The sequence below is a fragment of the Mauremys reevesii genome, linkage group 10, assembly GCF_016161935.1.
Source record: "Mauremys reevesii isolate NIE-2019 linkage group 10, ASM1616193v1, whole genome shotgun sequence".
Taxonomy (NCBI): Eukaryota; Metazoa; Chordata; order Testudines; family Geoemydidae; genus Mauremys; species Mauremys reevesii.
This window is the reverse complement of record NC_052632.1, coordinates 50,599,703-50,725,811: the sequence shown is the minus strand read 5'-3', so window position 1 is coordinate 50,725,811 and position 126,109 is coordinate 50,599,703. Positions and strand designations below refer to the sequence as shown.

At 51.3% G+C, this 126,109-nt stretch overlaps 1 protein-coding gene across 5 annotated transcripts; it reads left to right on the top strand.

Moving 5' to 3' along the window:
- Positions 1 to 6,135: 6,135 nt before the first annotated feature.
- On the top strand, positions 6,136 to 114,943 carry CAPN15 (calpain 15). 5 transcript variants are annotated; one of them, XM_039491195.1, is made up of 12 exons: positions 6,136 to 6,362; positions 89,190 to 90,690; positions 99,156 to 99,364; positions 100,614 to 100,797; positions 103,444 to 103,667; positions 104,814 to 104,939; positions 106,115 to 106,267; positions 107,981 to 108,142; positions 109,232 to 109,461; positions 110,256 to 110,401; positions 111,103 to 111,281; positions 111,661 to 111,838. In XM_039491195.1, the coding sequence occupies exons 2-12, from the start codon at positions 89,212 to 89,214 to the stop codon at positions 111,836 to 111,838; spliced, it is 3,270 nt and encodes a 1,089-aa protein (XP_039347129.1). In that variant the 5' UTR covers positions 6,136 to 6,362; positions 89,190 to 89,211. The 5 variants fall into 5 exon arrangements, with proteins under 5 accessions (XP_039347129.1, XP_039347128.1, XP_039347125.1 ...); XM_039491194.1 differs by lacking the exon at positions 6,136 to 6,362 and adding an exon at positions 17,705 to 17,923; XM_039491191.1 differs by lacking the exon at positions 6,136 to 6,362 and adding an exon at positions 38,168 to 38,380 and having other exon boundaries at positions 111,661 to 114,943.
- Positions 114,944 to 126,109: the final 11,166 nt, after the last annotated feature.

Below are 126,109 nucleotides of genomic sequence, written 5' to 3'. Positions count from 1 at the left end.
GATAGCGGAAGATGAGTGTCCATATCCCTTACCTGTTTCCTGTGTGGAGAAATGTGACAGTGGAGGGAATGTGCCTGTCTCTGTCAGGGGTATTGACTTGCCTATGAAGGAAGCTACCCCACTCTCCAAGCAGTTGTCTGTGAACAGCCCTGTGTGCTGGGACAAGGGAAGTGAAATCCCAAGCTGTGTGTCTGTTAAAGGAGAATGTGTCTCCGGCTCTTCTGTGTCTGTGAAGCAGACAGAAGGGGCCTTCCAGCCTGTGATGGTTGAGGGTAAGTCAGTTGTCTCGGAGTCGGTTGTAAATACAGCTAAAGCCCAGGAAGGGAATGGTCCTGAGTTTGTGTCTGCTGGGGAGAATGGCCCTGTAACTAGGTTGCATCCAGTTAGTGTCATAGCAAAATCCCAGAGAACAGACAATTCTGGTGCTTGTAGTTTGCCAGTTGCTAATGTGTGGTTGGAAAAGGGTGCAGCAACTCTGTCTGATCAGGGTGATACCCTAGCCAGGGCACAAGGAGAGCATGAAGGTGATTTAATGGTGTTACCTACTAACAGTTTGACAACTTCTAGCAAGAAGGAAAAGATTCCTGAACTTGTTCATGGCCAAGGGAAGGAGACTGCTTTTGACCTGTTATCTAGAAAGTCTGTAGGTGTGCCTAAAAGGGGATTGTGTAGAAATCCGCCTGTTGGGCCTGAGGTGATTCTGAATGTAAGTGAGACCCAGAAAGCGTCTGTGGTTGCTCAGGGAAGTGTTCCTTTAGAGCAAGCCCTAGGTGAAGAGGGGAAGGGCAGAATTTCTGAGAGGGGTGAATTGCTGCTTAGAGAAGCTCCTAGGGAAAGGAATCCTCATGGTAGCCTGTGCAAGCAGTTTACTGCAACTGAAGGGTGTAAAAGTGATTTAATCAAGAAAGTTTCAGTTCCTAACAACCAGAAATTTTCGGTTGTGAATGGATCCACTGACTTTCCTTTTGAGAGATCCAGTGTTGGCAGCTTTGAAAAGGTCTCAGGTGGAGTAGAAGCTGTTAAGGAAGTTGAGCAGCCCTATAACCACGAGGCTGTGTGTGGCCAGCTTGTTGGGGAGACAATGGTGTTGGGACAGAAATGCTTCCATGCTAAATCTGTAAGTGAGCAGTCTGTGCTTCAGGATCTGAGGACAGATTCAGTTACTGGTGTTTCAAAGCAGAACAGTTTTATGGCTGAATGCTTGAGGAGGCAGGGGAGAGCAAGCCAGCTCTCACCCTCAGACCCTTTGGATTTGTGTGGTATCTCTGTAAGACAAAGTCCAGCCTTGGAATCCATAGCAGCTAAGAAGTTAAAAGCTAGTGTCGGTGTTGATGCGAATTACTTGGCTGGCAAGGAGAAAAAAGACTTGCCAATATCTGTTAGCACAGAGGGCCCGCCCCATCAGCCAGTGAATTCTGTTAAGCAAGAGAAGTCAGGGTTTAATCCTGCAGGACAAGAAGGAAAGAGAAGACTGAATTTTGCAAAGGGAAGCCACAGGTTAACCCTAAAAGGCCCAAACTCCAATGGTATTGAGCCAAGGGTGTGGCATGACAAACATGTTTGTAAATGGACACTTGCAATCAATTTGTTGTTATTGCTAATGCTAAATTTTGTAACTAATGTGTTGCTATTGCCAAGAACTGTAACAATGTACAATGTGCCTAATCTTTTGGACAGTCCCTTAAACATGTTGAAAGGAATACATGAAAACACACTTTATGTTAAAGGGCCTTGCTATACTGATGTTTCACAGTTAATGCCTGTAAACAGTGTTGGAACTTTTCACAGGGGAAAATACATTCCAGACCTGATGTGCTGTATGAAAGGGGAAACTGAGGCACACTACCATATTGCTTTCATGGCTAAATGCCAAGAGTCCTGTACTGTGAACAACATCAATATCTACATTGGTTTAATGTTAATTGGGTTCAAAACATTGGCCAAAGCTGGTATGGATAAAGTAGCTGTTTTCTTTAGCTCTTGGCGAGATCACATGAAACATACAGGAACCATGCTGCAAAAGCTAACCAAGTTATACCTTAAGTTTGTAAAGAGATTCATTCATGTTATTGAACATGACTTTGATAAACCATTCCTCTAGTCCAACACTAGCTGTAGTGAGACAGACCAAAGGGGGCGGAGGGGGGCTCTTGGGATGCAGTCAGCGATGTTTTGTCATCCCTTCCTGCATCAATTTCGTTATTGATATAAATGGGGACCATATAGAACATGGGTTGCAACCAAGGTCCTGTAGTGGCACCAAATCTTAAGTGAAGGGGGTCATATAAGGTGTCTAAGACCAGGTTCTGGGTTGCTGGTTATGATTATGCTGTCTGTATGTCTGTATCATTTTGTAGTTGAAGTTATAAGTATTGGCTCTGTACTGTCTGTAGTTTGTATTATGCTCTGCTTCTGGGAAAGATCCCAGACAAGCTCATGTTAGCCCTGCCTAGCTGGCTTGATGGCCCATTAAGGGCCATCGGCTACACAATTGACCCATGGAGAGAAGGCAGACATGCCTTGTGACTCAGCAAAGTATGCAGGGACTGGCCCATGTGACTCCAGGCTCCATTTTGCTGTAATTTTCCACAGTGAAGACAAAGGGATTCTTACACCTGGAAAAGTCTATATAAGGCTAATGCCTCATCTCCATCTTGTCTTCAATCCTGCTTCTGACCTCTGGAGGGACTGTGCTACAAACTGAAGCTCTACACAAGGGACTGAATGACCCATCCCAGTGGGGGATGTATTCCAGAGACTCAATTTGAACCTGCAGTTTACTCCAGCACTGCTGCAAGCCTGAACTAAGAACTTTGCCATTGCTGTATGTAATTGATTCCATTTAACCAATTCTACCTCTCTTCTCTACCTTTTTCCCTTTGTAAATAAACCTTTAGATTTTAGATTCTAAAGGATTGGCAACAGCGTGATTTGTGGGTAAGATCTGATGTGTATATTGACCTGGGGCTGGGGCTTGGTCCTTTGGGATTGAGAGAATCTTTTTCTTTTATTGGGGTGTTGGTTTTCATAACCATTTATCCCCAGGATGAGTGCACTGGTGGTGATACTGGGAGACTGGAGTGTCTAAGGAAATTGCTTGTGTGACTTGTGGTTAGCCAGTGGGGTGAGACCAAAGTCCTTTTGTCTGGCTGGTTTGGTTTGCCTTAGAGGTGGAAAAACCCCAGCCTAGGGCTGTAACTGCCCTGTTTGAGCAATTGGTCCTGATTTGGCACTCTCAGTTGGGTCCCGCCAGAATCGCTCCGTCACAGGTTCTCAACCTTTTTCTTTCTGAGGCTCCCCCACCCCATGGTATAGAACAGAGGTGGCCAACCTGAGCCTGAGAAGGAGCCAGAATTTACCAATGTACATTGCCAAAGAGCCACAGTAATATGTCAGCAGCCCCCCTTCAGCTCTCCGCTCCCAGTGCCTCCCGCCTCCTGGCAGCTCCGCTGATCAGCGCCTCTCCCTGCCTCCCCGCACCTTGCTGTTTCTTGGCATTCAGGAGGCTCGGAGGGGGAGGGGGGAGGAGTGAGGGCACAGCAGGCTGAGTGGAGGGGGGGAGGGTTGGAGTCGGGGCAGGGCCTGTGGCAGAGTCAGGGGCTGAGCAGTGAGCAGAACCCTGGCACACTGGAAAGTTGGCTCCTGTAGCTCCAGCCCCAGAGTCAGTGCCTATACAAGGAGCCTCGTATTAACTTCTGAAGAGCCGCATGTGGCTCCGGAGCCACAGCTTGGTCACCCTTGCTAGAAACTCCATGGCCCAGCTGTGCCACAACAACTGTTTTTCTGCATATAAAAGCCAGGGCTGGCATTAGGGGGTAGCAAGGAGGGCAATTGCCTGGGATCCCATGCCACAGGGGGCATCGTGAAGCTAAGTTGCTCAGGCTTTGGCTTTGGCCCCAGGTGGTGGGGTTTGGGGCCCCAGGCTGCAGGCCTGCACAGCAGGGCTTTAGCTTTCTACCCTGGGCCCTAGCAAGTCTAACACCAGTCATGCTTGACAGACCCCTGAAACCTGCTCGTGGCTCCCCATGCGGCCCCGAACCCCTGGTTGAGAACCAGAGGCCTAGTGGTTTTAGCATGGAACCAAAGTTGAGGGGAAAGTCAGACAATTTGTGTTCTTTTCCCAGCTCTGCCTGTGACTTGCTGTGTGACCTTAGGCAAGTCCCCACCCTTCTGTGTGCCTCAGTTTCCCCATCTATAAATGGGGATAGTATTTCTCTCCAGGGGGCATTGTAAAGGTTAATGTGTGTAAATTGCTGACTATTAACCCATTTGAATTGGTAACATTGCAGCTAAAGGGAAAGGCAGGGTTGGCTGCAAGTGACAATTTTCTAATTTTTGTTCCCTGTGAAGTGCAGCAAATGCGAAGGTATTAAAATCAATAGAGGCTGTTGATCGCTCTTCCTGAGAGACTGGAGTGAGCGATGGATTGTTTGTCCCAAAGAGACTGGTGTGAGGGAGCTGGGGATGAGCTGAGAGAACCCTCTGTATGGTTCTAAGTGGATGTGATATAATTGATCATCTAAGAGGAGCTTCTGATCCCGAGTGGGCTGAGCTCAGACACAGCGCGTCTGTTCTCTCTGTTTTACATAAAGCTGGAATAAACAACTAGTTTTGCTTCCATTTCATAAATCCCCTAGGTGTAGTGAGGTGGCTAGGTCTTTGTTGGGGACCACTGCCCCACCCCCTGTGCAGTCCTTCAGATTCGTGCAGCATGGTACACCCTGGGTCTGCTTTCGCACCTCCTTTGCACCCATGTAAATCGCTGCCCATTGTGCAGGGCAGTGGCGAATCGGGCTGGTTGTCTCTGAAAAGTGCCAGCCATTTACAAAGCACTTTGCAGAAACAGAAAGGCACAGCCCCTGCACCTAAGAGCTTCCAGTTGGAATTAGGCAAATGCAGGGAGTGAAGATGGGAGCAAAGGAATGGGATGAATGGGTTACGGTTAATTTAAGAAAAAGGGCCTGATCCTGGCATGCTAAGGCAAATTTGTGCCACAACATTAAATTTGGTTTAGCCAGCTGTCTGGTGGATTCACCTGGCATAGGAAATCTCCAGATTGCATGCAGCTCATGTGTCAGCTCCAGTGGCCCCCATCTGTAGCCCAGGAGAAATGGGGAATGGCTAGGAGTGCTGCTGCACTTTGGCTGTCCTAGATTACTGGAACAGCTCTTTGCAGCTGGTGCAATTTAGAGCAGTCCTGAGGCTGCTCTAAGCTGGTCCTTAGGACCAGAGAGTCATAAAGGTCACTTACTGCCCATGTGTTGGCTGGCTCCGAGCTGCACTGGGGCAGTGCGGCTGGTGTGGGGCCCACTGTGGAGCTGCATCATGTTGTGACTGTAGCTTTTGCAATACTTGTTAAAAGTCAGACTCCAGGGGGACAAGAGGTGGGGGTAGAGAGCCCAGCAGTGGAGTCTGGCAGTGCAAGGCCCTAGGTGAGGAACTGGGAAGGGAAGGTGGGCAAGAGGCTGAGTGGGGCAGGAACTCCCCATAGATCTGTATCAAAACAACTGAATAAAGCTGCAGGATCAGTTGCACCAGCAGTGACCTCCTGCATCTGCTTAACCGTCCCCATGGTTGTGATTTCCCACATTTCTGACTCCTGTTTGGGTGGGTGGCCATGCAAGCTATCTCATTTCCCTGCATTCTGTGCGGTGGAAATGGAATCAGTGAGGTATCCATACAGGGCCGGTGCTTCCATTAGGCGACCCTAGGCAGTCGCCTAGGGCACCAAGATTCGGGGGGCGGCATTTTGTGCTGTTAGGGAAAAGTGATGACCCCCCGCAATGCTTTAGGCCTTTTTGCAAAGCTATGAAACTTAAGAGCTTCAGCCCTTCTGTACAAAGGGCATGTGGGGGCAGAAAGATGTGGACAGGGCCCCAAAAAGAGGAACTGGAATTGGATAAAGGGGAACCAGGAGATCTGTTAAGTTACAACAGCTGAGCTTGCTTTCGGGACTACAGAAAAGGTGTTAGTACTGTCAAACCACAAACTTGGCTAGGGATAACAATAACAGGAAAAACCGTATATGGAAAACTAATTACGGTATTAAGCTTGCTCTTGATTAACGTTGTATTCCAAATAAGGCAATTGAAAATGTATCGAGCGCGTTATGTGCTTGCGGTTTTAGCCTTTATAAGCTTGGTAAAATTTGTGGAGAGCAGTTTGCCTCTTGCGTGGGGCCATGCTGACTCTTACTGCATATATGCTTGTATAAAAAAGGAGGCTCAGGCTGTCTGATCTAAAATCAACCATGTGGTCAATTTTTCACAACAATTTGGGGGCTCGTCCGGGATCCACAGATGACTTCCCCAGACCGGAGGACCGCGGGCAGTCTCCCACCACGCCCTGGGCCCATCTGAAAGGTAAGAGACCTTTTGAAATCTCTATCGTGGGTTGTTGGTGGAGGACTGACCCATAGGCTCAGGGTTTGGGTGAGTTATAAGCTGGATCTGAACCTTTTTGTTATCAGACATGCCTGATGTCTTTTTGGCCTTGTTGTTGGAATTCCGTATTGGGTCCCGTGTGGTATCGGGATTGGCATTCCACAGAGGTCCCGTGTGGTATCAGGATCTGGTTCCCCGGGAAGAGCCATGGGAAGTGGCTGGGTAGGCCTTGGTCCAGCTCCTATCGGTCCATAGGTCTTGGTCCAGCTGTGATTGGCTGGATCCTGTCTTCCGCCCTGACGGCTGTGTCGGGATTTTGATTTACGTGCCTGTACGTGAGTGAAGGTCGTAAGATCGGTGTGAGTGATGGTTGTGGGAAGATGCCCTGAGCCTCCTGCGAAGCTAACAAGCTCATGACCAGGAGTGCCTCAAAAGCAAGCCCCACAACCACACCTTAGAAAGGTCGTGAGGACCTTGACTGGGACTAGGTCTCCTCTGAATGGCATGCCCGGCGAGGAACCTGTCCAGGTCTAGGCATGTGTGACCCTATCCTCTTATCCTTCACCCTAACCTCTTCCCTTTCCCTTCCGCTGCCTAGGGCAGTCTGAGAGCCACCGACGGGTCCTAGCATCTTAGCGCGGGTGTAGATAGTCATGGAGCCACTGATGGGTCCAAGCACCCCAGTTCAGGTGTAGATAGCCATGGCAACCTGAAACAAACATCTCTTGAGCGAAAGTGTGTTGATTGAAAATGGGGACCGGAGGGTCAAAGGGCATCCCAGTCCTGCCAAAAGGCACACCTGCTGCTTATATGTATTCAAACTATGGCCAGTCAACATGTAAATACTTAAAGAAATGGAATTGGTATACCAGGGATGATCCGAAACTGCAGTTTCCTCTGGAAGGAAGCTTCGACCTTGACAAGATTGTACACCTCAGGGGTGCACTCCTTGTCAACGCCGTGCCTCAAGAGCAATTTGATGTGTATTTTAATCGGTATGAAGAAAAAGAAAAATGGTACCGCACAATTAAAAGAGATAAATCCTTTCCAATTCCTGTGTTGTGAAGGTTGTTTTGTGTCTGTCATAGGTTCGGGGCGGGAACCCCTCCCCCTGAGGTAGGAGCCACTATGGACCCTGGGGAAGTGAGTCACCCCGGCGTGGCCCTAAAGATAAGGTTGGCCAAGGCTCCCATCAGCAATAGGCAGACAGTGGAGGGGCCATAAAACTAGCTGCCAGTAATTGGAGCTAAAAGCCCGTAGTGTGCCAGTGCTTGCAGTGAATGAGTGAGGGCTGCAGGGTCCCTTTCTCTTATTTTCCCCCCAGGAGCCTTAAGCTCCCTCCCCCACTCGGAGAGAGGGAAAGCCCCGGGAAACCGCCCGCCAACTCAGAGGCAGCAGAGTAACCGACACCGTTCTCTTTAAGACGGGCTGGTGCTCTGTGCTGAAGGAAGGCGTGTGGGGACCACAGTGTCTTTCTTCCCTGACCCCTTCCTGAACCGACCCTGTGACCGAGTTCCTGTCCCCGATTATCCCACTTGGAGCCTTGGGCTCCCTCCCCTGCTCAGAGAGAGGGTGAGTCCCAGGAATCCGCCCACCATCCCAGAGATACGAGGGTTGCTGACACCGTTCTCTTGAAGACGGGCCGGTGCTCTTCACCAGAAGGGGGTGTGCGGGGACCGCACCTTTATGTCCAAACCTTTTGGTGTGAATGCTGGAATGATTGAGAGTTACACCTCGACTGATGGTGACAGGAGGCGAAAGGGCACACGGTAAATGTGGTGTGTTTTGTTGTACGTTTTGTCCACTGTGCTAGCCTGTCTGTTAAGTGTTTTATATTTAGCCCTTTGAGGATGCCTGTCAGCTGGGTTGTAATTGTCTGCCAGGTATCCATAATGGGGGCAAGGGGGAATCTAAGCAGATTCCCATGCCAGAGAAGGGCACTCCTGTCACGTACATGTACTCAAATTATAGTCCTAGGAACTAGGCAGAAAGCTGCTGCCCAGCCCCCACCGGCCCCAAGGGTAAGGAATATCAAGTGCCCTAAGTATTAAAAGCCCTTACATGTATCCCTCAAACAGTGTCTCCCCATACTGAGGACATGTTCCCCTTGCGCCAATTCCCAGGCATTGGTGCTTCGGGTCAGGAGACCTTGGTGTCTGTGCATGCACCTTGGTCTCCCACAGAACTGTATAATTTAATTAATTTGGAAAAGTGAATGTCCCTACTGCCCTGGCTTCTCCACAAGCGGTAGAGGTGGGCAACGTTCTTGTGCCCCACCCCGTCTCTTTACCTCTGACCGTTTGTCGGTCCTCTGTCTAACTATTATGCTTTCCTCCTCAGTTCTTGTTTACTTGATGATCTTTTGGGAAAAGATTTGCTTTGTAAATTAAATTGTACAATCTGCTGTACCCCAAATGGTGTGTATCTGGATGTGCCTGATCCAACTCACAATGAGGTCCTGGCAGTTTTTCAGAAGGACACTCTAAAGGAGAAGACCGACCCCAGCCCTTCCTCATTGCAACAGGAACTGCTGGTTAAGGTCTCTCCCTCCCTGTGGGCATTGTGAGCCGATCATGCCAACCAGGTTGGGTGCATTGGGTCTGCCCAACGCATTAAGATTTGCCTAAACCCAGCAAGACCACTTCCAAAAATGCAGTGGAACCGTCTCTCAAACTAGACCGAGGAAGGAATTTAAACTGTAATTACCTTCTTAATTCAAGAAGTCATTGTTTCTATGGTCAGTAAGTGTGACTTCCCTATTTTACTGTGCTGTTCATGCTGTTGTTCTCCCTATCTTTCCCGTTGTCTGTAGCCCTGCTACTATCCTTTCTTACAATGCACCGGTGCTGAGGGGTTGTTACCACCGCAAGGGAAGATTGTATTAAGTCCGGACATAGAGAAAATGTTATTATTAAATAAGATGCATCTAGATGTAATGTGTGTATGTAAATAGGTGTGTATAAATAGATAAAGGGGGGTTAATCAAAAAGCCCACCCTCCTTGCTAAATTGGTAGTGAAACAATGCCTGTGCCCATGAAAAGAAATAATGCAGCAAGTAAAAAGGATTGGGCCCAAACAAGCAGGCAACCGCAGTTTTAGGAAGTTAAAAGAAAGAAAGTTAAACATTAACTCTGTAGTTATTGGAGGGAATTAAGCAGTAAAACTATGTACAAATGTTAGAAGGTGTTATGAAAAGAAAAATCTTGGTTTCTTTGGGAATGTCTGTAAATAATCAGCAAAAGGTTATTTAAGTAAAATCATTTGACTATGAAAAAGTTAGTCAAATTTGCTAAAGAACACTCTTGGTGTGTACAATCTTTGTTTTATAATAAATTGGTGTTTGGGGGTTGTAAAACCAAAAAAAACTTTTGCCAAACAAAAAGAAACTAGTGTTTAATTAAAAAAAAAACAAAAAAAAACCACACAAAAAAAACAGAGTTGTGGTTGCAACAGGGCTGTCAAAGCCAGGAGAATGGTAAAAAAAATTAAATCTGTTTTGGTAACAAATAGCAGATAGAAGCTGTAGTGAGTACCCCACACTAAGCCTTAAGGTGGCTCTGTGTAATCAACGGTCACATTGCCAAAGGGAAGCCAAAATGGATTGTGTTTTCCATTTCAAATCAATGTGTATTTAAAAGCAGAAGTTAAAAGGTAGAAGCCATTAAAGCCTGGCCTGCCTATAAAACAAAAACAGGAAAATATGAGGAGTAATTTGAGTAATTCCTCAGTTTTGCCTGCAATCAGTAAGGGTATTTATAAAGAAAGAAATATTCAGATTGATTTTATTCAAATGTTTAAATGTTGTAATTGTAAGTATGTGTTCGTTTTAGTAATGTATTTCCTTGTAAAAAGGCAAATGCCAAAACTGTTGTAAAACTTTGGCATACCTGTGAGTAGCAACAGTGATTGTGAACCTAATTGTACTGGACAAATTATAACAAGTTATGTGCAGCTTCACAGATCCAGTATGGCCAAATGCCCTTTGAGTGCCACTCCCAATTGAAAAACCGTACTCAGCCCTCATAAAATTTCTACCAGGGCACCCAATGCAACTACCGACAGTGCCCTGCTGGCTTTGGCTCAAATGGACATTCATTTAATAAATAACACAATGCTTAATTATTGCCAGGGACTAATGAAATGTGTTAGGTCTTTTTATATACAGTAGCTCTGCTGCTTGCTGAAACCAGAAGACTGGGTCTACATGGAGGTCCACCAGTGAGGAACTGCCCTGGCCCCATGCTGAAAGACCCTTATCAAATCCTGTTAATTACCAACACCGCTGTGAAGTGCCAAGAATTGACTACCTGCCCATGTTTCTCACTGTAATGGCTCTCCGACTGATGATCGGTCTATCTTTCCTTCGGGCGTTGTTGCTCCTTCTGGACAGCAGGAGTGAAGGACAAGGTAAAAGAGCTGGTAACCTCTCCTTTGTCTGCTGACAGACCCACTGAGCCTTTGAATTTTGCTAAGAAAACAACCTGTCCACCTGAGGACATAATAAAGCCTCCAAGCAAGCAAGGAGATTGTGCTAGTAACCTCTCCCTTGCTGCCTCACTGCCGGACAGCTAAGTGAATTAAGACTACGAAATCTCGAAGAATAGCTTGCAGAAGCTAGCCAAAACTACCTGAAAATGAAACTTTTAATGTTCCTCAGCCTCTCCTCCTTAACGAACTTAGGGTGGGATGGGAAAGTAATATTTTTCTAAATCTTAGCCAGTCAGTAGCCTCACTAGTAAATAATCAAACGTATACCCAAAGAGTCTGTTCTGCCACTGGAGATTTTACCTGTACTGAAAATTATTCCTGTAACTAATAATTTAACCTGTGCCATTCGGCTAGCACAGCAAAGGAACTGGGTTTCCCCTAGAGAGAAAAAAGTAAAAGAAACTTGGCTGAACACTTGTGGGATGGGGCTAATGGCGCAGCTGCAATTTGGAATATCTACAAATATCAACAGCATGATGAAAAATTAGGCCAATTGGAAAAGGCCGCCGGTCTTATTACTGGGGCGCAGATAAGCCAAGTACAGGCTGGAGTGGGTGAATTGCATGTTATCTCCTCCCTTAGTTCCCTGACCCAAGACTTACTGAGAAAAAATGATCTTAAGTACTGCTGAGGCTGGAAAGGCATTGCAGTGGGATCAGGCCTGTTCTGAGGTGCAGGATTTTTTGAATGACCAGCTAATGGACATTCGGAGTGATCTTGAGCACCAGGCTTGGCCCACCGCCCTTACAGATGCTTCAGGCGTGCCATCTGATTTGTGGCCCTGGAGGCACCCTTGGAAATTCTCTGGGTGGAAATGCTGGTGCTCACAGTGCTCCTTCCAGGCCTACGGGCCGGTTAAGGGAGTGTGGGCTCCCACATATTGAATCCTCCCAGGTCCTTGGGGGGATGTATGTGGGATTGGGTAATCCACCTGGATGTATGGGAGGTAAGGCCACTCAATATGCCTAACCGCTTTTTAATTGGCGCCCCGGAAATAACACCCGACATTTGGATAGGGCTAGGCAACCAGTGGATGTACTGGCCACTGGAACCCCCTCAGCTCCAGTGTATATGGAAACTGAAGCTGGGGGAAATTGTCACTGTTAATGACCGTATTTGCTGGGAGGGTTACGGACAAATAACCACCATTACGAAACAGCCACTTTTCCAAGCTAAAGATAGCTGTGTTTATGTCAATGCTACTATATTATGAGATGTACACTTTAATCTGGCCACTGGTACAGGTAACCATGTCATTTACTGGCCTGCTGATAAAACCGTACAGGTGGCCCTCTGGTTTCGGGTACCCTTTAATTGAACTGCACTTGTACCCAATCGGTTCCATAATTTGCTCTCGCTATTATCGGAGGTCCAACAGATCTCTGAGTTACAGGGGCAAATTCATCAGCTCCAAAACATATACCAAACCGAGAAAAATGCCTTTCAGACAGCCTATAGAGTCTCAACCCGGTGTACCAAGTATGATGCCTTATGCTTTGTAACCAAAACCCTCCAACAGCCCCAACCCCACTGCTTTATTGTATGGGGGGCAATACTAACCCTTTTATTAATCAGTGTGGGATTTTGCTATTGTTGCTGCAAAAGATGTTTCCCCTGCTGTGCACCCACTTTGAAAATTGCCTCAGAACAGGTGGCACTAATCCCTCTTAGAGAGTTGAACTGCAAATCGCCGGAGCCACAACCTTATGAGGAAATGCGAATTGCGGACGGGGAGCAGGCAACAATTAAGGAAATTAATAATTTGATGAACATCGAAGTGTAGATTGGAATGGTGCCAATAGGGCATCAAAGGAGGGAAATGTTAGGGAAAAGTGATGACCCCCCCCAATGCTTTAGGCCTTTTTGCAAAGCTATGAAACTTAAGAGCTTCAGCTAGGCTTGCTTTTCTGTACCAAAGGCATGCAGGGGCAGAAAGATATGGTCAGGGCCCCAAAAAGAGGAACTGGAATTGGATAAAGGGGAACCAGGAGATCTGTTAAGTTACAACAGCTGAGCTTGCTTTTGGGACTACAGAAAAGGTGTTAGAACTGTCAAACCACAATCTTGGCTAGGGATAACAATAACAGGAAAAACCGTATATGGAAAACTAATTATTAAGCTTGCTCTTGATTAACATTGTATTCCAAATAAGGCAATTGAAAATGTATCGAGCACATTACGTGCTTGCGGTTTTAGCCTTTATAAGCTTGGTAAAATTTGTGGAGAGCAGTTTGCCTCTTGCGTGGGACCATGCTGACTCTCCCTGCATATATGCTTGTATAAAATAAAGGAGCCTCAAGCTGTCTGATCTAAAATCAACCGTGTGGTCAATTTTCCACAACAGTGCGCTCCCCACAGGGCGCACGGGAGCTTCCGGTTCCGCTCCCGTCACACCGCCGAAGAAGGACCCTCCACCAACGTGCCGTGGAAAGCAGCGGCAGGCAATTGAGCAGCTCAATGACTGCCGCTGTCGCCTGCGGCATTTGGGCGGAGGGTCCTTCTTCGGCGGCGCGATGGGAGTGGAACCGGAAGCTCCCGTGTGCCCCGTGGGGAGCGCACAAAATACTGCCCCCCGAATTCTGCCTAGGGTGCCAGAAGCTCTGGCGCCACTCCTGTATCCATACACCCAGGATCTGTTTCCTGGTGGAGCAATAATTAGCTGTTCCTCCCTCTCCTAGTGTGCTGATGCTTTCCCTGACTTGTGCAGTTTGGGGACTGTCCTGCTCTGTCTGGCCTCAGCCTCCCTAACCACAGGCAGGTGGTAGGAAGGTGGGTGGCAGCGTCTTGGCCATTAAACCAATCTGGGGTGGAAAGAAAAAAACTATCAGCTAGCTCTCACCTAGTTTTTGGAGGCCAGTTATACCGATTGGTGTGTGTGAGAGATAGAAGTCTAAATTCCCTCCCCCCACGCAGAACACAAACATGCTCCACCTGACAGTGCCCCTCCTCCTAGCTGACGAGAATGGGACACAGCTTCATCAGTGCAGTTCCAAGCCCCAGCCCCAGGGTGCATTCCACCGGCTGGGGTCTGTGTGCTACCATGAGCTTGAGAGATCAGGCTGGACACGGGGCTGTGAATGCAGATTCTTCAAGGGGCCAACTGTTCTGTTAGGCACACAGGATCTTATACACAGAAATAGAGGGACTTAAAATTAAATGAACCCAAACTATTCAGCCATCAGTAGCTTAGGGTCCCCCTGGCAGAGATTCCTATTAAAGGGGCCCATGTTAAGTCAGTTTAGGGCCCAAATTGAAATGGGGACAAATAAATAAACCAATCCCAGTCTCTGACAAAATCTATCCTTATCTGAAAGGGTTTCTATGGGTCTCTCTAAAAGACAACCTCAAAGGGGTAGGGATGGAGTGTACGGGGATGGCTTTGGGTGGACTTCTTGGGGATTTGACCCTTCAGTTAAATGTGGGGGTAGGGAGGATTTTCTTGGAGGGGTGGGATGTGTTTTTTTTTAATTTGGATTTTTATGCCTTGTGCTTGGTGGGGTGGGGCAGAACATTAGGAGCAGGAAACTGACTATAAACTGAAATGTAACTGACTGGTTTAGTTTCACTGGCCAAGGGGGCGAAAGTGTAAAAGGGAAACAAAGGGTGACCAGGCCATAACCAGGAAACGTGTCCCTTTCCCTGTAAGGCTCCACTATTTGCAAGCCTAAAGATAATGTTACCCCGAATAAGTGACTGTCCTTTGTTGTTTAACAAACATTGATTTCTCTCCTGGTTCTGAATCCAGCTGAATTAACAAAGCTGTTTTTGTTTGAACAACAACAATTTATCTAATGTCGTATTGTGCCAAGTCATCTTACTTAGCGGATCAGCATCTGGGAATAATGATTTCCACTTTAATTTCGGTGACAAAATAAGAACAGCGACTCACTACCATTTTGGTAGGTCCTTCAAAAATACTGGCTATTTCTCTTAATTTCTCTGCAATAAACTGGTTGATTTAAATAGAACAAGGGAAGGGGAAGTGATGTAGATATTTAGAATGAGGAGGATTTTCACATTTACGTTTCACAGATCATAGGGCACTTTAAAAGGTGAAAATTGAGGCCTAAATTGTTGGAAAGTCTTTGTGTGTAATTTAATTGAACACAGTGACATACCAAGTGGAGTCTAGTACACGACTTTGAAGGCAGTTGGCTTCACAGGTAAAGGTATAGCCCACCTTCCCAGATGTAGCATTTTGGGTGGGATTTACCTATGATAATCTTGCTTGCATGCTGTGTATGGTTTCCATTGACAGTTCAAGCTGGTTCAGTGGTTAGAGCAGGGGACTGAATGCCAGCATTCTAATCTAAGGGCTAATCTACACTAGCAATGTTAAAGCGCTGCCACAGCAGCACTTTAACGTGGCTTGTGTAGTTGTGGCAGACCACTGGGAGGGAGCGCCCAGTGCTCTGAAAAACCCACCTCCACGAGGGGCGTAGCTCCCAGTGCTGGTGCATAGTCTACATTGGCACTTTACAGTACTGAATCTTGCATTGCTCGGGGGTGGTGGGTTTCACACCCGAGCGAGAAAGTTGCAGTGCTGTAAAGTGCCTGTGTAGACAAGCCCTAAGTGTAGCTACCTCATCGAAAATGCCTATCACTGCAGTGTCAAAGGCTCCAACCCTTGTGCATTGACAATGCTTGCAATTTTATCACAAGTCTCCATATTTGGTGTCTTCTTGAAGCGCTCCTGCAGCTCCTTGGTGCTTCTAGAGTCAGGTGACTGTGAGAATCTAAGCTATCCTTTTTTAAAAAGGAAGTTTCTAGCCTTCACAGTTGTGGAGAAAAGCTTGAAAACATGACCCTTACAGGCTCAAAAGACAGAACGCAAATAAAAAGAACGCATATTTATTTCTAAAAAAAAGTCTCATGACTTTTTGAAGGGCCTGACTTGTGATGTTTGAATGCCTGGAGCTGGCACGACTGAGCTCATTGCAAAAGTGGGGCCGAAATACAGAGAATCTTGGATTCTGCTAAGAAATTGCTCTGGCCTTGGGCAAGTTGCTTACCTTTTCTGTAAATAAAAATTGGATAACAACTTTCAGCTCCCTGGCAGGAGGTAGTCTGTAAAGTGCTTTGGAATCTGATTAAAGATGCAGCAAAGTTGCAAAGTCTTATTATTTTGCATTGATTTTTTTCAAAGTATAAACTGCATGCAAAGCGGAGGCTCTTGCCTTGGGACAGGATTGAATTGGGCCCCTCCTGGCACTCCATTGTTTTTTCCTGACTCCACACAGTCCAATGAATTGAGGAGAGAATTTCTACAGCTTCCTGTCTTAAACTGTGGTCCAGGTGCTGTGTTCCAGCCCAGAGGTAGCTGCACTTCAGCAGTGAATTAAGTGATTCCTCTAGGTATTGGGTGTGGGTTGCGTTGAAAGGCAGCATGGTCTAGTGGTTATGAGACTTGGCGCTAGGACTCCTGAGTCCCATTGTTGGTTCTGACACTCCCTGTGCATTGGCTCTCTCCAGCTGTAGAATGGGGGTGAGGGATGCCTAACTTTGTAAAGCCCTTGGAGCTATGCAGGTGGAATGGGCTAGGCTAGTGCTGAGTGTCTGGGATTTCAGGTGCTGTAGAAGTGTAGGGTCACATCTGGCTCAGCATCTGCGATGCAGTCAGGGTGACTAGGCCATAACCGGGACACGTGTCCAGGGCCGCCCAGAGGGGGGGCAAGAGGGGCAATTTGCCCCAGGCCCCGAGCCCCACAGGGGCCCCCACGAGAGTTTTTCGGAGCCCCTGGAGCGGGGTCCCTCACTCGCTCCGGGGGGCCCGGAAAACTCTTGCGGGGCCGGGCGCAGGAGCTTCTTCGCTCCCTGTCTTCACTGGCGGGGGGTTCTTCCGCCCCAGAAGGACCCCCCGCTGGCGAATTACCGCCGAAGACGGAGCGGGACCCGCCGCCGAAGGTCAGCTCGGTCTTCGGCGGTAATTCGGCGGCGGGGGGGCCCTTCCCTTCCAGGACCTGCCGGCGAAGTGTCCCAAAGACCCGGGGGCCCCCGCCGCCGAATTACCGCCGAAGTCCGGGCTGCACTTCGGCGGCGGGTCCCGCTTCGGCGGTAATTCGGCGGCGGGGGGGAGGGGGGCCCGCCGCGGGTCTTCGGGGCAGGGCCCCCCGCCGCCAAAGACCCCGGGCCCCCGGAATCCTCTGGGCGGCCCTGCACGTGTCCCTTTCCCCCGGCACAGTTATGCAGCCACCGCTGCCACCTTCTCTCCTTCCCTGCCTGTTCCTCATCCCAGGACCCCCCCGCCCCCCGAACCCCCCTCTGTGCTGGCGATTCCCCAGTGCAAGTCGCTCTGCTGCTGCACCTCAGCCCTGGTGTCTGGGGTCAGCGCCCAATGGCTCCATCGCCGGACCCCCTGTGATCGGGGCGAGCCGGCTCCAAGGGCCGCGTGGGCGCTGAGCCGCCGGACTCTGCAGCGCCCACTGCCGGCGGTGGGCGGCGCTGCAGGCCGCTCGTGGCCAACTGCGGGCGGCAGCAGCCCCAGGTGAGTGCACGGGGACGGGCTAGGAAGCGGCATACCAAGCGCAGAGCACCATGGGACTTGTAGTTCCCACCTTCGAGTCCCTCTGCCCTCCGGCCCCCATTCTCGCGCCTCATCCCCAGTACCTCAGGCCAATGGACCGCCCCGGTCAGAAGGCCTCCCTGGATTCGGCGCTGTAGCCGCGGCCTCAACACACCCACTGTCAGGGGTGTCAGTGTGCCCGAAGGGACTACAATTCCCACAATGCTTCGCTTTCCCCACCGGCTTCCGCTCCGGCTTCGCAAAGCCCCCCGGGGCTTGTAGTCTCCCTGAGCGATTCACCGCGGCTCTTACGCTGTTTCCGCGACGTAGCCCCTTTGGTCCTCTATAGGTCGCTGCGCTGCGGAGTTGGCGTAAGGCCGGGTTTCTGGACTCCTGGGCAGGCTCTGCTTGAGCTTCTCATTGAAGGGAGAGGAAACAGTTTCCGAAGCAGCTGGGAGCCGTGAAGGGAGGGGGTCAAAGTTACTCTGCCCGGGGGAAAGTGAGGGGCCCGGGGGACGCGAGCAGCAGCCCAGCCGCCTCTCGCCAAAGGTAAGTGCCACCCGCGGGGGAGGGGCGCAGGGGCCGGGGAGCCCCTCTCCATGGAGCGGGGAGGGCGAGGGGCCGGGGAGCCCCTTCTGTGGAGCCGGCCCGAGGATCCCCCTGTGGAGCCGGGCGGGAGGGACGACGAGGCGCTAGGGAGCCCCCCACTCCATGGAGCCAGGCGGTGCAGTCCCCGCTCCTCAGGGAGCCGGGCGAGTTTGGAGGGTGGGCAAGGGTGGGGGCAGGGAGTTCTCTCCCCAGGGAGCTTCCTACAGCTGGAAAAGGGGGATCCTTTCTGTAAAACCATTGGCTAAAAGGAGGGAGTGGTCAGCAAATGGGGGGCAGCCCGTCTACAGCCTATCGAGCTTGCTGAGCCCAGCTATAAAAGGGGGGGTCCCCCAGCATTCCTACCCAGGTAGGAATAACCAGGAGAGAAGAGTGGAGCTGTATCTTGCTCTGAGCCTATCTAGGAGTGCCCCCCCGCATGTCTAACTGGGAATGGAGAGTGAAGGGAAAAGGGGGGTGTGTGTGTAGGTATGTGTGTAGGGGGTGGGTGGGTAGTCCTGTTCTGGCTGAGAATGGGTCCAGTGGGTGTAGGGGGCAGTGGTATAGCTGGGGTGTCAGGTTGGATCATTATAGACAGGACAATAGAGACTCTCTCCTCTTGTTGAAATAAGGTAAAAGCTAAATGAACTGGGAGAGAGGAGGTTTCAGGATGAGTGAGATGTTTGCTGCTTGAAACCCGCTGACTCTCTTAATCACCCTCTCAGAAGCATTTTAAAGCCCTCTGGAAGGTTGGGACTGAAAATCTTGGCTTTCGTTGGCTGTTTCTAATTCACACTCAACTGATACCTTGTCAGGCCCCGTGGTTTTTGTGCTTTTTATTCCTCAGGGTATTTTGCTGTGCTTTGTTCCGCCTCTTGTAAATAACAACCACTCCCTTACCTGCCCAACCTCACCTGTCACTGCTCAGGGACCTGGCCCTGATGTGCTGTGTAGTAAGGGGAGTGCTCTTTGTAACAAACCACAAGGTAGGCAGAGCCACTGGGCTCTCTTCTACTAACACCTGGTCACCTTGCATGAAGAGGAATTTTTAGCTGGATTGGCAAAGTAGATCCATTCTGAAAGCTGGACTGTCTCAGATCGGTGGGAAGAGCTTCTTAATAGCCAGGATAAAATATGGATTAGAAAATCTGGATGCAGTCCTATATAGGAATATAGTCCAGTAAATATGGAATCAACAGGCAGCATGGCTGAGGTTGTAATTATTGTCCATAATAGTGCATATGATGAGCCTAAAATTATGCCTATCCCCTTAATATCTCTGACTTTATTTAAAATTGGAGCCAGGTTGCTTAAAAAAAAGATGCCATGGAACCTTAGTGAATCCCTCCTACTATAATTAATTTATTTATTAATGCTTTGTACTTCTGCGGTGCATTCCAGTCCCTGAGTGCATCAGAAACAGGGATGAATTTAGCCTCCCAATCTCACTGAGAAATGGGGAAGTATTGTTCATGTCAGGTTATATCAAGGAAATGGAAATACAGTGTAGTTAAATGACTGCCTGGAGGTTGAACAGTGAATCTGTGGCAGAGCTAGGAAAAGAACCCAGAAATCTTGCCTCCCACTTGTGTGATCTAACCGCTAGAACAGGACTCCTGTCACTATCTGAAGCAGGGTCATGTGTTCAAGTGTTTAGGTGCTATTGCCTGTTTGTTGTATCCACCTGTTGTCACCTGTCTCTCACTGTAAGCTCTTCAGGGATCTAGAACAGTCTCTGTGACCCCTCGGTGTTACTGTACTACAAATAAGACTTAAATACATCACTGTAAGTCTGATACAGGGCATGTAATGGGCTCTTTCCTCTAACCAAAGCCTCTGTTATTTAAATAACTTTCATATGCCCTTCTTGCATTCAGACAATTGAGTTTTACGTTTCCTCCACCTTGCTAAGCCTGAAAGCAAATTCCATGGAATGATTGTCCTGTTATACTAACTGGTAGACAAGATTACACATGTGTGTTTAAAAATGCCTTTTTTTTTAAATTTCTACAACAGGAGAATACATTTGTGCTTGATATTCTGTAGGCTTTTCTCCACGATATGCGCTAGTGCCTGTGCATAGCCAAACATAATGAATGGTTTTCCTTAATGTACCTACTGCACATGCACAGGGATGTTATCCACTGATGGTGGGAGATAGTAATGGTTTGTTCAGGAGTTACCAGAGGCCCTGCTATTAATGTGCTGAGACTTAAGGCTAGGTTGGGCAAAGTGTAGACCACAGCTGCCTTTTAATACAGACTGGGTGGCCCCAAGAGTCTTAAGCATCCTAGAATACAATGCTACTTATTAATCTGAGTGACCAGATCACAGTGTAGCAGTGCATGTTGGGACCTGTAGTTCCTAGGGGTTGCCTGTTGTGTTAAAGGCAAATCTGGTTGCCATCTGTTCATTGTATGCATTAGGTGTGGCGTTTTGTAAATGGTAACAGAAATCTGTAAGGCCAGGAAATCATTCGCCTTTCATCTTGAGACATGCTGGGGACCAGCTGCACTGAGTCTGCTGGATGACTTCCTTTGCTGCTGCATTGTGGGACCCACTGGCACGATAAACAGCAGTAATCAATTAGCTCATGTCTGAGCGTGATCCCGCATCGTTCAAGCCAATGGGAGTTTTCCCATTGACTGACATGGGACCAGGATCGAGTCCAGTTTGTGATGTTAAGAGATCAAAAGTCTAGTAGCGTACTGGGCAAAGTGATTTGCATCACCCAGCTTCATTTGGGATGTAAACGTTACCCTGTATTGAACTGATATGTGGAATCCCTGAGTACATATGAGATCCTAATGATCCTTATGAGTAAAAGTCTCATGCTTCACTCAACCTCTGTCAGAGCCTCAATCTCTTGCCTTTTGGGACACAAGGGATGGCCCACGGTCCCCCACCACTTCCCAGATGTTTGGGGGCTGAGAGGCCTTTGATTGCAGTCGTAGGTTTTTATGTATTTGTATGTGTGTTCGGGGGTGTCAATTCATTGGGGTGGGAAGAGCAGTCTTCCCTATTCTGATGACTTATTGTGCAGTTAGGGAGGGAGTCCAGGATGTGCCAGGCGTATGTTGTCTTTGTAAATCCAAATAAATATTAAGCCCTGGAAAAGTTTGAAGTACCACTAAAAGGGTCTGGCATCCTGCTAAAGCTTGGGGCTGGCCCTGTGTTACTGAGGTGCTGGACTGACCCATGTAGGGAGCCAGGTATCCCTAGCGCACAGACAGGCGTGAGTGATGGTACGTGCTGGATCGTGTGCGCACTGGGGCGTCCTGAGGACACCATTTATCTTTGCTCTGAATTCCTCCTACTTTGGGAGTTTAAGCCCAGCCCTCGGCGTTACCTCAGCACTGTTTGTCCTTGTGGCAGGCTGGAGTATGTATGGTATAATCGGCTTTGTCATGTGGAAAAGACTTCACTGGGTTTTGTCAAGAGGGCTTTGAGCAAGTTTGCTGGGTTGCTCCTCTGTGTGTCTGTTGATAACGAGACTGTTGAAATCATTGGGAAGGGATATCCTGGTAGGAGTTGCCAGTGCCTCTCCCCTGAGTTATTGGCACCTATAAGCACAAGTCATATTCATATCCAAGAGAGAGAGAGATCAGGCCAGATCTGTAGCTGCTGCAAATTGGCATAGGTCCACTGAAGTCAGTAGAGCAATGCTAACTCTCACTCACTAAGGATCTGGCCTCTTGATTTTGGGGCATGTGGTTATTTTAAGTTAGGCTAGAACAAAATGAATAGACATTTTTCCTCTCTTCCTTTCCATCTAAACCCTGTTCCCTTCTCTGCTTAGTCCCATGTCCCATCATGAACTCTTGCCGTGCATGGGGGGAGATGGGACCATTCTGAGTTGCTAGCATCAGAGCCCAGTGTCACTTGGGAGGAGAGGGAAAGGAATGGAGTTCAGGAGGTTGATTGCTCTAAGCTAGTAGCGTTGGGTGGTAGCAGTAGCTAATATCTGGTTGATGGAACTAGGGGCACCGTAGCTCTGACAAGGATGTGTGAACATGGCCCAGCTTTGAGAATCCCCCTGGACAAAGCAGATCCTGCTTGTAATGTAGTTCAGGCAGATGAGTAAAGGTATCCTCCTTGGCTTTCTTTCACTAATCCGCCTCCTTCCCCCTGCCATCCCAAATGTAGCTCCATGGGATGTACTTCTGTGAGGCTGGAGTGTATTGTATATGGCTATCAGGTTTATATTATATATGTGAGTTTTTATCTTTGCCTTGGACTAGAAGGGGTGGGGTGGGGGTGGAGCAGAACAGGCTACCAGTACATTGAGTCCTGGGTAGTCTGGAATGCCTTTGCTTGTCTAGTGTTTGGTGATCACTATTGAGGAAGCAAAGGCAGGGATAGGGGCCTGTGCATAACTCTTGCCTCCCCCAACCTCTCCCACGTATTAGAGGCTCTTGCCTTAGTGGATGGAAAATGCCACAGTGGCTCCCTAAAGCTGCTTGTTGTTCCTGAGTTAAAGGATGGCGAGGATGGGGTGTGTGTCTTTCCTCACTGTCCAGGGAAGAGCAGCTGCCTCTCTTTTTGGGTTGGAGGAGGGGAATTGAATCCAATCCAGAGAAGTGGGTCACCAGCGGCAAGAGGGATTTTTCCCCCTGCCTTTACATCACAGAGGATTGCTGTCCTGTCAATGGAGCTGATGTTTGACAGCCCAGATAATGCTTTTATATTGATGTAATTAGCAGGCCCTGGGGTTTGTTGTTTGTCTCAGGGGCACCCTGCTTTTCACTCTAAATCTCCTAAATACAACAGTAGGGACTGGAGAGCTGCTCCCGGGGGACAGGAACGTGTCTGCGGCCTTTCCAGCACCATTCGAGCTTTTGGAAGGTCAAGTCCATCGCCACGGAGACTTCCTGGTGGGTTTCTTATTGGCATGCATCCTGGGCCTTCGGGAGGAGAACAGCATCTTGCTTCTTTTGGGACTGGCAGGCTGTTTCTGAAAAGCTTGAGATGATCACGTTTCACCTCTGAAATCTCAAGCTGAACATTGGACCTTTCTATCTACATTTCAAAGTAATGATGATCAGCACTGTGTATGGTCATTCCCATCCAAATGGATCCTGCAGCACTTTGCTGATGTTGTGTGGCTGTGACGTGTATACATCAAGATATAAATTGCTTTGTTCACCATTGAAATGCAGGTGATTCTGGGACAACACGTAACACCTGGTTAATGGTGCGCAGCAAAACTGCGTGAGCCTTTGGATGGGATGTGAGGAATACTGTATCCATGTGAAAATTCAGGCAGGCCAAATTGAATGGTCCAGGCTGGAATTGTGCCAGGACAGTGGGATTAATGGTTCTCTTCTTAAAAAACTGCAGTGGAATCAGCAAAGACCACAAATGGCCAGGACCTCTGTTTTTACTCCCTTTGTGAAAGAGCACCCCCTAACACCTGCCAGCAACATAACTGACTGGGAGGGAAGAGTGCCACCTACTGAAACCCAGCCAGCACTTCCTGCAATACCTAGACATCTTGCATCTAAGGCCTGGTCTACACTGGGTGGGGGATCGATCTAACGGTACATCCAGACTACCCGCCGTATGGGTGGGTAGCGATCGATTTTTTGGGGGATCGATATATCCCGTCTCATCTAGACGCAATATATCGATCCCCGAACGCGCTCCCGTCGACTCCAGAACTCCACCGGAGCGAGCGGCGGTAGCGGAGTCAACACAGGGAGCCACGGACGTCGATCCCGCGCCGTGAGGACCCGAGGTAAATCGATCTAAGATACTTCGACTTCAGCTACGCTATTCATGTAGCTGAAGTTGCGTATCTTAGATCGATACCCCGCCCCCCCGTGTAGACCAGCCCTAAGATACGCAACTTCAGCTATGAGAAAGGCATAGCTGAAGTCGTCGATCTAAGATACGCCTTAGAATCACTTACTTCGCGTCCTCGTGGCGTGGGATCGATGGCCACTGCTCCCCCGTCAACTCCGCTTCCGTCTCTCGCCGTGGTGGAGTTCCAGAGTTGATGGCAGAGTGATCGGGGATCAATTTTTATCGCGTCTGGTGTAGATGTGAAATATTGATCCCCAATAGATCGATCACTACTCGCCGATCTGGTAGATGTACTCTAAGTATCAGCCCAGCCCAGTCCTGCTTAGCCTACTGAGAGCTGACAAGATCATAGCAGGCCTCACCACTTTGTTTTCAGCCACACTGTTTTCCTGCCTGCTGAAAATCTGTCCATCCTATAAAATAAGGGTTTACATGGAAGCTAAATCATTAAATGCTCTGTCAGGTGACATATTAACTAGCTTGTGTTTGTGCAGCGCTGTTAAGATATGAAGCCCTATTATTCAACCTGAGGCAATTGGTTTCCTTGTGGTGGCAGGCAAGACCGTTGCGCTGTGCTGTGCACTTCTCTCCCTGTCAGCTCTGTTTTCCCAAACGTCTGGAGAATTGAAATGGACAAGGATCTTGCTCTCAAATTCTTGTCCATATCAGTCTCCTGCCTGCTTGTAAGATCAGAGCAGACAGGCAGAGTAGCGAGACTGTGACATACCCACGTGCAACCCCCTGCGCCCAAGCACAGTTAGGAGGTGCGTATGTGCACACACGCTTTCAAAAGTGATGTGGAGCCCTCTATCCCGATATCATCACTTATGCTGCATATTATCATCGGGCATCAATCTGAAAATGTCTCATTAACTGTGAGTTAGTGGCTATCTTCATGAGAAACAGAAATGAATAGTTTTGGAGCTTGAGTTGGTATGGCCTGTATATCTGGCTGTCTTATAAAAGATACACTCTAGGTTAGCCAGAAGATACTGGGATTGCTTCAAGAATCACTGGATGACATTCTATGGCCTGTGCAAGAGATCAGGCTAAGATTCATAGATTCTAGGACTGGAAGGGACCTCGAGAGGTCATTGAGTCAAGTCCCCTGCACTCATGTTCGCAATGGTCCCTTCCAGCCTTAATCTATGAACTTGTACTGGGCCTCAAAGTCTAGAGGAGTTTCTTGCCTGCTCAGCATCACTTTTAGTATATCTCATAGACTGCTGGTTAGATGCTATTAGCAGTACCTACATCCAGCTTGAATTCATGCGGTGGGTCTGATTCTCCATTGCCTTGGCATCTGGCATCCCATGTGCCTGTGCAAAGTATCCGCAAAACACTACGAAATAAAATTCTCTGCTTGCCTGCGCTGATGGTTGCCCACTTTGCACAGGTGTAACTGATAGCACAAGGTGGAAGGCAGGTGCAGAAACATGCCTGTAATTTTAAAGATAAACTGTTGTAAAGTTTTGAGAGGTGTTTTTAACCGCCCTGTACGATTCACAAAGTATATACATAAAAGTATGTAGCCTTGTGGTTTTAACTTTTATTCACTCCGCAGACCCTGAGCTGCAGCTGTTCTAGTGTGTCTGTGGGACACTGGCCACTCTGAAATGTAGATTAAAAGAGCCAAACAATTACAAACAGGGGTTCTTCGTGACTTTGTCACAGGGGTTATAATTTCTCATATGGTGTCTCAGCCCAAAGGAGACTGGGAGCGGGGCTGGGATAGGAGGGTGGGTTTTATTAAAATCATTTGAGCTGGTTTAGAGATTTGAGAACATGAGGGAAATGCATCTTTTTTAAAATAGCTGTTTTTTGCAGTAGGATAACAAAAATTAACCTTTAAACTTCAAAGCTTAACAAGCGCATTTAACCTATTCAGAGGAATCTTTGTTCATACATTTCTAGTAGATGCAATTGCTAATGACACATTGGCCATACAGAATAATTGTCTGTTACTGTATTTGAACACGCAGGCAGTGGGACCATCCGGAGAGCCTGGTGGGCACGTACGGATCCCTCCAGAGATCCTGTCCCTATTGCTGATTGTAGGAAGCTGCCCAGAGTCCGTACTGTTAGGATCCTGCTGAGTTTTCTAGGTGTCAAAGAGCCCTCACTGAGCGAATGGTAGCAGAAATGGTAACAGAACAATGAGGCGACAGCCCGTTCTGAACAGAGACCAAAAGTCTCTGTGTAACCCCTAACCACAATAGATAGGCTCCTGTTTCCAGGCAGCTTCAAACGCTGATGCTGTAAGAAGCCCCAAAGCCTTCTGGGAGTTGTAGTTCTGAAGAATCCACAAGCATGGTGAGTGACTTAAAAATAAGGAGTGTATTGTATGCATTGGTGAGGTGCTCATCAGCATGGTATCTCAACAATTGTTTATTCATATTCGTTTTCCCTCCATTCACCGACTCTACACCACTGTCAGTTGGTGCCGATCCTAGCAGACGGTAGCTGTCATTTAAGCAGCATGCCAGATCCTCAGCTGGTGTATCTGACATGCATTGATTAAGGTGGCACTTTGCTGGCTTACACCAGCTGAGGATCTGGCCTATAGAGTGGAAACCAAGACCCAAGCCACTGGTTCACAATCCTTTTCTATTCTTATCATGGAGGGCAGGAGGGGTTCTGTCCTTTCTCTCCCCATCCTCCACATCCCTTTTCCCCAGTACAGTCTGCACTGCCTCCCCTTTTCCCTGTCTGTTTTCTGGCTTTCTCCCTTTCACTCTTTGGTAATTCTCCCTCCGTGTATCAGAAGGCTCTGTGCTGCTGGGGCTGGGTTGCGTGTGCTCTTGTGACGAAAGCGGTGTTGCAACAGCGGAGGAGAGAACCTTGGCCCAGTGGGATGATGGCCTGAGCTTTGCAGCCTTATAAACTGGAGCTGCCCAGGCAGTTGGCTGTGTCAGAGGCCATCTCCAGAACCGGGAGGGCAAGCAACAGCAGATGTGATATTTCCAGCTTGGGGAGCAGGGCCCACCGGTGGGACAGCGATGCGAAGTGGAAGGGGAAGATGGATCCAGGGTAATGCAGCTCTTAATGCTCCTTTTCTCCGCCCAAGGAGTGGAGGTGGGTGTGTTTGGGCCGGATTTGCGCCTTCGGGTTGGCTTGGCTGCTCTTTCTCTAGAGGACTTCTTTCTTGGCCAGCCTCACATCCCAGTGAACTAGGAACATGGCTAAGTTGGGCTTATTCTGATCTTCCCTTGCAAGGATCCCTTGCCTTCAGGCCCTGTGTTGGGGGCAGACCATTTTCAGGGCCTGAAAGCTTTACTCTGGATGCTGTCAGCTTGTCAAAGAGGGGAAGCCTCCAAGATACCTGGAGCTTTGTAGCTAAGAACCAGGACCTTGAACTGGCTTTGGAATCAAATGGGGGAGCTGTCAGACTGCAAGGGGTACCTGTGTGAGATGCTCTCACCAAGTCAGCCCACTGCATGGACAGGGTGGAGTCTTCATGTGGCCTTGGCATCCAGCTTCAGGTGAAGAGTTGGGGTGATTCAGCCTGGGTCACTAAGACCAGCTTTGGGGTATAATCTCCTGGCCACTTACAGGCATCTTTCACTACAGCTGTCTGAGGAGCAGTGATGACCTGGAGGCTGTGCACTGCCTTCACAAAAGGTGGGCAGGTGCCCTTGGAGGGTGAGGTCAGCCCCCCCCCCCCACATGTTGCCTCTGGGTCAGTGACTTGGCTAGTTCCTGACATACCCCCTTCTAGTCTACTGCTTGCACCCCGTGCCAGTGTGCCCCTTGGGCTACTGCACAGACCCAGCTGTGTGGTCTCCTTGCAACGCATGCAGCAGCCTCTGTGATCACCTTCTGTTTGGTGTGAGTTGCAAACTCAACTCTTGTGTTGTGACTCCCATGCCTTATTGTCATACAACTTGTTTTCCAGAGTGAAACTCTTCTGCCTGTCACTGGGTGTGGCGGCCGCTACGGTGAGAGAGAGGGGGCTGAGACAAGGAACTACTAGTGGAGTGATGCAGAATGACTGCATGTCTAACCAGGCACCTGAGTGTGACATCTGCAGCAGGTGATCTCTGAGCTGCTCTCTTAAAGGCACTCTGAGAATCTAGGGGGTTGGTCTTGGAGTAATTGTGGATTCCTTCCCCACCCACTTCACAGGGGTCAGCTGCTGGTCACCTCTGTATTGTGTGTTTCTCTTAGAGGGAGACCCTAGCTATAGTACAATGCCATTGCTCATGCTCTGGTCTGGATAGCCACGCCCACTCCCTGAAAGCCTCCATGTTATTTTGAAGTCTTGCCTTTTAGGAAGTCATCTGTTCCCCATATGACTGTTTTCTTTGTTCATTGCTGCTGTGCTGGTTAAATGCTGCTAAGGCTTTGTCTAAACACACCAGTTATACTGGTGTTGTTAAAGTGGCACAACTCCTGAAGGGTGGATACAGTTACACCAGTATAAAAGTGGTTACATTCCCTGTATAGCTATTCCCATTTGGGAAGGGGAATAAACTGCATTAGTATACAGCCGTTTTATACTGGTATAACTGCATCCACACCAGGGATTGTACCTGTATACCTATTTCATTAAGAAATCACTAAGAACTGAAATAGTTACACCAATATAAAATCTGTGTACTGGTCTACAGTGGTGTAGACCAGACTCTTTTTGTACTTTATAAAGAGAGGGCTGGTGTCTGGGTGTGTGTGTGTATAGACACTTGAGCAGGTCTCAGTTATTCCGATATCTTTCTTTTTTTGGTTTGTTTCTAATGCAAATACCAAATAACAACCTACTGCCTGTTGACGCTCATCCGACCTCTCCACCTGCTTGAGGCCAGTTCCGAAACACTGGCCCTCCAAAACTTAGGACAGTGAATTGGAAATTAGGACACAGTAAATGACTAGTTCAGGGAAACTCCAAACCCTGTAACCCGGAGGAAGGGTTCTTGGTAACTTTAGCTGGCTAACTTAACTTCTGTAAGTCTTTCATTCCCTGTGTCATGAAAGGAGGCTTGATAAAGCACCGCAAGGGCTTAAGAGCGGCTGTGTAGAGGGCAGGGATGCAGTACGGATGCTGTGCGTAGCCCTTGTCTCTCACATCGCAGGATACGTTCTGTAGGTCAGATATTGCTACCTAGCTACCACAGGATTTTCTATAGAACCCATCACACTGGCATCCAAATGTTTCCCAGATGAACTAGAACTAGATCTAGATCTGTATTGCCTAAGGGATAGTATCAGAGGGTGGGATGCCTACTTCTTCCTGCTCCAAGATCTGGCTCTTCCAGTCCCTGCCTGATGCAGCCTCCCTCTGGTGACTGTGGAACTCCGCATCTTATAGCAGCTCTTGGCCATGTCCTGTGTTGATGGGCCAGCCCTTCATACACTTATCTCTGTGGCTTAGCTGGCATGCAATTAACATACACTCCCTTTACCCTGTGGAATATCTTGAGTTTTGTACAGTGCCATGGAGTGCAATGTGCTTTAAAACCTTCACTGAAATACAAACCGTACTTGGGATCATTCTACTCACCATGGGGTGGCCTATTAGATGGGTTAGAGGAGGGGTGGGGAAATAGATGATGCTGTATAAAATGTAGCTAAGATTTGCTCATCTCATTGATGGGGGTGATCCTCGACTCGGGACTTCACTTCCCCCACTGACTGTCGGGGCACAGAGAAAGGTGTGGTTCTTTATTCTTTCTTTATTCTGTTCTTTCACATAGTTTTCCGGTGAGTTATGGTTCATGGTTATTTCCAAACGTCATGGCATTAAATGACCGTAAGAGCAGTCAGTTCAGAGAGGGCACATAGTTTGTAAATGGCAATAAATACAGATGCTCTGTCTTCGTTTTAGCATCACTTTCATCTGGCTTTGCCTCATTATTGCTCTAGCTGCTCGCCCGTTGGTGCTGCCGTACGGAAAGATGGCGTCAGAAGCAGTCATCGCACTGAATCACGGAGATCCCATAAAGCGGATGGAGTGAGGAGACAGTGCCTTGTTCTTACTCATGTTTATCTCTAGCTGTGAATGTCCAATAACAACAATCCTACCCTGCACAGGCTGGCACAGCCTCAGACGGGAGGATCAGCACTTGACCAATCAACACCCAACTGTAGCAGAAAAGAGAAACTGTTTGTTTTCTGGCTGCGGGGGAAATTCAGAGTTAGGATAAACCTGTCTAAAAACAGAGGAAACTTGTGTGTGCATCATCCAAGAAGTGTTACCCTGGTGAGAGTCTCGCATGCTTTCCTTCCATGGAATCTTCTTGTTAGACTCTGATGCCTATTAAATATATAGCACGTTTGTAGCACACAACTTAAAGCTTCGTGCTTATAATGCAACTGTTCTCAGTAGGCAGACTGTAAAGGTGAGGCAAACCGCTGGGTGGACCGAGATGATAAAGGGTCTATTGCAAGGATTATAAACACAGAGGGGGAAAGGTTCTGAAAATTTAGACCTTCTCATAAATGCTTGCAGAGATTGGATGCTGTGGCCTGGCTTGTCTTTCTCCTCCTCCCCCCACCACATGAGGCACCTGTTTAAACTACTGCTGTGTTGCTAATGAGACCAGCCATGCCAGTTCACATGCTATTGTTAACTCTGTGTTTAAAATCTATCCACAATTGGCTAATAAACTGGAAAATATGAGCAGCCCTATTGCACCTCATTGAAGTAATGTTAATTGGCTTAGTAGAGCACCGGGCTTCCATAGTGTTTGTTTTTTGAAATTTGTGTACACTCAGCCCTGCTTAATCGCAGTTGGCTTGCGATCTCGGTGCTTATTCAGATAAAATGAACTTCCTGCTCATAAATCAATGACAGAAATGGGTGCTGGGATTAGTTGCCACTTAAAAGGACACAGTCAGTCGCTTTTTTGTAGCTTTTAATTAGGATTTTGATTTCCCTTTCAAATCTGTATAATCCCCTGTCTTGAAGTTTGTTTGGCATGATAGATTTACTGTACCTGATCAGACAGTTGCTGTCTAGCCCTGGTGTCCTGCTTCCAGCTGTGGTCATTACTTGACTTTTCTTCTGTCTACAGCATGGTGAAGTGGAAACTTCTTTGACCTTAGCAGCAATGAGTTGATGCCATGAAGCTGGCTTGAAACTGCTGTTCCTATTGCTTGTGACCTTTTTGTGTGTGTCATACTCTGATTCCACTCCCTCTGTGTGAATGTATTAGGAAGTGGTATTCAATGGAGCTCAAGCCAGCCTGGCTCTTGGCTTGCGTGTCCCCCCCCCCCCCCCCCCAAGGTAGTCCAGAAACAAATCCCCATGATCCCAGGTTACAGGGAGTTCAGATGTGGAACTGAGAGATGTGGCTTTATTTGGTGGCATGTGTGTAGCTCCTATGATGTTAAAGGAATGGTTTTAAGTATGTGGCTCTGGTAATTGCCATTCAGTGACCCCCACATTTGATGTACTCTGTAAAAAGGATCTTTCCTGGTAACAGGGACCTGAGCGCTCTCTTCTTGGCACATCACCACCAGTAATAGATTCTGCAGGGCAAATTTTACCCTCCTTTACAGCTCTCTACAAGAGGTACTTATCTGCCCCCCATTACTGTATTATCTGAGCACCTCAAAATCTTTACTGTATTTATCCTTGCCCTGCCTCCCAGGGATGTTGCAGTTCTGTTGTCATCCTCTCTGTGCCTTAGTTCCCCCTCTAAGTGACTTGCCAGGAGCACACAGGAAGTTTGTGGCAGAGCACGGAATTGAACTTTGGTCTCTCAAGTCCCAGGCTGGTATCCTAGCCATGGGGCCATCCTGTCTCACAACCATATTGATGTCCCAAAGGTTGTATGGGCTGTGAGGGGGTTTGCACAGCTTTGTAACTGATCAGAAACTATCAACAGCCTTGTTTACTGATGTACAGTGATCTGGAGTCTGTCCTTTCCCTAGCTGTGCTGGCTCTGCAGGACTAACAGGAGGAAAGGGCAGTGAAAATGTTGTTTTTTGTCACCAAGGCAGCAGTTACACACAGGGCACTGACTGTACAAGGAAGTGTCAATTTCTACCTGGCCACTTTTCAATTGAACCGCCCTTAAGCTGCTGCAGCTGCCAGCAGGGAAGCCCACGGGGCCACCTATTGTACTGCAGGACCATTCAGACTGGTGGCTGCATGCTGTCACGACCATGGAGTCTCAGGGCCTTATTTCAGCCTCAAAATATAGGGAGGAGAGGGTTTTGTTGCTTAAACACCTAGGGAGGCTGTTTGCTTTCTCAGTCCAGCAGCTGTGACTCCCTAAAGGCATCTGAGGATGGAAAGGAACGTAGTTGTTTCCTCCTCCCACCACAGTGTAGCTTCTTATTGAAGTCCTATCCACATCCTCTGGAAAGCACACGCTGCTTCGCACCCATGTGGCATCTTTCAGCCCTGGCCCAATGGAGCCGAACACCTACTTATTTTATTTACATTTCCCCCTTCCCATCGCTCCCCTACACACAGATACACACATACATCACATGCCTCTGTAACATCCCCTTGATCGCTGTGTGTGACCCTCTCCTTACCTCTATGATCCTCTTACATTAACACACATGCCACTGTGTTACTCTTACAGTCATACAACCCTGCTTACACATACACCCCCTGTAGCTATACACACAGCACTGGATGACTCCATTACACAAACACTCTTTTGTGTAGCTATACACAGCCCATCACACACATTACTGTGACCCCCTTACATGCACATCCCCAGTAGCTGTGCACTCCCTTATACCCCTCACTCTGACCCCCCTTCCACACACACACCCTGTAACTATATACACATCAGTGTGTGACCTCCCCTTTCAGTATACCCAGGAGAGGATTTACCATGAAACAGTGCAGTGGCATGGGGCCCCCAACAACCGGGGGCCTCCCAAAATGCAGGACAAATATCTGACAACCTGTCCTCAAGTCCCAGCCGGTGGCGCAGGAGGGCGCAGGCAGGCTGCCTGCATGCCGTGGCTGCTGGGCCCACGCTGCTCCCGGAACCGGCCAGCTTCTGGCACGCAGGCAGCCTGCCTGAGCCCTGCTGCGCCTTATTTCACTAGGAGGGCGGTGAAGCACTGGAATGGGTTACCTAGGGAGGTGGTGGAATCTCTATCCTTAGAGGTTTTTAAGGCCCAGCTTGACAAAGCCTTGGCTGGGATGATTTAGTTGGGTTTGGTCCTGCTTTGAGCAGAGGATTGGATTAGATGACCTCCTGAGGTCTCTTCCAACTCTAATATTCTATGTCTCTGTGCACCCCTGGTGGGGAGGAGGCGGTTGCTCCATGCGCTGCCCCCGCCCCGGGCAGCGCATGGAGACTCGCTGCCTCCCTCCCCACAAGGGGTGTGCAGAGATGTGCCAGCAGCAGGGCTAAGGCAGCTCCCTGCCCACTCTGCTTCCCTCCCTCCCTCTGTGCCACTTTGTTCCCGGAAGTGGCCGGCATGTCCTTGCGGCCCCTGGGGTGTGCGTGTGTGTCTCTCCGTGTGCTGCCCTCTCCCCTTCCCGAGTGCCGACTCTGCAGCTCCCATTGGCTGGGAACTGCGGCCAATGGGAGCTGCGGGGGTGGTGCCTGTGGGCAGTGGCACGTGGAGGCCCCCTGCCTAGGAGCCGCTGCCGGAGGGCTGTGTGTGTTGGTTGCTTTGGGAGCCATGTCACCCGAGGTAAGCGCGGCCCCCCAAACCTCTGCCCCAGCCCAGAGCCTGAACCCCACCCTCCAACCCAGAGCCTGCCCCCTGCACCTCCACCTGCACCCCCGCCCCAATCAAGGTACCTCACTTTATTTTAATTTATTTCCCATTACTTATAATAGAGGAGGAGGATGAAGGGGGGGGGGAAATGGGGAGGGAGGGGAGAGAATGTTCTTTCTTGGCTGAGTCCTGAGGGGGGCCCCTGAAATAAAGCTGGGTGTAGGGTCCCACTAACTCTAAATCTCCCCCTGAGCACACCCCCAGTAGCTGTGCACATCTTTACATCCATCCCTGTGTGACTCCCCTTGCAGCACACCCCTGGTAGCTGTGCACTCCCTTACACCCCTCACTGTGTGACATTCAATTGTGCAGGCCTGAAATACACCCCCTCGACGCCCCCCGCACCACGCTTTGTTTCCAGAGTGGTGCACAGCTGGCCCTGGGGTTGGGCGCATCTGCTCGGGGCTGGGAAGCACTGTGCGAGCTGTGAGCCATCCGCACCCTGGGCTCAGCCTGCGAGCACCCCGTTGTGGGGCCAGCCCGATGCTCTCCCGTTTCCTCCTGCCGGGAGCGAGTGTCCGGCGCTGTACGCTGCTCTTCCTGGGAGAGGAGTAGACGGCTGGGGGATCTCTCGTGCGGGGCGAGGTGGCCGAGCAATTGCAGCTGCCATCCCCGAGGCTCCACCTCCCCCGGCTGGCACACAGTTTGGGGGGAAGAGGGTGCACACCCTGTGGCCCCGCCGGCTCGGAGCGGCTGCAGCCGAAAGCCGGGTGAGCGGAGCCACCCCACCCGGGCTGGGCAGCGGCGGGGCGAGCGAGGCGGGGGTCAGTGCGGACCACGCCGGCTGTTGCGTTGCCCCGGGCGCGCTGTCTCCCTAGCGGGGCCACTCTTCGCTGCGAGCCCTGGAGCCCTACCAGCTGCCCACCAGTAGCTCCGGAGCCCGCTTCGCTTTCCTTCCCCCGAGCCACAGTGTGAGCGAGAAGCGGAGCCTCGTGCATGGCTTGTCTGGATCGGCTTCGCAGTGGTGTGACCCCGGAGCGGGCACTGCTGCAGCGATCCTGCTGATCTGCTCTGCTCTTAGGGAGGCTGCTGCTGGTGGCTTTGGGGAGGGATGTGTGAGGGGGTGGTGATAGGTGGGTGATGGGGTAATTTACTTCCAAAAATCAAATCAGTTTGTTTTGAAAACAGTATTTCAGGAGCAATTAACTTCACCACTCCAAACCTAGTAATTACTGCACTTTAAAACCCTCAAAGAAAACACATAGGTGCTTAACTATTCATTTCTACTAGCTAACCTTCCCCCCCCCCCCAATCTGTTCTTCCTTGTGTTGCCCCTGTGTCAAGGGGCAAATTAAATCAATACAAGCAGTGCCTTCTTCCCTAGGAGGAGAAATCTGCTGTCCCCCAGCTCCAGCTGTCCAGGAATTTCCTAACTAGGGAGTGGGAGCCTGTGTTTGTTTTTTCTCCCCTTTACCTGTGTGAAGTTTTCTGTGCTTGCCATATCACTTGCTAAATATATTTAACACACATTATTTACCCATCTGTGTGTCCTTTCCACCTTCGGAGTTTTACAAATCACTGAATGCAAGACCCTTAATAATAATACTCAACACTTATATTGCACTTTTTCACAGTGCTGCCAAGAATTAACTAATCCCGGCTAAATACCCATGTGAAGTAGCATGTAATTATTAGAACTTGCATTCATTTTTTTTTTTTAAAACATCACTTATTTTTCTGAAGGGCAAACGGTGGGTTGGATTATTAAGCCATTCCCTGACCAACTCTGTTCTAGGCATGGGAGCAGGCATGAGTTCTGCATAAAGTTGAAATGAGGAGGCATCCAACGCTGACACTGCTGACACTGTTCTTGCTTGTTTGCAAACTGGATCTTAATAATGGGGGGCTCCTGTTGGTTAAAGGGAGGGCCATTCTTAGTGCTGAGGGGTCCAGCCCAAGATGAGGGATTTAATGCTTTGCCCAAAGCAATCCGATTTCACAGTGCTGACAGAAAAGTAGCCCAAATAGAGTTGGAGACAGCTACAGCTTAGCTAGGTTATCCTGCCCCTATTTATAGATTCCTTCCTTCACCCAACTCCACCCACCGCAGAGGTTTACTGAGTAGTATTAAACCAGGATTCCATCATCTCTGTTTCCCAAAATACATTTGCATTCAGGGTGGCTGATCAGACTTCCTGTAACAGACCTAGAGAGACAGGGGAGGAGGAATGGGACAGGGCAGCAGTAATATGCTGGATGCCAGCTGCTTGCATCATTGCTAACTTGTCTTCCACCTAGCAGAGTCTGAGGAGTTAAAACTTGCATGTCCCTGAAGCTTTGTCTTCTAGAAGGGGTAAGAGGAGTGGCTTTGGCCTTTTCAGCTTGGGTGAGTTGCTGAGGAAATGGTTTCAAACGAGACTGTTGAGTTACTTTATCTGGTTGTGCAATTCTTTGCTCGGAAAGATTTTTAACATTAGATTTCCTTCCCATCCTTTGCTTGTGTTTTAATTTGGTGAATCATTAGTATCTGCATTTTTCTGATCTCGATTTCCCTCTTGCCTGTTAAAATTTGAATCTTGGAGGGGAAAAAAGTTTCAGCCTACCAGCCCTGTTGGTCATATGCCAAACGCTTCTCAGTCTCTTCAGCTGTTTAGCCAAACTGGCTGCTGGAACATATTAGGAGAGTGGCACTGGTGAAGTTATCAAAGGCTTAGGCAGAAGAAGGTTAAGGCTTTTTATAGATGCAAAACAGACCATGTCTCAAATCTGACCTACCTTTACAATTATAATAAACTTAGGAGAAATGTCCTCTGGATGTTAAGTATCTTTCTTTTTTTTTTTAAAATTCCACCTTTTTCCCCCCTCTAGCAAGGAAAATATAACTTCTTACAACTTACTCAGATGGCAGGAAAAAACAAGGGACCATTTTTGCCAGTCCCCCAATAATCAATGAGTTCCTTGTGTTGGCTCTGTGATGGTGGCATCGTACCAGATGCACAGAATCTGTGTTGGCTGATTAGGGAGACAAAATCAAGGAAGGGCAAAGAAATAATTATTCTTGGACTTTTTTTTTTAACTGATCATTACAGACCATAGAGAATAAAAAAGAAACCATTTAAAAGGTAGTTAATAATGTCCATTTAATAACTAATATATTGAGTTTTGGTGCTAAGCTCCTAGCAAAACTGCACCTGTTGCAAGAGCTCCAGTGTTTTGGGGTCTGCTATCCACCGAGACCTTTCTTGATCCCCTGAAACAATCCCAGGAATGAAAAACTGTGTTTTACAGTCTTTGTTTCAGTCTTTTATTGTACTAAGCAGCTTCTTCATGAAGGTCTTCCTACAATTCATTCGTCTCTGCAAATCCTGGTGGGTAATTGAATAAGCTCTGCTGTGAAATTTTTTCCCCTCCTTGTTTCTTCTTCTTTTTTTTTTTACTCTGATAAATGTTCCCTTGATCCTTTTCCTTCTTACACAAATCCAGACTGTAAGATCTTTATTTTTCCTTAAGAAAAGGGGTGTGTGTGTGTGTGTGTGTGTAAGTAATATAGTATTTGAAGATCAAAGGAAAGTAAATGTTCCTGTACTTCTGGTTTGTGGAAGTTTGATGCAGTAAATTGTGAAAATTGGAAGAACAAGAAAGAATAAGGGATTCCCTTTTTGTTGTTGTTGAATGTTTGTTAGAAATCTAGTCTGCCTGAAAGGGTGTAAACGTTTCACATTTCATTCCATATGCAAAATGGTTGTGGAAAATTTACCAGCCGAGGCACAAAATCTGCCTGTCATCCCTTTTACTAGGATGATGCTGAAAAAAAAGAATGAAGCATTATTCCTTTTAAAAAACAAACAAAAAAAACAAACAAAACCCTCCTTGACCTAGACCAGGGGTTCTCAAACTGTGGGGGTCAGGACCCTCAGGGAGTCACGAGGCTATTACATGGGGGGCGGGGTTCGCAAGCTGTCAGCCTCCACCCCAAACCCCGCTTTGCCTCCAGCATTTATAATGGTGTTAAATTAAAAACACATTTTAATATATTTATAAGGGAGAGTTGCACTCAGAGGCTTGCTATGTGAAAGGGGTCACCAGTAAAAAAGTTTAAGAACCACTGCCCTAGACAAACAGACAAGTCCTACTTTTCAGGGTTGACTTAATTGGCTCGTCAGATTTTTAGAGTTTGGGGCCTTCAGAAAACCCCTTCTGTGCTAGTCGTTCCCAAGTGCTGGTGCTTCAGGCATTGTGATTGAGACTCTACAGTTTATCCTTAGACTCCTTTATCTTAATGACAGTCCTCTGTGCTTGGCTCTGCTGGGTCATCTTCCACCAGCTGCGCTTCCTGGTGGGTTGGGAACAGTTGACTAGGCGGCTACAGGCATTGCCAATCACACCCAAGGTCTTAGGTTGGTAAACTGGTACAGCTGCCCCCTGAAGTTAGGGAGCTAGGGGTCTATGGTGTTTAACCAGAGGAAGCCTCTGTGAAACCACCCTGTGTCTCCCACCTCCAGACTGGGATGGACTGGCCTGTTAAAACAAAACCTCCCCATCCCCTGGTAAACTCTGGAACTGTCTTGTTCAGAGAGTTCATTAGCAGGTTTTGGGAACCCCAGTGGTGGTGATCTATATCATACCTTGTTTCTTTCTCTTCTTTTCCTTTCCCTTTTTTTTTTCCTTCTTTTGATCAGAACCGACCTCCCTTTCTACAGTGTTGGGATCTTTACGCCAGTCCATGCCGCAGCACCTCGCCCCTTTCCACTGGCTCGGACCTAACCTAGGATAAATCTTGGCGTAATCTGGGTAGGGGGGAACCATGGGGAGCTCTGCTTCATCGCTGGCCGCAGAGACGGAGTCGGACCATGGCTTCACTAGCCCACCCTACCCGGGGCACCCGGTTGCGAGCTGGTATAGGAGTAGGCACAGTGGCCCTGTTTGGGAAAGTGCCCTTATAACACGGCAGCATCAGCACTTACAGCACCGGGCACGAAGGTAAGAAAGAGGGAAAGAAGCCTGATCGCATACCTCTCAGCTGTGCCCTGAACCCAGGACAGTACACTTTGGGGCTAAATTACCTTCTGCCCTGCTTGGCCATGGTCAGCTTTACTGCGGCCAGATCTTGGTCCAGTTGAAATCTGGGGTCAAATTCCTATTGACATCAGTAGGGCCAGGCTGTGTCCTTTTGTAGAGCAGCTGATGTCTCAAAGAAAACCTCCTGCGTGTCTATCCCAAATTTCCCTGCTCCGTTTAAAAGCAGAGCTGCCTTCATGAGAATGGACTCTTGATTCCTTTAAGCATTGGCCCTGGTCCTGCTGCTTATTGCCCCTCTTCTTTCTTGTGACCTCCCAACTGGTTGCTATAGAAGTGATGACAGTATCACAAATGGAGGGTTATGATGCCAGGTTGGTGGGGATAAACAGCAAGAGTCTATGAACTCCTAAGAGCGAGATATGGTGTTTTCATGCTAATGCCCTTGGCAAGAAATAACAAGAGGAAAATAAAAATCACATGCCAAAAACCAAACAGGCCTCAGAGACAATTACCTCCAAGGGGAACACTAATCCCCCCTTCTCCGGTGAGATCTGCAGATCAAACTGCAGCTGAAGCACTATACGTCCCACTATCTTTTTCTCCCTGCGAGCTGCTCGCAATTAAGATTTTTCCTCCTATTAGGTGGCTGGTGTCCTATATTTAGTCTCTTGCAGGTTGAGAGGTATGTTGAAAGCATCTAACAGTGTGCTGCCCGGGGGGGCTTGGCTATAAAGGCTGCTCTGTTTTGCGCTAATAATATTTGAGCCTCTGGTTAATGCTTGCTTTTTATAGCTTCTCGGCTTGTAGGGTGACTGTACCTGCCTGAGTCTGTATAGAGCCTGTAGGAGTAGCAGCTTGCTGCCAAGCGTCTCTGAGCTGTTATGGCTTCACTCTGAAAGCATTTGCTGTGATGACAGTGTTTGTGTATGTCGTGTACCAGTCTTTTGCCCACTGCTGTAAATCCCAGTGAGTTTTTTTTGCCCTGCTTCATGGCATCTGGGTCTTGCTGGCACAGACACGGGGAGACCCTGGGGCAAACAATTTCATGCTGTGCTCCTTCGCAGCTCTGCCTTGGGTTTCCTGTAAAACCGGCAACTGTGTAATTTAATCAGTTGTTACATTTGCTCTCAGTCATGTGACCAGATTCCCAGCAATACTCCAGGGGGCTTTAAAAAGGCCATGTCATGTAGTTTGTGCCATTCTAGCTGTGCCACCAGCCTCTGGGACTGGCCCCTTGTTAACGAGTGTAGATCTCAAGTGTGTACCTTCTATGTCTGTGCAACAGTTGTTCTCCTCCCAGTTTAAATGCTTGCTTCTCATCTAGGGTGGCCAGACAGCAAATGTGAAAAAACGGGACGGGGTGGGGGTGGGGGTTAATAGGAGCCTATATAAGAAAAAGACCCAAAAATCAGGACTGTCCCTATAAAACTGGGACATCTGGTCACCCTATTCTCATCTGTACTGCACATCAGGGTTCTGAAACTGAATTTCCAAACCTCCCACCGGGGAGAGAAACAATGGCACAAACAACTGTTCCTCCTCTGGCTGAAATGTCTGAGCAGCATACGCTGGAGAGGCAGGAGCCAGGGTCTGCAGGGCTGAGCCAGGGAGCTGCTCGTGGGCCTGCGTGATACCAAAAGGCAATGTGTGCTACTCTTGCAGAAGATCTGACTGATCTAATTCAGTGCAGCATTTGGTTCGGATTTTGGAGGACTTGAGAACCTGTGTGGTGAGATGGTGCATTGTGGGATACTGGAGCATGGATGTAAGTTTCCTAACTGGTCAGCCTCCATGGTGGAAAAGGTGTGATGGATGTGGTGCTCAAGAGGAGGAACAACTGGTTTCCGAGCAGATAAAGCCGGTGTCTTGTTAGGGGAGCTATATGAGAGCTGTGTGTTTCCCACTAGAGCGGGAGTACAGAAATAATCTCCCCCCCCCCCCCCCCCAAAGTAGACTGTGGCTCTAGTAGGCAGGATGATTTCCAGTTGTGATTCACCAAAGAGTTCTTATGTGGGAAGAATTTGCTTTTAGGCAGCAGTTCCAGAGCCCAATGAAATTAGACAGTCTTTCACACCATACATCAAAGTACCCACAGTTCCCAGCTCGAGGCCTGTGGAACAACAATATTAAGCAAAGACAAGTAATCTGTATCCAGAGCAGGGTGGATGAGTACGCGCTTCTGAAAAAAATAAATAAATAAAACAAATCCGAGCAGACGGCGTCGGCTCTTGCCTTTGAATGTCCTGTCCCCTGGAGCCCAGCAGAGCAGGAAGGAAGTACAGTACTGCACAGTCAATCTGAGACTGGAGTGAAGTTCTAGGATTGACTTGACTTTGCCTGCTGATTTCCTGCCTGGGCACAGCCAGCTTCTGAGCTAATAATGCATTGGTCTGTGTAGTCCAGTGCAGAGCAAAGGACTCTAGCCAGCTTGCGTATTCTGAATGAACACTGATCTGTTTACTCAAAGAAAATGGCTTGGTAGGTGGTGGTTGTGAGTAGAGTGTGGGGGGGAGCAGAGACTTGCAGCGTGGTGGGGAGGGAGGAAAAGGTGCCTTCCCTCTTTAGGGGTTTATAGCCTGGAATGAGGCAGGCAATGTGTTTGAAGATACTGCAGACTGGGTAGGCCTCATGTTTGGCATTTGGTAGCTCTTATGTTCAGGACGGAAGGATCTGGGGGAAAGAAAGGGGTGCCCAGTGGTTAGGGCACTGGCTTAGAATGTGGGAGAAGGCTCTGCTCTGCGTAAATTTCCTGTGTGACGGACAAATCAGTTAGCCTCTCTGGGCCTCAGTTCCCCATCATGGAGAGGGGATAACAGCACTGCCCTGCCTCCCTGGGAGTTGTGAGGCTGTGTATTGCTAAAGGTTAGGGTGACCAGATGTCCCTATTTTTATAGGACAGTCCTGATTTTTCAGTCTTTTTCTTATATAGGCTCCTATTACCCCCTCCCCCACCCCTTTCCTGATTTTTCATGTTTGCTGTCTGGTCACCCTACTAAAGCTAGTGAGGTGCTGTGGTGCTGGGAGCTACCTAAGTGCCTTCTATAGAGTGGGAACCCCTGGGTTTTGAGGTTATTGTTCTGTTGTTGAAATCTCTGATTAGCCTGGAGTCGCCTTTGCTTGTGATTTCATCACATCTTTGCAGCTAAATGGAGTCAGGCTGAGTCAGTCCTTGGATGAGAGCTTTCTATGGACCATTTAGGTCAGAGGTGAGCAAATTACGGTCCGCGGGCCACATCTGGAGGCTAGCCCCCAGCCCCTCCCCTGCTGTCCCCACCCCCTTTCCCCGCAGCCTCAGCTCACCATGCTGCCAACGCTCTGGATGGCGGGGCTGCAAGCTCCTGCATGGCAGTGTGGCTGCTAGTCCTGCCGCTCTGAGCAGCATGGTAAGGGGGCAGGGGACAGGGAGCGAGGGGTTGGCTAAGGGGCAGGGGATTCTGGGGAGCAGTCAGGGGATGGGGAGCAGGGGGTGGTCGGATGGGGTGGAAGTTCAGGGAGGGGGCCGTCAGGGGACGGGGAACGGCAGGGTTGGATAGCCGTGGGAGTCCCGGGGGACCTGTCGGGGCGGGGTTGTGGATAGGGGTCAGGGCAGTCCGGGGACAGGGAGCAGGGGAGGTTGGATGGGCATAGGGCCTGCGGGGATGGTTAGGGGCGGGAGGTCCCAGGAGGGGGCAGTCAGAGGACAAGGGGGGGAGGGGGACTTGGATGGGTCGGGGGTTCTGTGGGGAGCAGTAAGGGGATGGGAAGTGGGAGGGGGGCGGAGGCCTGGCTGTTTGGGGAGTCACAGCCTTCCCTACCTGGCCCTCCATACAGTTTTGGAATCCCGATGTGGCCCTCAAGCCAAAAAGTTTGCCCACCCCAGATTTAGGTGCTGGTGTTAGTGTCTCGTTAGAGTGCACTGTTCCATCAGTATTGAACTAGGGTTGGCGTTAGAGGGCTCTGGGCTGTCTTTGCAGTGAGACTTGAAAGAGGTTGTGGTTGCTTGTCATGAATTCTCATGGCATTTTTCACAAGCAAAGAGCGGTAAAAAAAAATTCTTGCCCAGTTCAATCTTGAGTAATTGCATTCTGCCTCTCTGAATTCCCCCCTGTAATTGCAGACTGATATGGTACCTTCTGTACTCATCTGTTGTGTTGCCATGCGCTGTTAAATAGCTGCTGTGTTATACCCCAGAGATGACTGCATTTTAATGGTTTACCAGTGGCTCCTGTGTGTAGACACCTCGTGAAGCAGTTTGGATGGAATTTGCTGTGAAAATGCATTTAATTTAACACTGAAATTTTTTTTGTCACCTGTGTTGCCAATCTTCCTCTTTTGAGGAAGGTTGTAGTGAGACAACTCCCAGCTGAATCTGGGTTTTTCTGGTTTTCTTGACTGCAGACAGTTTTGTTCCAGCCCATAGCCCCATGGTCTCTGTAAAAAGCTGGAGCTGAATTCTGCAGCACAGTCTCTTGACTTTTCCAGCACTGTTGAAATTCTCAAAATTCTGCTGCAGCATCAAATACATTTAAAAAAGGCTTTTATTAAATTAAATATTGCTGGGCCCCAATCACTGTAGGGAGTGGAGCATGACTTCTGCTGAATTTTTGGCTCAAAAGACATTAGTCGTCAGAGCACCCTCGCAAGGGAGGTGGTATTCTTCCCATTTTACAGATGGGGAAACTGAGGCACGGGAGTGGGGGTGGTGGGAGAAAGTGATTTGTTCACAGACTGGTTCTGCTAAAGCCAGGATTAAAATACAGGAGCACTCCTGCACTTTGTCCACTAGACAACACCATCCCTCCTTATGGCCAGTGATCATGCTGTCTGCTCGGCAAGGAGCTGGCTTAGCTGTTGGTAGCTGGCTGAGAGCCAGCGACCTCTGCTCCTGCCAGCAGTGGCCTGGGCAATGCTGCCACCTAGAGCCACAAGCTGCTTCGGGGTTCTCTCCAGTCCTGCAGAGATCAGCATGGCCATCACCAAATCTGGAGCAGCCACAGCGGCCTGGCTAGCATTGGACAATTGGCTCTCCTGGGTGGGATTCTGCAGGCTCCATGCTTTGGCCGTGGCTGCCCAGCGTGCCTACAAGGCCATTGGGAGTATTAACAAGTGGGGAAGGATGGCTGTAAACTCTCCTGATTTCTTAATTTGCACATGGTGCCATTAGCTGATCATTGATCTCAGTTGTGTTCTGCATATTAACCGGGGGAAGGCAGCCAAATCTCTGGTCCCCTCCTATCCTCTGGTGTCCCAGCACATCTCCATGCACAGGGTTACCGGGTGGTTTTATTTAGGGAGATTAGCAGAACTGATATTTGTCATTATCGAAGCAGGTGGGCTGCTCCTGCACATGTCATCCAAGGTAGAGGCTTGGGGGCTTGAACTTTACAGATGTAAATGGCTTTACCCCGAAAGGGCGCTGGGAGGATTGGCTGGTCACACTATTCACACTTTATATTTGAGGCAGAGAGGGGAAGTGACTTGCTCAAAGTCACGGTAAGGAGTTAGTGGCAGAGTCTGCGTCAGTCTTATGAGTTTCCTGGCTTCCAGCCTGTTTGCTCAGACCTTGGGCTGTGTCTCTGTGTAGGTAAAAATGATACGATCGCTAGTTTGGGACAGTTTCTCCAGGTCTTGTGTAAATAAGTTTATATGGGAAATTTGGCTCTAACCGGTGTTTTTGTAGGGGAATTTTTGTATGGAGTTCTGAGGATCCCTCAGTCTCTCTAGCAGCCCAGTTAATTCTGGCCCAACTCAAACAGAGCTGACTACCTCATTCCCAGAGGCCACAACTGCCTGCTGGGTGGCTCATGTTTTTGAGAGCTCCCTCACCTCAATTATACACCGAGCAGGGTTAGATCTACCAGAAACTTTTTTATTATTTCCCCTCTGCTCTTTACCCTCTAAACTCCCCTCTTCTCATCTCGTTCTCTGAGCCATTTAATTTGAACGGTACAAACCAGGGACCGTGCTCTGAGATGGGAGGTTCAGTTAGGGATGTCAGGGGTGTATTCCCAGAGTGTCTGGATATGAGTGGAGCAACTTCTGTGCAGCGCCAGCCAGCCAAAACTGGCTTCTGCGCATGGGGATTCTGGAATTGGCAAACTGCTTCCAGGTCTCTCAGACTGGGCTCAAAGAGGCCCCCGGCTAAGGTGCGGCTAGAGAAGACCTGGCTCTGGTTTGACTCATGATGTGTCTGAGTTGCAGCAGATTATGCTGCTTGTTTCCATGTGTGGAGCAGGGAAGAGAGACCCTGTCTCCCAAACCGTAATGGTATAGACCTGGCCTGTGTGTCTCGGGGTGCACTTCCTGCTCATGCTAGACATGGGTCCAGGGTTCCCCTGGTCTCCCCTTCTTCTCTGCTTCCCTCTGGGCTGTCATCTGACTGGGATCCCTCTGTAATGCCAATACTGGGACCCCCAGCAGCGGGTGCTATGGTAGCACTGAGGTGGGCATGTCTGGCTTAGCTCTGTGCGCTTCGCTGTTATTCCCTCTGGGAGTCACCATGATGTTGAACTTCAGCTGGGACTTGGTGGAGTAAGACTGTTGCTCGTTGCCACGGATACCGTCTGCCTGGGAATGCTGGGTTGTAACTCTCTGTGTGCCAGGTCTCTCTGAAACACATGGTGCTCGGGGTGATATCCTGGCTTCCTCGTGACCCCCCAGCTGCTCCTGAGACATCCCCAGCCTTTCAGTAGCACCTGTATGTTTAGCACACAGGCAGCTTGACCTGGGCACTGGTGTGCAAAGCCTCTCTCTCGGTTGTTTACATTGTTGCTATTTTGAACACGTTGCTCTGGAGCTGTGGAGAGCTCAGAGGACTTACTTGTGGGGAGGGGCAGGTTGTGGAGTCCATGCATGTGCACCTTAGTGCTGGAGACTAGGGGTGGCGTGGTAGCTCTGAAGACTGATGCGCTCAGTTTGCCCACAAACAGGTAGCAGCAGTAGCACCACCAGGACAAGCTTCCCCCTTGTGCTGCTCTTGCAATTAGCCTGGGACAAAAAGGGAGTCTGGTGTCTCAGGCCCATGCAGGCCCTGGCTTCGCTATTGATGATGGGGTGAATTCTGGGAGGGCGGATGCTTGTTCACTGGGGCCTGGCCTGAGCCACATGCAGGTCACTTATCAGCCCTCCAGTGGTAATGGAGTTCGGGCCCTACCAACCTGGGCTGGATTCCAAGCCAGGACCTAGAAGTGAAAGGCTCCGTATCCTCTTTCCAGGGCAATGGAAGGGTTTTATAACTTTTCTTTCCTGTGGCCCTCCCCAGGAATCTGCATGTGGACTCAGAACTTGCATGGCAAGGGCCAGCCCAGTGCGAAATCTAATGGCTGCATTTAGAGCCGTGGATTGGATTTCGAATGCAAATACTGAGACCCTTTGCCTGGGCTGTGGCAGCACAGAGCTGTGCTATAGTGCAGCAGAGAAAGCACAGCTGGCCTGTGTTTTAAATAGCGTTAATGTCAAGATGCTCACCATTGGCATAGCAAGAGACCAGTGGCCTTGCCACTTCCTCTAGGTTCTTGCTGCACCCATCGTTGTGATATCTGAGCATTCTGATACTCCCCAGGTGCATGTGCATACAGATCTGTGGCTGTCTCCCAGTCTGCAAGGGCCTTGATGGTTTTGCTTTACAGAAGCAGGTTAGCGTTTTGCTGTGAATACACTCAGGTCCACGGTCCTGTCCTCATGATCCCAGGGCTGTGGGCTGGTTGCCAAGGAAGCAGTCTTGTGTGTGTGAAGGCTGCTCTGGCAGCTGGTGGGTCCCCCATGCCACTGGAACTGCTTGCTGTAGCCCCTAGGGGAGAGGTCTGGAAATGGGTTTGGAGCATTCTGGATGCATTTCTCCTCGTTGATGCCTGGACAAAAGTCCTTGGGGGGTAGGGAAGGGAGAGGGGATTGGCGGTTGGGGGCAGAGCAAGCACTGTAAAAAGAGAGCTCCGTTGAGTCTCCCCTGAACAGCTCTATCAGCTTCACTGCAAACTCCTCTGCTGCCTGAAAGGAAACAGGTTTGGGGTGGAAGTGTGGGCCAGCGTTTCAGGGCAGATCACCCCAAGGAGCTCTGGGGCTGCCGAGAGGCATCGTGCACAGCTGCCTCCCAGAAGTAACTATGGAATTAATATGCTGGCAGCAGGAAGGGGGAACCTGCTGAGCTCCCAGGCACGGCTCAGCCACTTCAAGAAAGGCAAAGGTAGGAAGATTCCCCAGGGGTCATGCTAGGGGCTGGGGAAATGAGAGAGCCAATATTGCAACTGCGGAGTGCTGGGGGACTTCTGCCCCTCTGAGAAACTGGCAGTGTTAACCCCTGCACTCCCACTGCAGTGTGTCCCAGCAGCCAAGGGTAAGGGTGACCAAATCCTGGGCTTTGAGGTGACAGCTGATCACAGCAGGGGTCAGGCAGGAAGCTTCTTGGATTGTTGGGTTGTTGTTTTTGCTTTGCTTTGAAGCATCAGGTATGGGCTGCTGCAGGAGGCAGGATGCTGGATTTGAGCGTGATTTGCTCTGACACCACCTACGCTCCTACAGAATGGAAAGTCAGATCTTGGTTAACAAGATGGTTCAGAAGCCAACAGAAGAACAGTTAAAAGGTAGTGATTTTTCCCCGCCCCTGAGTCCCTGGGCAGCTCATGGAGTGGGATAGAAGGGCTCTGTCAGAGCTGTATTCATCTCTTTGGGGAGGAGGGATAGCTCAGTGGTTTGAGCATTGGCCTGCTAAACCCAGGGTTGTGAGCTCAATCCTTGAGGGGGCCATCTAGGGATTTGGGGATTGGTCCTGCTTTGAGCAGGGGGTTGGACTAGATGATCTACTGAGGTCCCTTCCGACCCTAATAATCTATGATTCTATGATCTCATCTCAAATGGAAGCTTATTTGCTGTACTTGGGGGAAACAGACTTCTGGAAGCCATGTCCATTGCAAGTGGTCCACCTGAATCCACGGTGAGGTGGCCAATGTGATGGGGAGAGCGACTGTTCTGGGGTTGGGGGTATGACAAGAGAATTAATCAGGACTGGGAGAATGAGGTGTCAGTGCTGTTGGAATGTAAAAGTCCTTGGGCTGTAGATTACATTGTGCTCTGCTCTGAGTAAGGCCTTGCTGCTGCATTGTTCCAGCCTTCTTCCCTCTAGTGCGTGGCCTTCCCAATAACTGCTAGGGCACCTTCCCCCAGGACTACAGCTGCCCAGTGACCCACTGCAAGCCTTACTAGGCCTCCAGGCATAGTACTAGTAGAGCACAAATAATGCAGCTGGCAAGGAATAGCTAACAGAACATCCCGTCATTCATGCCAGAAACAGTCTCTGTCTGCATCCTGGGGAGTGGAACTGAAGTCGGCAATGACGAGTTATGAAGAAACCAGCTGAAGGGAGGAAAAAGAGCCTGTGTTACAGATGGCCTGTACTAGATGGAAGCTCTTCTCTGGTACAGCAGGTTATTAAATCCAGCAGCAAACTGCCTGCAGCCCCTGGCTGGAATGTTACGCACACATTCACATGCAGTGTGTAGGCCTTTGGGGTCTGCGCCTTTGCTGGGTGGTTCAGCCCTTAATCTGTACAGGGTGTAGCCCTGGTGTTTCAGGGTGTACCCTATGCGCCTCCTTCCCCAGCCATTTACCTCCCTCCCACGCCCAGACATACTGACAGAGCTTCACAGAAAGGTACAGCTGTGGGATGGGTGTCAGAACCAGGCAAAGTTTGCCCTGTGGAGGGCCAGCCTGACAACCTGCTGGGAGCCCGAGGGCTGCCTCTGCCTTGTGTACAATGGATCAGATTGCAGCCCCCCTCATCTTCAATGCAGTGAGTCAGACCCTGGAGACTACAGCTCCCAGCATGCAGTGCTCAGAGTGGCAGTGCTTACTGGGCCCTGTAGTTTCCACAGGACCATGCCTTTGTATTAAAGACAATGGGTGCATCAGTATCACTTTGGTGTCTCACTCCCATTGACGGTCAATGAGAATTTGTGTCTTCGAAAATCTTTCCGAATGGCTATTGTGGTCCCCCTTAGAGCCTGGTGTGAGCGATGCATTGGTCCGCCCACGTTGAGTTGTGATGCAAGCAGTTTCTTTCCAGCTGACCCTTGGCACGATGAGACTGCCTCCAGATAGCCATGCAGGCCAAAAGCAGGCTGGCAGGAAAGCAGCAGCTTCTTTCCCCTGAGCCAGAGGAGGCGGCATCTCCATTCAGAATGCATTTAGGGGACCGAGGTTATTTGCACAGGCAATTCTGTGCTTGTTCTGGTCCCTGTGCTGAGGGTCACCTACTCTCCACGCAGCCTTGGCTGGGGTAGGGGATCTCATCAGACCGTAGCTGCTTGTTGTAGCGAGTGGGTTGTCGTTAACATGCTAGGAAGCTGAGCGAAAAGTCTTTCACAGCTGCGTTGCCTGGTGGCTTTAGTGTGTCTCTGCAGAGAGGACTGGATTTAGCACATAATGCTTCTGGGGGTGTTTAAAAAAAAATAGCATGAGCCTTGGGATTCTATCCATCCTCTGGCATGACAGCCTGATCATCAGCACCACCAACGTATTGACAGCAGCTTCCCCGGCCCCCAGGTGCCATGGCAATGGGTGAATTAGGCATGACGCAGAGCACGTGGACAGTACAGAATCTCCTAATGAGCAAATAAAATTGGGTCACGATGCTCTGGTTCACTGCAGTCATGTAGACGTTTCACTCCTTTGGAGTGCTAGCATGGGCTCTGGAGCCAGCCATGGGGGAGGAGGCGAGTGTCTCAGCTTGCTCTGTGTGTTTAATAGGCTGTCTGCGAGTGCACTGTCCATAGTAAGGTGGCTGAGCGGTCACAGCGGCCGACAAGCCCCATCTGTCATGTGTAGTGTTAAGTCTCTTGCGGGCAGAATGCTGACTCTCTTTCTCCTTCATCTGTGACCCACGGGCTGGCAGTGGTGCTGCTTAGCCTTCCTTCCCTCCCCTCGGAGTGTGCACATGTCAGCTTGTGCCAAGATTAGTCAGGAGGGGGAAGTCCTTGGCAGGAGGGGCTGGAGATGTGCGTTTAAACAGGCTGCAGAATTTGACCTGCCTTAACCCCTTAATCACGGAACTTTAAAAAAAAATAATCCAAGAATGATGATGTGCCTGGATTTATTTAGCAGCTGTGTGCATGGAGGATGGGATGGGAAGGAGGACTGTAGGGTTGGAGGAGAGCTGGAGCTGTGGGGGGGGGTGGTGGTAGAGAGTGGAAAATGCAGTGATCTGGGGAGCCCAGAGTGATGGCAGGCCGGTCAGTACACCACACACAGCTGCCTGTGGCTACCATTCAGCCGGGAGAGTGGATTGGGAGCTGCAGGTGAGGGGAGCAGGCATTGTATAGTGAAGGATGTAGTGCAGTGGGATTGCCTGGGAATCAGGTTGTTCCTGGTGTGCTGTTTCTGTGGCACTTGGCAATTAAGGGGTTAATTGGTTATGGTTGGACAGTGACCAGCCTCTGGATTCTAGCTATTTAGCCGCTAACTTGAGCAGTCATACTCTGAAGGAGGCAGTAAACAGTATGTTGGGCTAAATAAAGTCTGAGTCCAAAGTCTTCCAGGGTACAGTATAATTCGTAGGTGCTTCACTGGTAATTACTGTCTGACTGAAATGTCACAGGAGTGAGTACTTCAGAGGTGTGGCTGGGGCAAGTGAAGGTTTTCTCCTTCTGGGTAGATACCCTGGGAGGCCAAGGCAGCCATCTTTGCTGTGGGCATCTGGTGCTGATGTCCCAGAAGGAGAACTGGAGGGTAGGAACATGTGTACTGTCAACAATGCTGTTGAGTTTGTCCCTGCTGTCCTTTCTGGTCCAGTGTAATCCTTTAAATTCACCTTGCTGTGCCCGAGAAGCCAAAAGAGTGACGGTTTTATAGATGAACCACACAGCAAAGCTGAACAGCCTGGATTTCTGTGCAGAATGTTCCCCTGAATGCGCAGGCACCAAGGAAGTCAGGTTTCCCCATATTATAAGGTACACTTCCACCCCATGACATCCTCTTGGTGCTTCCTGGCTCACTGATGATATCCCATAATGCAGCATCCGGTGACATCACAAATACCACGGACAGCAGCAAGAGTCCTGGCATTTTATGATGCATTCTGCTGCCCTCTTTAGTGAAGCAGGAAGTCCAGAGAGAGTTTCTGTCTGGCAGGCCCTTGGATCGCATAGACTAGTGTGTCCCCTCTTTACTGTGCAGGGTGCTCTGTGGAGCAGATACAGCTGAGGTGAATTTCTGTCTCGGCTTTGCAACTCACTAGTCAGCACCTCTAGCCCAAAGCAATATTTCATATTCTTGCACTGGCCCATTAGGACCAGGTAGCATGCTGGCCCCAGAGCTGCTGTCATCGGCACAGGGAAGAGAGGAAGCACCACAACCTGGGGTCTGTTTAAACACCTCCAGGAGACGCACGAGGAGGAGAGGGGAAGGAATGTTGGCTGATTAGCAAAGGATGAGACCAGTATGGATAGAAGCGTTTATCCTTTGAGCTTCTCAGAGGCTGTCACCAATATAAGAGGTAGCCAAAGAGATGAACAATATCCAGTGGGCAGGAGTGTCACAGATATAGGAATTAAATCACCTTTATGGAGCAGCTGTGTGTATGAACTGATCCAGATCTAGTGAGCTGCTGTCTGCAGATCCTATCCACTGCTGTGATCCCATCTGACCGCCCAGGCTAAATGGGATTGGGCCTGGTCGGTAGTTGGGTGGCACACTTCAAGGAGGTGCTTCAGGAAATAGTACTTGTAAGCTCACAGGTGCCCTTGGAGTTGGTCCCTAGCCACATCTACCAGCTTGGTAGTGGGTCTGGGTCTGATGAGATGTGAAACTGTGGCCCTGACCGCTCGTGGTCCTTAAAGATCACACAGCACTTCTGGGAGCTGGGATGTTGAGCCTCAGTGAGCTGATTACAGTCTAATAGGGGTAATTACTTTCTCCCTGAATTTTGTTTGGTGCTGTCAGACAGGCTGCCTCAGAGCAGGCTGAATTTCACTGATGGGGAAGGGATGCAGCTACCATTGAAGTCCAATGGAAATTTTGCTGTTTCAGTGGGAATGTGACAGAGTTTAATTCTGCAGCATGCAGTGAATGTTCCATAGGATCTGCTGAGTGCCCTCGACAATGGTTGACTTCTACCCAGGAGACACTCCCTGGGAGTTACTTGGCACCTTGCAGGATTGTGCCCTCAAGTACCTTGCTGAACTAAGGCCTAAATATGTGTTTAGCTTTGCTTGCTTCTGTGGGGCTGTTCATGTGCGTTAGTACCTTTCTGCATCAGGGCCTTAGTTCACATGTCAGTTAGTTTGTAGAGCCCTTTGCCATGCTCCTCTGCAATCCCTAGGAGAAGCATGCCGATGGGTGATGGAGAGATGTTGGCGGAATTGCCCCTCGCCTGATGCAAGGAGCCTGGGAAACATTGTACAAATCTGGGCAGCCCCATGGCAGTTGCTTGCATTCCCCGTGAGTCTGACCCCTGGAATGCAGTAGAGGCAGGGAGGCTTCCTGTTCGAGGTACCCTGTGTGCGTTTCCATGCCAAGTGAAGCCAGGTATTAGCATTTCAGGCACTGGAGGCTGGAGCCCAACAGCTTGAAGTGCCTTGTGATTCACTGAATGGAGATGTGAGTGATGGGAGCTTTGGAGCCTTGCTGCCACCGCTGACCCATTCACCCCCATCCCTCCTTTTTCTTTGCTGACTTTATTTAGCAGTGCTACAAATTGCAGCATAAATCCCAGCTCAGCAGCAGTCCAAATGGGCAGCCACCAGTAAATCTCCTCCTCGCCCTCTACACTGGAGAACTGTCGCTGGGAATGGAGGCTGTGGTGAGCACCTCAGCTGGTTCTGATTCCATAGGGAATAGAAACTCCTGCGTCTGCCTCATTATCCCAACAGCTTTCCTCTGATTCTCCCCTCTGTGGGCCATTGAGCCCCCATAACCTTGTCTCATGACTGTCTGCACAAGCTGTGAAATTCTTCCCCCTCAAATAAGATGCCTGTGAGGTGCTGTCCCCAGTGGGAAAGATCCTGCATGTCTGGAATTGACGATGGACTCCTAACATGATGGCACCTTCCATCTCAGGATCTTAAAGCACTACACAAACATACATCTTCATCACAGCTTTCTTTGGAGGTAGCTAAGCATCATTAGGCATGTTTTACTGAGGAGGAAATTGAGGTTCTGGGTAACCTGCAAAGGAGCTTGGGAAAAGCACGTGTTTGTGTGCTCCCTTTGTTTCTTTAAGAGGAATGAAGAATGGTGGAAAGCGGTGTGCGAGTGAGAGAGCTTTAATAGTCATGCTATTAAGCATAGAAACACCATGCTGGGCACATCTGGCTGTCCCCAGTTTTGCAGCGGGACTTCTTCAGCTCTGCAGAGTGTTTACTGAGGCTGGCTAGACAGCGCAGCAGCAGGCGCTGCAACACCCCTCTCTGCAGCCACTGCAAATGCGGCTGCAGCGCGCAGCGCAGTGTGTAGTCCCAGCCAGCCAGAGAGGCCGCCCCCAGCGCTCCGTTATTATTCCCAGGATGGGATGTGGAGGACAGCGCTGGGAGTTTTTTTCTCCCAGCGCTGGCGCGCACCGCTACGCTTTCAGCGCCAGCCAGCGCAGCGCGCGCGCGGCAGCGCTTTGAAATGCAAGTGTAGCCAAAGCCTTACAACGTTACCCTAACCGAAGTAGCAGTGTTCATACTTGAATATGAAGCATTCTGGCTCCAAATCTGTAGTCATCCAGGATAGATGAGACCTACATGTCTAATTAAAAAATGAACAAACCACAACCCTTCACACATTTTTGACTCCCTACTGGAGTCAATTCATAAAGAAGCAGAAAAGGGCATGAACCCAGTTTCTTTCCTCTCTGCAGGCCACTTTTTAAGTGACTTGCCCAAAGATGCATGGCAAGTCAGTGGCAGTGCTAGGAAGAGAGCCCAAGGCTCCGACTCCTCGCACTAACCGCAAGACCATCCTTCCTCTCTGAGCCAACTCACCCTTTCGGTTCCCTAGTTAAATTCAGTGTTGCCAACTCCACATTTCAGGGTTTGTCTGGTGACTTCCTGCTAAGTCACTAGATGTAGCTGTTTAAGCACTCAAAGGAGTAAAAAATGTAACTGAAGAAAACTTCCATTCACAAGCAGCTCTTCCATGCTCTTCTTACTACATTCGGGTGCACATCAGAAGCAACTACAACAGTACGCTGTTATAATCAGGAGGTGCCCTCTGCTTATTGGGAAGGGCGCTCTGAACACTGTAGCCCAGGCTGGCTGGTGTTGGTTAATTTCAGCTGAGCCTCCCTTTCTTGCCAGCCTGGATTTGAGCCGACAGGTGAGTGAAAGGGAGAGCCCAGAGCCAGAGTGAAGAAGGCATTCTCCTGACCTGAGCTTGGTGCTGCAGGGAGCCAAGAAAGTAGATTTAAAAACAAAAATCTGCTAGCCGGACCCCTTCCACACGCTTCCAAGGTTTGATTTCTGAGAACAGCTGGGCAGCTAACCACAGGCCAAGCCAGAGGAAGGAATAAAGGGCAACTGAAATCAAGCTAGCTCCACCTTTGATCCTGTAGTAAGGGCTTCGTTCTTGGAGGCACGGTGCCGCCATCCCATTGGGGTACATGGCTATGTCTCATCCCACCCCACCTTCCATCCGTGTGGCTCTCCTCACTGGCTAACCTGCCTCTCCTGCCCTGCCCGCTTCATTAGCCATCTTTCCCTGCATCACAGGCTGTGCTACCTACTATGGTGCATCGAGAAGGAACACACGTGAGTAAAAACAAGCCCTGGCTAATGTGCTGCTCTCTCCAAAGTGCACCTGGCTTTAGCAAACTATTTAATTAGCCTCCACTTCTTTTCCTCACCTACAGATTATAGTGATCTCAGCCCAAGAAGCCCTGGAATGTGATTCCTTCTGAGGACATGCCTCATTGAGATGCAATGTCATTGACTTGGTGTGCAATAGAAGAGCATGGAATTGATTTTTATTAACACTATTGACTGCTTTGAATGATTTTGTGACTATAGATATTGGTGACTTTTTTTCTCTGAATGTCACTGTAATTGGCTGTGAAATTTGCTAGATTTGTCACTGGTCACTTTGACACTTATTTTCTCTCTGGGGAAACCAAAAAGTCACTAAATCTAGTGACAAAGCCACTAAGTTGGCAACACTGAATGGGATGGGTTCATTTCAGCTGTTTTGCTCTTGGTCCTTTCTGCCCCTGTGGGCTCTCATCGCTGTGCCTCCCTCTCCCCCCCCCCCCCCCCCCGCACTCCAGGAGGAGGGAACAAGTTCAGATCCTGTTTGGATCCCCCTGGAAATGTATCTGAAGATCAGCCTGCGGTACCACTGCCCAGTGGCTGCTCGTGGGCAGAGCTGAAGCCCTTTGAGGGCTCTTTTGAAAAGGCTTTTCAGTGGGATTGCTGGCTTCCCCCATGGAGCTCACTGTTGGAAAGTGCGCCGCACAGTTTGGGTCAGTAGAGCAGCTGGCCCTGTATGGATCCTCTGTCTCCAGAGAAAGCTTTTCCCTGCTCGATTGCCAGCTGTTAATGACACATGGCCCTGGGACGGAGAGGGAAGCGTACTGCTGCTCTGTGCTAGTCTGATGCACCCGCCAAGTCTGCCATGCTATGCATGGTACTGCCATCAGTCTGTGGGGTGATGAAAAGATCCTCTGCGTGGAAGGCTGCCTCAGGATGCTGAAGTCTGGGGGTCTCTGTTGCTTGAGGTTGCCCCCGGTTTCCCTAAACAGGGCCTCGCTCTGCTGCAGGCTGCAAGCTTAGGTATGAGGGGGCATGGAGTTCATAGTAAGGCCTAGCTGCTTGTAGCGAGATGGTGCACAGCATGCTGGGATTTGTGGCCATAATAAAACTGGGGCTTGGGATGTGTAGATTTGCCCAGGGTGGCTGATTCAGCCTTGGATCAGACCCCATTTGTCTGCCCTCTGTCTCAGGCTCTGACCACTCTTGTCCTCCCAGCATCTCAGTGTGAGCGCAGCCACTTCTCTACATTGTAGGACCACAGAGCTCTATGGAGAAGTAGCTGCTATAGCTGACGATGGGAGGAAGCCCATGGCAGTGCCACAAATAGCAGTTTGCTGGTGTGAATCTCCCTGGAGGGTCGTGTCTGAAGCAGGCCAAGGCCTGGAAGAGGGTCCACCAGTCTCTGTTCTAATGCGCTAGGCCCATCCTCCCAGGTCCTGCTGCCTACAGTGCTAAAGGGTGCTTGGAGGTCACACAGCCCCTCGCATGCAGAAGCAGTTTGGTGGTTTGTCCTTTTAAAATCCCTCCTCCTCCCCGCTGCCCTCCTTAATTGCAGTAATATACCATATGCCCATGTGATTTAAATAAAGTTGGATAGGCCACCCCGGAGCATCCGGAACTTCACTGCCCATGGAAAATTGGCAATAAAAGGAGTCGTGTATCTGGCAGGGTACGGGGAAAGCCCATAAAGGCAGTGTCAGTGGAATGAGGGGAGTGCTCTTAGGTCTTTCATCTTCCTGTTCCTGAGGTGAGGTGCTCTCAGACCCACTGAGGCATGGTGGCTGCCAGCTGGCTGGCTGGGCCGCCAGCGAGCCGAGGAAAAGCTGGGAAGGCAGGATGTGACTTTAGTGCTATGGAAAGGTGCCTGACTGACAGCCCTGCTGTGTCTAGGAAGCCTTGGCAGCAGCGATGCAGGCTCCCTGTGCGGGTCTGCCAGAGATTCCAGTGCTGACAAGGCAGAGCTGCACCACCCAGGGCGAGTGGAGAGTTCAGGCTCCATGGCCCATCTAATCCTCGCTGTTTGCCGATTGAAAACAGGGGCAGTGGCGCATCAGTTGTATTTGTGGTTTGAGGATGTGGATGTCTGCCCACGAGGGCAGGAGGAAGGATGGCCTTGTGGGTAAGGCACGGGCCTGAGAGCCCAGAGATCTGCCTTTGGTTCTTGGCTCTGCCACAAACACCGTTTGGCCTTGGGCACATCCTGTGGTTTCTTGGTGCCCACCTGTAAAATGGGGTAACACCAACCTGCCTGTGAGGCTGAATTCAGGGATGTTTGTGAGGCTCTCGGATACTGCCAGGATACAGGGGTATGGGCATAGCCCACTGGCTCTTTTCCTGCTGTGGAGGAGAAGGGGACATGGCAGCCAGAGGCCTTATGGTGTGGGAGGGGGAGTGGGAAATTCAGTCCCATTGCTGTGTTCAGTCTGTTCTGCTGCCGCATCCCCTTGGTTTGTGAGCTAGTCTGGCATTACAAATCAAGCAGTGTCCAGCCATCTCAGCATTTTGATGGTAGACTCGCTATCAGGGGATACTCGGTGGTGGTGGTGGTGGTGGTGTTGCTTCATAGGTAGCTGGTGTCTGCATCTGCTCTGAATCAATAGTCCATCACAACGCTGTGGGGTGCTATATAGCTGGCATGAAACCTGACCATGGGGGGCCTGACCAGCTGTGGCCATTAAAGGTTCCATGATGCATTTCCTAAGAGTTAAATGTGTTAGGCTGCCTGGAACTTGGTCAGGACACCAGGACTATGTCACCTTCCCTGCAGGTTTGATTAGGTGTGGTGTTCATCCCTTCCTGTCCTGAGCTGCTGTGCAGTGTTGCTGCAGTGCCTCACTCTAGAGGGGGTTGCATTTAAGGACCGAAGTAATTCCACAGTGCACACCTCAGATGCTTGGGGATGAAAATCACTAACCCATTTATCACTTAGCTATGTTGCTGTTCTCGGCAGCAGCGTCCTAACAGTGCTGACTGACGGCATCTCAGGACAAGCACGCATGTACAGTCAGCCAACCTGCCGTCCTGGAGCTGAGTTTTGCTGTTGCAGTGGCTGGCTGGCATGTGTTACACTGGCAGTGCCACCATAAATCCAGGTCTAGAAGCTACTTGCCTCTTCACATTGGGTTTACTGGAGGAGGCAGAATTACTAATGAGTGCTGCAAGGCCAGGGCATGGAGAGCTGTTGTATTAATGTCAATGGAATATTTGGGCCCAAAGAGTCAAAGATGATAACCTTGTGTGAAACAAGGTTCAGGGGTTGGCATACAGAGAGCTCAGCCTGGTTAGTACTGGCACAAACACTGCTACCAAGCCTTTTAACCCATTATTGAAGATCTGGAAAAACAGTGAAAGCATTGAAATGTGAAGTGTTAAGGAAGGGTTTTACTTTAACAGCGTCCCTTGCTCCCTTTCCCTTAGCTAGAGCATATCTTTAGAGGGGAAAACCCCCTTGCTTGACAGTCGATTAGATGGTATTAAAAATAGTGATAAGTCCTTTTTGCCAAAGAGAGTGAGTTAGCCGAGATGGGCTGGAGCTGTTGTCATTGCTCTTGCTGTTAAACTCCCATCCCATTCCCTGACCAAACAAGCCAAAAGCACGCACGAGGGAAAAGGAAAGAACAGCAAGGATAGAAAATGCCTCATTGCTGGAAAAACATGCTCTGAGGCCTGGCAAACTTGTACTAGTGTCTAGCTCTTTAGGGCATTGCTTGTAGGTGCCTTTCTGGCCACAGGCTGACAGCAGTGTTGTGGCATATACAGTTTTGGCCAGGTAAGCCAGACTCTTACTAGGCAAAAGGAGAGGGATAGGAAAGAGAACACACACGGGGGAGTGAGGTGGGGTGGCAGTCTCACATCCTGGGTGGTGGCCGGGATTTAGCCAAAGTCTGTGGAGGTAACAACGTGATCTGGGTCCCTTTTTTGGCCCAGCCTGGTCAGAAAGAGGATCAGGATGATGAAGGCCCAGTGATGTCACGTTAGATTCCAGGCTCCCAGGAGAAAGTGGGGGTGGAAGCCCTGATGGTAAAGCTCTCTGTAGCAGTTGTTGGCAGACAGCTGCTTCTGCTAATGTCCCCTACAAAAGTCTTCTCTTGTTAAGAGCTGCAAAAGAGAGTGGTGGGCAGAATAGCCCATCCCCTCACTATTTTGTTCGCCAATTAGACCTAATTTCCAACATTTGGTTTGGACTGATTCAGTCTCTGTCTCCCTTTTTACCTTTTCCTGTCAGCATTTATTGTTCTAGGTTGTTGTGACCTTTTGTGAACATCCACTTGCTTGGTAAATTTGTAGGCCCAGATATCGCAACACAGCCACCAATGTAAGGATGTTGTCAGTTCAGTCCCCACTGGGGGACAGTTTTTTGTGCAAAAGGGGGTTGGGTTTATATTTTTTTCTTTTGTTCATGATTCTTTTCTCTTCTCTCTTAATAATGGGTGAAGTTACATTGCTTACCCAGCGCAGCATTTGGCCCAGTGGCTTCTGCCCCTCCTGCTTTCTGTTTGTCGTGGTAGAAGTGCATAGGGTCTGTGGAGGACTGGACTTGTGGCAGTAGCTTTTGTCAGAGAAGACCGAGTCTGAAACAGGGTTTAGCCATTTGTCGAAGTGAATTACTTCCCAACCTCCCGTGGGTGGGAAAATGTTGTGCCGAGTTTGCACAGCGTCTGCAGCAGCTGCATGGCCCCCTCCCTGCCCCCTTCAGTCTGTGGGGAAGGCAGAGGCTGTCGGATGGATGCCATGTGGCAGCAGCAGACAATTTTGCACTTTGTTGCACTTGTCTGCTAGTCCTGAAACACCTTGGGAAGGGACAGAGGAAGGAAGATCCAGGAGAGAGGAGGTGGGGACTGGAGAGGTAGGGGATGCTGTGAGGCTAATGGGATCTGTCATTGCTCAAAACACTGAAGTCCCTTGGAGGTCAGGCAGCCCCAACAATCTTCCCTGTATAGACACAAAGTAAGGCTACAGTTCCCTTCACTCAGTTGCCAGGTCAGGCAGACCCATGGACACCTGGTTCCCCTATCCAGCAGTATAAACCATATCTCCTGGCACAGCTCTTTCCTAGCAGCTGATGGCAAATGTGAGCTTGTTCTAATGCTGTGTCCTGTGGAAGGGGATAGGGTATATGTGTGTGACAGAGAGCCCCTGTACCTAGTTACATTACGTACGATGGCGTGAGCATGGTCTAGGAATACTCATATTGTGAGCCCTACACTGCAATTGCAGTTTCCTGATGGGGTCACTACTCCCCTGCTCATGATGGCTACACATAGAAATGCACATCCAGTGCATCCTGGAGGGACACTGTTCTCATCTGCTCTGGGATCACTTCCCTTGAAAGCAGCAGAGCCAGAGCCACTCCAGTGATGACATCCATAGAGACCACAGACATGTCAGCAGAACCCCATGATCGGTGGCATCAAAGGCAGCTGGCTGCTTGCAGAGAATTGCCATGAACACCTGACCCTTGTCCATCACTAGAAGATCATCTACTGGAGCACTAGTACAGTTTGTTTAATGTACCCCAGTCAGAAACCAGATCAACTGGACTCAGGGGAACCTGGGGATGTCAGACACCACCAGAGTCAGCAGCCCGCTCAGCGGTCTCTTCCCTAAAAGAGAATTGCCAATATCTGCAGCAAGAGATGGTGTCCTGAGTGGATGCCTTGCTGTAGCTTCCTTTAGGACAGCTGGCCCTCTTGGAGGGAGGCACTGACCATCTCCACCTGCCCCAGGCCCAGTGCTTCCCCTGCAGGCCTTCTCCAGCTGGAAGGTCCCAGGTCCTGCTCATGTGTTGCCCCTGAGAGCACCACCAGTTGTGGCAAAGGCATAACATTGCTCTTCTTGAGTCACCAACCTGCCCCGAGGAGGCAGATGGCACTGCCTGGATCAGAGTCACTCTTGGTCCGCAGTTCCTCCCAGCAAGAGAGAGCCTGTTTCCACAGGGACAACATTGCTGCTGTCACCAGCGGGAAGTGTGTCTGGCAGACTCCTTGTGGGAGGGGAGCAGTCTGATGGGAGGTGGCCCATGTCGTGCAAGTGTTCTGGAATCTCAGCCTGGGAGCTGGAAGCACAAGATGGTGGGCTGAGAGATCTGGCTTCTGTTCCCTTCTCTGCTGTTGACTTGCCTTGTAGCCATGGGCCGGTCCCATTCTCACTTGATTAGACTCTAACCCCACAGCTGGGCCAAGCCTATTGGACAAATTAAGAACCCTGCCTTGTGGAGCTTGCTGCCTGTGAGGTCAAGGCCAGTAAGAGCGGCAGGCTGAGAGAAGGGCATGAGAAGGAGGAAGACTAATGTGGAAGATGGAGAGAGGGGCTTGGCCATGCATGCCTGTCTGTGCCTCAGTTTCCTCATCTGTGCAATGGGTCTCATTCCCCTGGCTTTTGAGGCCTGACTTTCTTAGGGCTTTGTAAAGCGCTCTGGGTAGGCCAGATGTGTGTGTTGCAGGCCCCCCGGATGCGGGGTTCAAGAACCAGAGGATTCTCTATTGCTCGGGGACAAAACTGGGGCTAGGGAATGGCACAGCTCTCCACATCAGGTCAAGGCAGAAGCAAATGGAAAGGGAGATGTTAGTTAAGTCTTATGTGGTGGTGGGAGCTGTGAAGCTTTGTGCCCACTGTGCAGAACAGCTACTCCCAGCAGGGGCGTAGGGGGGCTGCTCTGTAGAGCATCAGACACAGCAGGATTCCTTAAACACAAAAGTATTTGTCTTTCAGGCCTCAAAGGCAGCAAATAACTTTGAATGTCCATTTCGCCTTGGGAAGAAGGAGTTTAATGTCTTAAATCAGGGGCAGTGTTTTGCCCCTCAAAGTGAGGGGCTGTTAGTGCAGGCTACATTCAGGCCGGGTTCTGCAGTTTCCTGCACAGAGCTCTGCCGAGGCCCAGTTCTGTCCAGTGCACCTCTCCCCTGAGCAGCTCCTGCTACTCTGTCCCGTTGCTCCCACACCCAGCTCTATTACTGCCCTCAATCCTGATAAACAGCATTCCCTTCTATTCCAAACGTGGGCCTCTCTCGAGCTTTTACCATCAACTGTGTCCAAATGATAGGGAAGTCTTGTGTTGTTGCTCCGAGATCCACTAGGAAAAAGCTGAGACCTTTTCATTTAATTATGTCTAAATCCAGCATTGACCTTGTGGTTCTAGAAGTGACATCTACATCCTATCACATCCATTGGCTGATGCAGCAAGTTTATGTACAGGGCTGGTATATACCAGGTGCCATATCTGGGTAGCTGGGAGGAGAGGTGAGTGTGCATCTGGAGAAGAGCCAGCTCAGTGACTCTCGAAGGTAAAAGGTTAAGATAGGCAATTGAGGAAAACGTGCAGGAAAAAGCCATGCGTCCCCCACCACCAAGATACGCAGGCCCACGCTAAGGGGAGGAGTTGCATCCTGGGCCGGAGTGGAAAGGACACCTCTCCTTGCTGTACCGACTTCCCATGGAGCTCAGCTATAAATCGGAGCTGATGGAGTCTCCCTGATGGGCCTGTCCTGGCATGAATGAAGGGCTCAGAAAGCAGTGCTGAAACCTCAGCCAGCGAGAGTGATACCCTTCAGCACCCCCAAGCTATTCGTAATGCTGTTCTGAGAGGAGCTAGCCACACCAGTAGTCTTCACTCCTCTCCTGGTTGTGCCAGGCTCTGTGGTGCTGTTCCTGAGGTTTGTGCCCTCTTAGAAGGACAAAATTTTTTGATTTTAAAAAGCTAAGATGTAGAGTTAATTACTGTAATTAACTTCCCAGCTCTGAGAGGATGCCCACAACATATTCCATGCTGGTATTGATTTCCGCTGGCTTCTAGTACGTCACATTGTAGCTTAGCCATAGCCAGTATGTGGAACTGCTCCCTTCCTCTTAGTGCAAACTTTCCTGATGCCTGGCAGGGCTGCTTTTACTCCACTACCCTGCCTGGACCAGAGACCCGGATTCCAGTTACCATGGCTGTGTCAATGGGCAAGAAAGATGGTCCTAGCTGTTGTGTCGTGTAGGGGGTGTGAGAAGTAGGTGTGTGTGAGGGGGGGGAGGGGGTTGCAGTACTCGAAGTGGGAGATGCTGAGAGGTAATCAGTGGGACATGAAGGACTTGGGAGGTAGGGGCTTTGTGGCAGGAGAGGGCAGAGGGGAGTGGAGGGATTTGACAGGGGAGAAGGGGACTGGCGGGGGTGGAGAAGACATGGATGTTGTCTGATCAAAAAGCTTGGAAGAGGGGCGAGCGGATGGTGCTGAGGGAGATGAGGTGATGGGTAGAGAGAAGGTGATGGTGGAGAGACTGATGGCAGGAGCAATATTTAGCAAAGACAAGGACAGCCAATTCCACGGTTAGGAGAACTGATCGGGGTGAAGTTCAAATGAGGTGGCAAGGGAGAGGACATTGCAGGCACTGGGGATGAGGGTGGGAGAGCCAAGTGTCTGTCAGAGAGGAAGGCTGCCAGGAAGGGTCAGCAGGGCACTGCCTCAATGGGGAGGCGATAGGACTTTGGGGGTGGTGTTTGAGGAGGTGCTGGAAGAGACTGGAACTCCAGGTGTAGGAGAAGCCATCAAGAAACCGAGTGGTGTCAGTGGCTGAAGAGTGAGGGCTAGGTGTTATCCACTTCTCGCTGCAGTACTGCCAGTGTCTCAGCCTGGTGCAGCGTGGGCTGGGTTGCCTGAGGACGACAGAGCAGGGTATTTGGGGGGTAAGAGGAGGGAGGAACGTTCAACATATCTCTAGATTTTCTTGTACCTCGACTCTGGGATCTCCAGATCTTTTCTGGAGCCTTGGGGACTCTCCCCATTTTTCATGCATACTAACCAGCCTCTCTGGCCCCGTTGAGCCCCTGCATCTCAATGCCCTTTGGTGCCAGTCAATCCTCTGGAAGTACTAGGTGCTGAGCGGTGCGAGCATTTCAGCCCCTGGGGCTCTGCATGTGCCGGCTCTGCAGCACTCCCGATGCCCACTGGAGCCCAGGAGCACAAATCCCTGGTGTGCCGTTGTAGCTGGCTGCCTTTGAGCACAGCCTGCTTTACTTTGTGGCTACCAAGCTGCAGATCCCTTCGTGCTGACTTCCCCCTCCACTCTGCCGGCTGCTTACTGGCATGGGTACGAGGCGGGAGGAATGTGTTGACTGACTCACTGGATCTTGTATTAGTTGTGTGCTTCAAAGGTGATTTGAGGAGGCAGAGGATCTACAGTGCGGTGAGAGAACAATTAAACCCCATCAGCGCCAAAACTTCCTTCAGACAAGAGCATCAGCATCCCACGCCCCAGCTTCAAGCCAATACACTCTCCAAACCCATCAGCCTTTGGGGGTGTTTTGGTAAAATTCTGCATGGCTGTTCTGGGGAGTTTCATCAGCTACAAGATTGTCCAGACTTACTCTGTGCTTGGGTAACTGGCAGCTAGTTCTCAGAACTCTCTCTGACTGTGACCTGTGAAATTACAACGTTCGGAAGTCGCACAGCATACCAACCTGCTGCCAACAGCAATAGTGGACTGCATGTGGAGCGCCAGAGATGTCCCCTTGTGCACAGGCAGCCCATGCTATACTCCAGCCCGAGGCCCCTGCTGTAACCAGTATCTTCCTGTACTTGGAACAGGAGATGCTGGTGTGCTGCGATTGGGGCTTGATCTGAATCCTATTGAAATCAGTGGGAGTCTTATCATTGACTTTGGTGGGCTTTGGGTCCAGTCCTTGGCCCTGCAGTGGCAGAGCCGTGGAGTTTTTAGTGGTGCCTTCTTCGTTTGGAAGTCCCTACCCTGAAATAAGTCTGGGGCTGTTGTTTAACATTCTCCAAGTGTGCCCTTGAACATACAGTCCCATGTGTAAAACACTTCTCAGAATTTGCTTGATCCTACAGGCCCCAGGAAGGGAAAGGCTCCCTCTGATGTACTTTGGAGTGAGACTGCCTCAGGACTCGGGGGATGTGGACATTTCACCATGTTGTGGAATATCCTACTCCCATCACACACTCCAACAAAGCGCATCACATGGAGGTGGAAAATGTGATCAAGCTCCGTTTTCTTTTTATCCCCCTGCCCCCCCACCAAAATAAAAAAGTCAACCCTTCACAAAGCAATTCAATGCAAAAAGCCCATTATGGCTCCCACAGCAGCCATAACTTGGCAAAGTGGCACCTATGTATCAAGGTTTTAAACTGAAATAGTGATGTAGTGCTACCCAGTAGGGTAACCCGTAGGGGCCTGAGGCCAAGTTACAGTTGCTGTAGTAAAATCGCTTTGCATCTCTTGACTTTATGGACTAGCTTCTCAGCTGGTGAAAGTCAGCCCAGGTCCTTTGAAATCCAGTGGAGCTATCCTGTTTTACAGCTGGCTGAGAATCTGGCCCCTCGTGTTTTCAAATCTCAGCTGTAACGGTGAATCAGCGCATGTCCTTTTTTAATCTAACACACGTGCTGCTGTTGGCTCTCATAGTTAGGGCTCAGATCTTCATTTTCAACCCTGGGAGCTGTCTTACCTATTTTATCTAATGATATTTCTGGAGCACCAGTCACCACAGGATCTAGCAAGGGAGTTCTGCCCTCCCTCGTAATCCTCCCTGTTTTCAGTTGCTCATAAATTTATCAGATAAATTCCTTTTGGGCTGAAATTTTCCATGCCTCTTCTCAGGCCAAATATTTGAATTTTCTTTCTTTAAAATATAAACATAACAAGCTGAACCTACTTTCTCCCAACTTTCTAAATAAACAAAACAACTTTTCCCCTTGTGTTCTGACTGGAATTTTTGCTCTTCCATTACAAATGGAACAAAACCTGAAGCTAAAAATATCCAACTTGTTCTGTAGTCTGCATTGTGGGCCCCATTCTCTCAGGTGCCAAGTGCCCTCTAATCCCATTGGCTCCAGTTGGATTTAAGGTTGCTTGGAACCTTGTAAGATCAGGACAGTGGAAATTGTTCAAGTTTTGGTGCCTTGGTTATGGTCATTCTAAAGTTGTCAACTCCTGAATTCACATGCACTAGGTTTTCTATAGGATTTCTTTTTCCAGGTGCCTTTTGAAGAACTATCCTCAGGGATGCATGTGTTTAAGGGTCTACATCAGGGGTGACCAACCTGAGCCTGAGAAGGACCAGAATTTACCAATGTACATTGCCAAAGAGCCACAGTAATACATCAGAAGCCCATATCAGCTCCTCCCCCAGTGCCTCCCACCCACCAGGAGCCCCGCTGATCAGCACCTCCCGCTCCCTCCCCACACCTCCTGATCAGCTCTTTTGTGGCATGTAGGAGGCTCTGGGGGAGGAGCGAAGGCAGGCTCAGGGGAGGGGGCGGGAGCAGGGCCTGTGGCAGAGCCAGGGGTTGAGCAGTGAGCACCCCCTGGCACATTGGAAAGTTGGAGCCGGTAGCTTCAGCCCAGGAGTCGGTGCCTATACAAGGAGCTGCATATGAACTTCTGAAGAGCTGCATGTGGCTCCGGAGCCACAGGTTGGCCACCCCGGTCTACATTTTAGGTGCTTTTGCAGAGCCAGAGACTCTTTAGAGAGATTTAGGCCCTGTCTATGCCCCAAAGTTGCACTGATTCAACTAAATTGGTGAAGAAACTGATGTAGTTAAATGAGGTTCTAATCCTGGCTCTGCTGGGTGACCTTGGGCAAATCACTTCACCTTTCTGAGCCTAAATTTCCCTGTCTGAAAAATGGAGATGATAATCCCCCCCACTCCTTTTGTAGGTGCTTGGAGATCTACTGATGAAAAGCACTAGGTAGGAGTTGGTGGTGGTCAGTGCAATCTGCTGGTGTGCGCACTCATAAAAGGCTTTACAGTTAGTTCCTCACTGATTGAAGCTAACTCTCTATATAAGGTGCTGTTGAACCCATTTATGAAAATGCAGCCCCCTGCTATGCACAATTTGACCACATCAGTTTGTGTCCCAGATGAGTTAAATTGGTGCAATTTTTGGATGTAAACAGGCCTTTAATAGTGCTTTCTCCTCCCCCCCCCCGCCCCACAAAAAAACCTTTAGGGAAATTAAATGCAAAAAACCTTGTGCTAATGCATTATTGAGCTTGAGAAATCAAGTATGTGGAGTCCAAAAATGACTGAACTTACACAGCAATGTTAACTTGGCCACACTTAAAAGCTGTTAGGCTGTAGCTCTGGCTGCAGAAATGTCTTTCTCAGACCGAGGGAGTGAGGTTTAGTTTATTCATTTTATCAATTGAATATAATTGGTCTTGCATGCATTTTTAAAAAATATTGTAACTAGAAAGGCTCAAGGCTCTAGAGCCTGACTGCAAGTCTCCCCAGAACTGTTATGATTTGGGATCTTGATGCAGATGCTTTAATCATGGGAGAGATTTCTGACTGTGCCCCTGTTACAGGGTGGTCACAGGCTCTCCCACTTTTATGCCTGCACCCTGTGTTTAGGCTGGTTTAATAAAGAGCGTTCACTCCCTCTTTTGTTGACTCACCCCAGTGTCTTTATTTACAGTGCTCGTGCAGTGCCCAGATCCCCCAACAGTTAGTGCCCCACAGACCCTCCGCAGGGTCTTCTGGCCCTTGAGGCTTCCTTAGTGGCAAGGAGACAGAGATACTGCCCTCCTGTCTCCTCCCAGGCTAGCCTCCCCACTGAGGGTTGCCCAAGGCTTTTACAGCCTTCTCCTGCCTCAGCCCAGCTGTCGCTACTTAGCCCAGCAGGTTCGTCTGAGCCAGCCCTCATTAGGGCTTGCAGCTGGGCTCCCTGCTGAGTACCTGCATCTCTCCCCTTGGCCTACCAGCCAGAGAGCAGGCTGTAGCCAGCATTTTGGCAGGGCTTTAAAGGGGTTTTACCCCTGCCCTGCCACGCCACAGCACCCCCTCCCCCTTTCCATTTCATATGAAGCTTATTGCATCTGTCAATGGTTCCAGTGAAGAATGTTTGAAATCTCTCTCTATTAAAAGAAAAACATGGAATCCGGATCCCCAAATCAGACTCTCTCTCTGAGGTACAGCCCCTATTACAGCAGTATCTACGCACCTCACAATCTTTAATGTGTCTCTCGTCCACCCACCTGTGTGGTAGGGCAGGGCTCTTGTCCCTCTTATACAGATGGGGAATCAGGCAGAGCGAGACTAAGTGATTTGCGCAAGGTCACACAGCAAGTCTGTGGTAGAGCAGGGAATTGAACCCAGGTTTTAGACTCTTCCCCACTCGGCATTGTTAACATCTGCCACGCCCTCTTATGTTGCATCCAGGAGCGCAGGTGGGGTGGGTGAAATGACTTTCCCTTTGTGTTAAGAAGAGAATTCTTCACCATAGGATTTTAAGCCCAGATTTTATATAATCTGTGACAAGACCAATTTAGCGGAGGACGGACTGCTGACTTTGCACACCTCCTTGAAATAATTTCTGGGCTGTCTTCATTCCTTTCATACCCCTTGAGATTTTACCAATTGCCCAGATGGAGAACTGGGTAACCTTTTCACTTGTGAGTGAGCCTTTGAAGATTACAGTGTCTCGACATGTCTGTAACTGCACAGCTCACTGCTAGCCAAACCGGTTTCCTCCCGAAAGGTAATTGCTTCAGTGTCCTGAGATATTAAGACCAATTAAAGGCTAACGATGCACATCCTAGTTTTTCTCATCAGGCAGACCTTAAAAATTGAGATCCCGCTTTGATGATTTTATGGGAGAAATAATAAAGTCCTGGGTCTCCTCTGTGTTAGCTGTTAGGTAGGAACATCAGAGGCTGTGCAATATGCTAGAGCTACAGGGTATAGGGAGGTCGCAGGAGAGTCCCCTTTCTGGACACTTAAAACTTGGTGCCAGGCTTAGAACTCCAAGGGCTGTATTTTCAGATGCACTGTAACCTCTACTAGATCCTGCCCCCCTCCCTCCACCTGCAGTGCAGAGCTTAACTGGCTCGTAAGGGATTTCCTAAGTTGGCCGCTCATTCTGGCCCTGGTGCAGAGGCCATAGCTGGGAAAAGGCAGTGTGGTTGAAACTCTGCTATCCTCTGCGTGTCACTGCCTGGCTGAATGGGTCCTTGGGGTGAAGTGAGAGGCTGCTGCCTGGCAGTGCAACTTAGAGCAACCCTTGGGCTGCTCTGACTTGTGCCAGGGCAAGTGCTTGGTCACAGCTGAGGACTCACCCGCTAGTCTCTAGAATGGCATCTCCAGTTTTGATGGGCAATGTTTGTACCTGCAGTTTTGTGGATACAAATAAGTCATCTTTAAACATCTGCTGTCACCAATCCAGGAGCTAGACATAGAATCATAGAATATCAGGGTTGGAAGGGACCTCAGGAGGTCATCTAGTCCAACCCCCTGCTCAAAGCAGGACCAATCCCCAACTAAATCATCCCAGCCAGGGCTTTGTCAAGCCTGTCCTTAATAACCTCTAAGGAAGGAGATTCCTCCACCTCCCTAGGTAACCCATTCCAGTGCTTCACCACCTTCCTAGTGAAAAAGTTTTTCCTAATATCCTACCTAGACCTCCCCCACTTCAACTTGAGACCATTACTCCTTGTTCTGTCATCTGGTACCACTGAGAACAGTGTAGATCCATCCTCTTTGGAACCCCCTTTCAGGTAGTTGAAAGCAGCTATCAAATCCCCCCTCATTCTTCTCTTCTGCAGAATAAACAATCCCAGTTCCCTCAGCCTCTCCTCATAAGTCATGTGCTCCAGCCCCCTAATCATTTTTGTTGCCCTCCGCTGGACTCTTTCCAATTTTTCCACATCCTTCTTGTAGTGTGGGGCCCAAAATTGGACACAGTACTCCAGATGAGGCCTCACCAATGTCGAATAGAGGGGAATGATCACGTCCTTCGATCTGCTGGCAATGCCCCTACTTATACAGCCCAAAATCCCGTTAGCCTTCTTGGCAACAAGTGCACACTGTTGACCGGGGTCTCAAACTCAAATGACCATGAGGGCCACATGCCCTACCAGAACAGTGTACTGGGACCTAAGTATAACTGAGCATCCCGCCCTAGATTCTATCACTTACAAAGCTGCAGGCACCCAGGAAAGGCAGAGTTAGAAAATGTTGCTCTAAAGGTCTGATCCAGCTAAGCCACAGTAGCTGGATTTCAGAGTGGTAGCCGTGTTAGTCTGTGTCAGCAAAAAGAACGAGGAGTACTTATGGAATCTTGGAGACTAACAAATTTATTTGAGCATAACCTTTCGTGGGCTAAAACCCACTTCATTGGATTCATGTAGTGGAAAATACACTAGGAAGATATATATGCACAGAGAACATGAAAAAATGGGTGTTGCCATATTAACTATAATGAGAGTAATCAATTAAGGTGGGCTATTATCAGCTGGAGGAAAAAAAACCTTCATTTTGTTCCATATTGCAGCAGAGTGCTTTCCAAAGCCCCCAGCTTTCCTGTTTGATCAGAAGAATGGCGAGTTAAAGGTGTAGGATGTGTAAGAAATGCTTTATGAAATACATCAACTGATGTAAATTGGTGCCCAAAACACTGCAGTTTATCATGGGTTCTGTGCATTATTTTGCTAGTGCCAAAGTGTCCTGTAAAATAAACTCCCTGTTTTCTGAGTCTGTTCTTGTTACAGGGTTCTCACTGATTGGGTTCTTATATTTTGACTAAAAACCTTTGCTTAAAAGTCACAGTCGTCTGTATCCTCCAGTCGGGCACATTTTCTGGGATTCCACAGTATATTTACTGATGCGTGTGCTACGATAGAGCTAGTAGAACTAACCCTACTAGGGCAGGAAGGCTGTTGAACTGAAGCTGTGGAGGGATTGATACACGATCTCGAGTTGGGCCGTTTGTATCTGTTGGGGGTGTGTGTGAGAGAGAGAGAGAGCCATGAATGCATTAATGGTCCTCTTAACACCGCTGCCCCCTCTGATAGTTTGCCCTCCAATCATACACCTTTGCCCATTCTGTAGCTGCAGAATTGGATTTCTTACACTTTTATATTTTGATGAATAACCCTCCTCCTCCCATGTCCTTATTAAACTCTGCAAATACAGTCCTCATGCTTCAACTCATTCACAAGTTATTACCAGTGGAAAGTGCCATTTTCAGCACAAATGCACTCGCACTGCTTCAATAAATGGCCCATAACTCTGAGTCTGCTGCGTTCAGGGGAGTGAAACTTCTGGAAGGACGGGGGCTGGCTGGATGAGAGTTTGGCATGAAGGACTAATGACCTGATCCCTGGTAAATTTCTTCCCCTTCTGAGCGGCTTTCCTGGGAGCTGGTGTCTGGTTTGGCCTAGGCTGACTCCAAAGAGCAGGCAGGCGTTGGAGAAGGTATAAATTTATAATAAAGCTCTGGAGCACTCAATTAATATTTCAGGAACAAGACGCTTTTATTTCATCAAAAGGATCAACAAGAGAATGGATTTTGTACCCCTCCCCCCTTTCTACTGGACCAAGGGAACCAAGGAGTAGCCTAGGTTTGCAGTGGTTCAAACTGCAGCCCCATCCCTGCTTGCGGTTGGTGCGGTCACACACAGTGAGACTGCGGTTTCATGAAACAGGCGTTTCAGCAGCACGGCTTTTGGCACATCTGCCCAGAGCATCTGCTTGTTGGGCGCAGTTGTACCAATGCATGCTGGATTCCTGCAGTGTCTGCTCCAGGGTACCCAGGCACAGTGGCTTGAGCAAGTGTTGGGACTGATGGGTAACTTCCAAACTCAAGGTGCTGTGCTGTAGGGTGGAGTAGGATCGGCCAGACTATTGGATCTGCAACATTTGTTGGCTTCCTGCATGGACCAGAGAGCAGCTACTGTAAACAGTGGAGGACCTGAGTTAAACCTGGCAGTCCAGAGGTTACAAACAGTGCCTTAAAACCCCCTGGGATAACAGGGGGTGTGCGCTGTGAGCTCAAGGCATTCCAGCCCCAATGGCTTTTCACCCGGTGTACACAGAATCTGTACCTCAATGGGCCTGAGTCTCTCTCCACCTGAGGGACAGGTAAATTACTATCCCTGTTTTGCATGGGGAAATCGAGGTACATGCAAGCAGAGTGACTTGCCCAGGGTCAGTAGCAGAGATGGGAGCTGATCTCCAGTCATTGGCTTTAGTGCCCTTTCCCTGATGAAGTCTGTATGTTTCTAAAAGACCATGAGGCTTTACACTCTATTAAATTCCTTTGCACAAGCACACTACTGCTTTAGAGGAAGGGGGAGCACTTGACTTGGCTGGTGGCTCAGGAGTCAACTCTAGGAGCTTCAGGCCCTGGAGTGCTTTCCAGGGGATGAGGATGGCTCGGGATGATGCTGAGGTTGAGAGAGACTCAGTAGGACCCTGCTAGAAAGCCTGGTGCCTCCATCCCTGGTGGATAAAGCAGAGCTGATCTCTGAAGTCAACGGAGATGTGGGGAAGTCTGAGTACAGTGACGCCAAAGAGTAGCTGGAAATGCAGCTTGTGCAGAGGAAACTCTTCTGGCTCAAGGTGGGTGGGTCACCCATGTACGAAGCAGCGCTTGTGACATCACAATGGGTCCTCCTGGAGAAGCAGGATGGCATTGTTCAGCTGCTGACCTAGAAGACCGGCTCCTCTTGAGAAATGGGCTCCCCTGTCTGGATCTAGCATGAACAGCTGTATTCAGGCAGCGGTGACTGGCTTCACAGCAAGTCCCCAGCACAGCTGGGGACACGGGGTAGGAGGTGAGTTGGGTGTGGAGAGTTGAAAGGAAAAAGGAACAGCTCTCTTACATTTGGGTGGTTCTTTCCATGTTGGGCAGCCCTGGCTGTCAGTGCCTACTTCTGACTAGGGCTGGGTGGTTGGATGTCTGGAACAGGCTTGGAAGTGTTGGGATAATGGTCAGACTCTTCCTGTCTGTACTGTAATTCACCAGGATTTGATGAGGGTCCCCGCTTGGGACCTGTCTCATTTAGACAGCTATCTTTTTCTCGTCAGGTGTTGGGGTCACGGCAGGAAGGGTATAAAATACTTGCCAAACCATGTTTTGTGACATGCTAGCGGTGGGTGAACACGCTGGCATTTCACCCTGAAGACAGGAGGGTTAACTCTGCATTAGATTATAAGTGATGTGAATTTTTTAATCTGTTTTGATGCCTAGGGCATGGCCAAAGTGTGGCCTGCACTTCAGTCCTGACCTCAAGCCGCCTATTTCCAATCTTGGGTGCATAGGCAGCTCTGTCAATGCAGCATGGTTTGTTACCTGATTGACAACATCTCCTGCTTTTACAATTATGGGGCATCTCTCAAGAACATAAGAACATAAGAAAGGCCGTACCGGGTCAGACCAAAGGTCCATCTAGCCCAGTATCTGTCTACCGACAGTGGCCAATGCCAGGTGCCCCTGAGGGAGTGAATCTAACAGGCAATGATCAAGTGATCTCTCTCCTGCCATCCGTCTCCATCCTCTGACGAACAGAGGCTAGGGACACCATTCTTACCCATCCTGGCTAATAGCCATTTATGGACTTAGCCACCATGAATTTATCCAGTCCCCTTTTAAACATTGTTATAGTCCTAGCCTTCACAACCTCCTCAGGTAAGGAGTTCCACAAGTTGACTGTGCGCTGCGTGAAGAAGAACTTCCTTTTATTTGTTTTAAACCTGCTGCCTATTAATTTCATTTGGTGACCCCTAGTTCTTGTATTATGGGAATAAGTAAATAACTTTTCCTTATCCACTTTCTCAACATCACTCATGATTTTATATACCTCTATCATGTCCCCCCCTTAGTCTCCTCTTTTCCAAACTGAAGAGTCCTAGCCTCTTTAATCTTTCCTCATATGGGACCCTCTCTAAACCCCTAATCATTTTAGTTGCTCTTTTCTGAACCTTTTCTAGTGCTAGAATATCTTTTTTGAGGTGAGGAGACCACATCTGTACACAGTATTCGAGATGTGGGCGTACCATGGATTTATATAAGGGCAATAATATATTCTCAGTCTTATTCTCTATCCCCTTTCTAATGATTCCTAACATCCTGTTTGCTTTTTTGACCGCCTCTGCACACTGCGTGGACATCTTCAGAGAACTATCCACGATAACGCCAAGATCTTTTTCCTGACTCGTTGTAGCTAAATTAGCCCCCATCATGTTGTATGTATAGTTGGGGTTATTTTTTCCAATGTGCATTACTTTACATTTATCCACATTAAATTTCATTTGCCATTTTGTTGCCCAATCACTTAGTTTTGTGAGATCTTTTTGAAGTTCTTCACAATCTGCTTTGGTCTTAACTATCTTGAGTAGTTTAGTGTCATCTGCAAACTTTGCCACCTCACTGTTTACCCCTTTCTCTAGATCATTTATGAATAAATTGAATAGGATTGGTCCTAGGACTGACCCTTGGGGAACACCACTAGTTACCCCTCTCCATTCTGAGAATTTACCATTAATTCCTACCCTTTGTTCCCTGTCCTTTAACCAGTTCTCAATCCATGAAAGGACCTTTCCTTTTATCCCATGACAGCTTAATTTACGTAAGATCCTTTGGTGAGGGACCTTGTCAAAGGCTTTCTGGAAATCTAAGTACACTATGTCCACCGGATCCCCCTTGTCCACATGTTTGTTGACCCCTTCAAAGAACTCTAATAGATTAGTAAGACACGATTTCCTTTACAGAAACCATGTTGACTATTGCTCAAGAGTTTGTTTTTCTATGTGTCTGACAATTTTATTCTTTACTATTGTTTCAACTAATTTGCCCGGTACCGACGTTAGACTTACCGGTCTGTAATTGCCAGGATCACCCCTTGAGCCCTTTTTAAATATTGGCGTTACATTAGCTAACTTCCAGTCATTGGGTACCGCGATTTAAAGGACAGGTTACAAACCTTGGTTAATAGTTCCGCATAACTTCACATTTGAGTTCTTTCAGAACTCTTGGGTGAATGCCATCTGGTCCCGGTGACTTGTTAATGTTGAGTTTATCAATTAATTCCAAAACCTCCTCTAGTGACACTTCAATCTGTGACAGTTCCTCAGATTTGTCACCTACAAAAGCCAGCTCAGGTTTGGGAATCTCCCTAACATCCTCAGCCGTGAAGACTGAAGCAAAGAATCCATTTAGTTTCTCCGCAATGACTTTATCATCTTTAAGCGCTCCTTTTGTATTTTCATCGTCAAGGGGCCCCACTGGTTGTTTAGCAGGCTTCCTGCTTCTGATGTACTTAAAAAACATTTTGTTATTACCTTTGGAGTTTTTGGCTAGCCGTTCTTCAAACTCCTCTTTGGCTTTTCTTATTACACTCTTGCACTTAAGTTGGCAGTGTTTGTGCTCCTTTCTATTTGCCTCACTGGGATTTGACTTCCACTTTTTAAGGGAAGTCTTTTTATCTCTCACTGCTTCTTTTACATGGTTGTTAAGCCATGGTGGCTCTTTTTTAGTTCTTTTACTGTTTTTCTTAATTTGGGGTATACATTGAAGTTGGGCCTCTATTATGGTGTCTTTAAAAAGGGCCCACGCAACTTGCAGGGATTTCACTTTAGTCACTGTACCTTTTAACTTTTGTCTAACTAACCCCCTCATTTTTGTATAGTTCCCCCTTTTGAAATTAAAGGCCACAGTGTTGGGCAGTTGAGATGTTCTTCCCACCACAGGGATGTTGAATGCTATTGTAAGAAGAGAAGAGACTGTCTCTTGGGCCTCCTGGGTGGAGCTTTTGTGAAACAGCCGTGGGGCCACACTGAGATCCACATGCCACAGAGCTGTCCATGCTACCATTGTGGAGCAATGTCTGAGATCAGAAATATCAGCAAATGCTGAAGGGTTGTTCTGGGGAAAGGGGAAGTGATTTGTTGCTAGAGGAAAATCAAGCCAGATAGCTTCTGTAAAGAAGCGTAGTGCTTTTCTTGTGTTGTCAAGCAGGAAGATTTGGCTGGAATATATTGTGTATTAGAGAATTCCGAGTTTGCACCTTGTTAACAAGAACAATTGATTTTTCCACTAGAGAGAACTGAGACAACAGGTTTAAAGGCTTTAGCTCTTTTGGAAGAATTTTCTGTAGAGAAAGGACCTGATTCTGGTGACCTTTGAGCAGCTGTAGATGGTGAATAACTCTGTTCCAGTCAATGCAGTCGCTCTGAGGTAATGGGGACCATTGTGTTTTCACTCTGATGCTTGGATCTCCTCTCTCTCTCTCATCACACTGTACCAAAACTCCTTTAACCTGCAAGCAGAGGGCACTTCTAGATGGGGGTGGGACATGGCTAGCACCCTTCACCCAGGAGAAGCCAGTATGCATCTGCGCCATAATACATATCTGGGTGGCAGTGTGCCAGCCCCTGGCTTGCTCATTTCCTTGCAAAGTGGCGGTATAACGAAGCAGTCCCCTACTTCACCTTGTTTCTTGCTCTTTTTGATCCCTGTTCTAGTTAGGCCTCCAGTCTCACTGTGCTGTAAGTACCCAGGGAAGGGCCCTGTCATCTGTCCCTTGCCTGCTGGATGTTGTCACAGAATAGGGATGGTTAGTGCAGGGGTGGATGCTGCCCCTTCAAGAGAGTAAGAATCCACGTCCCTCTCCCATCTGACCTGTTGGCCTCCTCTTTTTAGAGTAGATCAATGTGGTGGATTGGGTAGCAAGGGCTGTGTAAGCATGTGGACTCACCCCTGCAGCGCCTCCTGCTGGTTTCTTCTGGGAATTAGCTCTGCCAGCCTTGGAGCGCCCTCTGCAGGCCAGTATCCCACTGCCGCTTGCCCCCCGTGTCCCTCCCTGAACTCCAGTGCCCCGTTATCTGGGGTGCTGCCCCTTGGCCATACACCCCTCAGTCTCAGGATCTCCCCTCCCCCAGGAAACCTCCACCCCCTGTCCCCACCTTGCTTCAGTCGTAGCCTGCTGCCAGCCCTCAACTTGCCCCCGTGCCCGGGGGCAGATTGCAGTGTCAGCCGCTCATCATAGGCAAGGTTGGGTCTGGACCTGTTGCCTCTCTCTGCAACCCAGTGCTTCTGTGGGGCCTTGGACAAGGCCCTGCAGCCTGGGGAGTTGCCAGCCTGGAGCTCCCCAGCCCCTCTGGCTGCTCTCCAGCTCTGCCTCACTCTAGGCACCCCGAGCTTCCCAGCAGCCAGGCCCCCCTCTCTCTGAAAGCAGAGAGAGACTCTGCTCCTGGCTTCCCTGGCCTTTATAGGGCCAGCTGGGTCTGTTTGGGGCGTGGCCACAGCTGAGGCTGTTTCCCCAATCAGCCCAGCTTTTCACCCTGCCCCAGCCAGCCAGGGCTGTTTTAAGCCCTTCCAGGCAAGAGTGGGTGACCACCCCGCTACAGGCTGGAAACAGCTGATGTGCCCGCTGATCCCACACAGCCCTGCCAATGCCCCTCACTTGTGAGCTGCAGGGGGTGGGGACTGCTGTTCCAGGGTCCCCCCTCCCAATCCTGCCAGTAGCCATCAGTACTAGCCGGATGCTGCTATTCTAGTCCTGCACCACTCCCCTAACTCTGTCTCACCAGCAGCCCCCTGGCTTATTCCAGCCCTGGGCCTCTCTCACAAGCAGGCCAAAGGTGGTGGTGGGCAAATATTCACTGCCAGCTCAGCTGAGGCCACCAAACTCACCACAGCCGAGAGCTGGTCAGGATGGGAGCCCAGCACTCCAAAGGGGACTGGCTAGTGCTTTCCCCTCTGCACCATCTAGCCCGAGTCACCTTGTCCCATTTAGTTAAGGGACAGATCAGCAGAGGAACAATTGTATCTCTGTAATGGGCTCTCCTTTCTCTCCATCTGTCTCTCCTTGTACATCAGGGAATGCTCCAGACTGCCTCTTGCATGGGGAGAGGGTGGTGCTCAGCTGGAAAATTCCAACTGCAGCGGCCTTCTGACATATCTGTGCCCTTGGAAATGTTATCGGAAGGGAAGTCTCCCTGAGGCAATGCCGCGCAGTTTTCCCTCCAGTCCCATGTCCTGGAGCTTCCACAAGGAGCCTCTGCCCCTTGAGGCAGGTTCAGTCTCATGGTTCCTTTTCCTTTGCTGCTATGAATGCCCCACACTTTCTGCCGTGCCCCTTCTGATCTGAGACTCGTATCCCTTTCGCTCTCTCCCCCAGCATTGCTTGAAATCTGCCCCTGTGAAGGCTCTGAACAGCAGCTCTCAGACCGTAGTCGTTCATGTACTGCTGCTTTACAGCCGGATTGTGACGTGGGTGGGTGGAACTCGAGCTCACACCACCTGCACCCGGCAGATTAGGAACTCGAGGCGGTGTAAAGCACTGCAGCAGTTGAGTTTTCTCAGGCCTGTTCTACACTTAAAGATCGGGCACCCTGAGCGCAGTGGTTAGGTCGCCGAACCCTCAGCATAGGGAAGCTAGAATTTTTCTGTTGACCTAGCAACCATCTCTCAGAGAGGTGAGCTCATGTCATTGAGTGGAATGCACTAGAGTGGCCAGACTGGATCAGACCGATGGTTCATCTAGCCCAGTATCCTGTCTGCCGACAGTGGCCAATGCCAGAGACTTCAAAGGGAATGAACAGACCAGGGTGATTATCAAGTGATACATCCCCTGTTGTCCAGTCCCAGCTTCTGGCAGTCAGAGGCTAGGGACACCCAGAGCATGGGGTTGCTAACAGCCATTTATGGACCTGTCCTCCATGCAAGTTGGGAAGTTGTGTGGTAAAACTGAGTCAGCTTGGGGGTGTGACTCCCAAGCACCTTCATACCAGTGTAAGTGCATTTGCACGAGGGGGTTGTGTTGGTTAAGCTCTGCGGGTGTAGTTAAAGTGGTACAACTGTCTGGTGTAGGCCAGGCCTTTGCGTGTAGCTTAGTGGTTCCCCAGCTGTCCCATGGGGCCTTTTGTGCATTCTCGACCGTGCCACAGGACGTGGGCTGCACCTGCTCACCAGAGCAGTGGCTGGAGCACAGGGTTGGCAGCGGGCTGGTTTTTTTTACTGCCTTGCCAGTTGCCAATGAAATGTGCTGGTTCCTTGCCCTCCCCCTTCCTTGCAAGCTGTGCATACACATGTCCACGCCAGTGGCCATGGAGCAATTTTGTAAGTGCCGTGTGCCCCTGTGCATGCTGGACTCTTGGTGCGCTGAAACCACGATGCCTGGGGCTCCGGCTCCTCTCGGTGCCAGGGAAGTTGGGTGAATAGACCTGAGGCTCACCAGCAGGGCAGGGTAAGGAGCAGGGACTGGGGTGTGGGAGGCAGGAATACCTAGGAGGGGATGGTTTTGGGGGGCTCCCTCAAGGGCATGCTCCTGGGAGGGGTGGGTGTAGGAACTCCTGGGCTAGGGGGTCAGGCTGATTGGGGGGGCTTAGAGGGGAAGAGGAGGGTCAGGCTGGGGTGGGGGATGGGAACAGCAGCTGGTTTCTCTGTGACTTGGAGAGCAGGGTGGGCATCAAGGAGGACTGGTAGAGTGGGTCAGTGTGTGTACGGGCTGAATCAGAGACAGACAGGGTGGCCCAGGGCAGAGGCTCATAATTAAGATCTCCCTGCAAAGTGCTGATGCCCTCAGCTCCCATTGGAAGCCGCTAGGTGGAGCATCCCCCAGTTTGTCTGTGATTTAGTGGAGCAGGAATTGGTTCATCTGATCCCCACCTCCCCAACTTAAGCAGGTCAGCTTTTGCAATGGGCACTGGGCTTCTGGGTGGCTCAGTCAGTATTACCTGATGCTACTGATGCCCATTCCCCATCCTTCTTGGCTCATGTCATAAGCGAATGGGCATTGCCCACCTGGTCGATGTGAATTTGCTGAGGGCTGCCGGCATGGTGAATACACCATCAGTGAGTTTTTAGATACATGTTCCCTTTTCTGAGCCAGGCCCCTTGTGATGAAGAGGGGAGTGGACTTGGCTGTAGTGTAAATATAAAGGGGATTGTTTTTTAATTGAGAGGACAGACCTGTTGAGTCCTGTGATTTAGATGGGAGGTCTGCATGGTGTGAGGGATCTGTTCAAATCTTTTCCTGCACCGGTGCCCATGTTCACAGAGTCTAGCAGGCTGCTGTTCTCCTTGAAGCAGTAATAATAATGTATTACAGTGCCAAAGGATCGCAAAGCACTTTGCCAAATGTCTAGAAAAGGCTAATTCTGTCCACCACTGAAATGCAGCCAGCTCTGGGGTGAAACTTCATGGCTGGTTAACACCCCCCAGCAGTATTACACAATAGTATAAGGCAGGAAGAGAAGAATACCGCCTTCAATCAAAACTGCAGTGGGGACTTCAGGCACAAGAAGCAGAACCTGGGGTAACCCAGAGTGAAGTTTACTTAGGGCATCAGGGCTTCTAGCCCTGTTCTTCCAAGAAGTTCCATAGGCTCCTGTTCCTAGTTAGAGTCCCTGCATTTATATCCCACCCGTGTCCCCTATCACGCACAAGTCTGGGTTCAGTCCTGAGCTGGTGTGAGAAAAGGGCGGTCTACTGATCATGAACCCCACTGGCTTTCCTTGAAGGCCTACTATCAAAGTACGACCCTGCAGCACGTGAGGGGCACGCCCCATACTTACCCAGGTGAAGAGCAAAGGTAAAAGTTCCTCTGGGCCTGCAACACGCTCGTGAGATGGGGTTGTTTGTGGTTTAGCATCTCGGGGCTGCTAATGGCCCAGCACCAGAGCTCGGCTGTGGGCCAGCCTGGGCCCTGTAATGCAGATGCTGACAGATGTGGGATGCTGCCCCATTTTGGGCACGGGGGGGTGTTGAGGTGACTAATCTGTCCATGGCCAGTATATGATGATATCCATGCGGATTCCTCTTCTCCTTCCCCCCGCCTGACACTTGATGGTCCCTGACTCTTGTAGCCTCAGCCAAGAGGATGGATACAGCAGCGCAGGCCTCTCCAGTGACATGGCGCAGCCCTGCTCCACAGCGGGGATGGGCTAATTCAGTCTCTGCAGCCCAGTCCATCTGTGGATTCTGTGCTGAACGTGGCACCAACTGCAGTGGCGTGTTGATGGTGTGGCTGCAGCTGCCAGCTTCATTTATGTATGTAAGTTAACAGCTGTCAGATGGTGGTAGCCTCTGGTTGCTACCAGCGCCTCTGGTCCATGTGATCGTGCTGAGCTATCGTGTGGACAAGGGGCTGCACTGAGATGAAGCTCATTCCACTGGTGAGCTGCAGCAGGTTTTGCACTCAGTTGTTCCCAGGTGGCAGCTGCGTGTGCTAAGACACCCCTGTGTGTAGCACTGGACAGTAAGGAGCCATTTAATTCCTTGGTGCTGCATGTTTTGGGTCTGTGGTTTGCTGAGTGGTGACCATGGGCGGCAGGCTTGTATAATTTTTGGTGGTGCCCAAGTGGATCCGTTCCATCCATAGGATGCCTACCCCTACCTTATGCTTCAGGGGGACGTGGGGTCCAGGGTGGCCTGGGGGGTTAGCGGGGTGCCTGGCGCCGACAGCAGCGAGCAACCCTCCTCCGCCCAGCCTCTTCCCACACCGCCCCCACACCACCTCTTCCCCGAAGCCCCTGCCCCTGAGCAATGCCGGGAGCTGGCGAGGTTGAGCAGAGTGGGCTGGGGCCAGGTCACTCGCTGCTGCCAGTGCCAGGCCCCCCGCTAATGCCCCAGGCTGCCCTGGACCCCATCACCCCCTGAAGCACAAGGTAGGGGTAGGCACCACCATGTTGTGCGACAAACACTTGACAAAATTACTGGACTTAGTGACGGACAATGCGGGCAGGTGGGTATTATGTCATTCAGTCATTCAACCCATAAAATTGCACACATTTTGCCACACTGAAAAAACCCCAAAAAACAGTAACCTAGCTAATAAATAATAATAAATTCAACTCATATAATTAATGAAAAATGTGTGTATACTGTATATGAGATTATATGAGAAATGAAAATGAGCTTGCTTTGGGATTTTACAAGGCACATATATCATTTAAACACATTTGGTACCTTACATAATGATAACACTTCTTGCAAATCACATAAATAGGGAACCCATGGTCCCCTTCCCTCAACCCATTGCAAAAGCACAGGGGTTATTGCTGGCTGCCCTAGGGCTGCAGAAAACCATATGGGCAAAACATATGGAAAGAAGAGGATCAATTTATACAGAGGGCTGAAGGAGACTCCCATAATGCATTAATTAACACTTAATACATCAAAATTAAATATATTACAGAGATCAGAACTTGTCATGACAGACTTTACTTCATGAGAAGCTCAAGAGAAAGAAGACCCAGAGGAAGTAATGGGAGGGGCAATCCTAGGGAGACCAAAGGGGCTGGTAGAGGGAGCAGACAGAGAACAAGGGTAGAGGCAGAGTCACTGCAGGGTTGATCCAGTCTTCTGCCTCTCCCCAGTGGGTGGAAACACTGATCACTATAGGAGGAAACAATAGAGTGGAATGCCCAGAAGAATGAATGACTTGAGGACAATTTCCTGAAGGGACCCTTACCCTTGCAGAGCTTTTCTGGCTCCAACACTTACATTTCTATACAGGGCAGTTTGGCCCACAGAAATAAAAATCTGCACATCTTCCATGTGTTTTTGGACCAATAGAAAAAAAACAGGTACAATTCATGTGACTTAAAATTGCCTATGAAACTGACTTAACAAAATAAATGAGCTTATGAACAACCAGAAATATACTGTACTTCTCAAGTGAAAAAAATATAAATGGACTTCTTGGCAAAGAAATTGTAAGTTTTTTTCTTACCGGAAAAGTCACAAACTGTCTGGAAAGGAAGAGTAGACTGAATTACTCACCTCAGTGAAATTAAATATCCAGAGAATTACTGGGCCTGTGAGGATGATGACCGGGGCTTGCTCACCTGTGGCTCCCCCTCCCTGTGCTGTGGAGGCACAGCCAGGCAGGTCTGCATCTGCAAGCAGGCACCCTGCCTCAGGTGCAGCTCCCATGGGCCCTGCTAGCCAATAGACTGGGAGCCTCCTGGCCAATGGAATGGGCTGGGCTGGGGGGCGGAAGGCAAAGGGGGAGATTGTAGGGAGCTTTGGAGGAGGGGAGGCAGTGGGGGAGGGGAGTGGGCTGGCACAAAGGGGAGGGCTCTCTGGAGAGGAGTGACGGGCACAGGGGTCATTGGGAGTCTCTCGAGGGGGCAGAGGGTTGTGTGGGTCTCTGTGGGGCAGGGGGCTGTGATGGGCAGAGCCAGCTGCAACCTGGGTCTGCTCTGCGGGGGGTGTTGCTATAGTCCCCTCAGGAAGCTCCCCCCATCCTGTGTATTTTATACCAGCCCCGGGGTGCCCATTGCTGCTCCTTTCCCCCGCCCACGGCTCCATCTGTCTGTCCCCACAACCCCCAGCTGCGTCTGTCTGCGTCTGTCAGCCCACTGCCGGGGGCTGTGTCCTTGTGTCTGTCTGTCCCCACCACCCCCGGCTGTGTCTGTCTGTCCCACAACCCCCGGGCTGTGTCTCTGTGTCTGTCTGTCCCACAACCCCTGGCTGTGTCTCTGTGTCTGTTTGTCCCACAACCCCCCCCCTGGCTGTGTCCGTGTGTCTGTCTGTCCCACAACCCCCCTGGCTGTGTCTGTCTGTCCCCACAACCCCCGGGCTGTGTCCTTGTGTCTGTCTGTCCCCACCACCCCCTGGCTGTGTCTCTGTGTCTGTTTGTCCCCACAACCTCCCAGCTGTGTCCGTGTGCCTGTCTGACAGGACAGCCCCCCGGCTGTGTCTTTGTGTCTGTCCCCACAACCTCCCGGCTGTGTCTGTGTGTCTGTCTGACAGGACAGCCCCCCGGCTGTGTCTTTGTGTCTGTCCCCACAACCTCCCGGCTGTGTCTGTGTGTCTGTCTGACAGGACAGCCCCCCGGCTCACCGGCTGTGTCAGTCTGACAGTGACAGACCCTGCTGCTCGCTCTGCCCAGGGCTGAGAGCCGCTGCCTGTGGCTCCCTCCCCCTCCCTGCTGTGGAGATGTGGCCAGGCAGCTCTGGCACCGCCCCCTGCAGCTCCCATTGGCTGGGGTTCCCGGCCAATGGGCTGTGAGCCGAGTCAGCGCTGGGGCCTCTCCGGGGCTGGGGGGAGCTGCTTGTGGGGAGCGGGAGAGCTGCCCCTGAGGTGAGAGCGCCCCACATTGCCGACCCCTAGCGTGGGGACCCCCAAAGCACAGGGCCTGGGGCCCAAACATTGGTGGAGCTGGGCCCACCTTCAGGAATATTGCTGGAGCATGGGCCCCACGGGCGCATATAACTCGCCGCCTATGGTGGTGACTGATCTTTGTAAACCAAACGCCTCCAGGCTGGACATGGCAGGACAGGGAGAGCACAGACCGTTTGTTTGTCTCATTTGCTTCCCCCAGAGTTGAGAAGTGTCTGTGAGGTCAGGAGGTAGAGGGAGGTGGCCACAGGGCTGGGGGAACAACTGGATTTTCACATGCTTGTGTGTTTTACAGGAAGTCAGGGGGCTCCAAAGGGGCCCACCCATGCAGATCAGAGTATGAGAGGAGGGTCTGTCAGTCAGTCACTCTCTCTCTCTCTGTCTGTCTGCATGCGCACACATATCGTAGGGGCAAGGACCATGTCTCCCCATGGGTTTGTACAGTCTCTGCCACACTGCAGCCCTCGTCCTAATTGGGGCAGTTGGCCTCAGCTGCAGTACAGAGACTGGTGGGAGGGAGGGAGGGAGGGAGAGAGAGAGAGAGAGAGGGGTGTGTGTGTGTGTGTGTGTGTGTGTGTCTGTCTGTCTGTCTGTCTGTCTGTCACACAGATGGAAATAGTAGGTAGAAATAGCTAGAGTGGACTCCAGTAAGCTGGAGACTTGCATGAGAGGCTGCTGATCATCTCGTGGTAGCTCAGAGCTGTATGACTCAAGGCAGAAGAAAGGAAAATCAATTTTTATATTTCACCTTGTTATGAACGTTTCCCGAAATAACTCCAATAAATGCCTGGTAAAGTACAAACTATTAAAGAGCATGATGTGAACCAGAAAGAGATTTTGTGCGGGCTCTCAGAATTAATTTGATTCTCTGAGAGGGACTTTGTTTTAAAATATATATATATATACAAGTATTCTCTTGGGGGGGGGGGGGGGGGAAAACCAGTAGAAGAGATGGCAAAGATCACAACGGCCCTTCTGGTGGGGGTGGGAGTGGGGGAGACTTGCCCACTCTTGGTTACCTGGGCTCTCCACTTGGGAGTGTCGCTGTTAAGCGGTTGTTGACTTGTCTTCCAGCGCTGGTGAAGACAGCTGTTTTCATTTGCATGTGGCCAGGAGGCTGTGTCTTTTCCCCACCTGCGTGGCTGTCACTACTCTGTTGCATGGGTTTGTTGCCTCAAGACTCAGTTGTGGCAAAGCGCTCAGCTTGGGCTGGGTTCGGAAAGTGCAGCTGACACAGAAGGGGCTGGGCTGCTTGGGAACCAGGGCGCTGTGCCAGGGGCACAATGGGCCTGCATTGACTACTTGTAGAGATCTGGGCTGAGTTGAAGGTGTTTGTGCTAACTCCTAAAGCTCTGGGACTGCCTGGCTGAGGGATGAGATCCCTCACTCCCCATGCTGCTCTGCTGCAGCTGAGATCAGTAGGAGAATCATAGAATCATAGAATCTCAGGGTTGGAAGGGACCTCAGGAGGTCATCTAGTCCAACCCCCTGCTCAAAGCAGGACCAAACCCAACTAAATCATCCCAGCCAGGGCTTTGTCAAGCCTGACCTTAAAAACCTCTAAGGAAGGAGATTCCACTACCTCCCTAGGTAACCCATTCCAGTTCTTCACCACCCTACTAGTGAAAAAGTTTTTCCTAATGTCCAACCTAAACCTCCCCCTCTGCAACTTGAGACCATTACTCCTTGTTCTGTCATCTTCTACCACTGAGAACAGTCTAGATCCATCCTCTTTGGAACCCCCTTTCAGGTAGTTGAAAGCAGCTATCAAGTCCCTCCTCATTCTTCTCTTCTGCAGGCTAAACAATCTCAGTTCCCTCAGCCTCTCCTCATAAGTCATGTGCTCCAGCCCCCTAATCATTTTTGTTGCCCTCCGCTGGACTCTCTCCAATATGTCCACATCTTTCTTGTAGTGTGGGGCCCAAAACTGGACACAGTACTCCAAATGAGGCCTCACCAGTGCTGAGTAGAGGGGAATGATCACATCCCTCGATCTGCTGGAAATGCCCCTACTTATACAACCCCAAATGCCATTAGCCTTCTTGGCAACAAGGGCACACTGTTGACTCATATTCAGCTTTTCGTCCACCGTAACCCCTAGGTCCTTTTCTGCAGAACTGCTGCCCAGCCATTCGGTCCCTAGTCTGTAGCAGTGCATGGGATTCTTCCGTCCTAAGTGCAGGACTCTGCACTTGTCCTTGTTGAACCTCATCATATTTCTTTTGGCCCAACCCTCTAATTTGTCTAGGTCCCTCTGTATCCTATCCCTACCCTCCAGCGTATCAACCACTCCTCCCAGTTTAGTGTCATCTGCAAACTTGCTAAGGGTGCAGTCCACACCATCCTCCAGATCGTTAATGAAGATATTGAATAAAACCGGCCCCAGCACCGACCCTTGGGGCACTCCACTTGATACCGGCTGCCAACTAGACATGGAACCATTGATCACTACCCGTTGAGCCCGACCATCTAGCCAGTTTTCTATCCACCTTACCGTCCATTCATCCAGCCCATACTTCTTTAACTTGCTGGCAAGAATACTGTGGGAGACTGTATCAAAAGCTTTGCTAAAGTCCAGAAATAGCACATCCACTGCTTTCCCCTCATCCACAGAGCTGGTTATCTCGTCATAGAAGGCAATTAGGTTAGTAAGGCATGCCTTGCCCTTGGTGAATCCATGCTGAGCACTTGAGCTGGGAGCCAGAGGTGCCTTGGTGTAACAGAGAGGGAGCTGCTGGCTGTCATCCAGTGTGAGAGCCCCTCAGGTCTGGATCTTGCTCCTGCCCTGTTGCCCAGAGTAGCCTGAACTTGTCAGCCTTCAGAGCATGCTGCAAAGCTCTTCTTTCCAAGGAGGTGCTATTTAGTGGCCTGGGGTATAGCTTCCTTTGCTGTAGAACTGCTGGGTTTCTCTTTGCGAGCCCGATCTTGCAGGCAGACCTGCACAGGTGGACCCTTGTGCTGCACAGATCCCCAGCGGGGGGAAGGGTCTGCCTTGATGGACACGATGGCAGGATCAGGGCTGTTTGTTGAGGGCCGGTTGGGCTTGGGTGTCCTAGGGTGACCCCAATCCGGGGCGCACTCCTGCGGCAGGCCATGGCATGACATAGACGACATAGTCCGGCCATACAAGGAGCTCAGTCTCTCTCAATGGCCAATTCAAAAGCCTGCCTGTAGGCGTAGTGTACATGCAATAACCCGTAAAACCCTCATGATGAAACCATTCCGTTAAGCAGTCTGTCCCTCTCCTCTTTCTGCCTTTGGCGCCGGATCACCTCCTGATTACTCCCAGAATCGCTTCCTTCCCACGACTCTCCTTCCTACTTGGTGCTCCTACCCCTGCTCAGGGGACATCCCTGCAGGACCACCCCTTGGGCCAGGGCTCAGCTTCCCACAGCCCTCTGCTCCAGCCTGTCACAAGGGGGCTTCCTGCAGCGTTCCACTCCCCCAGGGGTCCCTTGCCTGCAAGGCCACCTTCCAGCATCAATCAGGCTCAGCTTCCCTTACAGAGGCTGGTTCTTCCCCTTGTTCCTAGGGGCCTGTGCATGAGCTCCCCTGAAACTTTCCAGGGCACCCCCAGTTCTGGCCAGTCCTCGCCAACAATGTTCTTCTTCACCTTTCAGTCTTTGCGGTGGTTCCCTGGCCCAGTTCTCCTCTGCTGCTCCTGTGTCTTTCTCAGGCAGCTTTCTCCTGCTCTTTCCTGAGTTACCCCAGGTGCCTTCTCTTAATACCTGTTTAGGAGGCAGCTGACCAGTCAGGTGTACAGGCCCCGCTCCCCCTTCAGGGGTCCCATCCCCTTGACACAGATTGGGATTTTTCTCTCTGTCTCTTCACAATTTTTCTGTTTAGATTTATAATTTTTCCAACCCTCAAATCCCTCCCGTAAATGAGGAAAGAGGCAGGAAATTCCCATTTCTGCCTGATGTGCTGACCTTCGCTCACGCTCTGGGGTGTTGGCACAGACCCTGCATTTCCTGGCACCCGTTAGTACGTGCTACAAGCTGGAGAGGACATTGCTACTCTGGTGGGTATACATCGGACCCTGCATCCCTGCCAGGGGAGATCGTGTGTTTCTCAGGCAGAAAACACTACTAGTGCAACGGTAAGGCAGAGAGCTTAATCTCCAAGCATACAGCTCCAAGTAAAGGCTTCCCCAGCATTGAGGAAACAGCCAGCTTTGCATAGGCTCAACATTTTACCAAATGTTTCTGTACTAATAGAGCCAACAAAATCTAAGCTCACTAGCCGTGCGTCCATCACTTTGTTTCCTTTTCCAATGAAAAGTAGTTTGGGTTTGTTTTTTATCCGGTTAGGATTTAAAGCTTCTCTTGCAGTGTTACATTGCAAACTTTGTAGCAGTTTCCCTGTGCTACTAAAAAGAGTCTGGGACCAGAAGTGAAACTAGCTAGTGCCACAGTTGAGTAGTGGGAACAAAGCAAATACTCACCATTCAGAGTGAAATGTAGATTAGATTTTTAAAATGTGTTCAAGTTTTAATAAGCACCGTTGTTATGAATTACCCGGGTAAGAACATTTGTTTCTTTTAAAAACCTGATTTTTTTAACCAAAGTGTATTTTTCTTCCCCTTGCATGTCTGTCTTACAACAGGGTCTTCTGTTACATGATCACTGTGTCTGTCTGTAAATAATCCAGATATTCACCTAAAGTGAATGGGCACAGGTGCAATTTAAACTAATCAAGAGTAAGCTGGAGAAAGGTGCTTTAGAAAAGCCGCTTGGAGGTGTGGTATTAACATACTTCTCAGCCTGTGCTCTGAGATGTGCCCATGCATTTCCCTACAGTTCTAGGCCAAAGCACTGCTCCTGTAGGGTAGAGTCCAGAGTGCGATTGCAACTGTGGGTATGGCTACACTGGTGAGTTGCAGCGCTGGAAAGTCTCCACCAGCGCTGCAATTAGTAAGTGGCCACACCTGCAGGGCACTTCCAGCGCTGCAACTCCCTGGCTGCAGCGCTGGCCGTACACCTCACTCAGCATGGGGAATAAGGATTCCAGCGCTGGTGCTACAGCGCTGGTCATCAAGTGTGGCCACACACCAGCGCTGTGATTGGCCTCCAGGGTATAAGGATGTATCCCAGAATGCTTTTATAAATTACTCTCTTTGTTTTGTTATGCAGCCTCTCTTTGTTTTGTTGTGAACTCCAGCTACGTTGATCCCGGAGCTGTTTATCTACAAACACAGCTCCTGTTTGCTGTGATCAATCTGTGAACAATCAAATGAGATAATGAGGCAGGCAGGGAGTGAGTGTTTGCTTGACAGAAACAGCGGGGGCAGAGGGGAGAAAGGGAGTCGTGTTGGCTGCAGGCTGTTTGCAGTTAAGAGTTAAGGGTAAGGGATCGGGAACATGTTCTGATTTTTCAAGTCAGGAAGCTAACACACAGTGTTGGCTCCAAAAATCCACTCTCTCTCTCTCTCCCCCCGCTCCCTGTCACACTATGCCCCACCCCACCCCCCTCTTTTGAAAAGCACCGTTGCTGCCACTTGAATGCTGGGATAGCTGCCCATAATGCATCACTCTCAACAGCGCTGCAAATGTGGCCACACACCAGCGCTGGTAGCTGTAAGTGTGGCCACACACCAGTGCTGGCCCTGCACAGCTGGACAACCAGCGCTGCAACTACCAGCGCTGCAGATTTGTAAGTGTAGCCATACCCTGTGTGTTGCCTGGTGCCACGTGATTACTCAGAGAACTGCCCATGGAAGTTCTGCTGACACGTGAAATCTCGGTGTGAAAAGCAAGAAGGAAGAGAAGGAAGTGGAATCCACTGAGAGCCTGGCATGCCCTTGGGGGGTGGGGGTGTTACTCTGTCTGGGGAAAGACCACAGCCATTGCACAGCATTGGATTGCTGCCTTTCTGCTGCTCCTCAAGTCGTTTGGCACAGCACCAGCTTGGTGCTGTGCACTTGTTGAAATGGGTTGTCAGTGCCTGAGAAACCAGTCCCTAGTATGCTGGACTCCTGTATGTTCCCGTGCTGTAAGCAAGGTCCTGTCTACATAAGCACGTGAGCACCTTTCTAGCAGGAGCTGTGTGTGTTTGCTACACATTCTCGCTGGCTAGTGCAGAGAGAGCCTCCTAGTCCATCCCCTACCAGAAGCCCATCTGATGGCAGCTGGTTCGAGGCTCCTTTGCACAGAGTTCTAGGCTCTCCTTTGCTCCACTCCCTATGCTGCGGGTTGGTAACGGTCTTTTCTCCTGCTCTCTTGCAGTCACACCCACTCTCCTGGTTCTATGGCTGCTGTGAGGGAGTGGTCCTGCACCCGCTGCACTTTCCTGAACCCAGTGGGCCAGCGCCAGTGCTCCATCTGCGAGGCCCCCCGCCAGAAGCCAGACCTCAACCACATCCTGCGGCTCAGCGTGGAGGAGCAGAAATGGCCGTGCGCCCGCTGCACCTTCAGGAACTTCCTGGGCAAGGAGGCCTGTGAAGTGTGCGGCTTCACGCCGGAGCCTGGGCCTAGCAGCTCCCCACTGCCCATCATCAATGGCGTCCTGCCCAAGCCCGCCATCCTGCCCAAGCCCGCCGTTCTGGTGGAGCCCAAGGGGATCGCCACCGAGGAGGCATGCAAGACGGAGAGCAACAGCGAAGAGTCTGGGGGGAAGAGCCCCGATGAGGCAGAGCTGGAGGATGGCTGGGCCTGCCAGCGCTGCACTCTGCACAACACCCCCATGGCCAACTCCTGCTCTGCTTGTGGGGGGCCACGCAAGCTCTCGCTACCCAAGATCCCCCCGGAGGCGCTGGTAGTCCCCGAAGTCATTGCCCCAGCTGGGTTCCATGTGGCCCCAGCTACCCCGCAGCCCGGTGTTGCCATAGAAACCCTGGACAGTGACCCTGTTGCCAGCCAGAGCCCAGCGATCATGGAGCAGGATGTTCAGAAGATGCCAACCTTCAGCCCCTTTTCCCCTGGCCTCCAGAACAACCCTGTGCCCAGGAGCCGCAGGGAAGTGCCACCCCAGCTGCAGCCACAGGTGCCTGACGCCTCTCAGCCCACGTCTGGGCAGAAGGGGTCTCCACAGGGCCAGGCCAGGGCGCCCCCTGCTGCCCGCTTCCAGGAGCTGCTGTCCAACAAGCGGCTGAGCGTGCTGGAGGAGGAGATGGAGGTCAGCCCGTCCCACTGGCAGTGCAGCACCTGTGCCCTGCTCAACTCGGCTGGGTCAAGCAAATGTGAGGCCTGCAGTGCTCTGAAAGGCAGTGACACTATTGATCTGGCGGGGGACTCGGTGCGCTTCACCCCCTGCAGCCCTTCCAGCCCCGACTTCACCACCTGGGCCTGTTCCAAGTGCACCCTAAAGAACCCCACCCTGGCGCAGAAGTGCAAAGCCTGTGGTTGCTCCAAACTGCACGGCTTCCAGGAACATGGGGCGCAGGGCGAGCCGGCCCCCAAGTGTACCGACTGCAGCTCCGACAAAGGGGGTTGTGCCTCTTGCGGCAGCAAGGCCCCATCGGCCCGGAAAATGGCCCGCCTCTTCCCTTCCCAGCCGCCCTTAGTACAGGACAGCCCGAGCCAGTGGTCTTGCCCTGCTTGTACCCTGCTCAACGAACTCAAGGCCAAGCACTGTGCGGCCTGCCACACGCCGCAGCTGTACATGACACAGCGCAAGGGGGCCAAGCCGCTCAAGAGGCGGGAGAGCATGGATGCGGAGAAGCGGCGGCAGACGGATGAGGGGGAGGCCAAGGCCTTGTGGGAAAACATTGTGAGCTTCTGCCAGGAGGTGAGTGCTTGCCTGGCCCCTTAGTAGCCCACAGCCTTACTCTGCCCTTTGTGCCTGTGCTCCTCCGGACACTCTGCATAGCGGGTGGGGGCGATGAGCTGGTTCTGGGCCGTCGAGCCTGGCACATCTCTGGCAAGCCCAGGAGGTTCTGCTCAACTTCACCTTCCCTTAAAGTTTCTAGCCCTTATGGTTGCAGAGGATACTTTCACAGAGTGACCCATTGCAGTGCTGTCTGCCTGAGTCTGCAGAGAGCCCAAAACAATAGTTCTGAGATGTGTGCACTGCCCAGTTCTACTCAATGTGTGTTCACTCTGAAACCTAATGATGTTATAAAGGAACATTAGTATTTATTATTTGTATTCTGGTACTGCCTAGGAGACCCAGCTGTGGACCAGGACCCCATTGTGCTAGGTGATGTACAAACAGAACAAAAATGGTTCTTTCCCCAGAGAACTTATAGTCCAAGAATAAAACAAGAGACAAAAAAGGTGAATGCAGACTGATAGCAATAATATCACCATTGCCAACCCCAAGAATTTAAAAATCCATGACTTGGGGCCTAAAAAGTCATGATATTGACTTAAAAAAACATCAAAGAATCCTGTGGCACCTTATAGACTAACAGAAGTTTTTCAGCATGAGCTTTCGTGGGTGAATACCCACTTCTTCGGATGCAAGCAGTGGAAATTTCCAGGGACAGATGTGTATATATAAGCAAGCAAGAAGCAAGCTAGAGATAACGAGGTTAGATCAATCAGGGAGGATGGGGCCCTGTTGCAGCAGCTGAGGTGTGAAAGCCAAGGGAGGAGAAACTGGTTCTGTAATTGGCAAGCCATTCACAGTCTTTGTTTAGTCCTAAGCTGATGGTGTTAAATTTGCAGATGAATTGGAGCTCAGCAGTTTCTCTTTGAAGTCTGGTTCTAAAGTTTTTTTGTTGTAAGATGGCCACCTTAACATCTGCTATTGTGTGGCCAGGGAGGTTGAAGTGTTCTCCTACAGGTTTTTGTATATTGCCATTCCTAATGTCTGATTTGTGTCCATTTATCCTTCTCTAAGGATAAATGCTTGCTTATATATACACATCTGTCCCTGGAAATTTCCACTGCTTGCATCCGAAGAAGTGGGTATTCACCCACGAAAGCTCATGCTGCAAAACTTCTGTTAGTCTATAAGGTGCCACAGGATTCTTTGCTGCTTCTACAGAACCAGACTAACACGGCTACCCCTCTGATACTTAAAAAAACATGAAGTTTTAAAAATCATTCATTCGGAGCTCTTATTTGCCTTCTAACTTTTTAACCTTTAGGGTTCTCATTCTTAAGCTTCTGTTTGCAGCCAGGAAGGCTAGGCATTTCTTGATTTGTTTTTGTTGTGAAATGAAAGCTGCAATTCTGTTGTGTTCATGTGACTCCCAGGTTTTAGGGCTTTAAGAAAAAAAGCAAACATGAGATTTGCCGTAAGAGTTGGCCACACTGCAGTGATTTGCTCTGATAGGATGCTTTGATGGCAACCTTCATTCATTGCTTCTACTAAATAAATCTCTAATCTCTCCTGCTTTCCTCACTGTAATGTAGGAACACCTTATGGAGAAAGTATCCAGCTGTTCTGGGCTAGTGGGAGGCACTGTTACCTAGTGGCAAGAACCTTGGACTGGGACATGGGAAACATGGGTGTCACTCCTGGCTCTGCCACTGGTTTGCTGGGTGACCTTGGGCAAGTCACTTTCCTGCCCAGTGCCTCAGTTTCCACGTCTGTAAAATTGGATGATGATACTGACCTCTGTAAAGCACTTTGATATCTACTGATTTAAAGTGCTATAGAAGACCTAGACATTGTAGCTTTTATTGCGGGTGGATTCTGGGTACCATTGCTCCCTTTTGCTGGTGAGGAATTCACCTCCATCCTCACTGAGCCCTGCTGGGGTTTTTCCCCTATAGCTCCCCACTGGAGATTATTGACCACCGTAATGCTGACTCTGAATACGAGGCTGTAGAAAATTATGGCCTACATTTATTTTTATTGGTGCCCATCTTTGCCAAGGCAGCTGGGCACCTTTACATCCATAAGGCCCTGACTCAGAAAGGTATTTATACATGTGCCTAACTTTAAGCAAGTGAATTTGGAATCATTGGAGCTACTGGCATGTTAAGTGTGTTGCTGAATCAGGGCCTAAAACAGTTGGGTAGAGAATAACTCACCTTATTCCCTGATGGCTAATCCAAGCCTGATCAGACAGAGAGGTCTAGCTCAGTGCCTGCAGCTCACTAGACCTCAGAGGCACCCTCTGGTCAGCTGTGAAGGTATTACCCCTGAAGCTTGCAGCTAGATCAACCCAGCTGATCAGAATTCCTGCAACAGGTTGGAGGGAGAAGTTTAACAGGGTCCTGGGACCTGAAAGAAATGCACCATGATGGATAATTAATAAAGCAGTAAACCTCTCGTCATCTCCAGATTTCCCCCACTGTTTCCTGTTCCTCTCCTCTCCTCTCGTGTGCTGAGTCTCGATCTTTGCATGAGAGCATAACAGCATGAGAGATTCTGCCTGACTGAATTCATTCCTGCTCTGTGCCTGAATTTAAGAGGAGGTTAAAGAGTTGGATCTGCCGCTGTGTTTGATAGTCTTAAAACCATGGCTATGTTTTGTACAGATCACTGCCGGAGTGCGTACTCCAGACTGGATAGATAGACCATTGCTCTGTTCTGGTGTGGCAGTTCCTATTTGGACTAGTCCCAAGCATCCGAAATATATGGAGTAACCTCTCAAAGCCCATTGATGCTATTTGCATCAGCAGTCTCCTCTGGCCGTTTATTCCGTATGTTAGTAGCCCTCTGAGCGAGGAAGTTCTGCTTGAATTCACTGATGATGGCATTCTGCTTTCATCTGTTTTGCTCGTACATTTCAAAATGTTTCTTAACCAACACGGCCCTGGCTATATTCCTTTTTAGCCTTGTCCTTCCTCTGTGTCCCAGAACAGAATAAGATTTAATCTCCCCGCCTACAGTCTTATTTCTGCCCTGCCCCCTTTGGCACAAAACTCATTCAGGTTCTCCCATTTCTTTTGTCTCTTTGCCTGGCATTGTTTCCCCTTCTCATTTCTCTCTCTACCTTATGCTGTCTGGATCCCCTGATCCTGCATCCCTCCCTCCCTTTCTAATGGTAACACCTGGCACTAATAAAGCACATTCTGTTTTAAAGCACTGCACAGACACTGGGGCAGATGCTCGGCTGATGCAAATTGTCAGAGCTCCATCAAAGTCAGGGAAGCTGTGACGGTTTACACCACTCGAGAATCTGCCCCATTGGCTAATCCTCACGCCCTCCCCTCTGGTAATCGAGCAAACTGTTGCACAAAGGGGGAAACTGAGCAGGAATGACTTGCCCACAGTCACGTCCAGGGTGTGTGGACACAGCATCTGGGAGGTGTAATTCCTGGTGTGGGCTGACATACACACACCAGCTCTGCTCGAGTACCCTCCTGCCCAATCCTTGGTATGTACTCGGGCGGCTGCCCGTGCCACCGGGGCCAACTGCTGCTGTTCAGAGCTAGCCCGTGACTCTCTAGACCAGATCAAGCATCGCATCCAGAGAGGCAGCTGGGTAGGAAGCCTCAGCAAGCATGAAGGAAGGGGGGGTGGTGACAGGGACCCCGCGCGCTAGACAAATGGTAGCTGGTATTACTCCTGGTCCGGTGACGAGGGTGCTTGAATGAGAGTCAGGAGATCAAGGTTCTGTTCCTGGCTCTGACACACTCATTGCTACCGACCGGTGCCTCAGTTTCCCCACATGTCCAGCTGGGATCCTGACACAGACCCACCTTTGTATGTGCAGTACATCAGATGTTGCTGGTTGCAAATAGAGCACAGGTTATTTGCTCATCAACTTAGTCTCTGAATGTGTGGCAAGCTCCCCCCAGAGAAGGCTAAGGAGGCCCTGGGACTTCTCTTGTTCGATACAGATGAATATTGTAAGTGTGAAATTTGTTAGTAGGAAAAAACCCCCTCTGCACAATCAGGAAGGCTGTGAACAATTAGGAAACACTAATTAAAGAAATGAGCAACCCCCCTCCCCAGTGATTTCAGACTGGAACAGGAGCCAAAAGAGCTAGCCCCATAGATCAGAAGTGGGCAAACTACAGCCAGATCTTGTCCACCAGCCATTTTAATCCGGCCCTCGAGCTCCCGCTGGGGAGCAGGGTCTGGGGCTTGCCCTGCTCCAGCGCTCCAGTCAGGCAGTAGGGTCAGGGGCCGTGCCACGCGGCTCCTGGAAGCAGTGGCATCGCCGCGCTCCAGCCGGGCAGCAGGGTCGGGCCGTGCCATGCGGCTCCCGGAAGTAGTGGCATGCCCCAGCCTCTGGCTCCTATGCATAGGACAGAGGTGGGTAAACTTTTTGAGCCGAGGGCCACATTCTGGTGGGGAAATTGTATGCAGGGTCAGGGCAGGGGGTTGGGGTGTGGGAGGGAGTGTGGGATCTGGGAGGGGGTGCAGTATGCAGGAAGGGGGTGCAGTGTGCAGGAAGGGGCTCAGGGCAAGGGATTGGGGCAGAGGAAGATGTGGGGTATATGAGGGGGCTCAGAGCAGGGGGTAGGGGTGCAGGAGGGGTGCAGAGTGCAAGAGAGGGCTCAGGGCTGGGGTGCAGGAGGGGTGCTGGGTGTGGCAGGGGGTTGGGGTACACGGGTGCAGATGCAGCAGGGAGCTTAGGGCAGGGGGTTGGGGTGCAGGGCATATGAGGGGGCTCAGGGCAGGGAGTTGGGGGGCAGGTTGCAGGTGGGGTTCAGGCTCCGGGCTGGCACTGCTTACCTAAAGCAGCTCCAGGGTGGCAGTGGCACGCACCAGGCCCAGGGCAGGCTCCCTTCATGCCTGCCCTGGACCCCCCCACCCCGTGCCGCTCCAGGAAGCGCTGCAGCCCCTGTGGGGGAGCAGAGGGCTCCACGTGCGCTGCCCTTGCCGCGCCTCCAGGTACCTCCCCTGAAGCTCCCATTTGCTGCGGTTCCCCATTCCCAGCCAATGGGAGCTGTGGGGGACCGTGCCTGGAGGCAAGGGCAACGCACAAAGCCTTCTGCCCCTCCGCCCGGGGGCTGCAGGGACATGGAGCCGGCCACTTCTGAGAGTGGTGTGGGGCCCACGGCGCCACCCGTGGGCTGGATCCAAAGAATTGATGGGCTGGATCTGGCCCACGGGCCATAGTTTGCCCACCCCTGGCATAGGAACACCTTGGGGCCTCAGGTCTGCGCGCTGCCCCTACCCCAAGTGCCACACCTGCAGCTTCATTGACCGTGAACCGCGGCCAATGGGAGCTGCAGGGGTGGTGCCTGTGGATGGGGCAGTGTGCAGAGCCACCTGGCCGCGTCTCCGCATAGGAGCCAGAGAAGGGACGTGCTGCTGCTTCCGGGAGCCGCTTGAGGTAAGCGCCGCCCAAAGCCTGCACCCCTGAGCCTCCCTGTGCTCCAACCCCCTGCCCTAGCCCTGATTCCCCTCCTGCCCTCCGAACAACTTGATCCCAGCCCAGAGCACCCTCCCGCACCCCAAAGCCCTCATCCCCAGCCCCACCCTAGAGCCTGCATCCCCAGCCAGAGTCTGCACCCCTTCCCGCACCCCTTTCCACACCCCAACCCCCTGCCCCATCCCTGATCCCCCTCCCATCCTCTAAACCCCTTGGTCCTAGCCCAGAACACCCTCCTATACCCCAAACTCCTCAGCCCCACCCCAGAACCCTCACCTGCACCCTGAACACTTCATTTCTGGCCCCACCATGGAGCCCCCACCCGCAACCAGAGCCCTCACTCCCTCCCACACCCCTAACCCCCATTTTGTGAGCATTCATGGCCTGCCGTACAATTTCTATTCCCAGATGTGGCCCTCGGGCAAAAGAGTCTGCCCACCCCTGCCATAGCTAGAGAACCTCATTTAAATTTTATTTGTTTTCTATTGTAACAATTCGATTTTTCTTTAACTTAAAAAGATCCTGGTTTGTATCCAGCCAGTTGTGAACAGTCTGAGTAAATGTCATCTCTCCTCTGTCAGGGGCTGCTCCCTTAGGGTTATGACAGCAGATACACCAACAGTTCTCTAGCTGGTGTAGCCTGATTTGGGGAGGGTTAGTAGGGACAGTGGAATTTATCCACTTAATTTAGTTTTATTTAATAATTAATTTCCTAATTAATTAATAATATTAATAATAATTAATAGATATTAATAATATGGATATGGCTCGCCAATATGTGTGATCAGAAGATAAAGTTCGTCTTGAATCAGGCTTCACAGAATTATACAAGGAGATTGGGGGTATATGACAGGAAACTTACACTGAGACAGAATTAGTCAATCAAGACCTTTTATTTAAAATCAATGAAACAAGAAGTAAATGCAAGAATGTTAAAAGCAGTTTGAGATTACAAAGTTACAAATATCACAGTTCTTTAAGAGATATAAATCTATGATAATACACAGTTCTAAATGCACTCTGCAGCATTAGGGTGTTGTTCACACCTCTAATAGATAGAGGAAGTGATGAAAATAGTTATGAGTTTTAGCCCTCTATAAACTAGATGCTTAGAGGTGAAGCAGAAATTAAGAATTATTTCATACTTACAGCTGTGAAAGGACAGAACACTACGACTTATCAGTAGTTGACAGCTTTCGTAGGTGTAGGCAGGGTGAGGCGATGGAAGATAGAAAGATGGGTGTATCGCCTGTCTAATGGTGGATTGTCACCCTTTTTATAGGGAGAAATCCTTCCTCCTATGCCCAAATTTGTCTTTTCCCCCATGGAAAGGTGAGGGTACCTGTTTTCATAGGCTGACCTTTTATGTGCGTATGGATGACAGATATGTACGCATCTGCGGTGTATATGTGTGAGATTTGTGGGCAGAAATTCCCCACTTTTCACCCTATCTAGGTGAAAGGTTAGCAGACATTCAAAAGGTCCCTAGACATTTTGCGTAGGTTTGTATCCTATTATTACTTTTCTGAGTAAGGGTCTTAAAGGTTGCTTTCAGCGTCACGCCGGAAATTGGCCAGGGTGTCTGGCCTGGATGTTTCTAGGTATCTTGCATTTCAGCTATTGCAAATAATTCTATTAATCTATAAAGCCTACACACTTTTATCAAAAAGACATTTTATACAGACCAACAGATTAATCCTCAGGGCTACACTGGCCACAGGGTCTCCCAGAGTAGACCTGCACGTCACCCCCCAAAACGCTTCCTTCTTTATCTCCTACACAAATCCTTCAACCCAGCCCCCTTCCTGCACAGCGTCTGTCAATTCCCAGAGCTCCAGTAGATCCTCCTACTGGTGCACTGGCTTCCTGGGGAAACCCTTCCAGTACTCAGCCCGGTCTGGTTTCCCTCTCCGCGCAGAGTGCAGCCTATGATGGGAAGGGAATTGGATGGGCCGGGGCTGGCGCAGCAGCCCTCTGATTTTTATCTCCCTTGTCTAATCTCTCTGCTCCATGTGTCCTTGGTCAATGGCTCCTCCCCCGCTCAGCCTCCTCAAGCTGAGTGCTGCTGAGCAGCCTGCAGCTTCCATGACTCAGAGACCGCAAGGGAGCAGCTGGCAAAGACTCTTTGACGGTACAGAGCAGTGAGCGTTTAGAGCATGGTTTAGAGTGGAGGCTTCCTTGGAGGTTTGCTGCCAGGGCTTTGGAGCTGTGCTCCGGCTCCGCTCCAGCTCCAGGCAAAAACCTGCAGCTCCGCTGCTCCACGCTCCAGCTCCGGGCTCCGCTCCAAAGCCCTGTTTGCTGCTATTCTTATCTTCTCGAGGTCCCGGTATGTGGCACGTGGTGAGAGACAGGTCCTGCCCCAAAACTGCCCAACCTAACTCATCAAGGCGGACACGGTGTGAGAAAGGCAGGAGTATCAGTCCCACTCCACAGCTCCAGACTGACCGACAAGCCCACGATCACACAGGGAGTCTAGCAGAGCGGGGAATTGACCCCAGGTCTCCTCATTCCTTAGCCACGAGACCGGCCTTGCTCTCAGGAGGGTGGAAAGCAGTTGTGGTTCCCACGTGTTCATGGGGCTGCACATTCCTTGTGCGAGGGCGAATTCCTGCCCTTTATGAGATACCCCCTGACCCATGGGGAATAGTGGGACGGTCTCTTCAGCCTGGCTCAGCTTCCTGCAGGGGCAGCTGCAGGGATCTACTTCCTCCATGTTCTCGGAGGTGCTCCACTCAGCAGCAGCCCTGGGAAAAGCCCTAATGCTGCTGTGCCTTCTCTGCTACAGTCTCCGGGCACCTTACTCTGAACGCCAGCCTTAGGGGAGCGTTTGAGGTGCCACCTTCCTTGGCATCAACTCGAGGGCTCAGCCTCCAGCGTGTCCTAGCCTCCCAGCCAGGGCAGTGGCAGATACACCTCGGCTCTTCCTCCTGGGGGACGTGGGGAGCCAGGAGTCCCCTCCTATTGGAGGTGCACTGACGGGGCCGTGGGGACATGCTCCTGCCTTACGGTATGCTTGTGTTTACAGAACAAGGTCAACTTTGTGGACGACAGTTTTCACCCAGGGCCCAAGGCGGTGGGGTTCCCTGACGGGGACAGCGTGCAGCAGAGGGTGAAGCTGTGGCTGCGGCCCCACGAAATCAACTGTAGCATCTCCAAGGACTGGTCAGTCAAGTGGTCAGTGTTCCGGACACCCCGGCCCTCGGACATTCTGCAGGGACTCCTGGGAAACTGCTGGTAAGGGGCTGGGAGCACTCCAGCCACACCAACCCTCTCTTGTGTTCACACAAACACCCCTGTGCCAGCTGCGATCCCTCATCCCATCACGGACCCCAGTCCCCTTCATCTACCCCCTCCATCTGCTGCTATCCCAATCTCTAGCGTGCCCTCGCCCCGCTTTATAGAGCCAAAGTCTCCTCTCCTGTTTTGTGTCTGCATCCATGGATGAACTCCCGAGTCACATTCCTGATCTCCTGCTGGACCAGTTCAGACAGGGCCCCGGGGATCTTTCCCACTCCCTCGTGGTCCCTGCCCCTCTGCAGTGGCTGCATGTGCATGGCTCTAAGATGACTTGGGTATGGCCAGGCAGGATAAGAACCAAGGTCCTTCCCGCTCAGTGTCCTGTTTTACAGTGGCCAGTCTGGAGGTTTAGATGCTGAGGGAAGAACCCCGCAGTAGCAGATGTGGGATAATTTGCCTCATCCTGCTACTTAATAGCTAGCAATTGGCTCAAACCCTGAAGCACAAGGTTTAACGTCCCTTCCAGAATGGTTGCTGATGAGCACTGGACATGTTCCGGACCCATCTACATGCCTGCCCCCTTGCCTTGGCAGAGAGTGGTCGGGATAGCTCAGAAAGCCAGCTCTGTCTCTGGTCTCTGGAGCTGCCTTGTCTCTTTCCTCTCTGCAGCCCACGGGGAGCGTAAGGCAGAGTTTTTTGGGTGTTGACTGTAGGTGGAGGGCACTCCCTGCTGGCAGTGCCAGGCTGTGTACGTGCATATGCGTAGCCAACCTGGACACCATTCTGCTATTCTTCCTGAAGGCAGAAAGCGTGAAAAGGGCTAATCCATTGGGCAGGGCCAGTGCCCAAAACATTCCTTGCCCCATGGGGCTGGATACAGCACAGAGGCCAAGCGTGCTGCAGCCGGAGTCCCTGGCAAAGCTCCCTGGGCTGGGCTGGGCTGGGCTGGCACCTTGCCCGCCCCAGCCAGATCACAAGTACCCTGGGGCTGGGGAGTCTCGCAGCTGAGTGAGAAGGCAGGAATCCAGCTGGAGGGACCTTTCCGTTCCAGGGGCCCAGCTAGGCTGGTGGGATCCGAGGGCACATCTAGCCAGCTCCTGGCTCCTCTGCGGGTGAATGTTCTCTTTCCCCCGCACCCACCAGGCCCTGTTACCCCTCTCAGCTCAAGGCCGTCTCTCCATGCCAATGCCACAGACATGCCTCCCCCAGCACGGTTCTGGAGGCCTCTTGTCTGGTCTCTCCCCAGGTTCTTGAGTGCCCTGGCAGTGCTGGCGGAGCGGCCCGAGCTGGTGGAGAAGGTGATGATCACGCGGACCATGTGCCCGGAGGGAGCCTATCAGGTGCGGCTTTGCAAAGACGGCACATGGACCACGGTGCTGGTGGATGACATGCTGCCCTGTGACGAGTGTGGCTACCTCCTCTTCTCTCAGGTCAGCGCCCCCTCCTCCTGCCTTGGCAGCCATTGGCCACTGGGCGGCCGACAGGAGGGATTGATGTTCCATGGGTGAGCGGTTTGGGAGCTCTGGTGGGCCTGCTCTGAGACAGAGAGTGACGCGGCGGGAATAGCCCCTTCCACCAGGACATGTAGAACAAAATCACAGGGCTAGGGCGTTGCTGATCACAGTCCATCCTGTGTCTCACCGCTGCCTGTGGAGTGGGTAATGGGGAACAGTCACGGCTCCACAGCCTGCTGTGGGGTGAGTTTCGCCTTTTATTACAGTAGCTGCAGGCGGCGCCTGCATTAGGCTGCCAGGCTCTCTCCATTGCAGCCTCCCTGGGTCTCACATGCATGTAACTTGCTGAGTTTCCTTCCTCCCTTCTCCACTTACAGACTATTCTGTTTTTTAAGCATGAGCCATTTTCGAGCCTTGGGATGGGAGCAAAGAGGGCCGCAGTTTGAAGCAGGGCAGGGCCCTGTTCTCAGTGAGGACTGCTTCTGTTAACCTTTGCTTGGTTTGAGGGGGGCGTTAGACATAAACACACTCTGAGCAATTGTCAGATCGCTTCTGGGCATGCTCAGCTGGCATCTGCTCGGATTGTGACTGATTAAAAAAGGCTCGGCCCCTTTGGGACATCACTGCCTGTTCTCCCTGCCCAGTCTGACAGGCCCAGGGGCTGCTTGCTGGGCTTGTTTGCATGAAGGAGATTGGAAGTGTCCTTTCTGAAACACAGACCAGAAAATCCTCTGGACAAACTGCACTGCCTCAGTGTCAGAGACCTGAGAAAATCAGGGGCACAGAAAGCAGTGTGGGTCTCTGCTAGGCTGGCAGCTTTCTGCAAATCCTCAGCATTCATTTCAAAATCAAAACAACCGTAGGCCGGATTTCTGCAGGCATATGTTCCAACTCCCACGTGAGTGCACTGAGATCTATAGGAAAGCCAGAGCACCATTAAAGGGGAACTAAAAAGGTGGGGAATAGATCTGTGCCCAGCTTGTGCCTCCTCACGAAGCACAGAGAAGGCTGGATAAGAATTACATTTATATATTTTCAAAATAAAGTGTGTTTTTATTTTACCTTAGAAATATTAAGTCAGGCCTTCCCTGAGGTTTCTGGAGGTTTCCTTGCAGGTCTTGCATGTGGATTGAACTTTCTTTGGTCTTGGGTGGAGGAGCAGAATTGAATCTTTAAGAAAAGGAATTTTTCTCTTAGATGTTTTGTAGGTTTTGGAGTTATATGCGATAACCAATGTGAACCAAAAGCCTGAGTCTTTAAAAAGTCAAAATAAGAGCGGCATCAGGGCCCACTTGTGTAGGATCTCAAGCAGAGATAAATAACATTTTGGGGGCACAGGGAGAAGGGACTTTTAAAAACAAAACACAAAAGCACTTTCAGGCTTTCTTTATAGACCGTAAAGAAGCCTCATTCTTCTCCCCTGTCTCGGAAGGTCCCACCCCAGTCACCTCCTCCTGGAATGTCATCTTTCAGTCACAAAATGTCACGCAATGTGGATAATCATAGGGTGCGCTTCATCTGTTGATCTCAAAGCACTTTCCCACGGTTCCTGCAGCACAGTGTTAGCTCAGCCAGGTTGCATGTAGGCGGTATTTTCCGTTGCTTTTTGAAATGTGTAACTTAACATCTAGCCCCAACAAGAGAAATGCCAGATATCGCCTCAGTCACTGCTGTCATCTGCTCCTCCTCTGTTTTTTTGTCTCCATAGGCTGTAAGCTCCTTGGGTGGGGAGCTGCCGGGTGTTTGCAAAATGCCTCGCTCATCTAACAAAACGCATGCAATAGGGTTATTTTTTATGTGTATTGTGGTAGTGTCTAGGAGACCCAGGCATAGACCAGGACCCCACTGTGCTAGGCGCTGCACAATCAATCATACAGGCTGTGCCTTGTGGCTAGTGCTGATGGAACCTTTGCAGATGTCTAGTTGTATTCACGCAGTCTTTGCATTTATTTATGAATATATAATCAATGCCACAGCTTAGCACCAGTAACAATGCCACAGCCTAGCACCATAACAAAGCAATTTCAGGGTACACTCCTCCTGCAAAGCAGCCTCTGTCTAATTACTTCTCCCCATTGTCCCTGCGCTGCGGGGGAGAGAAGTTTGCTGTTGTGTCTCTGACATCTCAGAGCTGTCATCCATTTGTCCTTGAAGCAATCTCGTCTTTACCTTGTGTGAAATGTAACTGGTTCCATCTGTAAGTGCTCTGTAGTCAGCCTAATCCATGGGGCTGGGTTTGCGGGGGGGTGGGGGGGTGTGAATCCAGGCATTCAGGACTTGTTTGAAATCCCCTTTTCTTATTAAACATTCCTAAATCCAGATTTACTGGGAAGTGGGGCCGTTAGCCTGTGTTTGAAAACCTATCCCAATACATCTCTGCACCACACTGTCGGTGGAGTCTTCACAGCCTCTTGGGTCAACTCCAGCATGTGGGGGGGAAGTGACACCACGGGAACAAGATGCTGGTCAGTTAATGCTGCGTGATCTTTGCAGGGTGGGGTCAAGGAGACCGGGGGGAACTTTTGCACAAAGGTCCTGGCTTGCATGAGTGTGTGAGTGTCACTCTGTTGCTGGCCCCACGCCTCTATGTGGATGTAACCCCTGGTTCTCTCCCTTTCTCAGGCCCAGAGGAAGCAGCTGTGGGTAGCCCTCATTGAGAAGGCTCTGGCCAAGCTGCATGGTTCGTACTTTGCCCTCCAGGCAGGGCGCGCCATCGAAGGCCTGGCTACACTAACCGGCGCCCCCTGCGAGAGCCTGATGCTGCAGGTCAGCTCCACTAACCCTCGCGAGGAGCCCATTGACACTGACCTCATCTGGGCCAAAATGCTGAGTTCTAAGGAGGCTGGGTAAGACGAGGCGGGAGGGGTTCACGTTCAGCTGTCAGGAGCATAGAGTTGTAGAAGAGAGGCTAGAGTGGCAGCTCTCATTCTAAGAGAGCACAGAAGAGAGGCTAGAGTGTCAACCCAGAATGCAACCTGCCCCACTTGGTAGCCCTGATAAATTTTGGAAGCAGGGCCCTGGGCATAGTGCTAGGAAGTGACTTTCGCCTTGTTCATTTCTGTACAGAAAATCCAACCCTGATGAGCTTCCCTCCCATAGTTATCCCCAGGCTGGGTTGGGTTTTAACGGCTGATTGTTAACCTGATGATTCATTTGATGTTTTTGCTTTGCTTGAGTTTTGTTTTCCAATCTTCTATATTATTAAGACCCCACCCCTGCATATTCCCCCATTGGGGCGTAACGTTGCTGTGAGAAGTGAAACCAGATCTGTGAGACTAGGAGAAGGCAGGGTTCATTTGGATCTGCAATGAAGGGCATTGGGAGATGCAGGGAGAAGGGAGGGAAGTTAGGGTCCTGGATGGCAGGTAATGTTGTGTGCTGGAAACTGGTGATATTTCTCTCTGGCAGGAGAGGTTGGAGCCGGGATGGCTAAACAGACCATATGCGATGCCCAGGGTTCTGCTGCACAGTTCATCAGCTGTCCTTTTCTTTAATGGTGTAATCCGCCTGGAGATCCCAGCATGCAATGCTTCTCTGTGCCTGAAGTGGGGTGCCCAGTGGAAACTCTAGAGTGCAGCACACAGTGGTCTATAACCTGCTCCAAGCAGACTGGATTGCTGTGTGCCAGGCCCGTGGTCTCAGCAGGGGTCATCTCCATGGGGTGGCTGCAGTCTGTTCTGCTGTATGCCTGGCATGGGCAGCCCTAGCCCCAGGCATTGCCAATGGGGCCCTGGGCTGGGGCAAAGTACGGGGAGACCTGGGGGCTGTGGGGTGAATAGAGAGAGAATGTTCCCGAGAATGGAATGTGTGGCTGGCACCGGGCCGCCTGTCACTGAACCAGGGGAGCTCCTCTTGGGGTTCGAGCGTGATTGTCCCTGGCTCCGTGCCCTTATGTGGAGGGGGAGGGCCAGCTCCCAGCCTCTCCTCCCATCCCTGTCAGTGCCACACGGCGCGGCGCCAATCTCCTCTGTTCTCCTCCCTGCCCATTGCAGGTTTCTGATGGGCGCCTCCTGTGGCGGGGGCAACATGAAGGTGGATGACGCAGCTTACGAGAGCATGGGCCTTCGCCCGCGGCACGCCTACTCAATACTGGACGTGCGGGACGTGCAGGGCTACAGGTGAGCCGGGCCACAGTGCACAGGGTGTCGTGCTGCCAGCCCCCTCTGTGCTCGGGTGGTGGTGGGGGGGGGCGGGGCGCAGGGTGAGCAGCACAGAGAAATTGTTCAGCCCCCTGCGCCTGCCCAGGGGCTGCTGAGACAGAGCCTTGCTCTAGCTGGGTTCATGGTGTCAGCGTAGGGCTAAGCTGAAATCCTGGAGGAAAGGGAGAGGGTGTGTCACGTGGCTGAGGATGGGGGTGTTGGGTTAAGGGACTGTCTGTGCTGAATGGCCCCCCTGCAGGCCTTGGCCCCAAGGGGACCCCAGGAACCCCAATAACAAACAGTGGCCAAGTCCCCCCAGTGGAATCCCTTGCTCTGTCCCTTGGTGTCACACAAACTGGTTTATGCCTTGGGGCGCTGCTGTGCTGTAGGCTGGCCCTCCCGGCATCCTTGCCCGCTGTATGCTGGGTGGCCCTGATCTCGCTGGACTAGCCATCCCCAATCTTTACTGGCCAGCACAGAGAGGTTCCCTGCCTGCCCCCCTGATTTTGTCTGTTTGTCTGCTACAAACAGGCCAGCCTCCAGCTGTGGCTGTAAGGCCTTGGGGTGGGTCTGCCACCTCCTCATCCTCACTGGCAGTGATGCTGGGCTTACGGGAGGGAGAGGAGGGCATGCTATGGGAGATCTGCTTTCAAAGCTAGCTCAGCGGGCTCAGTTTGGGATCTCTTTAATGGCTTGCCTACATCCCACCACTCTGCCGCTCAGTGCTGTCGTGCAAGTGGCCTCTGCTGAGCGCAGCGTAAGGACGGTATTTGGGTTGCAGCAGATACAGGATGGAGGGGCACTGGCAGAGGTGTGGGGGGCCCAGGGCTGGGATAGCAGGCAGGGGGCTGTGGGTCTGAACTGAGGTGCACTTGCAGGGCAGAGCTGTGCTGGGAGCCCAGGAGTGGGATAGTGGCAGAGTGAGGACAGGAGGTTGCACAGCCCCTGCCTGCACTAGGCCAGGGTCAGGCCATGCTTTCAGTCCTCTGATTTTGGGGACACCGTGCTTTTGTGCTGGCTCACCCCCGGGGGGTGGAGGGGGAGAGTCTCGGCAGATGAAAACTGTCTAGTGGGTTGTAGCTGACGAGTGCAGTAGCTGTGCCCTTCGCCCAGCACTGCTGTGATTCTGGGGGCTGTTCCCTCTGCCCCATCAGGCTCCTGCGGCTCCGGAACCCCTGGGGTCGCTTTTCCTGGAATGGCAGCTGGTCTGACGAGTGGCCCCACTGGCCAGTGCACTTGCGTCACGATCTGATGCCCCATGGGAGCAGCGAGGGCGTCTTCTGGATGGAGTATGGCGACTTCATCAGGTAAAGCCGAACAGGGGGCTCCCCGCATGCCAGCGCCTGGGGGCTACACTGGGTCCCCCTCGCCCTACTGAGCTCCGAATTCCTGGCCTCGTCGTTATCTATTATAGAACAGGAGACAGGAGCTGGGCAGCTGCCCCCTGGGCCTGTCCTGCTTCCCCTGGGACTGAATCTAGCAAGAGCCCCAGATCCCAACAACTCTGGGCTCAGATTAGACTCTGCTGCCACCTGCATTGAGAGTCCAGCTTCAAAAAAAAACCAAGCTAGGCAGAGCTTGGCTGAGTGGCAGCTGAGGGTGGGAGGGTACCGAGGTTTGTGTGGGGTAAATACCTGGGATGAGGGAGGTGGCTTAAAGGGAGGGAGAAGGGGCAACAGGATAAAATTACAAAAGGGAAAATTTAGCCCCTAAATCAGGAAAAAACTGGCTGCTCCTGAGCTCTCTCAGAGCTTCTCGAGGGGCGTGGGGGAAGCTGTCACTTGGGACAGGACACAGCTCTGGAGAAATCCTGAGGGCTGAATCCTGCCCTGCCCCCGGGCTCCCGTGTACTCCATGGCAAGGGAAGCCCAGAGCCTGTGGAGAGGACTCCTGGGATCCCATGGCAGCCTGGGGCCAAGGCTCACGAGCATGGGTAGTTGGGCACGAGGTCAGACGTGGACAGATACACAGACTGCATTAAAATGCCCCATTGAGAGTCGGCAGTAAATGCTCCAGGGGCTGGGAGGTCTCTGAGCTAAGACAGTCCTCGCTAGCCCCTCTGGCCAGGGCAGTGCAGCGGGTCGTCCCCTGTGGCAGGAGTCTGTGTTGGCTCCCGCCCGCGATCCGAGTGGGTCCAGTATGTGGCGCAGGGTCAGACCTGGCCAGTGTTGGGATGGGGGGGTCCTGCCGGTCTCCTGCCGGATGTGCTGCTGGCGATTCGTGGGCCCAGGCCAGTGGTGTGTGCCACCTTAGAGGAGACTTAAACCCAAGTGCCTGGTTGTTTGTGGGTCTTCAGGGCCCCAGGAGCAGCACTGGCTGGGCTGTGCCCACATCCCCTGGCCCTTGCCAAGCACAGTACTTTGGCGCCACCTAGTGGTGATTGGCGTGCCGGTGCTGTCTCCTGAAGGGGGAATCCTCTCCCTATAAAACGCCTCTAGCCCCTCACGAGGCTCTTAGGCGTCAGGCAGGGGCTGTACAAGTTTGGGGAAGAGCCATTTAATCCCCCACCACCCCCAGTGCTGCTCTCCTTTGTTTCTGCCCCTCCCTCCCTCCCTCCCTCTTTCCCACCCACTCCTTGCCTCTTCCACCAGGAATGCCAGGGGCTGGGGAGCCTGGGCCAGGTCTCCATGGGCAATCCCTGTAGCACCCCCTGCTGGGCAGCACAGCCGCCCAGGGCCACCCCACTGGGCTCTGGCTCCAGCCTGCGAGCCGTGCAAGGAGAGGGGCTGGGCGTGGGGGTGTGCTGGCTGGGGCGAGTCTGGCCTGGCCCCTGCTCACTGGGAAGCCCCTCTCCATTGCAGAGGACGTGGATCGTGCCACCCTGACCCACCCCCGGTGCGGCTCCTGTCCATGGGGAGCCATCTGCATCCTCCTTGGAGGTGCTCTGTTGCCCGGCGGTGGGGAGGTTGAGGCTGGATTCACTCACCAAGGCCCTGGTGCAGCCTGGGTTTGCAAGCCCCAGTCCAGCCATGGCTGCCGTTGCCTGGAACTGACGCCGGCTTTGGCCCCACTCCTGGCAGATACTTTGACTCGGTGGATATCTGCAAGCTCCACTCAGACTGGCACGAGGTTCGGGTGCAGGGGACCTTCCCCAACAAGGCCAGTGGACCCGTGACGGTGACCTCGCTGACGGTGCTGGAGCGTGCTGCGCTGGAGTTCGCCCTTTTCCAGGAGGGCAGCAGGTGAGGCAGGGAAACCAGGTCTGGCACTTGGGCATGGAGCAATGCCTTGGATCTAGTTCAGACAAGCAGTGCAGGGGGGAACGGGTCTGGGAGCCAGGAGTCTGAGGTTCCATTCTCAGCTCTGCCCCTCACCCCTGGGTGACCACAGGCAAGTCACTGCCATGCTCTGGGCCTCCGTTTCCCCACTGTAAATGGGGATAATATATATATAATTATAGATATACCAATCTCCTAGAACTGGAAGGGACCTTGAAAGGTCATCGAGTCCAGCCCCCTGCCTTCACTAGCAGGACCAATTTTTGCCCCAGATCCCTAAGTGGCCTCCTCAAGGATTGAACTCACAACCCTGGGTTTAGCAGGCCAATGCCCAAACCACTGAGCTATCCCTCCTCCCATTAACATTTGCAAAGCGCTTTGGGATCCTTGTTCAAGTGGTGCTGGCGACAGGCCAGCTGTGGTTATTCCCTGACTGTCCAAAGCAGCCTGGGCTGGGAATTGCCCGGATCGGCATTTCTCCCAGCAATCTCCCAGCCTCCCTCCTGGGGCTGGCCTGGGAAGGTGGCTCTGCTGCGATGCCTCGGTGCTGCTTACTGCGGATGAGAACAGGGCCAGACAGGAAGTGCTCTGCCCCATCTGCCGGCTGCAGGTGTAAAGCCCTGACTCGGTGCAGGAGACATGCGAAGGGGAAAGATCACCAAGATCTGCCCGGGGTTTTATTGTAATCCGCTGATACCAGCACCCAGGACGTCTCCCTCTGCCTGAGCTGTATGCAAGCAGGAGGGGTTTGTGTCAGGCGAAGGGCACCCAGGCCAGCAGGGGGAGCCTTTCTTGGGTACACGCTTGCCCCCTGTAGCCCTACCCTGTATTACAGAGCTAAGCCTGCAAAGCACGCCAGCCGCTGCTAGGGGGCGCTTCTGCCATGCTTTCCCCAGGCCCAGCTGGTGGATCTGCTCCGCTTGACCTGTCCTGCTCACGGCAGCACAGCTCACCTTGGCAGTAAAGCCATATCCCCTGGTTAGAGCCTCAGGGTGGGTAGGGGACATGGCTGGCGCAGTCCTGACTTCTCCCCCCGCACCCCACCCCTGGCAGGCGCTCCGACACGGTGGACAGCCACTTGCTGGACCTGTGCATCATGGTGTTCCGCGCCACCTTCACCAGCGGGAACAAGCTGAGCCTGGGCCGGCTGGTGGCCCACAGCAAGCGGGCGGTGAAGAAGTTTGTGAACTGCGATGTCATGCTGGAGCCGGGCGAGTACGCTGTCGTGTGCTGTGCCTTCAACCACTGGAATGCCCCGCTGCCGGGCACGTCCTCTGGCCAGGGTGAGGCCCCAGGCGCTGCCGGCTTGGCACACCAGCCCGCTGAGCGTGCCCTGCAGGGAAGGGCTGTGGGGCCGGCTGCATTGCCGCCTCACTCCTGTGCTGCAGGCCGGAGGTGGAGGGGCAGTGGTATCTCCCCCTGGCTTCCCCCCTTGGCTGGGCATGTCCCTGCAGCCTGCCCTGAGGGGCTGTGGGGTGGGTGGGTCGGAGAGGGAAGGCAGCTTGGCGAGAGTCCAGGTCCTAGTCTCTCCAGCACTGTGTCCCATTTCCGTTTCATGAGACACAGGCGATCTGTGATCTCATGGGGGAAAGAGGGCCACCGTCAGCACAGCTCACCCTGCCCTTCCCCAGCCTGGTCCCTCCAGGCACAGAGTTCCCTCTGCCAGGCCAAGTGCCCAATGCCAGCCCTGCCAGTCCTCTGCCTCCTAGGAGCTCCCCCAGAGCCAGTTGTGCCAATAGTTGGCTAGTGAGTCACCTGCAATCACTGCAGACTCACTCAAGAATTCCTGTCTTCGGGAATCCGGACTCCTGGGTCCTGTTCCAGGCACTATCTGACTTGGGCCAGTAACAGCACCGCCCCGTGCCTCAGTTTCCGCTGTCCGGGGGTGAGTAAGGCCTGTCCCAAGGGGGCTGTGATGTCGGTGGAGCTCGGCAAGGTGCTGGTGAAGGGAACAGGGTACCCTGGGCAGCGTCCTGTCCCGAGCAGCAGGAGCTGAACACAGGGGGAAGCACGGGCAGTATGACGGGGGCTGGGTGGCCTGGTGCACCCCCTCATTGAACCATCTTTGTCTCCCCAGCCTCCAGCCCCCCCGCTGACAGCTCCAGCTACATCCTGGCCATTTACAGCTCCCGCCTGGTGATGGTGGAGCAGGTCGAGGCGCAACCCACCACGCTGGCCGACGCCATCATCCTGCTGACCGAGAACAAGGGCGAGCGGCACGAGGTGGGTGCGGGGCCCAGCTGAGTCCCAAGCTGCTGGCTGACGGGTTGGTACACATGGGCTACCCCCAGGTCCGTCTGCGCTGCAGCCTCCCAGCCTGGGGAGAGGGACGCATGCTAGCGGGCTGGAGCTAGCGCACAACAAATAGCTGAGTGGACATTGCCGCTCCAGCTGGCGCTCTGCTCGCTCACCCCTAGCTTACTGCTGCCCCCAGCTGGTGGCTCTTGCTTGTGGCTGGAGGGGGTCTCCCCTTTGCTGCAGGTTCTCCGTCCCTCTCCCACAGGGAGCCCGGCTCAGCTCAGTCGTATGCCCTGACCTCTGGGGGCCAGGTTTCCCTGCCAGGCAGGTAGGGCAGGCTGGTGGGAGGTCAGTGCCTGGCTGGCGGATCCTGCAGGCACCCTGCTTGGGGTGCATGGGGGTGTGAATGGGCTCAGTCCCTGGAGAACAGGGAGGGCAGGGGTTAGGAGGACAGGGCATCCCTGCGCCTGAAGGATCATCCCTTCCTCCCCTGGATGCTGAGGTGGGTAAATACTGGTGATGTATAGCAAGGGCAGGTGCCTTGGATAGCTTGGGGTGAGCAGGAGAGGCCAGCAGCTCCCTCTGGTTGGCAGGGTTCCTGTTGTGACGGCGGGCACTGACTCTGTGGTTCTGGTGCGGGGGCTGGGAGGGGCCTGCTCGTCTAACCCTGCTGGTTGTCCCATCAGGGCCGCGAGGGGATGACCTGCTACTACTTGACACATGGCTGGGCGGGGCTGATCGTGGTGGTGGAGAACCGGCACCCCAAGTCCTACCTGCACGTCCAGTGTGACTGCACAGACAGCTTCAACGTGGTGTCCACACGGGGCAGCCTGAAAACCCAGGACAGTGTGCCACCCCTGCACAGGTGAGGGGCACCCCACCAGGGCGAAGGGCACCTCAGGGAATGCCAGGAATGAAGCTGCCATGTGACAGGGCCTGCAATGCTGGCCCAGACTGAGAGACCCCTCTGCCCGAGGGCATTGCCTGGCGAGAGGATCTGGTGCCCCCAGCCCGACCACAGAGACCCCCCATGGGGCATGGGCTAGGGAGGGAATCCGGTGCCGGGTGGCCGGGGCATGGGCTGGCGAGGGAGCCTAGCTACCGGCCAAGCCCCCTGGCCCCATGGCCCTAGCAAGGCCCTGCATGAGGTGTCCCCACATAGGAGCATGTGTCTCTCAATAGCTGCACCCATGGGCTGAGAGCAGGCTCTGGCCGCACCCCCACTGACCCCTCTCCCCCCGCAGACAGGTGCTGGTGATCCTCTCCCAGCTGGAAGGCAACGCTGGCTTCTCCATCACCCACCGCCTGGCGCACCGCAAAGCCGCCCAGGCCTTCCTCAATGACTGGATGGCAACGAAAGGGACCCACAACCCGCTGCTCACCCCTGAGGTGGCAGGGCTGCACGGGCCCCGGCCGCTATGACAACCAGCCCAGCCCTCCCTGCCCCTCTCCTGCTTCTGCCTTCTCGCTTTAACCAAGGCCTTGGCCCCGGCTGCTTTGGGCTGCTTCCCGACCCGGCGGTGCTGAGCCACCAGGGGGCAGCGCCACAGCATCCTGCCAAGCGCTTTTCCCTCAGGGCTGGGGATCCCCCTCCCACTCCCCTCCCTGCCTCCGCACAACCCCCCTCCGCCAACGCACGCACTTTACAGGGAGCCAGCCGGGGCGGGGGCAGTCTCAGGATCCTGGCCCTTCCCCCGCCCCTCCAGCGCATGCGCTTGGTCTGGAGGAATGGCCACCAATTGCCAGGGCAGCCGGGAGCCTTGGCCAGGCTGGGGGAGGAGAACGGGGGCGGGGAGGCAGGTTCCTTCCAAACCCTACGGCCACTCAGGACTCTGCTCCCCCCGCTAGCGTCAGGCACCTGATGCTGCAAAAAACAATATACCTCTGACTGACGTCTGTCCGTCTGTGTGTGCTCCCTTCTGCCCGCCTGGCACTGTGGGGCCCAGCTCCGGGATCGCCCGCCTGGATACTGTGGAAGCAGGGCTGCAGCAACCTGGTTGGGGCCCGGTGGAGCCGGCCTTGGGCCCTGCCTTGTCCTGTCGGCTATTTGCCAGCAAAAGAGAATTGAGAGCCAGTGTGAGACCAAGCTCGTGGCAAGGACAGAGGTGGCCAGGGGGCCAGCCCAGCCGAAGTGGGCTTGCATGGGTTGTCGGGAAGGTGCTGCTGCTTTAAATGGCCATGGGTGCATGGAATCACCTCAGCCCAGCCCAGCCTGGGGCGCTGACATCTCTGCCTCCAGCTGCGTCTCATGCCAGCGGCTTGACAGGAGGCAGATGGTGAAGATCAGGGAGAAGAAGATCAGGCTGGGAATTTACATGACCTACAAATCTGGTAAAAGTTGCTGGTCGGTGCCCCCGCCTCTGATCTCTGTGCCTCCAAACCAACTCTGGGTAAAGCCTTATGTCCCAGAGGTTTCTGGGAGTGGTAGTTTTTTGTCCCGTGGCCTGCAGAGGGGTGTTTGTCCAAATTTCACCAGGGCAAAGAACAGTGTTTGGGGGCAGCCCCCTCCTGCAGTGGGCAGAACGCAGCTGCTTGGAGCTGCTTTTTCCCCTAGGAGTGGGGGTGGTGATTTCATTTGAAAAGCAGCTGTTAGCGTTTTACAAAGCGTCTTTTACCAAAATGGAGTGAAACGGCCCTTTCTGCGCTGCGTTGTGAGACACAGGGCATATGTGGGATTCCAGCCCCCGCGCTCTGTGTGTATGAGGAACACGTGTACTATGCAGTAGTGGCCGTGGGGAGCAGGGTTAGGAGAGAAGCCATGAGCTGTGCTGGAGAACCGTCCTCTGGCCCTGACAGTCCAGCCTTCCCCAGCACACCTCTCAACCCCTGGCACCACTGCCCCAGCTTGGGGGCCTGGCCCAGGCGCATAGGGAGGCCAGCCAGAGGTGGCCTGACTACAGGCTGAGAGGCCTGATCCTGGCCTTCTCTGCACCAGGGAAGCCAACAGAGCTGCCACTTCACAAACAACTGAGCTTGACTGATGGCTCAGTGCAGCACATGGCTGGGCCCAGGTGAAAGGCGCAGCTGGAGCGGGGATTCTCCAGGGCTGTCAGTGTATGGGGTAGGTACAGCATAGCGGGTACACCAGCCAGCACTGGGGTTCGGACACAGGCTGGGGGCTGAGCAGACTCGCACCCCTCCCCCATTGTTTGAAAGTTTTGCCATGCACTGACTTTTATTTTTTTAAATGATCATTGCTTTGAACGGCCAATCAAATCCCAGCTGGCTTAGGCAGGGAATCCCTGCCCCCTAGACGCCCCACTCTTCAGGGGACCCAGAGCTGCTGATGGGGCACGGGGTTCTGCCCAGGCACCTTGTGGGGTTTGCAGGGCAGAGGGAGCAGGGGCTGAGGGTCATGTCCAGAGCAGAGGCAGCGATTCTGGAATGGCAGCAAACACCTTGTGCGGTAGACGTCATGGGGCCCGTTGGAGAGCGTGGGCATGGGGTGTCATGGGAGTGACAGTTTAGTCCCTGGCGCCATTGGGCGCTAGCAGGAGATCCGTGCTCATGGCTGATTAGCGAGGTGGGCCCTAGCCCCCGAGGCTGCCACCTCTGCGTGTGGGATTCTGAGCTAGCCGGGTCCCACTGCAGGTGAATCCACTCGGCTTTGTGCAGAGCGTGACTCCCCCGGACCAGCGAAGCCTCTCCCCCATAGCAGGCTCTTTGACGTGAAAATCCCAGGGCGGTTTTAACTCTGGTTTTAAGCTTTGCACTAATCTTCCCCCAAAGGCTCCTGGGAAATATTCTGTTTTTTTAGTGGGGGGCGGGGCGATGCTCAGACGGAATCAGCCTTGGAGCCACCCATTTCACTTACCTGCCCTTATGAACATCCTGAAACAGGCGCTCAGTCCCTAGGCAGACAGGCCTCTGGTCAGATTCTCCAGCACAGGTAGGCCTGAGGCCTGCACAGGTGGCTTGCCAGGCTGTCCCCCCTGAGCAGCCATCTCACTCTGAGAGATCAGCTGTGCTGTAGAGACCCAGACTGTGGGCAGGCTGGCGTTCTGCTGGGCACCGAGGGGGTTGGCAGTGCCAAGGCTTATTTTGACCCCAGGTTTTACGTTTCCCCTCCAGTCTGTGAGCGTGGGACACTTCTCTCCTCCCTTCTGTTGTTATGGTCTGCACTGTGCTCCTTGGGAAGGAGGGAGGTGGGAATGGGGGATCCCTGCTGGGGGGGATATTGCCCCTTCATGTGCGCTGCCTCTCAGACCCTGCTGGCCGCCAATGGCAGGGAGCAGCTGAGCCAAGCTCTGTTATTTGTAGTTTTTATTCGTCAAACGATCTGTTCCGTCCTTTCCTCCTTTGGACGATTCCGTCTTTTTCTTTTCTCGCTCTCTCTCTCTCTTGTCTTTTCTCTCTCTGAGCTGTGAATATTTTTAACCCTGTAAATACTGTCCAGCTCTTATGAAACACAGGCTATTTTATCAATTGTAAATCAGATCTGTAATCCCTGTATGATACAAATTATCCATGGGTGGTTTTCAAACTCAGGTTCCAATGGACCAAATAAAGTTTTGTTTTTTAATTAAATCCCTTGTTTACTCTATGTTGTTATTTGTGTAGGTCATTTTCAGTCATACACTTGGAAGCCCACGCTGGGAAGCAGGGTTTGCTATGTTTCATACAAGAACAATGAAATTGAAAGCTCAAAACTAAGAGGAAATGACGTCACACTGTGCACAGTTAACCTGTGGAACTAATTGCCACAAGATGTCACAGAGGCCAAGAACCTAGCAAGATTCAAGGAGGGACTGGACACATGTAGAGATAACATGAGTATCTAGAGCTGTTATAGTAAACATTTAAAAACTAAACAAGAGTTTGAGGAGGAAATATAAACACTCATGCTTCAGGGCACAAGTCAATCTCTCCATAATGGGGGTCAGGAGGAAACTTTCCCTGAAGGTTTGTTATCCCATAACTGCTACTGCAGGGTTTCTCCTATCTTCCTCTAAAGCTAGTACTGAGGCCAGATGCTGGTGTAGCTGGACCGTTGGTCTGAGTTGTTCTGGCAGTTCCTACAATTCCCCAATTTTATGGTTCTTCACAGGATTTGGAAAATTTGAGGAACTCTGAACTTTAGTGGATAAATTCATGGCCTGCTGGGATGGCACAGTGATGTGGCTGGGTAGGTATGGTGCTGACCTGGGAAGCAGGAGAGGGGGGTTCTATTCCTGGCTCTCTGGTTGACTTTGGGCAAGAGCCTGCCTCTATGCCTCCGTTTCCCCATCTGTATAAGGGGAATAATGACACCTTTGTAAAGAGCTGTGGTCCCTAAAGAGATGGCAGGACATAAATGCTATGTGGTATTATAACTGTGCTGCACCCTGTTGTCACTCGAAGCCTCACTGCAACAAAAAGGACTGAATTTGGATCTGTCCTGCCCTGAGCTAAGAGAGAATTCCTGGTAGCTAGTAGCATAGGGCCTGTGCAGCAGTGCTACTTCTGTCCACTAGAGGGTAGCAGTAACACACCAGCAGCTTGCCATGTCTGTTATTGCTATGTTCCTTAACTGGCCGGGGGATCAGGCCAGCAGCCCCACGCTGCTCTGGTTCTTTTAACTCTTGAGAAACCTTGGACCTGCTGTCTCCTCAACAGTCCCTGGGCCAGCAGACTACTTAGCAGGGGGAAGTGGTCAGTGCAGCAATCGCTGTGTGGGTAAGGGCATTATTACCGCTTTGACCAGCACATCTCCTGCCCGGTGGGGACGTGCTGGGAGCAGGACCTGTGCTACTGAGATTGGGAGTGTTTGCATTCATACTGGCACCGGGGGATGTAGTGTGCTGTGTGGCTGGGCACAGGTGCTCGAACTGGGGCTGCTCATCTTTCTGAAAGTGGGGGGTGCCTAGAATTGGACACAGGACTCCAGCTGGGGCCTCACCAGTGCTGAGTAGAGCCGGATGATTATCTCCCACCTCTTATAACACTCCTGTTAATTCACCCCAGATTAATATTAGCCTTTTTTGCAGCTGTATCACATTGTTGACTCTTATTTGATTTGGGATTCACTCTAACCCAGAGATCCTCTTCAGCCATACTACTACCTAGACAGCTAGTCTCCATTTTGTAGCTGTGTATTTGCTTTGTCTTTGATAAATGTAGGACGTTGCACTTGTCTTTATTGAATTTCATCTTGTTCGTTTCAGAGCAAGTCTCCAATTTATCGAGGTCGTTTTTGAGTTCTAGTGTGAACAACCCCTCGTGGCTGCGTGTCAGCCCCACATTTTGTAAGCACACGCTCCACTCCATTATTGATTATGTAATCAAAATAGTGAATAGCATCAGACACAGGACTGTCCCCGGTGGGACCACACTAGCTATGGTGGCCCCATTTGACAGTGAACCATTGATAACTACGCGTTCAATACAGTCTTTCAAACAGGTTCGCATCCGTTTTAGAGTAATTTAATTTAGACAGCATTTCCTGAGATTCCTTATGAGAACATGCTTCCTAGTTTCTAGCAGCTTCTTTTCAGCTAATTGCCATTGCCACTGCTGTAAGGAGACAGAGTTCAGCAGTGCCACCCGCTCACACCGCGTCGGAATCTGGGCCCAAGGGTCTGCATAAAGGGTAAGTTATAAAATGGGGTGTGTGTGTGTGTGTGTTCCTAACCCCGACTGTTCAAGAATCAGGAGTCAGGCCTCAAAATCATGAGATTGACTTAAAAATCATGAGCTTTTTTTTTTTAAAATGGGTTCATTTTCTTTGTCTTCTCGTTTCCTTCCCTTTTGTGGGTGGTTGGGGCCTGTTTTAAGCTCAACATTGTTTGTTTTTAAATGACAGGTGGAATTTTTGCCTTTCATTTGAATCCAGGAGCTGGGGCTTTGAGAAAAAACATCACTTATTGTGCGACTCGTGATAAAAGTGCCAGTGTTGGCAACATACAGTATGTTGCCGTGTGTGTGTGTGAGAGAGAGAGAGAGAGAGCACGCTCCTGGATGGACAGAAACAAACTGATTTAAATCCATAACACCCCAATTGCTGCCAACGTGTTTGCCCTATTCCCAGCGGACTGAGAGATTTCCTGGGTGGAGCTAAACCTCTCTGATGCCATCATGGAAACACTGGCCAGACCCAAATGAGCTAGTCCCTGGCTAGGGCCTGCGGAAATGCACATAAATGTCTGTGCAGAAATCTGTTTTGAAACCAGCCAGTGAGGGGCAGCATAGTCACAAGAAATACATTGGCCTGAGTTGAAGCCTGGTTCCTGATTCCTTCTCTAGGATACCAACCTGCTCTGCCTGAGCCCTGTTGGAGCATCCCGGGGTTTTCCTTTGGCTGCTGGGGCAGGGCGCTGTGTTTGGTGCATGTCCCCATGTCAGCAGTGCTCAGGGGTTGTCACAGCCCACCAAGCGTTCTTGCCCCGTGGGGAGGCCGTGAGAGCAGTGGGCAGGTGGTGAGGAATCTGGGCTCGGCATCCCATTTGTGGGTCTTCATTGCACGTTCTCTACCCCTGCTTCAGGGATTCTGTCTGGCCAGGGGACTTGTCTGGCCCTCCTAGCTCAGCACGTCCCAAGCCTTAGTGGAATCCCACCCCACCGCCTCCTACTGTCCCCCCTAACCCCCCGCGGATCTCTGCCCAGCCCTCTTGACCATATCCTGCGCAGCGGGGCCCGATCCTCAGCTGCAATGAGGCAGGCTGGGTTCTGAGCGCTCCCCAAACTCCAGCCATGGACATCTTGCCTCATGCATTTCACCAGAAGGTGAAGCTCCCTCCCCCTGCCCCCAGGTGTGACCGTGCCCAGTAAACGAGGTTAACCCGTGGCTACTCTGGGGAAAAGGGTGGGGTTATCGGGCACGTGGCAGTGCTGGGGGCCTGGCCCCATGGCATTCCAGGCTGCCCTCCTGGACACCAGTTTGCAGCGCTCGCAGGGTGCCAGCCCTGGAGCCAATCACTGCCCCCAGCTGGGAAGGACGAGAATCGTTCCAAGTCTTGGAATGGACCATTGGACCAAGATTCCCCCAAAGCTGCTGCCCACCTCACTCAGGCTGTCTGCCCAGCCAGCGCAGGGGAGCCCGGAGGATCGAAGAACTCGGGACCTGCCCTGCTGGCTCTGGCGCTAGCCCATGCCAGAGCCTTGGGGTATGTACAGAGCCAGGGCAGTTATGGAGTGATCCACCCATCTGCCACGCCTGGCTTCTGGCACTCAGAGGTTTAGGGACACCCAGAGCGTGCAGTTGTGTCCCTGCCCATCTTGGCTATTAGCCATTGATGGATCCATCATCCATGAACCTATTCAGGGCTTGTTTGACCCCGGTTAGCCTTTTGGCCTTCACAACATCCCCTAGCAATGAGTTCCACCACTTGGCTGTGCGTTGCGTGAAGAAATACTTCCTCTTGTCTGTATGCTACCTGCAGCCTATTAAGGTCATAGGGTGACCCCTGGTTCTCGTATTGCGTGAAAGGGTGAATGACATGTTCCTAGTCACGTTATCCACACCACGCCTGGTTTCATAGCCTGCTGGCATCGCCTCTCTTAGCCATCTGCTGTCCAGACCCAGGCATTTGGAGGGACAATGTCTGAACCCTTAGGGTGCTGGGCCGGGCTGAGGATCCTCTGTGCTGGGTTGCTAGTTCAAATCCAGATCAAGTCAACGGTGGCTGGTGGGTGTCTCCATGGCAAGGCCTGCTTGGGGGGTGAGTTCAGTGCTATTGGCAATGAGTGTCCCCCTTATTGGCAGTGACAGCGAAAGGCCAAGGATTGACTGGGCCCTGGAGTCTGACTTCCGGAGTCCCTCTGGCGAAGGGGCTGTATCTGCCCTGTGCACAGAGGACTCAGTGCCGAGGCAAAACCAGAGATTTCTGGGCAGAAGGGGCACCGGGGGGGGGGTGCTTTCAGGGGGAGGGGTCCCTCGTGGAGGGTTGGGGGTGACCCCTCTAGCCTGTAACCCCTGCCAGCCTCCTGGGAGAGAGTCCTGTGCTGTATTACAGGCTGCTGCCCCCCAGCCAGCTAAGCCACTGGTTGCAGTGGCATCAATTTAATTGCAGGACTGAGTGGGTGCCCAGGGATCTCTAGCACCTCCTAGTGGTGGAGAAAGGGTTAGGATGTGGCTGTAGTGCCTATAAAGCCGGGGGACAGGGGAGGCTTTGGACATGGACAGACCCTGCGGTTCGCTCTGGCTCCCTGCCTGTGGTGGCTCCACCCTGGGTCTCCTGTGCGCTGGCCTGGATGAAGGGCCTGCTGACAGCAGAGGTGGCCATCACTTTGTTCAGCCCAGCGAGCGGATGTCCCCAGCCGCCCGGCCTGGTGGTGGGAACAAAAGTGAAGGGGGCAGAGGTGGATGCATTATCCCTAGTGTAACTCAGATGCACTGATCCACCCTTGGCAATGTCAGGGTGCCCTAGCAACCAGGAGGTCTGGGAGCCAGACAGAGTGGAGAGGTTCTATGATCTCTCAGTGGAGCAGGACCGAGTGAGGGCAGTGCCAGCTACTGTCACTGGGGAGAAAAATCCAGGGGTCACACATCACTGGCTGGCCAGCTCTGCCCCTCATTCCCCTCTCTGGGGACTGTAGAATTAACACGTTCATGGGAGCCAAGGGTTTGTGCACTGATGGGAGGTTCAGACCCAGGGAGTTCTGTGCCCCGAGATGCCAGACAGGGAGGGAGGCAAGTGCTGCATCTCACTCAATGCTACACTGCATTTGGCAGCTTGTCGACTGGGGCACGAACAGCACCGTTGCAGGCCATCTGGTGCTAAGAGCGGTGTGCAGTGTGGGGAGGGACTCAGCTGCTTCTGCATCACTACATGGAACTCGCAGTGTTCCTCCTCCACAGCCAGTCCCAAGCTTACGGGCGTGACGCTGGGGCCATCATACCAAATCAGCCCCTGCCACAGGCTCTGAGCCACCTTTAAAGCCACTCCTAGGTTCCTGGGCCTACCAGGGGCTCCAGGAGCTGGGATTTAGCCAGTCATCCTGCTTTAATTGAAACTGAAGGTGGTGGTAAGGGTGTTGAGGGGTCATCGGTCCCGTGGTGATGGGGAATCCCCTGGGGAAAGGGGTGAGTTACGAGGCGGGAGAGGATGGTAGAGATTCATTGCGAAAAAGTCAAAGTTGTTTTGGTTCTGCGGGTTCTGAACAAACAGACAGGGGAGGGGGAGGAGAAAAGGAAAATGTTGGTGGGGGAGGGGGGTGTAATAGAAAATTAAAAAAAAAAAGCCAAATGTTGCAGAGGTGTTCATCTTTGAGACCAGGCTGGTTTTGTGAAGGGAAAAGAAAAAGTTTCCCATGATACATTTTGAGCGGGCCCACCCCCAACGTCCCCGCCCTGGGGTGATGGGGTGTGCGCCAGTGCAGGCCCTAGAACAGCAGAGTATGTGCGTGCCTCACCATCTTTAATGGCCCAGCGCCCCAGTGAGATAGTCACGTATTCACCCCAGTGCACAGGTGGGGTGCTGAGGCCCAGTGTCTCAAAGGGAAATCACTGGGAGTTAGGTGCTGAAATACCTTGGAGGATCTGAACCTGAGTGTCTAAAGTCACCCAGTGACAGAGCCAGGCATTGAGTCCAGATCTTCTGAGCTCCTGGTGAGTGGCCTACCCACAGGGCAATAGACCTATATGGTGAGAAGGGACCGCAAGGGTCAGCCAAGATGCAGGATTTGTAGTGTCTAACCCATCCCACATGGATGGCTGTCCCGCCTCCTTTTGAAAACCTGCAGTGAAGGGGCTTCCACAATCTCCCAAGGAGTCTGTTCTATTGTCCTACTGTTCTTACAGTTAGGAAGTTTTTCCTAAGATTCAATCTAGATCTGCATTGCTTCTTGTCCTGCCCTCTGTGGTGAAGGAGGGCAACTTTTCTCCATCTTTTTTATGGCAGCCTTTCAAATATCTGAAGGCTGCTATCATGTCCCCCTCTTAATTTCCTCTTTTCCAAACTAAACATCCCCCATTCTTTCAGCCTTTGCTCACATGGCTTAGATTCCATCCCTTGGATCATCTCTGTTGCTTGCCTCTGGATCCTTTCCAGTTTCTCTACATCCTTTCTATACATTGGTGCACAGACAACGCTGAGCAGTGTGGGGAAGAGGATGCAGGGTCATATGCCCCCTCAGCCCCAGATTTGCTGCTTGGCTTGTACTGAGCATGCTCAGTAACACTGCTGAAGCCAGCTGCCCTCACTCTGTCCCTTCCCCCCCACTATTGGCAGGCACGGGCTGTCTCTGCATTGGTGACCAAAATGGGACACAATACTCCAGCTGAGACCCAATCAGCGCCCAGTAGAACGGTACTATCATTGTGACTTGCATGCTATGCCTGTTAATGCAACCTAAAACTGCACTTGCTTTTTTGCATGTTGCTGACTCATGTGTGATCCACCACATGTCCCAGATCCTTTTCAGCAGTGCTGCTGCCAAGCCAGTTTCCCCCCATTTTCTATTTGTGTCTCTGGTTTTCCTTCCCTAAGCGTAGCACCTTCCATTTGTCCTTGTTGAATTTCATTTTGTCGGCTTTAGCCCAGTTCTCCCATTTATCAAGAACCCTCTGAATTTTAGCTCTATTCTTCAAAGGATTGGCAACGCCCCCACCCGCAGCTTTGTGTCGGCTGCAGATTTGATTGGTATGCTGTCTATACCTACATCCAAATCCTTAATAAACATGTTAAACAACACTGGCCCCAGAACAGATCCCTGTGGAACCCCACTTGAGACCTCCCTCCAATCTGACATCAGTCCATTAATACTCTTTGTTTGTGGTTGTTTAACCAATTTTGTTTCCACTTAATGGTAGTTCCATTGAGCCCCCATAACTCCAGCTTACCTATCGGACTGTCTTGTGGGACTGTGGGAGAAGCCTTGCTGAAGTCCAGGTATATTCTGTCCACCAAACCAGTTACCCTATTTCTGGTAAATCCATGCTGGCTGCTAGCGATCACCCTTTCATCCTCCAGGTACTTGCAAGTGGAATGTTTCATACATTGCTGTAGTAGTTTCCCAGGTACTGAGGTCAGGCTGACTGGTCTATACTTTCCTGGCTCCTCCTTTCCCCCCTATTTAAAGCACTACCCAGGTGAGAACCGTCCCCAGCCCCGCCACTTGCTGCTTTCAGCATGGCCCAGAAGGCAGCTCCAGAGATCCAATTGCCCCAGCTCATCCCTGTATCAGTCAACTGGAGTCATTGCCTTAGAATCCAAAGCCAGCCAAGTTACACCAGCCGAGTGGGTTCAGGGCTGGCTCCACACTGAGAGAGCCAGAGGGGTTCGGCTTGTTCTCCACCTGGCTTGCTACCCACTGGCCATCAGCACAATGCCTGGATTTTCCGTCTGCTCTGTGCATGGAAGGGGATAGACTCTGGGGGCTGCTAGGCCTTTGCAGCTCACTCCTCTGTCCCTGGTTCTGAGTGTGCCCTCAGAGAGGACTGTGCACCCCACAGTGTGTGGGCTCTGACCCACAGCTGCCTCTGACACCCACCACTGAGCAACACAGCACCAGGGGACTTTGCCCTCGTTACCCACCTGTTCATTACACCTGGGCAATGTGTGGCTGAGTGCTACGTTTGTAGCTGTGACTCACTGAGAGGCCTGTTGCCTTGTCTGTGTGCCACTTCTCTGAAGTTATTAATAGGGCAAAAGAGGCCCCCAAAGTGCTAATCAACCCCCTCCTGGCTCCTACAGTGGTGTGGGGGGTGCAGCTCTTCGCTGGTCTCAGGATAACGTATGGGTATGTGAGTAATGAACACTCATGATTGCCTGGGAGGTAGGCCAATCCCGCTAACCCCATGGCATCGATGGGGAAACTGAGGCACAGAAGGGCTGTACCTTAACTTAATCTATAGAGGGATCCAGTGGCACAGATGGCATTAGTACTAAACACTAGTGCTGGGCAAGTACCTGATTTTTCAGTTCACTGGCTGTTCTGAAAAAATACAGAAGGTTTTCATTTCAGGTTCATGATGATCCAACATGAAAAGTTTCTGAAAGTTTCAGTGAATTTAAATAAATAAATTTTGGTTCATAGGAAACATTTTCTTTTTCTTTTCCTGAATGCATTTTTAGAATATTCTTTAATTAAGTTGAAGGTTTTGAAAGGAGGAGTCGTTTCAAATTGAAAAAAACAGGGTTTCAATTTTTTTTGAATTCTTCTTTAGGTTTTTTTCCCCCATCACAATAGTTTGGTGAATTTGACCCCAGTTTTCCAAATTCATAGATTCCAAGGCTGGGCTCATGGAGGCTGACCTCCTGCATAGCATAGGCCAGAGACCTGCCCAAAACAATTCCTAGAAAAACAGCCAGTCTGGATTTTAAAATTGCCAGCACTGGAGAATCCACCACGAGTTGACCCTTGGTAAATTGTTCCAGTCCGGGGCGGCTCTAAGAATCCCGCCGCCCCAAGCAGGGCGGCGCGCCACGGGGCGCGCTCTGGCGGTGCCGGTTCCGCAGCTCTGGGGGAGCTTCCGTAGGCACGTCTGCGGGAGGTCCACCTGAGCCGCGGGACCAGCGAACCCTCCGCAGTCATGCCTGTGGGAGGTCCCCCGAAGCCGCGGCTCCGGTGGACCTCCCGCAGGCATGACTGCGGAAGGTCCGCCGGAGCCGGCTGCCGCCCTGCCGGCAAAATGCCGCCCCAAGCGCGCGCTTGGCGCGCTGGGGTCTGGAGCCGGCCCTGGTTCCAGTGATTAATTACCCTCATTGCTAAAAATGTACACCTTATCCGATCTCAATTTGTCTAGTTTCAACTTCCAACCTTTGGATTGTTTATACTTTCTGTGCTAGATTGAAGAGCCCATTATTAAATATTTGTTTCCCATGTAGATACTTATGGGATTTGCATTAGCAGTGCTGGGAGGGAGGGGTGGCCCAGCACTGGAATAGCCGATGGGATTTCCATTGCCTGTCTATTTTGGACTGTGTAGAGGTCTCATTTACAGCCCCTAAAAGGCCGAATCCCCATCTCCCCCCCTCCCAGAGGGGTACAAGGGGTGTTCTCTTGTTGACTGTAACAGGCAAGGTAGGCCTGGCCCCTTGAGATGGACAGGATGCCCTCCACCCCCGAGAGCCTAGGGGAGGAAGGGAGGCAGCCCAAGTCCTGGCCTCACAGTCAGCAGGCGAGCTTTCCACCTCGATGGAGGCAGCAGACCGCGCACGCCAGCTCCCAAACCTCTCTCTTGCCTGGGGTGAGCACCTTGAGAGACCAGTGCGGCGAGACAGAAGGAGAGAATTTCTGTCTTTCTTAGAGCAACTTGTAATAGATTTTCCTGGCAAAACAGCTTTGCAGTGAGGAGGCCTTGTCATAAGCCATCAGCCTCAGTCGAGAAGAAACAGATGGAGAGTTAATTTGGGGTGGGGGAGGGGGGCAGGCGCAGCGTCTCCTCGGCTTCCCCGCCTTTCCCCATCGCTTTGGGGCCTGGCTCTGGTCAGGAAGGGACATCTCAGAGAGGGAGGGAGTTGTTATTTCAACGCTTTGTCTCCCTGCTGCGTCCCATCAGCTTCCCGACATCCCTTGCTGGGGCATGGGGGGCAGTGTCAAATACAGGGGTGGAGTGAAGGGGGGACCTGTTCGATGCTGCCACAGACCCTAGTGCTGTGTCGGGGTGTGCTCTGCAGCCACCCACCCACCAGGTTCAAGTTGCCTTGGGCTTCCTTAGCTCACCCCACTTTTCCACCAGCTAGGCCTAGCCTCTGTCCTGCCCCTCGGCGAAGAGAGGAGACAGGCTGCGGTCAGTAAGACTGAGTAAAAAGGGGGATCCTAACTCCTTGAATGACTAATGCAGCCTGTCCCTACATGGGGGCCCCTACAGCCTGACCTCTGTCGAGCAGTCATGGAAGGGAGCCTGTCGCTTCCACCCTAGCTGCCTCCCCCATTTGTTTGAGAGGCTGTTGAGTTTCCGTTCTTGGCAGCGTGGGTGGAAGGCATGCGGGGACTGCAGCCAGCAGTAGCAATGATGGTGGCTTTGGAGACAGTCACCAAGAAGATGATGATGGCTGTGGCTGATGCTTGTTACCAGCAGTGCTGACAGCTGAGGTGTGAATTATACGAGATGGCCTGAGCCTTTCAGGGGGCTCCTGAATTGGGGCATTGTCTCCCTTCCACCTAGGATGTTACCGTTCCTCCCAGAGCACCCTCACTCCACCATCTGATCGCTGCACTGCTCACTGGGTTCCCTCTGAAATATTCCCCCAAGGCCGGTTTTCTCGAGTCTAATTCCCCTGCCAAACCAAAGCAAAACTGTGATGTTATGAGAGGATTTCCCTTTATTGTAGGTGTGCGTATTAGCAGAGAGAGTTGAAAGATTCCTGGTGCATTGCAGTCTCGGTTTGGTTGGTGCATTCTCATTCTCTTCTTCACAAGTTTCCACTGCAGCATTTTCAGATGCGGGGACCCTTGCCAACTGTTTGTCATCTCTGTCCTGTGGTTGGTTACCAAAAGTCACATGATGGCACGTCTGCTTTCTTACTAGATGACATACAACACAGGCCTAGGAACAAGTGAGTAACACGCTTTCTGGTACAACTGTTTGGACAAATTCCCATTCATACTAAAATGCAATCATAGAATATCAGGGTTGGAAAGGACCTCAGGAGGTATCTAGTCCAACCCCCCTGCTCAAAGCAGGACCGATCCCCAGACAGATTTTTGCCCCAGATGGCCCCCTCAAGGATTAAACTCTCAATCCTGGGTTTAGAAGACCAGTGCTCAAACCACAGAGCTATCCCTCCCCTTGGGGTTAGCTGTATTTTAGGGGCCCTGACTACCATGAGG

Bases quoted from the DNA above. Each gene is read 5' to 3' on its own strand.
- CAPN15 (XM_039491191.1), top strand. From the start codon at position 38,205: ATGGGGAGCTCTGCTTCATCGCTGGCCGCAGAGACGGAGTCGGACCAT. The intron at 90,691-99,155 runs GTGAGTGCTTGC...TTGTGTTTACAG, and splicing joins TTGTGAGCTTCTGCCAGGAG to AACAAGGTCAACTTTGTGGA. The intron at 111,282-111,660 runs GTGAGGGGCACC...CTCCCCCCGCAG, and splicing joins AGTGTGCCACCCCTGCACAG to ACAGGTGCTGGTGATCCTCT.